At 44.8% G+C, this 144,179-nt stretch overlaps 3 protein-coding genes and 1 long non-coding RNA gene across 18 annotated transcripts; 3 read left to right on the forward strand and 1 right to left on the reverse strand.

Annotated features, from left to right (window-relative positions):
* The first annotated feature begins 3,405 nt into the window (after positions 1–3,405).
* itpr1b (inositol 1,4,5-trisphosphate receptor, type 1b) lies at positions 3,406–83,570 on the forward strand. 6 transcript variants are annotated; one of them, XM_056436958.1, is made up of 62 exons: positions 3,406–3,547; positions 4,806–4,919; positions 8,342–8,412; positions 15,777–15,892; positions 16,058–16,144; positions 16,894–17,052; positions 18,067–18,165; positions 18,280–18,363; positions 18,978–19,124; positions 19,369–19,473; positions 19,702–19,746; positions 19,838–19,867; positions 20,715–20,869; positions 23,607–23,706; positions 23,782–23,942; positions 24,072–24,213; positions 24,744–24,902; positions 25,000–25,172; positions 25,795–25,914; positions 25,999–26,193; positions 26,283–26,534; positions 28,415–28,556; positions 28,649–28,802; positions 28,938–29,131; positions 29,226–29,337; positions 29,518–29,572; positions 29,679–29,844; positions 29,928–30,095; positions 30,229–30,300; positions 30,402–30,539; positions 31,046–31,171; positions 31,734–31,934; positions 32,050–32,301; positions 33,593–33,718; positions 33,933–34,061; positions 35,059–35,179; positions 35,304–35,488; positions 37,277–37,425; positions 38,639–38,750; positions 40,931–40,966; positions 47,350–47,385; positions 48,655–48,702; positions 49,345–49,474; positions 52,066–52,250; positions 58,888–59,065; positions 59,202–59,455; positions 60,119–60,319; positions 61,624–61,734; positions 62,066–62,161; positions 62,242–62,379; positions 62,794–62,901; positions 63,485–63,716; positions 66,825–66,947; positions 70,389–70,564; positions 71,074–71,238; positions 71,970–72,159; positions 72,395–72,487; positions 73,272–73,420; positions 74,358–74,523; positions 75,409–75,569; positions 81,081–81,242; positions 82,269–83,570. In XM_056436958.1, the coding sequence occupies exons 2-62, from the start codon at positions 4,828–4,830 to the stop codon at positions 82,353–82,355; spliced, it is 8,319 nt and encodes a 2,772-aa protein (XP_056292933.1). In that variant the 5' UTR covers positions 3,406–3,547; positions 4,806–4,827; the 3' UTR covers positions 82,356–83,570. The 6 variants fall into 6 exon arrangements, with proteins under 6 accessions (XP_056292933.1, XP_056292934.1, XP_056292937.1 ...); XM_056436959.1 differs by lacking the exon at positions 19,838–19,867; XM_056436962.1 differs by lacking the exons at positions 81,081–81,242; positions 82,269–83,570 and adding an exon at positions 75,708–76,812.
* Positions 83,571–85,764: 2,194 nt separating this feature from the next.
* Positions 85,765–89,977, forward strand: bhlhe40 (basic helix-loop-helix family, member e40). The gene is made up of 5 exons (XM_056438374.1): positions 85,765–86,383; positions 86,531–86,588; positions 86,750–86,857; positions 87,525–87,648; positions 87,735–89,977. The coding sequence occupies exons 1-5, from the start codon at positions 86,325–86,327 to the stop codon at positions 88,580–88,582; spliced, it is 1,197 nt and encodes a 398-aa protein (XP_056294349.1). The 5' UTR covers positions 85,765–86,324; the 3' UTR covers positions 88,583–89,977.
* Positions 89,978–99,413: 9,436 nt separating this feature from the next.
* On the forward strand, positions 99,414–108,304 carry LOC130208703 (putative tRNA (cytidine(32)/guanosine(34)-2'-O)-methyltransferase 1). 9 transcript variants are annotated; one of them, XR_008834468.1, is made up of 7 exons: positions 99,414–99,460; positions 100,824–100,908; positions 101,551–101,633; positions 103,512–103,581; positions 103,660–103,812; positions 103,865–106,111; positions 106,616–108,304. XR_008834468.1 is itself a non-coding variant. In XM_056437978.1 (5 exons), exons 1-5 carry the CDS (start codon positions 101,366–101,368, stop codon positions 107,977–107,979), a joined length of 372 nt encoding a protein of 123 aa, XP_056293953.1. In that variant the 5' UTR covers positions 100,915–101,365; the 3' UTR covers positions 107,980–108,304. The 9 variants fall into 9 exon arrangements, 1 of the variants encoding a protein (XP_056293953.1); XR_008834466.1 differs by lacking the exons at positions 99,414–99,460; positions 100,824–100,908 and adding an exon at positions 100,915–101,373 and having other exon boundaries at positions 106,616–106,816; positions 107,893–108,304; XR_008834465.1 differs by lacking the exons at positions 99,414–99,460; positions 100,824–100,908 and adding an exon at positions 100,915–101,373 and having other exon boundaries at positions 103,865–105,867; positions 105,976–106,111.
* Positions 106,503–111,910, reverse strand: LOC130208707 (uncharacterized). 2 transcript variants are annotated; one of them, XR_008834472.1, is made up of 8 exons: positions 111,831–111,910; positions 111,353–111,481; positions 110,371–110,421; positions 109,711–110,302; positions 109,537–109,608; positions 109,179–109,399; positions 108,306–108,380; positions 106,503–108,197 (listed from the first exon to the last, which is right to left on the reverse strand). It is a non-coding gene; the product is annotated as an uncharacterized LOC130208707 (long non-coding RNA). The 2 variants fall into 2 exon arrangements; XR_008834473.1 differs by lacking the exon at positions 111,353–111,481 and having other exon boundaries at positions 111,831–111,845.
* Positions 111,911–144,179: the final 32,269 nt, after the last annotated feature.

Below are 144,179 nucleotides of genomic sequence, written 5' to 3' on the forward strand. Positions count from 1 at the left end.
GTTAACAAAGTCACGATGGGAAATCGAGGCTTAATATTCCAATAAAGAAAACACAGACGACTCTTTTGTTCCTGATGTGCGCTCCTGACATTTCTGATGAATGCCATTAGATTAGGAATGGGCCCACACGGAGGACCAGGAGAACTACCAACCATTGTGCCCACTCGCCGGCGCCCTGAGAGAGGCCGCGATCCGCCCTAACGCGTGCACACGTGACGAATCTCGCAATCTGTGCACCCACGCCGATTGACCGCTGCATCTTGTCAGCCCTCCGCCGCTGGTTCAATTCCCGGGCGTGCAGAAGATGCCGTATTCACTCGGACGTTAGTCATGCGTTGATTCGGTGCAGAAAAAGACGGCCCTCGTCTTTAAAGCCAGTCGGCCTTTTCGTGACAATTACTGTATTTTTACAACCAATCTGTAAAGGTCATGCATTGTGTTGGGGAAGCGACCCCAACATATTTGAGGGTCGGGGGGGAGCGTTGTGTTTATCAAGCTTGTCAGCAGAAATCCACAGACACAACAGTATGTGTATAGTCTTATTTATGCATACAAACCATTTTTACCTTCGCATTGAAAATGCGGAAGGTTATGTTTTGATCGCCGTGTATTTATTTATTATTTATTTATTTGTATGCGTGTTATTCGCATAACAAAAAAAGTTTTAAACCGAATCGCATGAAATTTGGTGGGACCATTTGATTAGATTTTGGGATCAATCGGGTCAAAGGTCAAGGTCAATAGGTCAAAATCTTATTTTTACCATAGCACGGTCAATTTGTATCCAATTGGCATGCAACTAATGACAAAATATTCATAATTCAATGCCCAATCTTGTGATATGCGAAGATATGCGCTCTACCGAGTGCCCATTCTAGTTTATTCATGTTTTTGTTCCTTTGTGCAACGGTAGCCAGTCGTCTGTACACCGTATCCATGACAACTGAGTACTCTGCATTCCACTTCACTTAAATTTATCCAAAGGCTGGAAATACTTTCAGAGGAGTGAAAGGTTATTCTGGTAGACATCGTGATGTTGTGACTTTGACATCATCGCATCGAGACATCGGTGCCAGAGAACGATGCTCCGAGGCGAAGCTCCGTTCTTCTCTTCGCATCGATAATGTCTCGACAAAAAGAGTGGCTCATGGTACATTCGTTTTACTGAAGTGGATTTTTTAAAAATGCTCTTTTGATATAATTTGTTGACAGATTGCACAACCCTGAAGAGGCAGGCGGTAGAGTGGAGTGGCATGAATAATACTTCATCATATTAGAGCCGTGGTTTTGTCGCACATTAAAGTGTTTTTTTAAGCCTCCGACATAGCAATCTGCAATTATTTACATCTCAAAAACCTTGCTGCGCCCGATGAGAAGCAGATGTGGAATGTGGAAAAAGAGGAGAAGCACTTTTATGGTAAGGAACACTTTAGTAGGCTCCGCTTACTTCCCTCTCATCGGCCCTCTGGATTCTAAGAAAACCAAATTAACAGCTCAAAATGCCACTCAGCCCATTTTAGGGATGAAAGTGCTCTTTCTCTTCCTGTACCCCCGCCCCCCCCCCCCCCCCCCGCTCTCATTCAGATTGCAATTAGGAGTAACTAAGCGTTAACACAATTTAAAATGCAACCTTCCACCATACTATAGAATTCCTTTGAGGCCGGTCAGCCTATGCATTGTCTTAATCAAATGGCAAGTTATTTATGAGTTCAGTTTCGTACATTGATCATTCTGAATATTTCAGTCCACGGGTGTGTGTGTGTGTGTGTGTGTGCCATTTCTAGTAGCTGAAGCTGTCACACTTGGATTTTAATGGGTCAACTCTGAATAAACCAGATCACTCAAAGTTGTGAGGCTGAGGTTTCCAAACGCTTATCACACAAACTTGGAAACCTGGTGCTCCATTTGCAGAACCGTCTGTAAGAGTATGGTTAAAAAAAGAAAAAAACACACAAACATGGCCTCAACTAAACAAACTCGTCCTGGTCACAAACCGGCAAATCTGACCGCCGTTAGGTCGAGTCAGTGTTTTCTGACAGGAGGCTGCACACAAACAACGGATGTCTTTATCTCACGTCCTTTCACACTTTGACACGCACAGCGCGAGCTCCCTATTTGTATGGGCAGTGTGTGTGCTTCTGTATTTGACATTATTATATATATGTGAACAACTGCAGACATTGACAGAAAAAGAAAAAAAACCTCCAGTCACATGGATTCGATCTTTCAGAATGAAGCTTCACAGCAGTCCACAACTTGTGATGCGCCTCAAGGAGCTGGTGTAGCGGACATGATGCTCTTCATCTAACAGAGCTCGGGGGTTTCTGTCGTCTTCTATATTTGATCTGTCATGTATCAGCTGCTGGAGGTTCAAACAAGAACAAGAGCTGACAGACAATAAATGCTCTGAACTTAGGCACAGTGGTGCTTTGATGCTATATCTTCCACAGGCTAACATGGTCAACACAGGATGATGTTTGCCACGTTCAACGTCTTTGTTTGTGCGTCTATAGGTGCAACATTTAAATCAGTACAACGGTAAAGTATTATGACCCATGGAAACTTTGAACTGATGATGCAATATAAGGGAAAGATCCTCGCACTCACAGCACAATAAAGCAGTATTTTGAGACAATCAATCTAGGTCATGTAGAGATATCCCACAGACTACATGGACCCAACGTTAGGGCATCACTGTAGAAAATGGGACTCATCCTCTGATTATCTGTATACATAATTTCATGGCAATCCATAGTTTTTAAAAGCTGTCTGTATGAGTACACCACTGTGGTTATTGCTTAATACTGAGTATGACTATTCCGTGACTACTTTTGTAATGATACTAGTCCCCTGAGAAAATATATATTGTATTTTGTGTGTTTTATTGAGATGTGATCATTTAATTGATTTGAATTGAATAAGGCCAGCAGTCAAGATAATAAAAAAACTCTATATTTAAAAAAAATCTATAATAATAAAAAAATCTATAAATATTATAAATATATATATTAATATATATATATATATATATAGTACATTATTGGAGCATCAGATACTGTTGAGAGCTGCAATAGATTTTAATTTAATAAGGCCAGTAGTCAAGATAATAAAAAACTCTCTATATATAAAAAAATAAAAAATCTATAATAATAATAAAAAATCTCTCTCTTTATAAATATATATATATATATATATATATATATATATATATATATATATATATATATTAAATTATTGGAGCATCAGATACCAGTTGAGAGCGCTGTATGTGAAAAACCCCGAAGAACATCATTACCCAGAAGGCTGCGCTGCAATATAAATAGGAACGAAAAGGGGCGTTTCCACTGTGACATGTGGAGGAGGTAAGAAGCGGAGGACGCATTCAGCTATCAGAGATAACGCCGCTCAGCCTGCTCTTACCTGGAGTTTCACCACCATGGACTTAACCGAGGACAGCGCCGTGGAAATTATCCCGTGCTGACCCACTTCGTTCACGCACTTCTCTCTTTCCTCTCTGTCGTGGACGCCTGCTTCACATTTCTGCCAGGTAAAAAAAACTCCTCATCCGTCTGTAGTTCTTGCGGCTCGATCGAATTGTTCGTATTGTTTCAAGTGAGCCGAAAGCATCCCTGTCAAGGAAGTAGCGCACGTGCCTCTGTGTTGCTGCAGCTCGTGCGCTGAAAAGTGAAGGCGCCTCGACACATTCAGTTTTAGCTCGCTGAAGATGTATGTGTGTGTGTGTGTGTGTGTGTGTGTCACAAGACGGGTCACTTCACTTCCCATGTGGCAATGGGCTCTAAATTGAACACAAACGCACACTTTTGTGTCGCAGTAAAAGCGCGAGGTGGCGTGGGGACGTCTCAACCTGGGTAAATATGACCTTCCACTTCACGCGGACCAATCGATATTTAGTGAAAACTAACGGCAATGCGGTGGGACACGTGTGTCGTATCGTGTGCTTTCCTCACTTTTAAATTTGGGTTGTGTCGTTCCATTGCTGCGCACTGTGCGTTTAAAACCAAGTTTTTAAGCTAAAAACAAAAAGAAAACACGTTGCCCGGCCCCCCCTAACTTCGTCCAGTGGAGCTGGACACAGCTATTGGAGAAAAAGGTGACCTACTTTTAAGATGCTCATGCAGGCTGTTGGTGTGACACGGCTAACAATAGCACAGTGCACAGAGATTTTGTAGCTTATTGTTCCTGGCAGGTTGATTTTGTTTTCACTCTCTCCATCTAAATACTTCTATGAATTGTATTTCACGCACACAGACACACACACGTGTCTACACTTTTTTAAGCTGTAACTCTTGAGCAGTTTATCAACTCTTACCACTCTGTCACAGTGTTTGTCTTCTAATTGGAGGCACCTGAAATACATCGGCCACATCCATAGAAGAATACAGCTTTATATGTGCAATGTTGATGATTTGATTTCAATGTTCCTTCTCGACTTGCATATTGTCACTCATGATCGTACAGTAGTATGGTGCTCTGTGGACGAGCAACAAACCCCAAAAATCGAACTTTGACCCAAATCAATCACAAACTCTAGCAAAAGCAAAGTGTGTGTCTTAAAAGTAATAATAGATCCCCCGAAACCATCACAACCCTTTTGCCGTTTACAAATTCTGCGTGTGCAGTACAATGAGGCTGCAAGATTCGTTACTGTTCGTGGAGTGAAGAACAGAATTTACTTTTGTGGTAATCGCCTAATTGCCGAGCTGAGTCAAACGTGTGGTTTGATTTGAGCTCCGCGGTACGTGGGCGACTCCTCTAAAAGCCCTTTCGGTGTCGTTCTTTTGCAGGTGGAGTCGACCCAGATGAGCCATGTCGGACAAGCTGTCCAGTTTCCTCCACATCGGGGATGTTTGTTCCCTGTATGCGGAGGGCTCCACCAATGGATTCATCAGCACTTTAGGGTAAGTCTGTTTTTGAATGCTTTTTTTTCTTCCACCTCCACCTCCCCGCCGCATGGTTCCAGGTGAGCTGGGTTATATTACCCCCTGTGCAGAAAACGCATCTATAAAACAGCACAGGCTGCAAAATACACACAGTTTAGTCATGTAATGATCTGTATGATTGCTGCTATTGAGTTGATGGAGGAGTATAATTGATGGATTTAATGCCCCGGTTTGTTTGGTGGCAGTTAGTGTCAACAGAAGAGTCACCCATTCGCTCCTCCACATTTTATGGTGCATAATAAATGATGCTAGTTCACTGGCAACAAAGAAATAAACACCAGTTGTATTAATAGTTCAAGTAGAGAGGGAAATGAAGGATTGCCTTTCTATCTTTAACCACAGAGCCACCTCCTCACAATGAATCTGGATGGAGCTCTCTTTAGACTCAAGCTTATTCGGACCATAGTAAAAAAATAATGACACATTCAACGCATATGAATCATTTATATCAAAAGCACTGAACGTGTTGTAACTCGGTTGGTCATTCCTTTCACATGACGTCTGTTGCACTTCTGTCCATCCTGGGAGATCACTTCACTGGTGCTCTTTCTTTTTTTCTTTTTTTTCCTTCCCCTGTTTTTTTTTTTGGAGGTGGGAGAGTTCTTGATTTGGATGTGAGATACCTTAAGAACAAGGTTGTCTTATTGGAGAAGTGGTGGATCCTGTTTGAGTCATTGCGCTCTTATTCTCTTGTTATTTTATATTCTGTGCTCAGTTGGTCGTCTGGCCTCAGATTTCCCCTGTGCACTCTCTCCTTCCTGCTGCACGCTGAGCACCATTTACTAAGGTGCTCGGTTTCTTGCCTCCCTAATTGCTGCCAATGAAGTAAGCGCGCATGTCATTACGAGCGATTTGAGCAAATGTTGACATGCAGTCACTGTATCAACAGAAGGGTGAAAGAAGACAATAGAAAAGAGAGAGGGAGCGATCAATGATGCGATTGCTCATGTCTGTCTCTAGATTATCTGACATGTCAGACTCTGTTTTCCTGCATCAAGCTTGTCTCTTTCTTCTCTTTTTCCTTGCTGTTTTCCAGCCACAGGCTATTTGTGTTTTTTTTTATTTTTTTTAAGTGCTACAATCTTCCTCTTCTTGCCGTGTCAGCTCTCGGTAAACCACCCTCTCAGAATACCACGCTCTCTCACATTCCAGTGTTCTGCATCAGCCGCCATGGCAACACATGTGTGCATTGAAGGCTGCCACCATGACTGAACTCGCTTGTCACAATTTCCCATCCTGCCTTGTTATGCCTAGTAATCATTCCCCCCCCTCCCACCGCCACACACACACACACACACACACCGCTGCTGTGAGCACACTCGTTGTTGAAGGGAAGAGCTCAGATGGACGCGTCTATAAATAGCTCCGTTGTATTAGCCGCTTCTTCAGCTGCCAGCACGCTGACCCTGAGCGACGGCTGCAGCCCCGTGGACCACCGCTGCCGCCACAGAGGATGGAGGGTCCCCTTGATGCAGAGGGGGGGGGGGATACGGCCCGTGATGCAGTGTGTCCCAGAATGCAAGAGCAGGTTTCTCCTTGACCTCGGAGACAGATGAGCCTTTTAAACTCATGTTCTTTTTGTTGGACCTCGGCCAGTCCTTGTGATCAAGGTTCCCGTCGTGGAGCTCTCTCGCACCACGTGCTTCACTTCCTTCATCGTCGGTGCTCCTGCGGCGCAGAGTGTACCGCATGAGCTATAAAAAGACGTAACTGGACTGGCCTCCCACTGAATTGCATTACATGTGCTGCTCTACTATCCGCTACTATTCCCACGGGGTTGCCCAGAGTTCTTGAGTAGGATGGAGCTATTAATTTTAAAAAACAAAACTTAATTTTACCCACATAACGGTGTATATTAATTTGAGTAACAAGGTACTAGTGCTGTGTATTGACAATACGATACGTACCACGATAGTCCCGATTCAATAAATTGCAATTTTGTAAGCGAGGCGATATATATTGGGCCTTGCTATTACCGTAATATTCAAGTTTTATAATCAAAATGTTCTCATAAGTGCCAGTCCAGAAATCTTTATCCTTGTTTGTTTGTGTATTCTATTCAGTCAATCAAATCAAATACAATATTATTCTATATAATATACAAAAGAGAAAGACTGAAAAGGTATAGGTTGAAGCAAAAAATGCTTATAACTTCCTATCCTAAATCCTCATCCTCTCAGTCCTTAATTTACATAATTTCCCATCATGCATGCTTCCTTTCAGACTCTTTGAGGTATTAATTGCCAGGCAGAGGACACCTGTTATTTCCAGCTCCACTCACTTTATAGATAGCCTTATTTTTGTAGGATGCACCAGCGGTGAGTCCGCGTCATGTGATAAACAAAAATTAAAGCACAAAATGCCAATGAAGGAGATATACTTACACAACTGTGCACCTTTTTTAATTCAAGTTTCTCTTCACGCTGAACTAAGACGGGCTTAACTGTGTTTTTTTTAAACTGGAACCAAGTAAAACTCATAAAAACGTCTTCTTGCAGCAGATCATTGTCCGGTCTCGCTAACGTCTTTGAGTGCAGACTATCGAATTAGCAAATTACAATGACGAAAATAGCCCTAAATCACTGTGCTGGGTGTTGAATGTCTTTTCCAATTTATCTTTGGGTTCCTGGAATAGGTCTGCAGCAAGGAAAACTTCAATTTACTGCAACAAACGGCTTGCATGTTCCCTTAAATGGTTACGGCGTCCCTGCGTCTCCGATCTGAAGTTCATCGTTCACGCCGTATGTCTTCATCCTGCTATGAATGAGCTGACATTCCTCTTCAAATCAAGCGGGCGCTATGTCCAGTTGAACTTTTGACCCGACTTGGCACGGAAATAATACTGTTAATAATGGCTCTGTTCCATTCAGACGTCCCAGTAAGCAAGGCGCGATGGGGAGATCGGTCCCCCTGAAAACGTGGAGACCGATGATGACTGGAGCAGCCTTAATAATAATAATAATACATTTTTTTCGCCTTAATTCAGCTTAGTACCGTAACGTTGATTGCAAGTCAAAAGTAGTAATAAATTAGCCATTATAACTATGTTTAAGTTAGCTTATAGCTAGCGCTAGCTCGTTCTAGCTTTGAGCTACGAGCGCGAGTGTCCGATATCCGTTTTTTTAAGTATCGGTTTAGGCACCGGTATCGGAAAAAACCAAACCTATACGCATCCCTGCCTATGTCATGTCAAACATCTGTGACACATGTTGAGTGACCGTGGTGCACAATTTATAGGCCCATAGTGATCGTGATGGTGTCAATGTTTTAATTCGATACATCGATGGAAACGCGATGCCTTACTGACATTGCCTTCCTAAAAAACAGTTTATAATGTCAATGTCTATTAAAGCTGCATGTGATCGTGGCTGTGTTCCCAGGCTTGTGGATGACCGCTGTGTGGTGCAACCGGACACGGGTGACCTCAACAACCCCCCCAAGAAATTCCGAGGTAAGGCCTCAAAATCACTTGTTTCTCACTCAATGACATTGCACTGAAGTCCGTAAGTTACTTTAAATCAGTTTGGGTAAAAGCTTTTGTGTTGTTGTCTTTACTTATTTTAAATATTCTAAAAGGTCTCCATCAAGCGGCTGCTGTATGATTCCCAGCCGTTTTGGCCATTGCTAACTAATGCAACAAACGCACTTTTTTGAAGTGCAGACACACAGTGCCTGTGTTGTTCTCGACAGGTGGAGCTGATGTGGTCGCCAGCAAGTGTTTAAAAATGGCTGCCACGTCCAAGCAAATTTAGTTCAGAGGGAAAAGACTTGCTGGGAACAGTGCTCCGTCCAAATCCATTGAATTCAATCGATATTTTGTATGCATGGTAAGCCCTGTAGTAGTTTATGAAAAATATCAGCATTTATACATTCTTGAGTTTCGTCCACGAGTGATTATATCAAAGAAGAGGACACTACATACACGGATAGAGCCATTTGAACATTGTTTGATATCGTTTAACATTATTTGGCTCGTACAACTGTTTTTTAAAAACCTGATGGAGTCAGTGGGCTCATCTTGTTCACAAAATCTCTGAATCAGAATTCTGTTTCATGCAGCAATTCATGACTGAAAATGCAGATACTACTGAAAGCTTTTGGCTATTTGTCTTAGAAGTCCTTTTGCATAGTTGGTTAATATCAGTGGGATCAATTTGAGAAAAGGCTCTAAATGTACATATAACTTCTATTTAAACGGGATTGTCAGAATAAGTCTGTGATAACAAATTAACGGAATTAAAGATATAAATTAATATATATTAATGTCTTTTCCGGGAAGATTCAGTTTGGTCGTCCAGGCACAAGTAAAAGCCTCGTATCGGCCCCATGTAGTGCCATGTAGGCGTTTCAGAGTATAAGTACAAGACCACGACGGCAACCTTCCATTACATCTAATAACATGCTTGAACCTCACAGCGTGAACATTTACACAGATTAGCAGGCAGCGATATGGTTAAAATTACAACTTCTTTTGTTCAATTTGTTGATTTGCTCTCCTTACCCCCTTTAAACTAGCGAACTCCACGACAAGCACGTATTGCATTGCATACATGATTAGAAGAATGGCTTCCTTGGGCCTGGTGATGATAGAGCAGGGGTCGGGAACCTATGGCTCTTCCGGTGACGGCATATGGCTCTTTGAGTTTAATAAAAAAAAAAAATCTCCGCCCGCCACTCTGTAATTTTCTCTATCGCGCCAGATTACAGCAGAAGTAATTTAAGGTCCCTTTCTTAAAGACGTCTTTGTTCTTTTATTAAACTAAACGTCTGTTATTGATAGTCTCCACAGCAGCATGTCATTCTGTCTCTTCGTGTCGCGTTACATATTTAATTTATTATACGTTAAAAATACTATATGGCTCTCAATGAAATGTATTTAGAAATATTTGGCTTTTATGGCTCTCCCAGTCAAAAAGGTTCCTGACTCCTGTGATAGAGCATCATGCATGGGAATAAATTATAAAATGTGAAGTTAGCTGTTCAAAATATTTTTCAAGCTTATTTTGGACTGCGGACGTAAAAACACATCATGGCGCGGCAACACAACTGTGTAAATGTGACCGGCAAAATCTAAGAAATATGAACCTGAACAAGCTGAAAACCCACCACGTTGTGATTCAAATAGTCTCAGAATACAATCCTGGCTCTGCTTCGATAGTGCAAGAGCCGGAGACTGGTGGCCCAAATATTTCATATATATATATCAGAAATCCACAATGTCTGCCGGTTGGTCAGAAGCATTTGCTCAGGCCATGATTCGGGCCTCGCTACAGTGTATTTTACAGCTTTCTACGGTACCGGTTCTACACGGGGTCCACTCCCCCCTTTTTAACAAGTTGCAAAAAGTCTCGAGCTGTGACCAGGTATCCAATGAGTTCCTGAGTGGTTTCAGAGGCCCAAAGAGGGGAAACTCTAATATACCTGAAGAAGAAACGCTCCTACTTTTATGAGGCAGAACTTAGTTTTTCTTCTTCTGTCCCATATTGCAACACCTTCATGTTTGGAACCTGGCAGTCCAAGATAAACATCAGCCAAGAACTTTATCAGCTGCTCACATGAATACAGCTCTCAAGACGGACGTGTCATGATGGATGATAAGTGTCCCCTGTATAAACAGACACTGTCTTTAACATAGATGACGGAGGAAGAGGGCAAGAGTGGAAATGTTTCAACCGTTTTTATCAGACTGCAGAAGAAGAGTCCTGAATGAAGTGCGAATGGTTGATGCTTTAATTTTCGTTTTTATTAGCTCGCAGCACTTTATTGGTTGTTTTTAATGAATACACCACCTCAAAGTACAGACCGCAGAACTGACCGCTTGGCATCAAATCGCTGTTCACTCCATGTATCATCTGGAATTGGTTATTTATCAGAGCAGCTGTTGATTAGGGTTGTCACGATACCAAAATTAGAACTTCAATACGATACCTGCCATAAATATCACGATACGCGATAATTACGATACAAAAACGATACGATACTAGTATATTTATCTTTAATAGTAATAAATAAAAGTTGATGATGCAGCTCAACAATAAAGTGTTCAATTATCCAGAATTGCATGACGTGGTAACCATAAGTAGCCTTTTTATTACATTTTCTTTTTTACTAAGTCAACGAATTAAATCAAGAGCAAAAGAAAGATCATAGATATATACTTTATTAATCCCCAAGGGGAAATTTGTCGTCAGAGTAGCAGCACCAATAAACTAAACACACGAGAATAAAATATAAAATATAAAAAACAGGGATGAAAGATATAGATGTATACAAGTAAAATACAAAATGAAGTATATATGTATATAAAATGAAACATATATGTATATATATACACACACACAAACAAATATAATACAATGACTGTGCAAAGTATACAAAGTAAAATATATGTATATATATATACAACATATATGCATACACAAATACAATACAATACTAATGACTGCAGTGTAAAATTAAATGAAATATACAAATATTAAATATAGACAGTGTGCAAAGTGTGTGTATGTGTGTAGTGTAAATGAAAATGAAATGTGTAAGTGCAGATCAACTGATCATTTGAAGCACACTCCGTTAAGAGGGGATTGTTCTTTAATACACATACGATAAACACGACATCCTGGTCCAACACCTTTTCAGAAAGGGGATCGATGGCTATGATACAAATCATTATCTTCTTATCGGACAATTAATTTGATTGCGATGGGAATGAGTGATGACATTGAGATGTGGATTCAACACTGAGACTCCTTCATGACTTCAGGCCTGATCGTTGTGAAATATTGAATTTTATTGAATACATTTTAAGACTGACCCCTAAAGACATCCAAGATAATTCATTAATTCAGTTTTTTTTTTTTTTACCCATCCATCTAATATTCTTTATCTAAAGTTGATGCACTTGGTACACATGCAAACTCTTCCTCGCTGTCGTCTGCTGCTCGTTGTTCATGCGGAGGCCTCCGCACCGGTTCTCCCTACCAAGGCCAGTTCCACATATCGGATGAACAGTATATAGATTCTACTTCTGCACGGGTTGAAAGAAAACGCCGCCTTTCTACTCTGGGATGCAAAGAAATGACTTCACTTGTCCGTTTCTAACTGAGCTATTCAAATCGTATTCAAAGCAGAGTAACTGCAGAAGTAGAACATGTCAGATATGAAAGTAATAATAAAATCGTGGCGCCCACATGTTGCACCGTTTTTGTTATTATTGCTTGTGTTTATTATGATAGACACTTTTATTCAAGAGCATTATGCCACATTTAGACAATTAAACAGACAATTTTACAGTTAAATCTATATCTAAAGGAGAGTTTTTATATTTAATGTGAGGACATGTTCAGTGTGTTAAACAGAAGCTAAGTGAGCAAGGACTAAATCCTAACAGCCTTGTTGATTATTAATAGCACACTTAAGCTAGAAAGTCTGCATCACCAGGAGCATATTGCACTGTGTGTGTTTGAGTGTGTGTGTCTGTGTGAGTGTGTATGTGTGTGTGTGTGTGTGTTCTAATACAGGTTGATTGCACGTCGACTGCACTCAAAGCTCTGAGAGATCAAGTGAGACTGAACATGCAGGAGTCAGTTGCACGTCTCTGTGCTCAAAATAAAGTGTTAAACTCATCCAAAAATCAGTAGCTGTTATAGAAAGTGCCCCGTTAGCCCAGGAATTTTATTTTTAAACATGTGTGTGTGTTGCACTGCATTTTGGGACGTTTGCTGCAATGCTGAGTGAAAAGGACTATTTTCTTTAGCTTTCTTTAGATTCAATAAAAACAGCTGACTGCACTTTTATTTTTGTTGATACTCATTGCCTATTGCCAATTCCTTCTCTCACCATCCATTTTACATTGCTGTCAAAACATCTCCTTCAAACAGCTGAACTTATTCAAGTTTCTCACCCAAAAATATATTTTAAAAGCTAAGATTTGAACACATCTTGAGCCCAATACTCATTCCGCTGAATGGCGCCCTTGAAGGAATCCTGATGTCACTCGATGCAACTTCTGTGAACGCTCGCCGTTAGCTCCGTTATTTAGCCGAGCGGAACTGTGTGCTGCGCGCCGCCGTGTTTTTGTTTCGGTGTCGCACGCCCGATCGACCACACGTGCAGCTCCTGGACGATAACAATGGGCGTCCAATACTTTGTCGACGTAACAAAGGCGTCGTTTCTTGTCAAAGACATGGTTGCTGAGTTGAACTCTACTTTGTGGTGGCAGAAAACTCCAACGTAGCTCTAAAAAATGTGGAAGAAACGAACGCAAAATTAGCGTCATGGCTACATACATTATTCTGTTTAGTGAAGCAACACTTTATTTATTAGATGTTTGAACTACCCGATCTGTAGATGCAAATCAATACAATTTAATGACATTTATCATCGTTTGAACAAAACACGATTGTGGCATCACTCAGAAATACCGCTCCAGCATCCGCTCATTATTGAATGATAATGGATAAACAGAATTCACAGGGTAAAACGTATTAATAATTCACAGGGGGTTCTTCTGGAGGACACAAATTACTGAATAGAGCAGGGCACTGAGAAAATAAATCAACAAATAAATAGCTCATCCCAGTCGTGTATCAACAGAAAGGAAAATCTACTCTTCAATGAGAAAAACTAAATGAGCAGACAACGGACTAAATGCATATCGTTTCAGAATACCGGCTTAATCTCTGCACTTGATGGATTTTTAGAGATCAGTTCCACAAGAGTTGGTGCCGCTGACACACTGGTGTTGCTTACTGGCTCTTTAGTGGAATGTGGCCATCGTGGATGTTATTAACCCTCCTGTTAACTTCACATTTACTAACATATTTTACCCTCGGGGTCAATTTGACCCCAGCAATTAAAACCTCCAGAAAATTATTAGAATTAATATTGTTTCCCAAGTTTAAGTGTGAGGTACTTTATGTTTGTTTGTTGACTACCTGAATAGCCCTTTAAATTTATAAAAAAGTTGATATTTCTTATATGTTTGACACATTGAAAAACAGCCTGTGGTCAAATTGACCCCAAAGAACCCTGACATTAAACATTGAATGGGGTCAAATTGACCCTAAAGGTAACAGGAGGGTTAATCCCCCAGTGCGTTCCTCAGTTTGCATTAGTCCCAATGACGCCGAATAACAGTTACTTCAATATGTTAAGCCCTTAAATTCTAACTATGTGCATAGAAAGAGCGAATAATCGATGGGTCAGATGTGCAGGTCGGGTCAGGAATATGGGGTTTGTGCAAATGCAACGCAATGTGTTCTGGGATTGTCAGCAGAAAGCCATGTACTCCCTTTTAAAGTGTGTTTGGGCAGATCGGCTATATTTAACAATAGAGCTACATTTTTCACCGATATCCGCCAAACACCTCCCTGTGCATGAAATTGACATCAAACATGGTTTATTATTCTCTTCGCGTCATCACGTCCAATTGCTCATCCCGGTCAGACAGATGGTCTCCGTCGCTCCTTGGCCTCTTCTCTGCCTGTCCTCCACCATGTTGACTAACCACTGGAGACACTTGTGTTGGCCGCAATTTGAAAGGAGGCTAACCCCCTTTTTCCCCTGGTTATGCCCCTCCCCCTCCTCCACCCTCCCCTAGCAATACTAGCTCATTAAAGCACCGACAGTGATAATTGGGTGACCCAATAGCTTAATCCACAAAGTTTTGGTCCATCAGAATTGGGGTCGGCTGTAGTTTATGGCTCACAAGGTACCCGGTTCGAATCCCGCTCTCGCCATAGTGTGTATGTCGAAGTGTCACTGAACCCCCCCAGCTGCTCCCCGGGCGCTTCACTGCAGCCCACTGCTCCTCAATAACTAAATCAATCAATAAAGTGTAGATTGTTTTTATTATTAATAAATGTCATTAAAGATGTTGCCATCTTCTATAGTGTCTCTCCATTCAGTAGGGAACAAATCATTGAGAAGGAACATTTTTGATGTATTCAGGAATACATATAATTCTAATTACATTTTCATAGAGTAGAGTAGAACAATACATGAGGAAGAGGGACAACATTTTTAGAATTACTTCCCCATATATTACATTTTTTGGTTTTCAAAAGGATTATTTATAAAAACAATTTTTGATGGTTATAAGTGTGATTGAAACGTATGTTTATTGAAGATGTATGTACATATATATATATATATAAAAAAGAAAATATATATATAATATTTTCTTTTTTCTTTATATTAATTATCTGATTTATTTGATAATAATAATTTAGAATCGGAATATATACGCATTTTTGCTTCTATACCTTTTCAGTCTTTCTGTTTTGTATATTATATAGAATAATATTGTATTTTATTACAATGATTGACTGAATAAAATACACAACAACAACAATATGCTATTGTATAAAGTAAATATTGTAGAAGAATATGAGGCAGTACCTTTAGTCCAGATAGCCATGAGCCAATACTATTTATTATTACTCTACAGCCAGGTCCAAGGATAAATGGGGACTGACTGCTTCCAATTTTTCCAGCCCTGTTGTTGATTTTGTGCAGGATGGACTGCTCTCTGTTGCCAACTGAATCACACGTTACATTGACAGTGTGGCCAGCTAATACAGATGGACATAGTGCCTGCCAAAGTGTTAATGTGGAGCGCTAAACTACCGTAAAGACACTATTTTCTCGTTGGTACATGCATAATATTACCAGGGGACCAATTCCCCAGAATAATGTATTCTTTTATTTTTATGATGAGGTCCGGCAGCCTCGTCTTTCGTCAAAAAAAGAACTCATTCTAAATGATGACGTTTGGTTGTTGCCCTCACTTCCTGTCTTTTCTTTTCCCCCTAGACTGCCTTTTCAAGCTGTGCCCCATGAACAGATACTCCGCACAGAAACAGTTCTGGAAGGCGGCAAAACCAGGCGGCAACAGCACCACCGACACACTCCTCCTCACCAAACTTCACGTGAGTGTCCTCCTCACCTCCAGTGTGGCTTTCGTCGTGGTGAAAAACGACAGACTTGTGTATTTGTGATGCGCAGCTCCAGCCTTGAAATGTCAACGCAACATCACTTCTCCCCCCCATAAAACGCAGAGTTTCCCTCTTGTCGTCCCTCCTCCTGTGTTCTAGCATGCCGCTGACCTAGAGAAGAAGCAGAATGATTCTGAAAACCGCAAGCTGCTGGGATCCGTCATCCAGTATGGAAATGTCATTCAGGTGTGTTTCCTTTCGGGGGACCTACGAGACGAGGCCGCTTTGGTTAAACCGATGCGCACAGCAACATTCCCCACGAGATACGACGCCGTGCGCTCGGCGATACTGACTGCAAGTCCGTTGCAATCGGGGACGAGTTTTAATTAATTGCCGCGGCACAAAGGGCCGCTTCACCGCCGTCTGTTTGCACCGTCTTATCGCGGGTCGCTCACAGGTATGAGCTCATCTGAAACCAAGAATACAATGTCGTGCATTCCAGTGACACGCGCAGAGGGAGACGGGACATTCTGTACACTGTAGGATGTCCTAGTTCTAGTAATAATGACCACTAATTGCTTCCTCGTCTTGTCATTGAAAATAATTTAAAAAAATAATTATCTAACACAGAGAGGCGCAGCAGGCATTTGGCGTCGACGCCTAGGTGCCGACTCACCGGTCCCGACTCACCGGTCCCAACACAATGCATCACGCTGTAGGATTAAGTTGGGCTTTTAGCTAAGTCTGCTGTGGGCCGCACTGTCGCTAATAGATTATTTTTGACAGGGTGGGAACTGTTGGGTTGAAATGGGCGACCCAACCGAGGTCATGAGAAACATTCAAGGAGAAGAGGGTTCAAGTGCCGTCGCAAGGAATGTAGAAACCAAACCGTTTTCGTCATTCCCTTGACACCAGCTGGACCAGACTGAGCTCTTTCTGTGTTTTTGAAGGTAGCCGCTTTGGGTCTTAATCCTGTTTTTTGTTTTTGCCAACAGTTGCTGCACTTGAAAAGCAATAAATACCTGACGGTGAACAAGCGGCTACCCGCACTGTTGGAGAAGAACGCCATGAGGGTGACTCTGGACTCGGCGGGAAACGAGGGCTCCTGGTTCTACATCCAGCCCTTCTACAAGCTGCGATCCCTCGGCGACAGTGTGGGTAGAGAGCGGGGGGCGGGAAATCTAAGGACGCATTTTAAGGCTTTTTTTATAGGGTTAAAAAAAAAAAAAAAAAAAGTAAATCGGTGAGCTCACGTCAAGCTTGTTTTTAGGAGGCCAAATTAATTCAAGGAGGATAATTGGCCCAATATGAGCACCAGGTCGGGACGTAGCACGTTGAGCTAACGTTTGCTTCACTTTCTGCTAGCGGCTAATTTGGCAATTTAGTCCCACTTTATTAGTCCCCTCGGGGGGGAAATGTGTCATCTGCGTTTCACACATCTTAACCTTTTAATTACAAGGGCAGGCCAATGACCACGGGCCACTTCAAGTTTTGAGGCCAGTGGCTTAGACAAGGACAATGGAGAGAGAGAGAGAGAGGGAGAGAGAGAGAGAGGGACAATCGCCTCACATGCACATTGATGGATGAGGTCACTGGACTGAAACCCTCAGTTGTCTCGCCCGCACACTGGATCTCTTTTATAGAGTTGATCATAAAGCGTGCACTCTCAAAGGAAAGTCACACTGACGCCCTCTGAGGCTAATTTGGGATTTTAAGTCTTCAAAAAACAATTCGAATTGCTAATTTAGATTCAGAACCAAACTTCTAGTTTCTCGATGCTTGCTGTGGTCGTCCTGCACCTCAGTGACGCTCACCTTGACCCCGGGGTCATTTCACTCACAATATGGTCCATGACTCCCCCTAGTGGTTATCTGGAGGCGTGCATGACCTCCCATAGGTGTTCACCTCGTGATGAAAAGGAATTGAGCAATGATGGCTGATATCGTGGGACATGACACACTTGTGGTCTGTAAAAATAAATCGAGTGCTGAAGCTCTTAGAGCTGCAGTTTAATCTTCTTCAAAGATTTGCTTTTGCTTTTTTAGAGATCGAGTGTGTATTTAAGGAAGTTAATTGTCACTTACAATCCAGTCCATATTTTTTGTCCAATGCATTTAAACTGCACATGCAGCGTGTTCTGTGTATTTATTTTAGTTCTGCTCCTGCAGGTGGTGATTGGAGATAAAGTGGTTCTTAACCCTGTGAACGCGGGCCAGCCTCTGCACGCCAGCAGCCACCAGCTAGTCGACAACCCCGGATGCAACGAGGTCAATAAGACGAGTCATTAAAGTGGAAAACAGAAGCTCAGAATAATAACAATGGCTTTGTAAAACCTGTGTCTAATGAGACATTCACACACTCCTCTCTCCTCTGCCTGGCAGGTTAATTCCGTTAATTGCAACACGAGTTGGAAAGTTGTTCTGTTCATGAAATGGAGCGACAACAAGGAAACGATACTCAAAGGGGTAGGTACCTCAGGTTTTTGTGAAACATTAAATTACAATAATCAGGGTTCGTACGGTCGTGGAAAACCTGGAAAAGTCATGGAATTTTAAAAATGCTTATTTCCAGACCTGGAAAAGATCTTGAAAAAATGTAATCCCAAAAGTTTTGGAAAAGTCATGGACATTTGTTATATTCACATGTTCATTAACCCTGAGTTTGAAATAATTAATATGTTTTTAAAAGAAAGACGCTCAAAATATAAGCCGGCATACACTCATACTCGCGTTTAAAAAAATATATAAATGTGTATTCTTTTAAACAAACTATTGTCTCTCATTCATGTCTGTCCTTTAAGGTATGCTGTATGCTTTGGAATTCTCATTGTTTGTTTAAATACTATATTTTCTCACTTTTTCATGTATACACCGAGATTTCACAAACAGTTTGGTGATTTTGGTTTAAAGTCCTGGAAACCCATTTGTCAAAATGTGTATGAACCCTGAATAATCAAAGCCAACATGTTAAAACACATTAAACATTGTAAAAAAAAAAACACAATGACATACGTGAGAAAAATGTAACTTTAATCCTTCATACACTTTGCGTGTGTGTGTGTGTGTCTTTGTAACGGCAGGGTGATGTCGTCCGCTTGTTCCATGCGGAGCAGGAGAAGTTCCTCACTTGTGACGACCACAGGAAGAAGCAGTACGTTTTCCTTCGCACAACCGGCCGCCAGTCGGCCACTTCCGCCACCAGCAGCAAAGCACTCTGGGAAGTCGAGGTTAGCGCGACACGTTCTCCGGGATAAAACTACTACTTCACTCTTTGGTGTCTGCCATTGTCCTTTTTATGAACTAGAACATTTACATTTCTATTTTTGATGAAGCACAGTGCCCTTACATTCCATAACCTAATGTAACAAAACAAACAGTTGTTGATGTTTGTAGAAACAAGATGACGCTCGTAATGCAGCGTTCTAGGAATTAGCAGGCGACTTATTCATGGCTTCTTTTCCAATTTGCCAGGTGGTCCACCATGACCCATGTAGGGGGGGTGCAGGCTACTGGAACAGCCTGTTCAGGTTCAAGCACTTGGCCACAGGGTGTTACATAGCGGCTGAGATGGGTGAGGTGCGTGTCAACTTCTCCACCTTTCTATCTCTCTTATGCATACAAGGAATGGCCTTTCATACACTGTGTTTCTATCGTGGCAGCATAAAGGCCAGTTATAAACCGCAAAGTACTGTTGACGTCGTCGAGAGCCGCGTGGCGTTTGACGGGTGAATCGGACGCCCAGCTGCAGTGACTACAATTTTTTTTTTTAAATGACTGAAGCCCGAGTGTGTGTGTGTTTCCCAGGTGAATGCAGACTTTGAGGAGGAGAGCGCCGAGCTGCGGTCCTCGGTAAGACTCGTTCAACCCTTCCCCCCCCCCCCGCTTCTATTGATCCAACCCTGATTCAATTCCGTTCTGAATCCTTTGCTCTCTGCTCCAGGTGGTGGACTTTACACCCTTTAATTTACAGGTACTGTGACAAAAAAATATATTTCTTAACTGCTGCACAAATAAAAGTAACCGTCATGTCTGCACACGCCGTGTCCCGCCGTCCAGCTTCTCTCTCGCCGCTCTCCAGTCATCAAAAAAGCCGCTTTTCATCTTGGCTGCGTGCGCCTTCAGTTTAGTGGCAGTAGATAACCACTGGGTGTCACCGAGGCGTCATCCCCATCCCTCAGCTGATGTCTGTCGCCATTTCACCGTTAGGCGGCAGCGTTGTACAAACCACTCCAAACGGGGACGTGGTGTCCGCCTTTAGCTCTCCACCACACGTGCCAACAAGGCCCAGCAGTCTTCATTGAGGACTGAAGTCAAAGTCATCTTTATTGTCAATTTCCCATTTGTGGAACATACCAAAGATCGAAAGTATGTTTGTCTCTTGTCAACATAAAGAGAGTACTAATAATAGTAATACAAGTGATAAAGTGCAAACAGTTAAAAACAAAGAACATTGAGACAACATATAATTCATAAATGAAGAACTCTAAAAACAACTTTGCATCTGTATTGTAGCAGCAGTCAGACATGGAGTTTTTTTTAGCAGCATTTGACATATGAGTCTAAAAGCGGAGGAGTGGGAGAGTGGGGGGGCGAGTTCAGCTTCCTGACTTCTCCTTCAGTCACGAGTGTGAAATCAGCTCCGGGGGTTAGGGTTTGACTTGTCGCTCAAAGTGAAAACATGCACCCCTCTTGGCCTCATCGTGGTTCAGGATTGATAGCGTGGCTTTATATGTACACGTGTGAACATCACTCTTTGTATGAAGTGCTTTGCTCTCTCTCTCTTTTTCCTCTCTCACCGCGTGTTTTTCTCTCCGTAGCTGGATGCTGATAATGAAGCTTTACGAGCCCGTCTGCGGGCACCGCAGGAGAAGATCATGTACACTTTGGTGCCGGTTCCCGACGGCATGGACATCTCCTCCATCTTTGAGCTGGACCCCACCACTCTGAGAGGCGGAGACTCCATGGTGCCCAGGTGCAATGCAGAGTACACCCACACACCACGGTGGACTTGTATTGCTGTGTATAGGGTTTCACCCGAGGCTCTTTAATACCCGCACCAGTGTGCAAACATGCCCAGGAAGTGATGCTTAATATCAGAGACCAAGTCAGAGAAGCTCATCAAGGGAAACCATGTTGTTTCTGCCCTTTAGTGGAAAGAAAATAATATCAGGGGTGCTGGAACATATAGAGGGGGGGGGGGGGTTGACGGGTGGAATGACAAACACAAGACCACAGTGATGTCAAAACTACACTGAATCAGAGTGGCGGTGGTCATGATTTGACGAAGGGGGAATTCTGAACATCACTAGGCAGTTTCTGTTTGCTTTTGCAACTACGGACAAGCAAACCTTTTGTTGTGTGTGGGTGGTCTGGGTTACCAACTGTTTTTTGTTGTCATTTATTGACATTTAAGATCGTTCCTCTTTGTTTGGTTGAATCACAGACGACAGTCAAATACACTGTTAGTGGCCATACATATGTTTATTTGTTTACAGGGATCAAAAGTGATTTACTGTTGTGTCTTTATTGTGTGTATTGCTTGGCTTTTATGTAGACTTTGCCCACTGTATAGTCAGATTAGAGTTGCTTAAGATATAAAGTCACTGAAGTGGAAAGCCTGTGGGCTCGGGCTTTCCTGTGTGTGCGTGTGTGTGCGTGCGAGTATGTCCTGATCACCTTTTTCTGGGATGTTGTGATACCAGCCGCAGAAAATCCCCAGCGTTGACTCACACTTGGTGATATATTTGATGCGGCCGACTCCTCGACGTCGGTGAAACAAAGCCCTCTGTCTGTTCCCTTGAATGTTCTCGTCGGCATTACAATGGGGCACTTGTCCCTGTCACCGCTCATTGGATGAAAGCGGAGGCTCTCCGCCTCGTGTCAAAGCCTCCTTTGTGTCACACGGTCAGGTGCGTGCCTGCGTGCTCCGAGCTGCAGGCTACGACTGCTGGCTCCGCCCATTCCTACCTTTTTTAGCCAGGGGGCTAATCAAACTGTAAGCCTGTTAGTCTCTCTCTCTCTCTCTTACTTTACTTTTCCACATGTGCAGGAGGTATGAATGACGTCGCTGGCTCAGACTTTACTATGTTAAGGTTTAGTGCTTAATGGAGATGATACTGTACGGGTCAACGCCGGCTAATCTGTCATGCCGCACACTTGAGGAAGCCTTTGTAAGCAGCCGCTACCATGGAAGTCTTTTTGTATACCGGCTACCTCTGAGTATCAAAGATAGGAACTTATATACCAATATACACATCCCATTAAATAAGCGTCTTTTTTTTTTTTTATAGCCACCGTTTCTCAGAGGTGTTGCTTGCTTACTATCATGGTTTCAGACACTTTAGAATATTCAGGTGCAGGTTACTTTATTTGTAACACAAAAAACGAGACGGACATGATAAGAGTAAAGCCACAAATCGGTGTTCTAATTTAATTCCTTCACCTGAAAGATGGCTGATGGAACAAAGCTGTTTTTTTTTATACCGCTTTGATCTGCACCGTGGTTCTAAATACCTCCGTCTCCAGGGAAGAAGCTGAAACTGAGTCGTCCTTTTAAAGATGGAGCCGGTTACCCGTTGTAACTGTGCGGGGACTCGGGGCTCAGCCGGGACTCGCCAATCATACATTTTTGTTCTTTTGAAGACGGGCCTCCAAACCACGACACCAAAGAAAAAGATACAAAATTGATTCAATAAAAGTATAATAAAATATGGTCGTCGTGGTTTTGTCAATGTGGAAATTTGACAAACGCAAAAACATGGTACCCCTATTGGACACAGTCCAACACGCTAGAGCACACTTTTCTGTTTCATTCATGAATGTTCTAGCCAATTCTGTCGAATCAGGTCCGTTACTCGCGACACCGTTCAAACCAAGTGGAGACTACAGGTGCCGGCTGCTCGTCCTTGTTGTACTCCATGAATACAATCAATCCTGTCGAGACTTATAGCTGCTGACCTTTGGTCCACAGATGCTGTATCTAGATATTAGTGTTTCATTACCGTTTGAAGACCATCAGATGGTTTAGTGGGCCTGGACTCTAAACTGGGAGTATTCAGAGTCTGTGACTGAGTGCCTTGCCTCAGACAAAGCTTTGGGAAAAAAAAGACCACGTTTCTTAGTTTTGCCCTGTACGCTAATGGGATCATGATTATGTTTTTTGAATCCTCAGCTGTTTGACATAATTCAGACTACACCAAATGCGTAAAAAAAAAAAAATACATATCCTAAGGCAGTGGTTCTCAAATGGGGGTATATTTTAAGTGAGCATCTGTTAAAAAATCCTTTAGAAATGGTTATTAAATAAATATTCACAATGGGTAAATCACTGAAAAAAGCTTGAGAACCACTGTCCGAAGACAGGTATCAGTTGTTTCTGCCTTTGAGAATCTTGGAATAACTGTAACATTTCGCAAAAGTATTTGATCTCTTTACCCAGATCCCAAACATTTAGGCTCTTCTATATGATCTTATTTTCAAAGCTAATTAGGTAGGACCTAATATTTGTTCACATCCATTCCCTGAGGTAGATGGTGTCCCTCAAAAACAATATCCACCCTGCAATGGAGGTACCCTTCTTCACCAGTCGGTCTAAATGTGTCTTCTGAAAAGTAGCGCACGCACACGGTGGTTCCTAAAACCAAGACCAACCTGCAGGTTGATTTATTTTTGTTAATCATCTCTGACCTTCTCCTCTCACTGTGTTGTAGGAGCTCCTACGTGAGGCTCAGGCACTTGTGCACCAACACGTGGGTCCACAGCACCAACAACCCCATCGACCAAGAGGAGGAGAAGCCGGTGATGCTCCGGGTGAGAGCAGCTCGGGCCCGAGGTGAAGACGTTTTGACTGAACAGATATGTTTATAAACGACGGAATTTTTCCAGATTGGAACATCGGCGGTAAAAGAGGACAAGGAAGCGTTTGCCATCGTTCCGGTGCCACCAGCAGAAGTGCGTGATTTAGACTTTGCCAACGATGCGAGTAAAGTGTTGGCGTCCATCGCTGGCAAGCTTGAAAGGGGCACCATTACCCAAAATGAAAGAAGGTACAGTACGCCTATGTCCGTAAATATTTGATGACAGGACGACCACCTGCGAGCGACCGCTGAAATTCTCCAAAAAGAGTTTTCAAAGTGGTCCGTCAAAGTGTTTGACTTCTACACTCTGACTCGCAGGTTTGTGACCAAGCTGCTGGAGGATCTAGTTTTCTTCGTGGTGGACATCCCCAACAGTGGGCAGGATGTTCTGGAGATCATGGTGAACAAACCCAACAGAGAGAGACAGAAACTCATGAGAGAGCAGAATATCCTGAAGCAGGTTTGGCCTTAAAAACCTCCGACACTGTAACTGCACTGATTTTTGTTAGAGCGTATGATTTGATGGGGTCAGATCGGTCTCGATAATTGCAAATGCACACAGAGAGACTCACAAATCCATTCCATGAATAAATTATGATTTGTTTGTTTCACTTTAACCTGATTGAAATTCACTTTGCTCATTGCCTAGTGTATATATTTTATTTTATTTTGTTTCCTCTGTATATTTAGTATTTATTATTTAGTGTGGTTTTTGTGTTTTATTTTGATCTTTTATTAATGCTCTAATGTGCACCCGCTGCTGTGACCCTGAAATATCCCCACTGTGGGACTAATAAAGGAATATCTAATCTAATCTTTGTCGATCGCACTGCATTGTAAATCGAATATATTTGTGAATTGTTCTGTGCGCATTTGTGAATCTTTGTGTTGGCATTTGTGAATCTCATCTCTCTTATCGAGACTGATCTGACCCCATATTATTTAACTCTGTTATTTTCTGGTATTCAAATTCTCCATTCTCCATTTCAGATTTTCAAACTTCTCCAAGCCCCGTTCACAGACAGCGGCGACGGCCCCATGCTGCGACTGGAGGAGCTCGGAGACCAGCGCCACGCTCCCTTTAGGCATATCTGCAGGCTGTGTTACAGGGTGTTGCGTCATTCCCAGCAGGATTACAGGAAGAACCAGGTAGGTTTACTCAACAACTCCACTCCACGGACCCCTTTTCATACACTCCGGCCTTCTCTTGGCCAGTAATCATCCCCCTTTTCCCTCGTCGCCACAGGAATACATAGCCAAGCAATTCCGCTTCATGCAAAAGCAGATCGGGTACGATGTGCTGGCAGAAGACACAATAACGGCTCTGCTCCACAACAACCGCAAGCTGCTGGAGAAACACATCACCGCTGCTGAGATAGACACATTCGTGACTCTCGTGAGGAAGAACCGGGAGCCGAGGTGAGGCTCACAGGAAGGGGGCGGGGCCCCGGCTGGTATCATAAACTGGCATCGGCGTGTCTGCGGCCACATTTTTGGTCGGACGTGTTTGTGTAACGACACCCGAGGAATGTAAATCTATGTAAATGTGTGCAGAGGAGTATGAGTGGAAGTGCTTGTGCATGACCTTGGCACAGCGAGTAATTTGCTGACAGTTAGTGTGTGTGTGTGCATGCGTTGGGTTTAAAAGTCCTCAAGTTCTGTAAAAGGATATCTGAATCAGGCCGATCCAGAAGTTTGGATGAAGGACGGCCTCACAGTTTGAAATGTTATAGAGCTTGAAAAGTGGGCGGAAAGAGGGCGAATAGGCATTGATATGATATTTCCTGTACTTCCTGTAATATAATCTGAATTGACCACGCATACCTCATTGAAGATGGAAGCCCATTTCTGCTTATTATCACAAAAAGAATGACTTAATATCTCAAAATAAGTATCTTTATTGTTAAGCAAGTCATTATTTTAAAACGCTTCTCAATATTTGAGATACGATGTCATTGTTTTTTGTGTCTTTTTTTAATTATTTTTACTTAAATCCCCAAGTGCCGACAAGCGAACGTACTTGATTGTGTTCTGTGTGCAGGTTTCTGGACTACCTCTCAGATCTGTGTGTGTCCATGCACAAGTCCATCCCTGTGACACAGGAGCTCATCTGCAACTCCGTGCTGGACCCTTCCAATGCCGACATCCTCATCGAAACCAAGTTAGCCGCTCATTTTAATTTAATTTGTTTTTTTAATTAACTGAAATGAGCTTTTTATAAATGACAGCTGTGCCTTTCCACCAGACTGGTTCTGTCGAGGTTTGAAATTGAGACGACGACGAATGATGGAGAGAGTCCAGCGGAGCCCGAGGACGAAGAGGAGGTCTGGCTGTTCTGGAAAGACAATTCTAAGGAGATCCGGAGTAAGAGCGTCAGGGAGTTGGCTCAGGACGCCAAGGAGGGCCAGAAGGAGGACCAGGAGGTGGTCAGCTACTACAGGTGAGTTCCTAGGTTTTAAACATGAGAAACCGTATTTACGATTCTGTTGAACAGATATGGAATACGACAAAAACTATTTTGCCTCACAGGTGCCAGCTGAACCTCTTTGCCCGGATGTGTCTGGACCGCCAGTACCTGGCCATCAACAAGATCTCGTGTCAGCTGGACGTGGATTTGATCCTGCGCTGTATGTCCGATGAGGACCTGCCCTTTGACCTGCGGGCGTCCTTCTGCCGCCTGATGCTGCACATGCACGTGGACCGTGACCCTCAGGAGCAGGTCACGCCTGTCAAATACGCCCGCCTTTGGTCCGAGATTCCCTCCAAGATTGCTATTGACGAGTGAGTTCGGCCCATCTTTCGGTTTGACTTTTGCTACCATTCCAACCAGGGCTGTCACTAACCATTATTCTAATAATTATTCTCTCTGGCTCTCTCCGAAGGCGGTCGCATTTTTTCTCTCCCCCCCCCTTCCCATGACCTTCCCTTCCCTGCTTGGCTTCTCTCGTCATGTCTTGTCTGTCTCTATACTGGAGAGACTCTCTACGCATCGCTCTTCGAACTAAAAACCATGGACGTAATCAACTGGTCCTTAAACGCAATTGACACCATCTTCTCGACGAGAAGCTCGGGTTCGGGGGAACCTGCCTGTCCTGCTGGGACGAATGTTGCTGGATACACGATGGACGCGTGGGAAGTGGCGGGTCTTGTGCCTAGCACCACTCTCCGTGGAGGACGAGAAGACATCTACCTATTCGGAACTATGATTACAGGATTTCTGCTGTTTGGATTTGGCGCTGCCCTGGCTTATCGGAAAATTAAGGAAACGGTGACAGCTGTAAAAGCCCCTAAGGCTGCCCGACATGATTGACGTTGGGTAGAGTTGTTGGCACTCAGACTGTGGCATTAAACCGCCAGAATGATAACATCGTGGAGAAGCTGACGGCTCTGCAAATGAAAGTGGATCGATTTGAAATCCTATTGGCAAACGGGAGGAAGATGGAGGAATAGTGGTTGCGCAAAATTGAAATGCAGCTACTGGAAGACCAAACAATCCCAATCTTATCTGCTTTGGCTCCCTTTCCAGGACGGGCGTTGGCCAAGGCCGTTACTGGAACAACAACTCCCGAAGATCACTGAAACGAGAATCTCTCTCATTCCTTCCCCTATCCACAGACACCTGTGGTTGTTTTCTCCCCAGGACCCTTCAAGGCTATCTCCATGGCAACGACCATCTTGCGGACTGAGAACTTTGTCTGTTGTGGCCTGGGGGAGGACGACATAACAGGCCACGCTCACACGAACTTAACATACACTGAAATGCATTCACTACCCCTCCCCATCCCACGCCTTCGCCTGCTTCGTCCCCCAGTGTGACAGGACGGGCCTGTGATCGGCGCTGTAATGGCTGAAGGACCGGGCTGGCTGCTTGTCGGTGCTGGTCACCTCCTGCCCCCAATGGCTGGGCTTAGATCACCCAGTCTTTGGCTTACCTCCCCTCCCCCCTTCCTACTCGTTGCAATTTATGTTTAAGATGTATGTGCTTATGTGCTAAGGTGTTTTTTTCCTGCTCCCACACTGTACCCCTAGGGGCATAGTCGGGGGGTTGTTTTTTTCTCGCCTCTCTTCCCTCATGTTATGCTGTAATCTTCCATCCCCTTTCTTTTCAATTTCGTTGCTTCTGTACCTGTACTCTATGCAATGACAATAAAACCCATATATCATTCATATCATTCATATCATATCAATAATCGATTCATCTGTCCATTATTTTGTTACTTAATTAATGAATCTGATATAAAAAATTTAAAAAAGCATTAATTTCCAACCCTTTATTCAAAAACAGAAATGACGGTGTTTTCCTCGCCCGACTATTTGTGGTTCATTCGCTTCGGAGAGGGGGCGTGGCTTACCTCCGTTGTTTTGCTCCGTGGAAGCGGTTATCATTCCCGCCATCCATCACGGAAGAATTAACCACTATTTCTGCGTTATACCTGTTGAGGAAATCCCACAAACGTCGTAACATCTACCGCGCTCGTGTTTGGGTTCGTAACATCACCGTCGGGCTCACACAGCTCGGTAGAATTTACGTCATAATCGCGCGGCGCAACCAATCGATAATGAAATTCATCGCCCACTCTTTTAATAATTGTTATCGATTCGTTGTAGCAGCCTTATTTCCAACGACGTCCCCTTGCTTATTTCTCCTTTTGATTATCCAGCTACGACAACGATGGAACCACCAGAGATGAGATCAAAGAGCGGTTCTGCCTCACGATGGACTTTGTGGAGAACTACCTGAGGGAGGTGGTGTCACAGAACATCCCCTTCACTGACGGGGAGAAAAACAAGCTTACCTTTGAGGTACTGCCTCCATGTGGATGGTGTGATCAGATGAGTGGTCACTTTGGTTTCATTCAGCTGTAAATCGTGGTTCTAAATGTTCTTGTCCGCAGGTGGTGAACCTGGCACGGAACCTCATATACTTTGGCTTCTACAACTTCAGCGACCTGCTTCGACTGACGAAGATCCTGCTGAACATTTTAGACTGCGGCCATGTCAACACCATTTACCCAATCAACAAGATAGAGAAGGGAGAGGAAAACAAAGGTGAGCAGCTATATAATCTTTCTTTTTATAACCGCTATTTCACCGTGTCTCCGAACGTAAGACCAATTCACACATATGGTCATATTTTGTGCGGGTCTGAATGTCATCGTCGCTCTGTTTGTGCACGCACCGCAGCTGGCAGCAACGTGATGAAGTCCATCCACGGGGTCGGGGAGTTGATGACCCAGGTGGTGCTGCGAGGAGGCGGCTTGTTGCCCGCCACGCCGACTCACGAGCCAGAGGGCGATGTGGCGAAGGCCCAGATTGAACCGGAGAGAGAAGACATCATGGTCATGGACACGAAGCTCAAGGTCATCGAGATCCTGCAGGTAGGACATCAGGTCCTTCGTTGTCAAAAAACACTTCTGGTTTTTTTTTTTATATCTGTCCCGTGACTTATTTAAAACAAATATATTCCTTCAGTTCATTTTGAATGTGCGGCTGGACTACAGGATCTCCTGCCTGCTTTGTATTTTCAAACGCGAGTTTGATGAGAACAACCCACAAGCGGACAACGCTGCTAGTCAGATGCCAGGTAGGATGCCACTTGATTTAATGCACTTGTTTATTATTTATAGCAGGCACGGTGATATTGTGCATGCTGACTCATCACTGAGTGGAACAGAGCCACCGTATTTTAAATGACTTTCACCTTTATCGTTATTTAAAATGTTGCCTCATACAAATCTTGCAATGTGTCTATTAATAAATCTAGGAAATCTCGACTTTGAGAATATCGAGGAGCAGGCAGAGGGGATTTTTGGAGGAAGGTAATTCGTAGCTTGCAGGACTCTACTGAGCTATTTTAAAGGTAAAAGCTTTTTAAGAGGAAGCGAGACTGAAGTTGATGACGTTTCTGCTCCAATGACTTTGTAGTGAGGAGAACACTCCGCTGGACCTGGATGACCACGGCGGTCGTACATTCCTGAGGGTCCTGCTGCACCTGACCATGCACGATTACCCTCCTCTCGTGTCTGGAGCGCTGCACCTGCTCTTCAGACACTTCAGCCAGAGGCAGGAGGTCCTCATGGCCTTCAAACAAGTAGGCGTTGTGATATTGTTGTAGTAGCAATATGACGATGCACCAATGATGCAAATCTACACTTCTCTTCACCAAAAATTCAGGTCCAGCTGCTGGTGACCAGTCAGGATGTGGACAGCTACAAGCAGATCAAGTCCGATTTGGATCGGCTGCGTTCCATTGTGGAGAAGTCTGAACTGTGGGTTTATAAGAGGCAAGAGGAAGATGGGATGGATGGAGATGGACAGTCAGAGTCTGAGAACAAAAACAAGGTAGGAGACGATGAACACGTGAAGCACCCCTGGAACTGACGAAGACTGAGAATTCAATAAATGCCAAAATATAGATTACATTAGAGTTATGCTACACAACTTAATGGACATGTTCTCCTTCATTGCCTAACAGGGAGACTCTCCTGCTTCAGACAAGAAGAAGTCCGAAAGCACCAGCAGTTACAACTACAGGGTTGTAGAAGAGGTATGCCCGTTTCTATGAAAAATAATCTTGTGTTTTCATGTTTGTGATTTGTTGCCTGCAATTCAAATCCTGCTACGTGTGTTTGTTTTTTTTTCTTTCAGATTCTTCTGCGTCTCAGTAAGCTTTGTGTCCAGGAGGGGAGCTCAGGGAAGAAGAGTAGGAAGCAGCAGCAGAGGCTGCTGAGGAACATGGGAGCTCACAGTGTGGTGCTGGAGCTCCTGCAGATCCCCTATGAGAAGGTGCAGCACTGCAAATGAATATTGTATAACTGTCGACTAATTAGGGCTATTTAAAGCCGTCCACAGCGGACACGCGTTGCACTGCAGTTCCCCATTAAAGGAATAATCTGGATGGTTTGAAGTAGAGTTGCATGAGGTACTTATCCATATTCGGTGTATCGTCGACAGGAGAAAAGCAATGTGCCGCTGTGGTCGGGGGAAGCGGCTAAACTTATTTTAGCCTCAAGAAAAGTGTACGCTGTATTGAGAATAAATTCCTTGCCAACAGATGGTGGTTCCCGATGGGGGAACTGAAGCTGATATCTCCATCTGAGCTCACTTCAAAACCACCAGACTCCTTTTTTGAGGGAGAATGTAGAAAATAAATATAGCTCACATTAGGAGTGGGAGATACACCGATAATGGATGCGTATCTCGCACAATCCCACTTTAAAACAAGAAACAAGCTATCCCTTAAATGTAACGTAAATAAAATATTACGTCTGATTGTATGTGATCTGCATTAGGGAGAGGATGTCCGAATGCAGGAGATCATGAAACTGGCTCACGAGTTCCTGCAGAACTTCTGCGCGGGGAATCAGCAGAATCAGGTTCTTCTTCACAAGCATATCAACTTGTTCCTCAACCCAGGGGTGAGTAGTACAGGCACCTCGCGTTCACTCACAGGGGAATGAGTTCTACAGTTGACGTTCATTCAAAAGTTCACACGTGACTTTATTCATTTTGTTTGTTTGTTTGTGTATTTTATTCAGTCAATCAAATCAAATACAATACAATATACAAAAGAGAGACTGAAAAGGTATAGGTAGAAGCAAAAAATGCTTATAAATTCCTATCCTAAATTGAAATCAAAATAAATCAGAAAATTAATATAAAATAAAACAACAAAAACAACAATAAACAAAATAAAAAACCAAATATATTTATATATGCTACCACATACATCTTCCATATTAATACGTTTTTAATTACATTTATAACTCAAGAATTGTTTTATAAATAATTCCCTTGAAAACCAAAAAGGAGTTCACCATTCTTACATCCATTTCAACATTATTCCATAATTGGACTCCTACAACAGAAATACAACTTTTTTTAACCTTTTGTACCGTGAACTTACAAACATCTCTCAAATCATATTTTCACCGACTCCCCATTCTTGTTCCCCTTTTTTTTTCCTCCCAACTCGTTCAGATTCTAGAGGCAGTCACCATGCAGCACATCTTCATGAACAACTTCCAGCTGTGCAGTGACATCAACGAGCGAGTGATTCAGCACTTTGTCCACTGCACCGAGACTCACGGCCGACACGTCCAATACCTCAAGTTCCTGCAGACCATCGTGAAGGCCGAGAGCAAGTTCATCAAGAAGTGTCAGGACGTCGTCATGGCCGAGGTCCGCTCTCTGATCTTTATACCAGACGAAATAACTATATGAATGAAAAGAGCGGTGACATTAATGGTACGATTGGGTTTTTTGTTTTTTTTGTCGCGTCGTCTTCCCCACTCAGATGGTGAACTCGGGCGAGGACATCCTGGTCTTCTACAACGACCGCTCCTCCTTCCAGACCCTGGTCCAGATGATGCGTTCAGAGCGGGACCGCATGGATGAGAACAGCCCCCTGATGTACCACATCCACCTGGTGGAGCTGCTGGCCGTCTGCACCGAGGGCAAGAACGTCTACACGGAGATCAAGTGCAACTCCCTGCTGCCCCTGGACGACATCGTACGGGTCGTCACCCACGAAGACTGCATCCCCGAGGTAAGAGTCGTGGATCCTTATCAGACGGAAACATCGTGTCGTCGGCTTTGTTTTCACTTTGTGAATCTGTGTGTGTTTGTGTGTAAAGACGTTGTCGACGCGCTAGCATCTCAACCGTGCAATATGCCTCTGCAGGTGTGTAACTGAGATAAAAATGAAGTCTGTTTTAAGATGGGTGTGGTCAGAGTAAGGGGGCTGGAATTTGAAGCCAGTCTACACACACACACACACACACACACAAGCCCCCACCCGCACCATGCACGCACACACACAGGTGGCGTTTGTAGGATTCGAAGAAGGGGGGGGGTTAGGTGCAAAGGGTAGTGGCAAGTTAGGGTATGTTTGTGCGCACAGCACGGCGCCATTTTTGGGGGTGGGGGGGGCCCGTATATCTATTGTTTCTGGGGGGAAAAATGTAGTTTTTGCTTGCATTCAGTATATGAAAACACCGAATTTCAGGGTCATAGTGATATTTTATGCTCATTTGGACACCATCACTGAGACAAAGATGAAGCCCCCGACGAGAGGCGAGGTTAATGTGCGTTTATGTACTTTAGCTTACTAGAGTTGGGTGGAAATGGCTCCCGCTTCCTACATCTTCACATCGATCTCAACTGCATACCTGTTTAAGTTCCACGACCTTCACGTTGCGATGCTACTGCGGTGACGACATCCGTCCACAGACGGACGTCCTCTATGAACACACGGCAACGGACTCAAATCCGCTTCTGTGGTAGTTCCTGTTACTGTGGGTGAAAACAAGTCGCAGCTGGTAATAAAATAGGGGATCCAGATGTGCAATACATGGAGATAATGGCACATACAAGGTTCTGACCCCGTTATTAAAATCCTGGGGAACACATGTTGCTGCACACGCGCCGGACGTGCTTACAGTCGGTGTTTAACCCTCCTGTTGCCTTAGGGTCAATTTGACCCCATTCAATGTTTAACCCTCCTGTTACCTTTATATTTACTGACATATTTTACCCTCGGGGTCAATTTGACCCCAGCAATTAAAACCTCCAGAAAATTATTAGAATTAATATTGTTTCCCAAGTTTAAGTGTGAGGTACTTTATGTTTGTTGGTTGACTACCTAAATAGCCCTTTAAATATATAAAAAAGTTGATATTTCTTATATGTTTGACACAGTGAAAAACAGCCTGGGGTCAAATTGACCCGAAAGAACACCGACATTAAACATTGAATGGGGTCAAATTGACCCTATGGTACCAGCAGGGTTAAGGGCTACATCCAGTCCTTAATACGTTTGTTTGTTTGGGCCCCTATAGGTGAAGGTTGCCTACATCAACTTCCTCAACCACTGCTACGTCGACACAGAGGTGGAGATGAAGGAGATCTACACCTCCAACCATATGTGGAAGCTGTTTGAGAACTTCCTGGTGGACATCTGTCGGGTAAGCCACCCAATGTATTCGGCATCAAAGGCACGACGGCCAACTGTTACCAGACAATGCGATCAATAGAGTGCTTCTCTGCTTTATGTTCTGCCGTGGTGTCTCGGTGATGCAAGTCAACACGGCATGCAGTCGCTACATGTTGCCCACATGTAGGAAGTGTGATCCAGTGGCTCTGCATTACATGCTCATATCTTTTCTGTCCTTTGCCTAGGTGTGCAACAACACCAGCGACCGGAAGCACGCGGATACCATCCTGGAGTGTTACGTCACCGAGACGGTCATGAGCATCGTCACGTGTTTCTTTAGCTCCCCTTTCTCCGACCAGAGCACGAGCCTGCAGGTAATCCGGAGCGGGGCATTTGAAGTGCATGTTTACAAGCAGTCCTGCAATCGCCATGTTCCTCATAAATCATGTACGTGCCAAAGCGTAGTTGTCTGACACCATTCTTCCCTCCTGCATTGATGGCTCGCCGTATGTATGTAAGTAATGGTACACCCTCCCCCCACACGTGTTGTTTCTCAACCCCTTTTGGGCGTTGGGAAACGGGCTCTGAATTTGAAGGAGTATCTCCACTGTGTGGGTGTTCACGTTCTCGTAGCTGAGTCAGCGGCACACACACTCCGCTGTTCCCGGATCTGTGGGTGTGTTTCACAAGATTTTGCCGGGACGAGGTGCAGATGATGCATTAATGCAACGCGGATACACGCCGTTTCTTTAGACCTTGATGTTTTGGTGTTTCAACTCCTAGTAAATCACGACCATTACCTCAATAGAGCCAATCCCCTGTGCAGTAACGTCGTGGTGTTATGTTACAGTTGCCCTCTTGACACCCCGGGTTATTTTCATGTGGAATTGTTTTGTTGGCCGCAGTAGAAATGATTCATTTACTTTTGTTGCACAGTCTGAGAATTCTGCTTTCTGAGGTTTATATATATCTAATGACATCACGACCCTCTTTCTCTCGCAACAGGCTGCCATTTTTGGAAAGATAACTGAGGTATTTATTGTACTTTAGGGCTGTGGCCAGCTGATAGATGAACACAGCTAAACTGATCTGGTGATCCTAATCAGCTGGCCAGCTGACCCCAAAGCTGTACCACCCTCCCACAATAGGTGCTCTAGTATCCTCACACTCGCATCTCAAGCACACGTTGGATTGTGGGTTCAACCTAATCAGGGATCACAATAGTCACTTTATTGGTTATTAAATCATTATTTACAGTGTTTCTCCTCCATATATCCTATGCAGTATGTGCTCTGCTTTACTCTCTCTCATTGTGTTTATTTGTGTCCTTTTAACGTGCTCTCTCTCTCTCTCGCTCGCTCTCTCTTCCAGACTCGTCAGCCAGTTTTTGTCCAACTGCTCCAGGGAGTGTTCAGGGTGTTCCACTGCAACTGGCTGAACCCGGTTCAGAAGGCCTCAGTGGAGGCTTGCATTAAAGTGCTCTCAGACGTGGGTAAGATACCGGGCTAAGAACACCCGACCAACCATCTCTGTTGTTGTCATTTTTGAAAATGGCATTGCGGCACACGATAAAGGCGATTTAAGATAAATATCCAAACTTTTTCCCCTCTAACCAGCTAAAAGCAGAACCATAGCCATTCCAGTGGACTTGGACAGTCAGGTGAACAACTTGTTTGTCAAGTCCAATAATGTCGTGCAGAAGAGCATCCTCAGCTGGAGGCTGTCCGCGAAGAACACTTTCAAACGAGAATCCAGCCTCACCTCCTCCAAAGACTACAGGAACATCATCGAGAGGCTACAGGTTGGTGGCACAACATGCTGAATCGTTTTCTTACAATCAAACTTTTATTTCAGGCTCAGAATCCAGATAGTACAAAACATTAAAATAGAATAAAATTCACACAAAATCACGAGTAAAATACATAGAACTACAAATGCTTTATAAATAGACAGCTGTACCAACGTGTCCACAGCTGAGACTGGTAGCGTGTAGTACTGAACTTTATGTTTGATCAAACCATGATGGAGTCATCAACCCTGCAGATACATTTCTACATACGATTTCTTAAAACAGCTTTGAAAGTATTAACCCCTGCAGCCACAAACATTTAACTGGCACTATTCCACCACAGTCTCTTCAAAAGTATTCGCATTGGCATCCTTACAAGCTACTTCAAGGAGTTACAATTTCAGTCAAACTTATATTATATTATCGTATTTGCCGTTTGTTTTTTTTAGGAAAAAAGGCAAAAGAAATGTTTTCAATAAAACATTTGCAGCATAATGTAGCTACTTTGAGAGCAACTGTTCTCTGTGTTTTTGTGATATATCCCCGTCAGCCGTGTGTGTTTTTAAAGCAGGCCAGAGTTTATTGAGGGGAACAGAAAGCGGCTCCGGCTTCCATGAGGTGCATTAGCGGCCGAGTGGTACAGGACATTGAGTTCTTTGTCGTGGTGAGGTGGTCATGTGCGCCATTCGTCAGTCTGGCAGAGATGAGCTTGAATGGCAATAAAGAAGGTGCAGGTACTTTCAAACGGCCACCTGCACAGCGTGCACATGGAGCTGTTGTTGTAGTTTTGATTAGATAGCTAACCAGCAAGCAGCCACTTTTCTTTTTAAGACACCAATAATTAATAATCTTTCATCTCAATCCAATAAAACTATAAAATATATAATTTTTACAAATGAATAATATAAGACATTAGAATTTCTGTTTTATGATATTATAATATATTAGATGTAATATATATTAAAATTATATATATTTATATATAAATGTGTATATATATATGTGTGTGTGAGTATATTTATATATATGTGTGTGTATATATGTATGTATATATATATTATATATGTGTGTATATATATAATGCGTCATCGTGTGTGTGTGTGGGGTGTCACAGGCCTAGCTTATAAATAAAATGTTGCTTTTATTTAGGGGAATGGTATTTCTGAGAAGTGCGTGTTTCAATGCTGTTCTTTGTACGTTGTGTTTTTTCACCTCCTATTCACCCTTTTTGTTCTGCCACTCACTTGACAGCCCACACAGTACTAATCCACACCAGACCGGCAGTATTCGCGATGCACCGTCACTTATTTGCATATTTTCACACTAATCATCACCAGATGTGACGGGAAGTGCACAGAGAAGTGGGACGTACGGATTGCTTTATTTAATTAAGTCCAGTGCGTCGTGTCGTGGTGCTTTCAGTTTCTCTTACAATAGTTCCTCAAGCGATGTCACAGATATGTTTAGCTTTGTGACAGCTGGATTTCTTTCATGAAATATGTGATGCGGATGCATGTAGAGGAGATGTAAAGAGATGAATCAGTAATGCTATAACTCTGGACAACAGACTATCTAATCTGATTCTCTTAACGATACACTTTAATATATGTGAGAGAATATTATGTCCTTTTATCACTTTTTATTTAATTCAGTGACGACTCCACTTGTAATACATAGATATAATGGCATGAATCATTCCTAAAAGCCGTGTTGTGTCTACAGTCAGGATTACATTTGGTGGTCAAGCTGCAGGTTTCTGTTCACGTCCCGGCTCTGTTTGTACCTCTCTATTTCCTGTAGGACATCGTGTCGGCGCTGGAGGATCGGCTGAGGCCGCTGGTCCAGGCCGAGCTCTCGGTGCTGGTGGACGTCCTGCATCGTCCAGAGCTGCTCTTCCCCGAGAACACAGAAGCGCGCAAGAAATGTGAAAGTGGAGGATTCATATCGAAGTAAGTCTAAAGGTCAGAACTTGGCCCACTGAAGTTTTCATTCTGCCGGTTAATGTGGGATGTTTTCAGGATTTGAGACCGTAATGGATTCATAGATTCATAGACTTCCCGTCAACATTTTAATTAGGTTTTGTACTGTAAAAATTAAAAGGTACTCTTGCAATTTTGGGAATGGATTGTAACTTACAAAATGGGACCTTTCCCCAACTTTTTTGGTTGCCTTGTGGGCTGGTTTCTATGGAAAGGACTCGAGAAAGTTAAAAGGATAGGACGTTAATTCCTGCTCCCGAGGGCCTTGCCTCTCTTTGGCCCAAAGTGTGTGATAAAGCGGCTAAATAACATTCATCCAGCCTCTCGGGGAGATCTCGCTGTTAAATTTGGCGGCCAGCTGCCGAAATGTAACTTAAGCGTAGCTACGGTTAGCCGGTTAGCTGTGACCTAGCTACGTGGCTCGGATCTGATGTAGGTTGCTTTGTAACGTTAGCTCGTGAAGTCATTTTCAAACGGCATGGAGTCATAGAGACAGTGATCCAAATGAAGTAAAGGAACATAACAGGTCAATCTAGTTATATATTTGCTATCAATCTAGTTTTATATGGATTTGTTTGAAAATCCTCATTAATAATGACAATTAATAACAAACTATTCAAGCGAGATGCTGTTAAGAAACATCTAATGATATACATATTCTTACGCATGAATAAAACAATTATTAATTAATGAACAATGTATTTTATGGTGTGCTTTTTTGTGCTTAATAAAAGCTGATGAATTAAAGGAACCTCTGCGGATACAAAGAGCTGTTGTTGCTGCAGGGATTATCCCACTTATGGGTGCTATTGTGAAGTACAGTAGTTTGTGGAGAAGTGTGTCAACTCTCACCAGCTATGGTGTTCAATGGGCCCACCATAGGATCTCTGAGAGCCCTTTAAAGCCCTTTTTTCCTGAATGCACTCTGAATAAATAATTGCTTTGTAGTTTACTGTCATTTTCACTCATTTTAGTGTGCGGCCGAGCCCTGGTCGTCCGAAACCTGTAGTTATTGTCCTTAAAGAGAACCATTGTGTGATGGAAATTAGCCAAAATAATATGTTGTGATTGTTGAGGTGTGTTCAGCGGTGGAGCTGGATGGTTGGAGAACATTCGGCTTTAATCGATCCATTTGTATGCACTCACTTTTCTTTCTCACTTTTCTTTCTCTTTTCCTGACCAGGCTGATCAAACACACCAAGCAGCTGCTGGAAGAGAACGAGGAGCGTCTCTGCATCAAAGTGCTGCAGACGCTCAGGGAAATGATGACAAAGGACCGGGGCTATGGGGAGAAGGTACAATACCCTCTGCGCTCCTGTTTTTCCATCATCTGCTTGTTGTTCGCACACGAGAATCAGCCACACACCAGATGAAACACGTCACTGATATCTCGGGATACAGTGTCCCTGTGTCCCACTGCACCGAACCAACGAGAAGACATGAGATCGGAAAACGGAGAGGCGGAGCCACTGGAGCCTGTACGCGTAGCACGATTAACAAAAAAGACCCATATACACTTGAAATCACTGCATCCAGGGTAGTTTATGAATTCTTCGGCAAATTATGATACTTATTTTATTGTTTACAATAGAACCTTATAAAGAATAATTTTAATCAACATTATTAACACTACTTTTTTTTTACATTTATTTTTTATTAACACCATTTTTTTTACAGGATATTTGTTGTGAAATAGCCAGTATTTACAGTTTGTTATGCTGAAAAGATTATTTTACAAAAAGAAAATACACAAATGTATAACCTTGTAGAAAACACCACACAAGGATGCTGGTTATTTTTTTTACATAAGATGAAAACAAGGATAAAAAAATAAGACAACACTTTTAACATCACACGTGCTTCGACTATCACCCACAACCATTTTACACAACATTCATCGCTTACCAATGACCTCATTGGCTACTAATGACACTAATCTTTAGTTATTGCTTCAACTCGAGCAGTGTGTTATAGTTCACTGTAGAAACAAAGTCACCTGGAATTAGGATTTTAATTCATGCAATTTAAGGCATTATCTTCCTATTTTGTTGCAATAGGTGTTGTTTTTGTGTATCTTATGCACGTGTAATAGGACGCACGCAGAAGAAGATGCGGGCACTACTGGAATTTGGTGATGGTTAAAAGTCAAAACAGAGGCTAGAAGAAGGAAACTGCTAAAGTAAACATGGATGTTAAAATAAGATAGAAATTAGATTAAATAGAAAACATTAAAAAAGGGAAAATAAATCCCACTGAAAATACAACATTTGAAAAGAAGTGCAAAAAAATAATGAAATGAAAAATAAATATTTACATTTTTACCCCATATTTAAAAAGTACTGTCTGGTGTTTGAGGAAAATTGCTAAAAAGCATCAATTTGAATTGGCGCACCATTTATCTATTTCATTGATCTATTGGATTTCCAAAATACATGTCGTCTGTGGCAAACGCATCTACAGCAAAAAGAAATATGCAACCCATCAATAAGCTGAATGCACACAATTCCCTCAAGAGTTATATTCTCAATTTGGATCCATGGACCAATAGTATGTATTAATCCAATCAATATACACAATCGTTCAAAAGTTTGGGGTCACTTAGAAATGTCTTTATTTTTCAAAGAAAGGCACTGTTTTTTCAATAAAGATAACATTAATCAAAAATACACACTATACATTGTTAATGTGGTAAATGACTATTCTAGGTGGAAACGTCTGGTTTCTAATGAAATATCTCCATAGGTGTATAGAGGCCCATTTCCATCAACTATCACTCCAGTGTTCTAATGGTACATTGTGTTTGCTAATCGCCTTAGAAGACTAATGTCTGATTAGAAAACCCTTGTGCAATTATGTTAGCACAGCTGAAAACAGTTATGCTGGTGATATAAGCGATACAACTGGCCTTTCTTTGAGCTTGAAGTTTGAAGAACAAAATTAATACTTCAAATATTAATCATTATTTCTAACCTTGTCAATGTCTTGACTATATTTTCTATTCAATTTTCAATTCATTTGATAAATAAAAGTGAGTTTTCATGGAAGACACGAAATTGTCTGGATGACCCCAAACTTTTGAACGGTAGTGTAACTCCTCTACAACATATATCAATCTAATCTTGATTAAAATGAAATGTGTTTTTTCTTGATGGGACTCCAATGTAAACTTCCATTTAGAACATGCTGTCCTCTAAACCGGCTCAAACGAGAAAGCTCTATTTAGAAAAGACACAAAGATGGAATCAACAGGTCATCTGCTATTTTGATATCGTTAGAACAATGACAAACATAAAGATAGTAGTGGGGTTTTTAACTTATTAACACGCTATTGGTTTACTGTTTTTGTATTTTTATTTTAGAAACTTAAGTGTGTGTGTGAGAGACACAAGCTTTCCATGTGCCCACTTGTGACGGAGCTCTAACTCATTAATCTGGCTCTACTAACCCCCCCCCCCTACACTCTTTTCTCTTGCAGCTGATTGCCTTTGATGATGAAATGGATGTGGCTGAGGTTAATCATTTTATTTCCTACTGTCTGATGTTACACCTGATTTGTCTCCCTCTCACAATGTAGATGTGCTCGTGCTGCTCTTAGTCTGTCAGTAGCTCAGTCATCCCCCCCCCCCCCGGTGTGTGTCTGTCGTCTCCACCGTGTAGCGTAGCATACTGCTAGCATGTCTAGCTCACATTATGCAATGTGCTTGCGTGTTCTGCCTGTATATGGTCATGTACTGATATTCTGTACTGGAGTGCACTCTTTAGGGGAGAAATTAATTGAGGATTTCTATTTTACTGAATACATTCTGGATGATGCAGAGATACAGCTTATTCCCAACGGATTTTATTCTTGTTTATCCATTTTTTAAGTCTATATTAAGTCTGTTGGAACAGAACAGTTCTACAGCGTGGCCATATGTGCGGCTAAGATTGCTCGGTCACAAATTGTGTGGGACTTTTGGGCCCTGGAATTTCCATTCGAAGGGACATAGCGATTTCATTAATTTCCCAAACTTTGCTCATGCCGTAACAACCAGTTGGAGTCTTTTCTCTTCATACTCGTGTCCCATTATTAGACGTAAACCATCTCAATCACGCCATCTGATTTTTCACGATTGACTCTCTGGAAGTTCTGGGAACCGAACTGCCTCGGAAGTGTTCATCTACTCGTCGACATGAGGCTTGTGCTCGCGAGTACAGTTCCTCCTGCGCGGTGATACGGTAGACGAAGGTAGTTCCGTAGAAAGAAAATAGTTCCTCCACAAAACTCCTCATAACGAGGTCTGTGGATTATCTTGACTAACCAGGTCGTGACTTCTGGAAAGAGTCTCTGCCGATGAGTGTTTCAAACCACAAGCTGAGAGTAGACAGATATCTCCAAAACTAGGCAACTCTAAATTGATTAAATAGCACTCCGTGTAAAATAGAAGATTATGTATTTTAGATTTTCGGGAAAATTGTCCCTTTTTTAATTTAGTTGATAATCTTAAAAGAGTAAAGGCGTTCAAAAGAGTCTGGATGGAGCGATGTGTTTTGTGGAAGAAGTCTCAACACCAGGGATGCATTTAAGAGTATTTATTTGACAGTCATTTCTGGTTGCTTTAAAGTTTCTGTCGACCTCCAATAATCAGACAGCCAATCTAATGTCTCGCAAATCAGATTAGTACTTACAGTCTCCATTTAGTGAGCTTAAAGCTCCCAGTTTGTGTGTTGTTCTCACTCACCACCCCGATGGCGTGCTCTCTCCTGCTCAGCATTTCAAGAGAGACTGAGCTTCGCGCCAAGAGAGGTAACAACTGCTTCCGGTTTAGAGCCCTACCCCCGGTTTTAGACTTCAGAATAAGAGCCTAAACAGGAAACCAGCTAGGATCTCAAGGGAAATGCACCTCTACCATAATAAAACCAATCTCATTCATACTATCCACATCCTACAGTTGTGATAACAATAAACCTCATAAAAACATTACAGTTACACATATAATACAGTGATCATACTTGTCTATGCTTCTTAATACATTAATCGGATTATTCCTCCCTAATATCCACTATGTAAATTATCTTTCTATATGCATTATTTAAAACATAAGACTTCCTTATTTACATGTGCAAGTGTACATAAAATCCACTACAACCTAACAATCTCAATAATTTCAATTCAGTTTATTTTATATAGCCCAATATCACAAATTCTGAATTTGCCTCAGTGCGTTTTACAATCTGTACACGTATGACATCCCTGACCTTTGACCTCACATCGGATACCTAAAACCCCCAAATCATAGAAAAAAACCCTTTCACAGGGGAAATGGTGAAGAAACCTTGATGAGAGCAGAAGAGGAGGCTCCCTCTCCAGGATGGACAGAAGCAAGAGATGTCATGTGTACAAAATGAACATGAATATGATCCAGGGGGCGGGGCGCATCAGCAGGGCCATGACAGGAGGCCGGCCCGCCGGGCAGGGGGCATCGGACACAGATGCTTCTGTGATGATTCTCAGTATTAATCAACATCAATGCAGGGTTTGTATTTTTTTGGCCACTACATGCCGCACAGCCCCCTTTATGATGGATGGTGGTGAGGGATCAAGTTCGAAGCCCTTTGGCACCATTACAAGAGCAGGTGTGAGTGTATCTCTCTATATATATGTATATATAGCTGGAGATACTTCATCTCACAGATAGTTCATGACACATGGGGGGGGGGGGGCGGTGTGCATGTCATGCGTGTGTGGTTGTGACCTTAAGGAAGTGGATAAAACGGGTTTCTTCTTTCTGTTTGTGATGGTGAGTGGATGTCACGGGGATTATGGGTGTCACTACCCAGGAACTATGTCTGATATGGGACTGGAGACGAGTATCACAGGACAGGACCGCTCCCACACACATCTATTCATAGCTGGAGGTGGTTTGTCATTTAGGGAAGCAATTTTTGTTGTTTTTGTTTTAGATTTATCCTGTTTGGAATAATATTTTCACAAGGACTATAAGGTCAAAGTTTTAGGGCAAAGAAATTACCGTAGGACCAGATCATTTAAAACATTTTTTTCATTATTATCACTCAGATCTTGGAATAAGTAGCTTGTAGTGCTTCAGTTTCCTCTCGTCTTTACTGCGACGGCTCTCTTTATTCAGACCAGAGGTCAATCCACTCGCCTCCTAACCTATTTACAATTAACACTTGTTCACTTGTCCACATCGCATCCTTTCTTGACCTTTTTTAATTGTGACTGTTCTGTGAAACTATTTTTAAGTCCTTTTTCTTTTCTTTTTTTCTTTCTCGATGAGTCAAAGTGCTGCTGTCAGCTCATTCCCATGACGACCGAGCAAATTCCGTCCACTGATGACTACTGTCTATTATACACTGAATTCTCTGGGGGGGGGGGGGGGGAGCTTATATATATATATATATTAATGTGCACTGAAACACGTTGTCCCAATGGGAGGAATCCGTGGCCGCCGGAAAAAATAACACTGGAGACGTTAGACTAGTCACTCAATCAAGAGGCGGTGAGTGCGAGGGAAGTCAACATAATGTCAGCAGGGGAAATGGCGAAATTGTCGGAAAGGGTCTTTCCAGAGTTGCCAGGAAGCGATACGCTCTCGGTTTCCCTGTTATGTGTCTCCACGTCTCATGTTCCCGCCTTCCCTCCCTCTCCTCGTGCGTGCCGCCCCGGTGCTGTCGCGCTGGAAATCCCCGGCTTCCACGAAAAACAAAAACAAACAAGGCTGCTCTCAGACGCCGGCCCTTTTGGTCTCGTCTGCTCCTCAAGAATGTGTACACACACACGCGCACACACACACGCCTTTAACCCCCCAGCACATGTGCCATGTCACTCATTCACGCGCACACTCGTGTCAACAGCGCACGGCGCCCTGACGGCCGGCAGCATGTGTGCAGATATCAATCATAAGGGAGACAGGCAGGCCAAAGACACCTCAGTGAGATGGACTGCCGTGATGGATGTTATGTAACCTCAGCGTTTAGCTCTCTGACCTACCCCAACACACCCGACTCCCAACCCCGAGGTCTCTAGGAATGAGTGCAGCTGTCAGTTTCACTACTGTTCTACAGACTCCCATCATACCTAGCTGTTGCATGCTCAGAGTGTGTGTGTGCGTGCAGGGAGAGTGATTAGAGAGATCAGGATAAAGCAGAGTGACGGGTTTTGCCCATTAGCAGAGGTGATCTTATTCTTCAGGAATAGAAACGTGACCAAATGAGAGCCCCCCCCCCCCTCGGAAGGGAGAGAGGGGGGGGAGGGGGCAGCAACAAGACATGATCGACCTGCAGCCCTTGTCGCCATCCCCCCCCCCCCCCCCCCCCATCGTATCACTTTACCGCGCGTGTTTGTCTTTCCCTCCGTGTGCACGTGAGCGTCTTTTGTTTGTCGAGGCTGTGGGAGGTCAGATGGAGACGATGCCTCCCCGTCTCATGAAGAGAGGGTTATATAAGGGACTATTTATACGTGTGTGCGTGAGAGACGAGCTCTACATGTGCACACTTGTGACGGAGCTCTAACTCATTAATCTGGCTCTACTAACTCTCTCTCTACGCGTGTGTTTCTCAAGCTCTCATCCATCCATGTTCATCCCCGTTATTCTGGCCCGTTACCGTCTGTTTTATCTCCAGATTTCTCTTAACGCTGTCCTCTCGTCACCTTTTTTTATTTGCATTTATTTATTTATTTTAGACCGCATCCGTGACAAATATAGTTTTTTCCCTCTTTACTTCCCTCCCTCCCTGCGACTCTGCCCTCAGATAAACTCCCAGCTTGTCCTGGTTTGTCCTGCCGCCTGCGCCTGTGGGTGAAGTCAGGAGACTCTGGGCTGTTGTTTTTTACATTTTTAATCGGTCAACAGGGGGAGCTGCAGACGTGCCGCCGCCGCAGCAGCAGCAGCACGCAGCTGCTGTCCCAGTTTCCTGAACTTAATGCTGCACGATTCTTGGGATCCAGCCAGCGCTCAGGAAGCGGTTACATAAGGGCCAACAATTTTCTTTTTCCCTTTTTTTTCCTCTTTACTTTTCCTCCTTTTTCCCTGGAATATATTAACCCTCCACTGAGGGTGCAACCTTTGCTGGTTAATTGGCATTAAAAGTTCACCAGAGATGTCGTCAAGGAGACGGTAGCATCGGTGCAGGGGCGGGGAGGGGAGGGGAGGGGATTGACTTGAGGCACTTAAGCCGGGGCTGTAAGAAGCCGTCATTCTGGCCTGTTTTATTATTATTATTATTATTATTATTATGAACAGACAATTTCCTTCTTCCCTTGCCATTGAGGTGAGGTAGAGTAATGCTCACTGGGTATCCCAGTTTTGGGCCTCTCTTGTTCCGCTATTATAAACCGAGGGATGGCTTTGACCACCGGAGGAGTGAAGATCGTCGGACTTTACCCGCCTCCGTTTCCCCCGAAACACGCTCCGAATCTCGTTTTTTATTTGTCTGGAGTTTTTTTTTATCACACCTTCTTGGAGTGACCAGCTGATGCCTATTTTAGAACCCAGAAAATCACACGTGAGCGATATGAGCGAATGAGATCAGATTACACAAACGGCGGTGATCATGTCCCGCCAGCGGTTTGATTTGTAACTGAATGAGAAGAAGTCGGCAGCGGTTGTGTCCCTTCGGCCTCCTTTGTGACGCCTCACCGTATTTCTGTGTAAATCAGTGCGTTGACGTACCGAGGAGGCTCGATGGAGGGGAATTCCTGTGCAGTTGCGCAATGAATCGGCAAAAACCAGCATGACTCGGTTGCATAGGGTGCCATAATGTATGCACACGTCAGGTTGCATGTTTGTGGTTTAGTGTGTGTGTATTTCAGTCAGTAAGTCGGTTAAAATAAGTAGTTTCTTGAACAATTGGAATGCGGATGCCCAAGGCTATCATCAAATTTAACTTTGTACTATTTTATTTATTTTAAATATAATGTTTTTATTTTAGGGACTAATGTCATGTGACTGTTAAAGTCTTTTTTAAATATTCTTTATTATTTGGTCACCAATTTTATTGTATTTAATCATTTTTATTTGACTTTTCAGACTATATAACTGACATCCAACCCCCAACAATAAATGTTATTGCTTTTACTTATTTGTACCTATTTTATTGTATTGTTGGACCTATTTTAATTGGCTCCAGTGATTTGTCAACCGCACTGAAAATGTAGTTTTTCTTAAAACCCATTGCCATTTTTTTTTTTTTTTTACATTGAAAGGGTTAGTTGAGCTTCTTAATAAGAATTTGGGGGAAAAGGGACATTCGGTATAATTTTTTAATCTTCACCACTGTCGTATCACTTAATCAAAGACAAACGTTCTCAAAAGTGTCAGTAGAAATATTCGGCACCACATATAATTACTTTTTATAGCAACCAATACACACACTGAGATGCGCGTGCATATTTATGCATCTCTCTTCGCGCCGACATTTCTTGTCTTGCGGAGTGACAGGCGGCAACACTTTGCAACAGGAGGTTCACGGCGAACCACAGAATACTAAAACGCACCGCAGCGTCGCGTCGCATGAGCTCTCCGCCGCGGTGAAGGTCGCAACACGAGAGTTCCTGCTTCCCTCGCTGCGAGAGGCCGACGCTGCTCGCCGTCCTCGCCGCCCACGTTGCCCCCGCTCCACCAGACGCACTGAAATCAAACCATTTCCCACGGTAGTGTGAGCGATCCATGAACACCAAGGTCCACGCTCTCTCTGCCCCGGGCTCTTTAAGTCACGCACATGTATGACGCGCGGTTGTGCGTGTGACCGGCAATCTTAGTGAAGCAGTAGAAGCCCAAAAAGTCCCAAACAATACGGACGAGGAGTCTTTATGCGCGAGTGCTACTCATTGTGGGCGACGGAACTGATTCAACATCTTCTGACTAACATCATCCTTTTATTTCCAATCAGCTGGCACCTCCACCCGAGCCGGAAGTCCCTGCAGAGGTGTGTTTGAGACCCCTATTGGCTCGCTGCCTGCTCATATGGGTCACGCTGTCATATTTATGTGTCAACTACTTCAACCCATTGCAGTTGTCCTCAGTCTTAAGCATCTCGTTCTGGAAATAGATACGGGACACATCCCATCCCTTCTGTTAAATCCACTCCTGTATATTGTCGTCCCCCCCCACACACACACACACACAACCACAACGTTGTAACGTGCTACATATCCGCCCGTGTGTACAGTATGTGTGAGCGCCGTCACTGCTCATCCATTCCCCCCACCCTCTCTCCTTCCCGCCTTTCATTCATCTTTACGTCCACCTCTTGGTGTTTGAGCAAAGTCCAGTCTCCTGATCTTCCCTCAGTGGGAGGGTGGTGGTTAAAGTCATGGGTGAGGTGTTTTCCCATGCTAGATTGGTGCTTTACAGTGTGTCAGTAGCTCACGGCTCAATTATGTAACCCAGACAGCTTTGTATTTTTTTTTAGTGCTGTGAAAAATAAATCGTTAACGCGTTATGATTAAATTACAGGATTAATTAGATAATTTTTTTTAACGCATGCGCAGAATGAACTTCCAATCCGTCTGTTGTCGGTCGTCTCTACAGCAGCGTGTCATTTCTGTCTCTACGTGTCGCGTTAACACGACTCACACACTGGTGAGCAAGTTATGTGCACCCCTGTGTATAAATGTATATATCCGTCTTTTGTCATAAATCTTCATGTTCTCACAAAAATATACCGAGAATATCGGTAATATGTGATTAATCATGATTAATCCACAGAAACCTGTGATTAATTTGATTACAATTTGTAATCGTTTCACAGCCCTAATTTTTTTTTCTTCTTCTTGTTGTCATGGCTTGCGGCTTGTCATTCTCTGATGTAAATAATTGACCTCTGTGACTGTAACATAATATGTAAGGCACCGGAGGCCAAAGGTAAACAGTTTGAGAGAATCCCCCACCAGCCTACGGGCATGAATACGCTTTGAATTTGATTTTATTCTTTCCTCTCATGATTAACTCTTACGTCGTTCCTCCTCGCACAAAGCCTCGCATGACCTTCCTCGACCTCACGTCTTCACCCCTGACACAACCACTTCCCTCTTAACTGCATGACCTTATATTATTGGCACCCCTGTTCCCTGCATGCGAGTAAAGTAACTAATTTGCACTGAACATATTTTGTTTTTCTAATTTCCTTTCCAAACTTTTATTTGTTCCTTTTTCTATTTTATGGCTTTCCGCTAACTCGCCTCACCTTTTTAAGGAGCTTGATCCCAACGAGCCGCAGAAGCAACTGGAGGATCAGAGGAGGGTAGGTACCGCGTTTGGTTCCCTCCTCCGTCGTAGCGATGGCCGTTGGGATGCCCTCACACTCGCACCGCTTCCACTGCATGGCACTCGCTCACTCGGCCCCCCTGTCAGAGTTATGCGATATGCACCAACAGATGGACATTATTACCTTTTTGGGGTCTTCCTCTCTTCTGTGACATGTTTGGCCCAGAGGGGTCGCGCAGGTCAAACCGCCCGAGTGTCAGCATATGTTGAGATGGGAGAGGACACGGCGTCATCGACTGAGGTCGGAGGGTAAAGATGCTGTGTGTGGAGTTCTTCTCAGGGATAGGTTATTATGGTTTAGCCTTCAATGCTTTTGCATTCTTACTCCTTTAAAAAAAAAATTGTAAAAAAATCTTTATTTAATTTATTTTACAATTTTTCATCTTTAAAAGGAATTGAGAATCAATTTTATAACTGTCTTTTACCAAGAGGTGGCCATGTGACCTTCTAACTTTTCACAGTTTTATATCTCTGGCTTTTCTGTGATGAAGTTATTCGCATTAATGTTCTGGTCCTGCGACATTGGCACGGTAACACTGACTTTAGGTGTCGGCTCTCCTTGTGTGATCTGAATGCCTTGGTTGGAACTCATCTCCTAACATTCACTTTGTGACGACAGGCCGAAGCTCTGCGGCAGATCCTCGTCAATCGATACTACGGGAACGTCAAACCTGGCCTGAGGAGAGAGAGCATCACGGCCTTCAGCACCGGGCCCCTCTCTCCTGGAGCGCAGGGGAAAGCACCTACAGGTGTGTGTGTTTATTTGTAACAATACCCTATCTGTGTGTGTCTGTATGGTTATGCTCATAGAGATAAGATGACATTATCTACTTTGGGAGGCTGCGACAAGCTCAACACGTAGCACAAACACGTTTAATCAACGATTTAAATGGTTCTCTTCACAGCTGGAATATGTTACAAATGGATCATTTTAGCTATTAATGAAGAATAAAAGCATGAAACCGTTGAGCTTCCGTCGCACAATTTAAACTAAAAAATAAAAACAGAACTACCGCATGGTTGTATTACAACCAGGAAATAATCTTCACAAAGGGTAGTTTTATAAATCATTGTTGTCGTACGAAAATCTTTTGGCCATTGCTCATGTGGAATCTGCTCAGTCAGCAGAACATGTAATGATAGGATTATCTTCATGATAATCTAATTAAGATGCTTTCAAAAGAGCAAAATTCAGCTCAACGGCTAACAGGGCTAACAATGCAAATGTTTGTAACAATACTGGGGGGATATTGTTTTGTTAAATATCTAGTTTTTTTTATCAATCGGATGATTAAAGCATGAATAAAACCTGTTATCCAAAATATCTGTATATCTGAGTGAAGAAAATAAAGTGATGTGAGCAGATGTTGCGTAACATCATTCGGTCAAAAGTTTAACCTTCAGAATAATTTTAGTCGAATGAATTTCACACGAACGTCTCAACGGATGATGTGGAAGTTCCTCTTGCGTCGTAAATGTTTCTTACACCGATAACAAAGAATAGTCATCGTGACGGGCGCCGCTGACCGTTTCCAATGTGGACGCCCACCTGGACCGCGAGGATGCAGATCCATATTTGGTCATATGTGCATTGAGTTCAAAGGAAACGGTTGTTATCATAAAAATATAAATCAGTCCCTTTATCTATTTGTCCCTGAATCTTTGCTCGGTATGACATTCCCAGGTGTAATAGATTGTCTGTAAACTGACGTGTTTTCAATCCAGCACGTCGCTCCGTGTCCGGCATTGCAGCTGTGACTCATCGTTCATCTCTAATGCTTTACGGGTGGAGGTGGGGGGGGAAGAAAAGAAGCTGGTATTCACAGCCATGGCCTTGTACTCCCTTTAAGCCCTTGGACCTCGGCTCTGCCACTGAGCATACTGGCTCTCTCCTCGGCGTAACGCGGGCCGTGTTGTTGCTAGGCGACCGGCGAGCCAAGCGCCGTCTAGAATGGGATGTGTTGTTGATTCAGTGGCTCGCCCCGCCAGAGATGGCTCTGATGGGTGCTGTTATCTCACCACTGCTCCCCTGGCTGCTGCTGGCTGGCGGCGGGAGCCAGCAGCAGTGGGAGTTAAAGGATCTCCACGGATGACACACACATCTGATCTTATTCGTGCACTATGGATGGAAACGAAAACCTGTGGGTTCAAACTCTCTTTACCAAATGGCATCCTCTATGAACCCGATTTTAAACTTCCTCTGGACGCTTTTAATTAAAGCCACTTTACACGGAACCGAATTATGAATTATGAAACGTTTTTTTGCGATGTGAATGAAATAGTCTACGAGGCGGTCATCTCAATTTCACTGCGGTCTGCTACGGTTGTTTTGATTTAAGATGGAATTCACAAATTAGAAATGTTAAGATTCTGTACATGGCGGACTTTGAAATGCCTTTTTTATTCCTTAACTCTCCTATTACTGTTGGGGTCAATTTCACCCCATTTAATGTTTAACGGCTCTTTAAAAAAATGACTTTTTTTTTATTTACATCATATTGCTTCATATTTCATGACTTTTCCTAATTTATTGGGGACAACTGGGAAAACATAACATTTACATGATATGTTTTCAATGTCCTGTACACAACTTTTTTTATTTATTTAAAGGGCTATATAAGTAGTCAACAAACAAACATAAAGTAACTGATTCTTAAACTTGGCAAACAATAATAATTCTAATAATTTTCTGGAGGTTTTAATTGCTGGGTTCAAATTGACCCCACGGGTAAAATATGTTAGTCAATTTGAAGGTAACAAGAGGGTTAAACTGCTCCTTTGAATAGATTGCCCTTAACTCAAAGATCTAGCCTGGTAATCCCTATAACTACAATATTGTTATCTTATTTATTCATTTTATTCAGTGAAGCAAGAAGGAACGTGATACGTCGGGCGGCGTGTGTGTGTGCGCACGTAAAGTCTGGCCGCAAGAGAGACCAAAAAATAATAATTGCATGCGTTTCCGTGAGACGTGCTCTTCATTTTAAAATGTTTTAAACATTCGTTCTCCAAAACTCCCTGAGGGGAGTTTGGAGATGGAATCTCTTTTGTTCGCTGCACTAGTTCAGCATGCTCCTGAAATGTAACAACAATATGCATTACATTTATTTATTGATGTTGGTAAGTTATAACTAGCAATAACGCTTAATTAATTAACTTAGTTAAATTCAATTCACAAGGTGGATAAGAAGGCAATATAATGGAAACGGTCAAACTCTTAAATTGCATTCATTAAATTCAAATTATGGTCATAGATTGTGACCCGTGCTCTATTATGTCTGAAATCAGAATGCCTCAGCATTAACACAGGTGATAATCAGTTTCCCCTCCGCGTCCACAGTCGTCAGCTCCGGGGTCGGAGGTCGCGGGGAGCTGAGTTTGGCGGCGGTCCAGTGCCATCTGGACAAAGAAGGGGCTTCCGACCTGGTCATCGACCTCATCATGAACGCCACCAGCGACCGCATCTTCCAGGAGAGCATCCTGTTGGCCATCGCTTTGCTGGAGGGTGGAAACACGGTCATCCAGGTAAGAGGAAGGGGTTAATAAGGGCCGACGCACATGTCTCCTGCAAACACACGGGAGCGCGAGGAGCGTTCGCCTCCAGAGAGCCGTGAGCAGAATCCCAACGGGGGGATGTCGTCTGGAAGAGCTCAAAGCCGTGGCGGGAAGATTTCAAGTCAATCGACCTCGGGAAACTTGAATTCGGAGTGGTGTGCAGGAAGCATCCGGACACGTTTGAGCTTACTGACATTTTGAGTGAACGTTTTTTTTTTTTTTTTGAGAAAAGGGAAGAAGAAAAAGGAAAAAAAGGGAAAGAGCCATGTTGAGGACAAAGGGAAGTCTGAAGGGAAGAGAAACATTCGTCTGCTTGGAGAGGTCAAACACGTCATCCCCCCCCCCCACACACGACCAGCCGACGGTTGCTATGGCAACGCTAACTCTTTGCAAACCTCACGGCAAGCAGGTTTAGACAGAGGATATAGAGAGAGAGAGACGGATGCAGTGTTTGCAACTGCATCGTTGCAGCGTGTGCACGTGTCTTGATGTAGTGCACGTAGAGAGTAGAGGACGCTCGCACGTGTGTTTGTGACCCGGTGTGCGTGCCGCCGCTAGAAGGTCGTCCTTCAGTGTCTTCTTGTTTTGTGTTGTTTTTTGTGTGTGTGTGCTCCTTTTTGTGTTCTCTTGCACAACCAGGCCTGTTGCAAAATAGAAACCCATTTTTTTTGTTTTTGCGATTTGTTTTTCCATTATCGCCGTCAACCATTGTTATTATCCCGATTTTTGTATAAATAGAAACGGGTGCACTCTTTTTGGGCTCTTTCACTCTGCTGAAACGTAATCGTGATCAGGTCAGGATGGCGGGGGGAGGGAGGGAGGGGGGGGACGACGACACACGAAGAAAAACCTGCAGCATTTTTAACTTCACAAGGTGAACCGCTTTAATTTGGCAGGAGGGTCACAGTCGGCGCTTCACCGAACAACTTCTCCGGTTGAACGTCTCTGCGCACACAAAGGCTCCCGTTACTCCAGCCCGCCGCCGCCGCCTGCCTCTCTCGCCCCGGGTGAACGACGGCCAGAACAACGGGCCTCCTCACTTTCCGACTGCGCTCGCAGACGAGCCGTGCATCGCCGGTGGAAAGGTGGCAGGAAAAAAGGCTCAAACCCTCAGGAGAGGCCTCCGGAGAGATCACATGGATTTCACATGGCTCTTTTTTTTTTTTTTTTTTTGGTGCTACCTCCAGGAGAAGCCGCCCCCTGCAGGCACATCGACTCAGCTGGCTCGTCCACTTTGCTGTCATTTCGTGTGCTCGCTTGCCTTTTTTTCTCCGAGGCCGGGGCATAAAGAAGAAGCTCTGTGTCCACTGCTGAAAGTAGCCTGTGGCATGCATATTGAACAGGGTGTGGAACCCGATTTTTGAGCACCAATATATTTGCATAAACTGCATAGAATCTCCAGTAAATGTCTAGATTTGAACCTCCCAGCTGTGACGAGGCACTTTTCCTACTTTTGCCGATAGAAAATAACCCCGAGGTGAACTTGATACGCGTCGCAGTTTAATGGCTTAAAGAAGGAGGAGACACAATTATAAAGAAGCAGCTTGTTTCAGAATTCGAGTTGGACTCTTTAGTTGTGTGTGTTTTTTTTTTAATCGTTGTTTGCCATGGTCCGGGGGACAAGAGAGCTTTGTTGAGCGATCATGTTTGGTCCAGAGTGACTTTACGACATATCAGCAGACGCACCGCATTTCCCCCCCGTGTAATGTAACGACGGGTCGGCTGCCTCTCTTCAGGACAGACGGGTTCTTGTATTCCAAAATGGAAAGCAGGACAAAAACATGCCCGCTGATTGCTCCGAGCAGTCTGTTTGTTTGTTTTTCAGCGAGGTAAACCGGGGACGTAGCCTAGCCAACAAACTTCCTGGCACGGGCGGGGTGGAGGGGTGGAGGGAGGGAGGAGCACGAGAGAGGAAGATGGAAAGATGTTAGTTCGCTTCAGAGGGAATTCATCCAGGAGCCCAGAGCTGTGACATGCAGGCAGCTGTGAGAGACAGGCTAAGTGTCCCAGTGACTGCAACAAGGAAATGGGCCATGACACAGCCCCCCCCCCCCTTACACAAGACACAGGGTTCATACGGTCATGGAAAACCTGGAAAAGTCATGGAAATTTTAAAATGGTTATTTCCAGGCCTGGAAAAGTCCGTGGAAAAAAATGAAATCCCAAAAGTTTAGGAAAAGTCCTGGAGATGTGTTATACTCACATGTTCATTGACGCTGAGTTTGAAATAATTAATATGTTTTTAAAAGAAAGACGCTCTTAATATAAGCAGGCACACGCTCTCATATATTGAAAATGTTTGGTTATGGAAATTTGGTTTAAAGTCCTGGAAATCCCTTGGTCAGAATGTTTATGACCCCTGAAGAGTAACACCGCTGCTTCATCAGCTTACCAGCAATTAGACACCTTTATTATCTATTCTTTCATTCTTTAATCCTTGTAATTGACTGTGTTGGGTTGTCGGGTGGCATCCTTTACAGCCACAAACATGTTGCTTGGTGACCTCCATCGGGCTGCGACGGCACACGACAGCTTGGGCTCACACATTCACCAAAACCATGGCTTGGTACAGTCTCGGTACTCCAGGCTTTTGGTAAATTCTCACTGGCCGATTCGTCCGTCGTCATGTTGAGAGCTCAGTACAGTGAAGTGAAATGCTCCCAATCGTGTATTCAGCGCCTTTTTAGAGCAAATAAAGAAGCAGCATACACATAAGAGAAGTGAGCAATTGGTGATGGTGTTTTAACAACAATGTACTGACTTATTGGCACATTTTGGCTTTGAAGAAATCTGCCAATGCATGAATTATTGACCTGATGTGACTTCCCATGAATAGCCTAAACATGTTTGAATGCCACGTATGCTCACGCCCTCCAGGTTGTTGTTCAGTGACGAGCAGCAAATAGACTAGTAGTGAAACTCAAGCCGACATGGTGCACACGGGCTGTATCAAATGCGTCAAACGCCACTCCTGCATACTCATCTGTGCACCCCATTAGGTGTGTGTGTGTGTGTGTGTGTGTGTGTGTGTGTGTGTGTGTGTGTGTGTGTGTGTGTGTGTGTGTGTGTGTGTGTGTGTGTGTGTGTGTGTGTGTGTGTGTGTGTGTGTGTGTGTGTGTGTGTGTGTGTGTGTGTGTGTGTGTGTGTGTGTGTGTGTGTGTGTGTGTGTGTGTGTGTGTGTGTGTGTGTGTGTGTGTGTGTGTGTGACCATCCGTCGACTCAACGCTGCCTTTGTGACCTCAGATCCGTAACTGTTACAGGACCCAACAGGTGCCACCACTCTTACACAATAGGCTTGTTGTGGCACGCAGACACCCCCCCCCCTCCCGCACACCACCACCACCTCTGCACGGTTCAGGTTCACATGACAGCCAGCTCTTGGAAAGCTTTAAAAAGCTTTCGCACAGTGAGTTTCAAGGGATCAGTGTCAATAACATACCAGCTCTCTTCTAACTTTGGGCAAGGGGTTCTCCTCTTAAAATTCAGTTTATACTCGATCGAAGTTCAAGTATGCCTATTTTTTTTTTTTTGTGAGATTAGTCCGTCACACATTCTTGTTTGTTGGTTAAATCACTGGATGAATGTTGTTTACTTTGCTTGGCTTGTTGCCTGCGCAGAATCGTGAGAGCAACAAGCTCACACCTGCATTTCACTTTCATTTCAACCTCCCGTCTGGAGCTCTTTCTTTCGTCGCGGCTTCAAAGAGCAGATCTCCGTGGTTACCAGCTGGGCGGCGGCGGCGGAGTATGCCACCGAAGATCCCTCCCATGAGCACAGGGGATGGCTTTGTCGCTCGCCAAAAGGTGTCAGGCGGGGAGACGGCATTTAAAAAATGAAAAGAAGGGGGGAAGAAAGGGCTGGTGGTATAAACAGGTCTTGCGTAACTGGCCCGTGTTGATGCCAGGAGCAGGAGGGGGGGGGGGGGGGGGTCAGCTGACAGGGGGAGAAGTAGGTGGGCGGGCGTAATCATCGGGAGGCCAACGCTGTGCCACGCTGTAGGATCTGTAGAATTGGGGAGTGACTTTTTTTTTCTTCCTCCTATTTCATTTCATTTATTTATTTATTTGAACAAATGAATAAACCCAGGGGTAAGTGTGTCAATGTCAGCGAAGGCTCAATTTCAACTGTAGTCCCTGTGGCCAGATCTTAACGCCTTCACTAATGGAGAGAACGGTTCTCACAGTAACATAATAAGAAAGCAATAAACATACAGGTTATGATCAGATTCTGGCCTCATCATAAAATCATTTAAAAAAACATCATAAAAAGCAAAACATTGTAAGTTACATGCATATACGACGAGGGCGTACGTTTGAACTCAGCCAAATTCCATGTGTGTGCACACACACACACACCGACCCCGAGTCTGCTGCCCTGAACATGAGTGACAGCCGCAAGCTCAGCAGGACTCCCAGGAGGCCTTATGGCTCTGCAGCGGGACGCGTGAAAAAGGAAAAAGGCAAAGCCCCCTCCGGGAGAAAGGGCGTTGCTGACTATTTTCTTTAATGACTCAGCAGTTCGCAGGGATGAAGTGGGCGGGATAAATTTTGGAAAATCGGAACCAGTTTTCATATGTCTCGAGTCTCATTCCACACAAGCGTCCATCCGATGCCATTCAATAACTCTGAATGATCTACGACCTGCGTAACCTGTGCACGAGGACCACCGATCTCTGACGCCAACTTTTTAGCATTTGACCGTTATTCAGACTCCCCAAAAATATTTGATACCCCGCCCTTCTTTAACCGAGAGCACGGGGCAGCAGCGGTCGCAACGCTGGTCCCGTTGCCCACGGCACGAGTGGCCGACGAACAGATTCCCTTCACATCGGTGAGGAAATTGAGTTTTTATGGCCACAGTCATGAGGTCCATTTTAATATGGTAATCTGGTAAAGATGCTGCCCCTGGAGCTGTTGTTTCTGTCTTCGGCTGACTACTAATCGGATCACTATGGGTGGATGACCTCTTCTCGTAAACAACACGATGTTGAGGCTCGAAAAACAAGCGAGGACAAACTGTTGCGAGAAAAAGAGGACAACCGCTTCACAACATGAGGTGTTCTGCATCCTCTTTTTAGGACTGGACTCGGGTGGTTCTGCAGACGTTATCTCACAGATTATCGGCCGGGGTTTCATATTTTATTATTATTATTTTTCTGAGATTTTTCCATGCAGGTGAAAGTCACTTTACATTTCCATGGATGCCCCCTCCCGTCTTTTGTAAAGCTAGCTGGGTTAAGCTAAACCTGGAAAGAGTCTTATGTAATAGGCTTTTTCACAACTTCCCCCAGAATCCATGTATGCGATAACCGACCAACACCCGCCCTCCTCGCTCTCTCTCCCACCACGCGCTCACTTCGTGCCGTTCTGGCGCCTAAAAATAGGGCAGGGCTTTCCTCTCTCCGCCGCTCGCCGTCTGTGGGCTGATGTAACGCCGTTAGAGCTGAGGCGCTGTGTGCCCTCACTGTAACCACTCGGCTGATTACAGGTCTTATGTAAGGAGGGATTGTGGAGAGGAAAAAAAATGGCACATAACATATGAGCCCGTAGCAGAAAAAAACAATAGCCCCATGCATTCAGGATTGCCCTCCCTGTGTAGTTCGGCAGAACTCTCACTCACACTGAATCTCACTTTTGAGCTCGGGGAAAGCCAAAAAATAATTGTGTGGTATTGCGCAATCAAATGAGGCCAAATTCTATTCGTGTTTCCACAGCTGTGTTCCCTTACCTGCATGTGCCGTGCTGGCACACCTTTGTTTGTGTTTGCACACTGGACACCCCCCCCCTCCCCCTATATGAATATGACTATTCCAAATATTGTTATTTTCTTATTTATTTTTTGCCCTGGCCTGCCTGTTTGTGTTGCCGTCCTACGGCTGCCAGAGCCACGCTACTCTGTAGGGGGCCGATGGTGTGAAATCAAGGTGAGGCCTTGCACTGTGGAAGGGGGCTTATGCAACGGAGCCTCTGGCCGCCTGTGTTTCGTATAACGGAGAGACAATGATAAGAAGTGGAGGTTTTTAAATAGAAAATGTCCTCTGACCTTGAAGACCCTGTTCTCACACCGCCGGCGACATTTCAATGTTGAAAGCCGGCCACCAACATTAGTTAAACAAATAAAAGAGCAGTTTATTTTGTTTTATGTCTTTTTATTCAGTCAATCATTGCAATATAATACAAGATTATTCTATATTATATACAAAATAGAAAGAATGAATAGGGAGAAGCAAAAAATGCTTATATATTTCTGTCCTAAATTATTATTATCAAATAAATCCGATAACTAATATGAAATAAAGAATAATAAGAACAAAATAAAGAAAAATGATATATATATATACACATACACATCTTCCATAGACATAGGTTTCACACCTTTAAAAAATGTTTTATAAATAATCGTTTTGAAAACCAAAAATGAGTTGACCGTTGATAAAATTCATCTCCTTTTAATCTTTTAGTTTTTTTGTACAGTAAACTTACAAACATCTTTTTAAATCATATAAAAAAAGTGGCTAAACTCCGACAAGTAACCGTTCTTTAGTGGAAATCATAAAACGTGCGAGTACAAATAACATGCATCGTTTTTTGCGTTCCTTTTCCTCCAGCGGTCGTTCTTCCAGCGTTTGACTGGGGACAAGTCGGAAAAGTTCTTCAAGGTGTTTTATGAGCGCATGAAGCTGGCCCAGCAGGAGATCAAAGCCACCGTGTCGGTCAACACCAGTGACCTAGGAAGCAAGAAGGACGAGGAGCCACCCGACAAAGACACGCCAGCACGCAAGAAAGGTGACGGGGCCCGGAGACTAATACCCAGTCCCTAAATGCCTCATCATTTATTTGTTTTATTCCAACCTTTTTTTTGTTTTAGGAATTTCATCCAGATCCAAGTAACCAAACCTTATTTTTTCCTGAATTCTGAAAGACGTGGTGTCGGCGGTGGCGACCGAGGAGGTGAAGGAGCAACTCGCGGAGGCCTCCGTCGTCACCAAGAAGGCCTTCACGACCTACCGCCGCGAGGCCGAAGCCGAAGAGCACCAGGCGGCCGCCGACGGCGCCCCCGCACCGACTCCCGACAAGGGCCTGGAGGAAGGCCAGATGAGCGTCATCATCACCATCATGCAGCCCATCCTGCGCCTCATGCAGCTGCTCTGCGAGAACCACAACAGAGAGCTGCAGGTGAGCCGTCGCCGAACCCCCCCCTCCCCTGCCCTTTGTTCCCAATTTCTATCACCACACTCGGTTATACAGAAGCGAAACCGCACCCAAAATAGGCATTTGCAGAACTTTCTGATGCAGCCGTTTCCATATCTGGTGCGGCTTGGTCTGGTTTCGCTATGAGTGGTGTGTGTTGATGTTCGGTAATGCGCTAGCCCCCGCAAGCCCAGACAGACGACTTCCTCCTCGCGCGGATTCTTGTTTGCGCCCCGAGACCTTTCGCTGGCCTTTCGTTAAATGGTAGTCGGCTCGGCGTTGAATCATTCTCGTCTCGTCCATCGTGACCCGGCGTGGGTGCAAGATATTGATTTACCGCGCACATGATCAATTCATCGAGATGTTTCTGTTCCCGACAAAGAGATGGAGTAATTGTGTGACGGCTGTACGGGCTAACGTGCTTACAATAACACGGCGAGAAGAGGAGAATGAGCCTCGTTGCTCTTAACAGGCGATTTTTTGTATTTCTCGCTTCAGCGAGAGACAGAAAATGTTGGTTAAAAAAATATATTTTCGCGACCTGAGACCACGATGCTCAACATTAAATGCCACAGTTTGGGCTTTCGTATTTGGGGGAATAACATGGGTCCTGACGTGCTTTTAAAAAAAATCTCCTTCCATCTCCAGAACTTTCTGCGCAACCAGAACAACAAGAACAACTACAATCTGGTGTGCGAGACTCTTCAGTTCCTCGACTGCATCTGCGGCAGCACCACCGGCGGACTGGGGCTGCTGGGACTCTACATCAATGAGAAGAACGTAGGACTCATCAATCAGACCGTGGAGAGCCTGACTGAGTACTGCCAAGGCCCCTGTCACGAGAACCAGGTAATGCACGCACACAGGGACGCATGCAAAGGCACACTGCAGTTGTTCTATCACTATATCGTCTTTTCATTTGTTTTATTTCGATGTTTAAATGTTGTTTTCTTATCAAATACTTGATCAAAACGGTCTTTTTCATGTGTAGTAACCACACTGGTTGTATTATAGTTAGTCTTGAGCATCTTCTCATGCTCAGCACTCAGCTGCCAGGTCTTTCCTCAACAACAACAACAGCAGCAGACTGGGCAGCGTGCCTGTGTTAGTCCTCTGCTATGGATCGGCATTGCTTGATGGCGGCATCCCCTCTTCAAGCCGCCGCAGCATCGGTTCACGGCGTGTGTGAAACGGGCACGAGTAAAACGAAGCGGCTAAATGCAGTCTCCGGTTCCGCCGATTCCGGTTCCCTCAAACGGCGCCAGACTAAACAAAGCTCTTTGTTCATTTGCTACTGAGAGGGAAAAGAGAGCGAGGGAGACTGAAAGAGACACACACAAGTGCTGGAACTATTTTAGTGTGCGTGGTATGATAGGGGGAGGTTGGATGTTGTGCAGAGGGGTTGTACGAGGTACTTCACCGTAGTTGGTGGTCGGAGCAAAAGCAATGTACCACGGTGGACGGGGGGGGGGCACCAGCAAAACTCACTTTACCCACCGTCAAGAAATGTCTCTCTCTTTACAATCTGTTCACCGCTTGTATCGTCAGACAGCCCTCGCTTTGGTGAACTGAAGTTATATCCATCTTTGCTCTCTTCAAAGCCACCGGATCCAGTCGGGAAAAACAAAACAATAATCTTACCTTGCAGAACACAAGTTGCTCGTCTCCTGCCTCGATCGGTTACGTTGTGTAATTGAATTACTTTGGTGAATCTCAATAGTTCGGGACTTCGACCCGTCTCATCAACACTCGACTGCCAGGGCGGCGAGGTGGAGGGGGGTTGAAACATATACATAATTTAAGAGCTCTAGATGGATGGAGGGCAGATTGCGTTGTGTTATCTGATCATAACGGGACAACAAGACGGCAGCATTTGAAAACATTCAATCATATGTAATTGTTGTTGCTTTTTACTATATATTCTAGTTAGTATTAGATATTCCTTTATTAGTCCCACAGTGGGGGAACATTCAGGACCACAGCAGCAGGTGCACATTAGAGCATTAATAAAAGATAAAAACCAATAACTATACTAAAATACTAAATATACAGAGGAAATATATACACATTATAATATTAGCTTTCCGACTACTTAATACCGGTAACTCTTCCTGCCTCCACTGTCATAAACGTTCACGTCTTTGGTCCATCAGAACTGCATCGCCACTCACGAGTGCAACGGGATTGACATCATCATCGCTCTCATCCTCAATGACATCAACCCGCTCGGCAAGAAGAGGATGGACCTGGTGCTGGAACTCAAAGTGAGTGATTATCGATGCAAAGGGAGAGGAAGAAACACTTCAAAACACTTTTAGTGTCGCATGTTCGTCCTCCTTTTTGCCGTAATCACAGTCACATTCCGGTGTTATGAGCAACTCGGCTCCCCTTGTTCTCTTGAGGTAATCAAGTCATTCCAGGAAACCACAGACCGAAGAATATCCTCACATTTTAATTAGATGTTCCACAATATGTTATTACAAACCATCATCATTAAGTACCCTCAACACAAATTACATAATACGAGTATTTACAGTTTTGAATGCCCAAATAATTCCCGTTTGCCCTGTCATCCGTGCTCTCATCTCTCCGTAGAATAACGCCTCCAAGCTTCTTCTCGCCATCATGGAGAGTCGCCATGACGGCGAGAACGCCGAGAGGATACTGTACAACATGAGGCCCAAGGAGCTGGTGCGCCGTCACACGTCATGCGCATCATCTCGCGGCATACGAGTGGACGTGATGTGTGACGGGGGCCTGTGCTCCCGCAGGTGGAAGTGATCAAAAAGGCCTACATGCAGGGCGAGATCGAGGTGGAGGAGCCGCCGCAGGAGGGCGAAGGTGACAAGGAGGCGCACTCTGCGTCGCCGCTCAACGTCGGTCACAACATCTACATCTTGGCACATCAAGTAAGCGGCCCGACTGTCTGTGGGACCCACGGGTGGGTCTGTCGGGGTCTGAGCTGAAGACGTGTTCTACCTGCCGTTCTGGACTCGTGTCCTCTTTTGCGGCCCTCGGGCGACGCGCCGCTCAATAGCTCGAGCGTCTGTACAAAAAGTAATTGATTAACGACTTCAATTACAGTTCCGGGGAACACCCACTGTCAATCCACACCCCGCAGACTCATTACGACCGGAACATCGTGCATTCGCAGGAGAGAATAAATAGCGTCTATGTTCATTACCCAGGCGTTTAAGTACCAACAATGTTGGCTTCAGAAATCCCCAAAGCGCATGCCGAATTAACACATGGAACAAAGAAATGTCTCTTTAATGATTCATTAATCTGTTAATCCGTTGATCGGATGGCGTTTGTCTTTTCAGTTGGCCCGGCACAACAAGGAACTACAGGCTATGTTGAAGCCGGGGGGGACGTACGGAGAGGGGGACGAGGCCCTGGAGTTCTACGCCAAGCACACGGCTCAGATCGAGGTCAGTGGTCGGGGTCGCGGTCCCCGGACTAAACGGGGCCGTACTGAATCTGCCACCGTGAAGTTTTACTGAGAAATCATCCCCAAAAAGTCTGCCCTGTATTTTTTTTTTTTAAGCCGTCTGCGTGAGCTGCAGGCAGTTATGTGACTCATTTTTTTTTTACGGGCCTCACAATTACCTCGAGGCGTGTGATTGATGAATTTCTTGGCCATCACATTGTGTACCTAAAGCGACCTGCAAACACCGTTTGGCATGTCAACACGTTTCTCTCAGGAGAAGGAATGCTGATCGTTGACTCCTGAACTGAAGGTGTTGGTTCAATGTTATTTGTTTTGCAAAGTACAGTTAGTGACAATAACCAGGCAGTGTGTGTGTGTGTGTGTGTCCTTAAACTGCTCATTCGATTTGATTGCCTTTATACTCAAAGATCTAGCCTGCTAATCCCTATAACTACCATCTTGTTATCTTATTTATTTATATTACTCAATGAAGCAAGAAGGAACGTGATGCGTCGGGCGACATGTGTGTGCGTGTGCGCGTGTGTGTGTGTGTGATTAGTGACCGCCTCTGTTGTTGTGTCCAGATCGTACGTCTGGATCGCACCATGGAGCAGATCGTCTTCCCCGTGCCCAACATCTGCGAGTTCCTCACCCAGGAGTCCAAGCTGCGCGTCTACTACAGCACCGAGCGGGATGAGCAAGGCAGTAAGATCAATGACTTCTTCCTGAGCGCTGAGGACCTTTTCAATGAGATGAATTGGCAGAAGAAGCTGCGAGGTACTCAAGAGGATCCCGGTAACACCAACACGGTTCCCTGTGCGTCCTTTTTCCTCAACTCTTTTTATCTCCTAGTTCCTGGTTCACGCCATGTCCTCCTGCATCCCTCCAGGCCTCCACGCCCCACCAGACGCACTCCATAAATGTTAGGTTAATTCAACTTGTTGGCACGATGTGTGAGAAGTAACTAGAGACCAGATTCCACTGTACTTCCCTTTGGCAATTCGTCAACTGGAGATCACGAAGGATTTGCCGAACTCTTCCACCACACCTTCTGCAAAATCAACAGCCAATGGCTCCTCTTTCAAAGCCAGAAACCAGAGCAGCAAGTACCAAAGATGTGATGTCATCAAGTATTTTTCATCCGTACGTGAACGGGAGATTGATTTGGTGGTTTAGGGGATTTTGTTTCTCTTTTACACCCAAAAGAGTTTTATTCTTTTGTGGTGTTTTTGGATAAAAGTACCCGTGTACACATAACATCCTTTCAAGTCACTGTCTATGGAGAAGCTCAAACCTTTATACTTGATGACATCATAAATTTGGGAGTTTTAGCACCTCGGTTTTTAGATTTGGGAGGGAGTTGCTCATGTTTACTAATATTTCTTGGAGTGTTAAGACCTGAGAAATAACATGTGTACAATTTGAAAATGGGAACCCTTTAAAAAAAGAAAATGCGAGGACAGGAAATATAGAGCGTTGCATATATACTTCTAATTATGTGGCGTCTTAACATGTTGGCAACACTAAAAGTATTATGGATAACCAGCTGAGAACCCAGAGGAGCGTACTGGGTTAGCGGGGTTTGTTGAGCCTAAAGTCAGAGTTTTCAATGTCACAACGGTTGCTCTTTTTTCTTTTTTTAAACCTGGCTAGATCGCCATGGCAACCTATGCCGTACACTCGGACTTGGTTTGGACGATTCTCTGATTGAAATTGTCGATAAACTAAATCTATAAATGCAGATTCTCACTGAGAGACTACGCTTTATACACAAACGTGTTGCGCCGCCACAGGAACTTACCTGCGTTCAGTTGGTGGTGCAGAAAATCTGAGCATGAATACCGTTTTACTTTATTAGCAGGGTTGTTATTGCTCCTTACTGAATCCACTTCTGATTCTACGCACGGTCTCTCGTGCTACTCGTTATCTGTGACTGGGGGTTTTAGGCTTTGTTGAGCCAGCGAAGGCAAAGAAAGCCCGGCTCTGTCAAACTTGCCTCGAGGTTCACACACCTATGGTGCTCCAAATATTTATGTCCTTTGCAAATCCTAATCCATATCCGTAATGGTCACGTCATGTCTGCAAACAGACTCGACACACATTCTGTTTCTATATCATAATGAGCTGCAAACAAAGACCACAAACCGACTGATAACTGAACCCAGCGATGTTGCAGGTTTCAAGTGTAAAAAGGGGGGCTTCACTCTGCCCCCCTTCCCTCTGAGGCCTGGAGGAATGGAGGTGGAGAGCATGTACACCTTGATAAGAATATGTATGATATAAGTTACAATAGTAACTGTACGAGTGAATTAAAGACTAAGATGTGTTTTCCAGCTGTGAGTGAGTGATGTCAGCTGTGTAAGTGTGATGTGGCGCATGGTTAACGCAAATGTTCTGGTCATTACCCAAATTGTTTTGCGCATTGCGAGTCCATTCACAGAAAACATTGCATGTTGTGAGGAGATTAGGGTGTCTGGTTCCTGGATTTATTTTAGCTGCAAACGGAGAGGTGAATGCAAGATTAAAAAATTGACGTTTACAGATTAACCTTTCGAATGTCCCTCCTTTTTAGTCGAGTGAATTTAGAGCTTAAACTGTGACCTTGAGTTTAAGTGGTCACAAGAGTGTCGACTTTAGTCTGGGGTAAAAAAATAAAAAAGAAGAAAAAACTACGGCTGGAGCATGAAACCTGTCGCCAGGTTCTAATCCAGAGTTATTTTTTGTGATTCCTGCTTCATTAGGACGGGAGACACGGACGAGAAGAATACCAGTCAAGATCGAAGCCCAGTCGGCTGAAAAGATCCTGAGTTAGCAGGATGCTTTAAACCCGTCCCATCTTAATGGGATTAATGGCTTCGGCCCGTTTCATCTACCTGCCAGTTTGAGGTCACGCTCGTTCAGACATTCTTTACCTCTGACGACCCTCAGCGAGAAAAATGAAGGCACGGTAGTAAACGCGGGATATTCCTCTCGATCGGCAACCAGCAGATCAGGAACTGCAAGCCGAGACGGGAGAAGCTGAAATGAGATAGAGAGAGAGTGTGTGTGTGTGTGAAGCTTAAGTCCTCTTTCTTTTTAACAGTACGCAATTATTTTCACTCACCTTAAATACCGTCGAGCGCTACGTTGAGGTCCCCTTTGAGCAAGGCAGGTCCTGGGCAGGGGTGACTGTCGGCCGCGTGGTGGCCTGAGGGGACGGCTCGTCTACGACGCGACGACACGTGACGACGAATGAATCCGCGCCGCGCGGAGAGACCATGTTGTTCCCGCGGGGTGCGAACCACTTGCCATGATGAATAGAGCCACTTCTGGGCCTTAAAGTCCCCACCCGCAGTTCTTCTTTTCAACTAAACGGGCTCAAAATAGCAACAGCACCATGCTGATCTCCTGACCGCGCGTGTGTGTGTGTGTTGCGCATGACGATTGGTGTTGTGTGCTCATGGCTTTCAGTTGTTCCCGTTTTGACCCTTCAAAGTGAATCCTTTGGTAGCCATTGTGGTGCTGACCATGTCACTAAACGGGCCCCATCGGATTTGGTTTGATGAATGTGTTTCACCCCAAATTTGACAAGTTTCAACAAAAAAAAGAGTGAAATGACTCCGCTCAACTTTGGTAGTCAAACTGATAAAAGCGTGGCCAAAAAAAGTTGTTTTGCAGTGGAGGAACCTGATGACCAAAGGGTAAAACTCCATAATGTAGGAAATAATCCCATCTTTATTTCAGCTTTAGTTTAGGAAATAAACCAATAGCACACATTTGACACGCTTTGCTTCTCCTTGGTGTGAAACGCTGATGATCCACGTGTGTTCTACTGTAAACCTGAGTGTTCGTCGCCATCGTCGGCCACATTGCGCTTGATGACCTGTAGGCTCTTCGCTGCAGTGCGATGACCCGTGTTGAATTGTCGAATGCCCCGCCCCGCAGCTCAGCCCATCCTGTACTGGTGCTCCCGGAACATGTCCTTCTGGAGCAGCATCTCCTTCAACCTGGCCGTGCTCATGAACCTGCTGGTGGCCTTCTTCTACCCTCTGGAGGGACGCCGCGGAGGTCAGTGTGCTCACGTCCTCACATGTGGATGCAATTGGTGCCTTTTTTTTTTGGGGTTGTGGTTGACTGTTCTATGCTGATGAAATTGAACATTTGTGTGTTCTTCTTGACAATGTCTCCAACTTTTAATTATTTATATGCGTGTCATAAGTTCACGGCATTCCATAATTGCTTTGATTTGGTAAAAAAAAAAAATGCACTGAATTGAGTCTGCCGATGCGATTTACAAAATTCCGTCCGTCCTTGAGCTCGTGAAACTCTCGGAGAACGATCTTTTGTCTGTTAGAACAACAGAACGAGTGTGACTGTTAAGCACAGGCCAGGGGTGTGGCGGGTGACATGCAGTACATGTCGTGCTCGTTGAGAAACCTGTATGGCTAAAATCTGACGAGAAAAGAATTTGGGTCACGACTTGCCGAGCGGTTTCTTTTTTTGTTTTGTTTTACGGGCTGGAACGCCGTGCAGCTAGGGAACAAAACATCTGGCTCGGCGTGTCCTCGACGACCTCGGTGACGGGCGAGGTCGGGCCATTGTGCGCTCTGGCAGGAGTTCCCAGCATTCCCAGCGTTCTTGATATCCGGAGAGATAAAAGGTGCTCCCCGAACCAATTAGTTCTATTCCCGGGACACACCTCCACAGCTGAGCCCAACTACACCCAGCCACCACATATAGTATTGCGAGGGATTGCGCTGAGTGTGTCATTTATTTCTGATGTTTCTGTCCTTTAATTAATGGGCGTGATTCGGTAGTTAAATTAGACGTAAGGCAATACCTGCAGCACGGGTTGCATGTTGGGTGACGCAGGTGCCACGTTTTTGAATTATTATTATTCAGTGTCGTGAGCACACGATGCTAAATCTGCGAAAAACTGATTAAAGTGTTCTGAGCTTCAAAGTACTGAGTCCAACATAATCGTGAACAACACCATCTTTCTGACCACAGAAGATTGAACGCAGTCATGAGAACATGTTCTCCCCCCCCCTGGACACAAAAACCCTCAAACACTTCCTGATGTGGCGTATGCATAAACCCTGCCCGACATGTGATTACAGCAGCTACAGTCACGTGGTCAGATCTCACACGTAAGATGCACTATTAGTGCTCGGTATGCTCAACCGAACACCGTGTGCTCTCGTGCCTGTAATTTGGGTGTAGCCTCACACCTACCAAAAGTGAGTTTGAACACAAATGGGAGGTGTGATGAGAATGTAATCCCGTCACAAGATTTGCATCTTGAATTGTTTTGCCGTCACGGAAGCTTTGTTTCTTGATTACGGCATGTCCCGTTGATTGATTGTGTGTTTTCTGGGCTCCAGGCTACAGGTGACTACACGCGACACGTGATTTTGTTCAGACTTCTGGCCTCATTCTCACTCTTTTTCTCCATGTGTCACTTCTGGTAACCAGCTGTGTGCGTTTGTGTGTGCAAACATGCGTAAATACTGTGGTCTCGCCGTGAGGTCAGAAACTCGAGCAGGAAACACAATACCGTGCTACTGACAGTGTGGAATATACCACTGAGAGTGACACCTAACAGATAGGTGTACACACACACACACGCACACATACAGCGACAAAAAAAGTCTGATTTCGTACTTAATCTGCAAAACTGAATCCTTTTTGATTGATCTGATAATCTGCGTCAAAGCTGCCGAAAATCACGTCACCGATTCAAAATGGAATTTTCTTTACGGATGCAAGTTTTTTCCGCCCGTTGCGTCGGTGTTGAAGAAGGTTATGACGGAAGCATTTCAAGGTGGCCACTGGGGAAACGACACCAGGCGACGGCTACCAGACACACACGGTCGCCTCTGAGGGAAAAGAGAGAACCAAAACTCACACGACAAACATGTACGAAACAACCTGAATGAGTTTGCGTAAAGAACATAGAGCAACATCTTTGTTTTGAATGAGCTATTTCACCGGGAATTACAAAAAACAAACAAACTGGAGGTAATTCCGTTCCTTTGTGGGAGCCACATAGTTGACCTTATTGCTCACACCATTTAACTCCTGATCATGCGGCCTGAATGTCAAGATTTAGGTTGAGGAAAAAAATCGGGTCTGCTGTTGGGTCACAAGGTGGGACAGACTTCTAAAATAGAAATTCAAGAAGGATTATTTGAGTGTCAATCTTGAGTTTAACAAAAAAAAAACGTGCAGTTTAATTTTTTTTGTCTGTTTCGCTGTCTCTTATTCCTTTTTCCTTTTCCTCCGATCTCCTCGAGGGCAGCGTTTGTGGTCGATGTTAAAAGCCGCGGGCGTTAAGGCCGGCATTGTTCCAGTGCAGCGGAGCGGAGAGAGAGAGAAGACTCGCATTGTGATTCGCATTACACTTTCAATTGTTCTGTTCTGGGGTCAAACGGCGAGCTCCCTTTTGTTTGAACTTCCTCGCACTGGTGGAGAAGAGACAAAAAAAGACGTTGTTAGCTTAGCTTTTTTTCGAAAACTCCACGGTTGTTGTTTTTTCAGTGTCAAAGGTCCTCTGGGAGCTTAATGGTTCATTCCAGGACAGACCAATGTTTGTTTCAACCTGAGGTCTGGTATCAAGTGGGGGGGGAAAAAGAAAAGTTTCAGCCACTGTTGAGTTAACTGTGAAGTGTCTACGCGAAGCTTTAATATGAGCTCAGATGGTCCTCCTGTTTTCCTCCTTGTAATAAACCAGTGTGAACTTCATTTGGTAAAAAGCTTGACACACTTATTTCTTTACGGGTCTCTTCAAAGCAGCTGTGTTTACCAGTCCAACCCTCTTTTTGCTTTGTGAAGACACAGTGGCATATTGTCTTACCTGGGCAGAGAATGAAGTCGCCGCGTGTTTGTCATCCGAGCTTCTGTGTTGACGTAGCTTGTGCGCGTGAGCTCGCGGCTCTCGTGTCTTTTTATTTGTCTTCTTCTTTGACTTCTTCTTTTTTTTGTTTTTTTCATATTTGTTTTCATTTTCTTCTTTGTCTTCTTATTTGTCTTCTTATTTGTCGTCTTTTTCTTCTTCTTCACAATGGCATATTCTGTAATTGACACAAATGTGTTGTTAAAAGTTGTGTTTTTGTAGTCGTGGTGACGGAAAAGAAAAAAAAGAAGGCGGGTGAGGAGAAAAGCACGAGTACTAAAAACTAAACAAACAAACCGATCGCGCCTCTTCTCTGGTAAACTTTGTTGTCCCGGAAAAGGAAGTACGTGAAGTGAATCTGAACAAAGGCCGAGCTGGAAACCGACGCGCATCGCCTCACTGCAGCTATGCACACGTTGATGTCACAATGCGAAGTATGCGGGGAGGACGAGTTGGAGGGAAGCGCTCGAGATTCCCGGTCACATTTTCAGTCACGTGTGTCGTACGCACGCCGAGGAACGGCGTGCCCCGTGCCCGAGTCACGGAGGTCAAAAGAAGAACGATGCGCTCATTTCACACCTCTCTCCCCAAAATGTGACCTCCTTCCCCCTCAGGGACGCTGGAGCCCCATCTGTCCGCCCTGCTGTGGATGGCCATGCTGGTTTCCCTGGCGATCGTTATCGTCTTTCCTCAGCCTCACGGCATCCGGGTGCTCATCGCTTCCACCATCCTGCGTCTGATCTTCTCTGTCGGCCTGGAGCCCACGTTGCTTCTGCTGGGGGGTTTCAACGTAAGTGTGTGTGTGTGTGTGTGTGTGTGTGTGTGTGTGCGCTCGGGAAGCGATGATCAATTAATTGTTCAGGCCTCGCTCGCACGTGGCCAGCGTACCATTTTAGATTGTGTGTGTGTGTGTGTGTGTGTGTGTGTGTGTGTGTGTGTGTGTGTGTGTGTGTGTGTGTGTGTGTGTGTGTGTGTGTGTGTGTGTGTGTGTGTGTGTGTGTGTGTGTGTGTGTGTGTGTGTGTGTGTGTGTGTGTGTGTGTGTGTGTGTGTGTGTGTGTGTGTGTGTGTGTGTGTGTGTGTGTGTGTGTGTGTGTGTGTGTGTGTGCTAATAGCACAGCATCACGCATGGATTCCACTATCGGACCCGCGGGCTTCACAGTTGGGGGAGCATTACGGCCGCTAATAGAAATGTCACTTGTGGTTGTCGGGCGTGTTGACGCATTAGCCCCGAGCAATACGTCTTTTTTTTTAAAAGTCCTTCCCCGAAGCTGCTGTAAACCGTCCCTCGTTCTCTCCAGTTGTGCAACAAGGTGATCTTCCTGACGAGCTTCGTCGGGAACCGCGGAACCTTCACGCGCGGCTACATCGCCATGATCATGGACGTGGAGTTCCTGTACCACCTGCTGTACCTGATCATCTGCAGCCTGGGGGTCTTCGTCCACGTCTTCTTTTACAGCCTGCTGGTACGTGAGCTCACACGAGACGCATCATCGAAAATGTGTCTCCACATGTACACTACCGTTCAAGAGTTTGGGGTCACTTAGAAATGACTTTATTTTTCAAAGAAAAGCACTGTTTTTTCAATAAAGATAACATTAATCATAAATACCCTCTATACATTGTTAATGTGGTAAATTAATATTCAAGGTGGAAACGTCTGGTTTCTAATGAAATATCTCCATAGGTGTATAGAGGCCCATTTCCATCAACTGTCACTCCAGTGTTTTAATGGTACATTGTGTTTGCTAATCGCCTTAGAAGACTAATGTCTGATTAGAAAACCCTTGTGCAATTATGTTAGCACAGCTGAAAACAGTTATGCTGGTGATATAAGCTATACAACTGGCCTTCCTTTGAGCTTGAAGTTTGAAGAACAAAATTAATACTTCAAATATTAATCATTATTTCTAACCTTGTCAATGTCTTGACTATATTTTCTATTCAATTTTCAATTCATTTGATAAATAAAAGTGAGTTTTCATGGAAGACATGAAATTGTCTGGATGACCCCAAACTTTTGAACGGTAGTGTACATGTTTACAAACACACACACATGGTGATGGTGTACAAATTGGATTTAGATGCCTTTTGATTGGTCAAAATGTTCACTATTCTCCACCAATCATTTAACAATGACATGTTTGTATGGAGATTCATGTAAAGGCTGTGATCCACACCCCTTTCCTCTTTCCAGCTCTTTGATCTGGTTTACCGAGAAGAGACCTTGCTCAACGTGATAAAGAGTGTGACTCGCAACGGCCGCTCCATTGTTCTGACGGCCGTGCTGGCTCTCATCCTCGTCTACCTCTTCTCCATCGTGGGCTACATCTTCTTCAAAGACGATTTCATTTTGGCTGTCGACAGGATACCCAACAAAACTCTGGGTACGTTGAAGTGCAGATTAATTCAATTAAACGGTCAAGAGACTGAAACCCACACACACACACACACACTGGAGAGCTAGAAAATACCAAAAAGTGTGTGTCCAGTTTAATGTAGATGCATTTACTTTCATGTCCCTATTTATGTTACTTTTAGCATAACCATACAAGCATAAAGGATTTCACCATTAATACGCATGGTGGGAATAACATTGTCTTGTCTCCACCAATTGAAAAGAGCACGGGGCCAGCATGGTGGGAGAGTTCTTCTCTGGCGGAGTGTGCCAGAAGGAAAACGGAGAGAACTGTTCCACAGAAGCCGTAGCGGCTGGTAGGTTGACCAAAAGTGAACGGAAGCTGTGTGAGTGTGTGTGTGTGTGTGTGTGTGTGTGTGAGACTGGCCGCCGGGGCCAAAGGGTTCTTTTTAAATGTGAAGCCATGTGTTTCAGCATGCGTGTCTCTCCAGAGATTCCCAAGCGTGTGCTTCGGCTGGAGCCCGTATGTGTGAATATGCGACGGTCTTTATGTCCTCACGGGCGACGCCGCGACTCAGCCGGAGGAGATTCGTTCCGCCCGCGATGCGAGACGACGCCGGCGGCCGGGTGGTCACGGGTTTAAACCCGGTGGGGGCTTTCGGGGAGCAGGGTGCAGGGCTCTAGGCTCGCCTGAGACCTGATGTCAAGAGGTCAGGGATTAATTACCACTGGGTACAAACGCAGGTCGACGGGTGCACCCGGTGATGGCGCAGGGAGCTTTTCACAGCAAACCTACTGACCTTGATGTGAAAAGCCTCCAGTCACAGAGGAACACACGCACCACCTCGACATCGATCAGCCGGCCACGTCGAATCCTCACGCTGGTGCGACTTTGCCGAGGCCTCAACCGATCCGTCATCACCACGCCGCCTCATTAGGATAGGCTGGTGACATTCCCAGACTTCTTATATCCTCACACCCCCTTCGCTGAGGCTGAGAGGAAATATATAGAAGGATATATAAAGTATTTTTTGTGTATCTATCTGGCCTCTCTTCTTTATGGATCTAGGTGTTGCCCGGTCGTAGCAATGCAGCTGACAGAGAATGACTGTCTGGCGGTGTCTGTGCGTCTCCCTGCAGCGCCGCTCACCGCCCGGCCGTCGGCGGTGGTCATCGAGGGAAAGGAGCGGTCGTGCGACTCGCTGCTCATGTGCATCGTCACGGTGCTGAGTCACGGCCTCCGGAGCGGAGGAGGTGTTGGAGACGTCCTGCGGAAGCCATCCAAAGAGGTGCAGAAAACAACCGATGAAGACGTCACACCCGAGCTGAGTTTAGATTACAACTTTACAACGGTGTCATTAAATTGCATTAAATTCCCCCGCCTTTAAATAGTCGTCTACAATCTACCGTTCACCAACACGCTTCACCCTCGTGCTTGCGCAATCCCTTCCCACACACACAGATTACCTAAAATTGAAGGCAATTAAAGTGGATGGAGGAAACTGAAAGGTGACGTACTCCACATATAAACATTACGATTTTGACAGAATAATATCAACATTGAGTGGTTGGCTAACCAAAGGATGAGGTGGTGTTTCTTAAAAAGCTCCAGTGTGTCTCTGGACTTGAGACGTTGCTCCGCTGGCAGGTCAGAGAGGTTGCGTGGAGGCCTTTCATAACTTCAAACGAGCCAGAAAAAAGCATTAATGGTACTAATCCAGGATAAAGACAAGCTTGTGCTGTACCACAACATGTGTTGGATCTGCAGCGAGTCCCCTAGAATGAGGGCATGACTCATACTTTTATAAACCTCCGTTAGCTTAACGCTCGTGGGCGTTCGACACACACGGGCACGGGTCGTGTACATGGTCTTGTGTGAGTCACTCCGAGCTGTTATCCAAGTGACATTTGACATAAAAAGGTCAACTTTATTTGTTTACATGGAAAGAGAAGGAAGCCTCACTGATAATTCTGTGGGACATTATTTAAATCCACTTTACTCTGAGTCTTTAATGAGAAAATGAATCCTAAAAGTTGTTCTCAGTCAAATCAGACGGGCAACGCTTCCCCACGATTCTGAATATTTGAGAAACGGTTGAATAGGGTGGCAGCTCAAGCTCCGTGCAACCCCACCGTACACCGACTTTCTAAACCGGGCCCCTTGTTCTCAGCGTGACTTTCCTCGCCACTTTCCCCCCCCCCCCCCCCCCGTTCCGGCTTCAACAGGAGCCCCTGTTCGCAGCCAGGGTGATCTACGACATGCTCTTCTTCTTCATGGTCATCATCATCGTCCTCAACCTCATCTTCGGTGTCATCATCGACACGTTCGCCGACCTGAGGAGCGAGAAGCAGAAGAAAGAGGAAATCCTGAAGACGACGTGTTTCATTTGCGGTGAGGAAAATAATGAAATGAAGTTGCGGGTTTTTATTTTTTTATTGTACGGGTTAAAAAAAAAATCAATAAAAAATTAAACATCGTCTTGACATTTAAAGGCGTTTGGCTCAGTCGAAGCGGAAATGTCTCGCAGTTCCATTCGACTCGAGGCTGCAAGCAATACTTGACGCGCCACTCGGCAGGTGTGAACGCAGAGGCGTCGCCCGTGACGAAATCCAGACCAATCGTAACGAGCGGTCTGGACTGCACCCAGCCCGCTCCGGCGTGCGTGAGCGTGTGACTGCTGCCTCTGCTGCCTCTGTGCAGAACGGGGGCTGCTTTTCTGGGGAGTGTAAACAACCAAACGCCTCCTCTTCCCAGAATGAACGGTTAGTCATGGCAGGTGCTGCTGCTGTGGAGGGGGAGGGGGAGGGGGAGGGTATCTTCCTGTTGCCTTGACCGCGTTAGACCGCACACTCACCCCGACTCAGTCAGACGTTCGTCACGAGCGATCACCGGTCAAACCGCGGTCATTCTCACTCCTTTTTCTGAACTGGTTGCGCCTGTTTTTTTGTGCAAATGCAACTGCAAGAATGTATGAGGGATTCGGTGCAGCAAACGAGTCCATGAAGAGTTTTAGCAGATCTCACCTGACCTGTTTTGTCTGCCCAATCCCTCGTGACCCCGTTTCCTCTTTAGTATTTTCTTCTCTTTTTTTTTTTCTGCCGCATTTAGGTCACAAGAATGATTAAGTCATGTTTCCACACAAAGCGTATTTCTTCACTCTTGCAAAGAAATGAAAGCGCCCTGTTTATTCGGAGGGTGGATGTGGTTGCCTGTGTGTGTCTGCGTGTGTGTGTGTGCGCGTGGTATATTTGGGGTTGTGTCCTTTTTAATTTCCAGGTTTGGAGAGGGACAAGTTCGACAATAAGACGGTCACCTTCGAAGAGCACATCAAAGTGGAGCACAACATGTGGCACTACCTGTTCTTCATCGTCCTGGTGAAGGTGAAGGACTCCACGGAGTACACCGGCCCGGAGAGCTACGTGGCCGAAATGATGAGGGTGAGGATGTCATCGTGCACATGCGTTACGAAACCTACACTGCGAGGCCCACTTGGAATAAATAAGACACGCTTGCTGTGAACAAATTGATTCTTCAAGCTCCCCTCCTTTCAAAATACATCGTGTTTACTCCTGCAGGTAACGGTTCATGCACCTCGGATGCAAAAGTACCGTGCGACGCCGCTATTGGCTGAACCTCCCTCTGAAGTATCCCTGTAGGCGATCGGGTTTTGGACATTGCCGCAGTCCTTCTGTCCCTCGCCACCAACAATGGGCGGCATTCGTACCTCGTCTGTCCCCGAGTCCCAGGACTGCATTATGTAATCCCTGCCTCCGTGACCTTGAATCCTTCCAAAGTATTATCGCATCAGTCGGCTTTGAGCGGAGAATTAACATTCAGGCGAAGTCCCCCATTAGCATAAAATGTGTTAATCCCCCCAAAGCAGCCTTGCCTTGCTTTAATCATGAAACGCACTCAGGTCTCACCCTGCATATAACCTCATGATGGGCAGGACGGGCGCATGCACTCGTGTTTTTCGTCAAGCTGCAGTGTGATGTCTCCTTTTATTAAATATCAAAAAAGTGTAGTTATCAAAAAAAACTCTTCCGAGAGCTGCGTTTTCTTTATTTTCTGTTTTTTATTGGAATTTGTCCATGTTGAACACTAAAACAGAAATGTCAGATTAAAAAACAAATAAAAATAAAAAAACAGCTGCGAGTACAAGCAAAGTTTATATTGTCTACACATTTCTTTCAACCAATGACTATTTGCGTTATGAAACGAGAGCCACGGATATGAACGCGCACACACACACACACACACAGGTTGTGTATGAAAACACATGGTCCAAGTGAAGCTAAAGAATACCAAAAAGAGTGTGTCCAGTTTAATGTAGATGCATTTGCTTTCATGTCCCGACACACACACACACCGCGTAGAACTCTGCTTTTCATGTCACCACCGACTCAACCAGATAAATTGTGGAAATGTTTGTTCATTTGAAAAGAATTAAATAAAAACCAGAAAGGCAATCAATTACTGTTCTGGTTGCGTCACACTCGTCGCCTGTGAGCAATTAGAAAGTGTTTTTTTCATAAGCTGCACACAGGAAAGCCCCTTTCTTCTGATGTGGTTTCTCTCCTGACGCACTTTGTGCTGCCTGTCGGTTTCTCGCTCGGTACCACGCACCGCTCGCCTTTCGCCTCGATCCGCTGCACTCGGGTCTTGTGAGGAGCCACGTGGTTTGGGATTAACCCCCATCCTCCCGGCCATTAACCTTCCACCCCACTGAGCCCAAATGAGATCGGGCTTAAGGGGCAGGCAGAGCGGCGAGGGCACACACATGGTGCGAAAAGACCCCGATGACCCATCAGCTGACCCAGTCATCCTTCATATTAACTCCTGAGCCTCACATGCAACCGTTTGATGCCTTGTTGTCTGAGCAGTCGACTAAGATCTTTGTGTCAGAGGTTGTTCCTTTTGCTTTCGTAACTAAACGTTTTTCTTTTACTTTGGTTTATTTGATAAGCGGCACATTAGAAGAAGAAAAAAATCTGTAAATGTGCCATGTTAGCCAAGAGGCTATTTTTTATCTGTAGTCCCGAGAGGCAGATGTTACAAAATAAACCTAAAAACATGAGATTACATATAAATGAAATGCACATCTTGAGCCTATGTCTAAATAATAACATTTAACATTAATGAGGTCTGATGCAGAATTGGCTGAAATGCTCTTTTCGTGAAGAAGTACAAGCCAAATTTTAAAAAAGGTAACACCTGCACACTACAAAAAATGTATTCATCTTTACGTTTCTACGTATTTACCACGCTGCTTCTTCGAATCTTCCTCAGGGCAGAATGTAAAAAATGGAAACCACACCCGAATTCATGCTTCGTGCACGCTATCATGCCAGCTCTATGATGGCAGCTGTGGTTCATCAAAAAAAAGAAGAAGAAAGAGCGATACACCATGCATGAGCAATTACACAATCAATAAAATAGATTTTTAAAGTACATAATATTCCATTATTAAACAGCAGCATGTGTGACGCACATATTCGTCCTGTTTGTTCTAGCTGGCCGTACCCGCTCTCTATCATCTGCCTCATTTCAAGTTGTTGTTGTGTTTTACTAATTGAAAGCGTGTTGTTTGACCCTCACTATTTGTGTTGAGCTGCGAGTAGAAAACCATACCGCAGAATATGTAAATAATAATATAAATAATAATAAAGAAGAAGACTATCCTGTGAATGTGGCTGCTGATCTCGTGGCTGCAGTCTACTGCAGATTCACCCCCCACGCTATTTATAGAACGCGCTGTGCGTGGGCCGCCACATTCCTTCAATCTACGCCGCCGCGTCTTGCCCGCGGTTGTTCCGCTCCGTTTTTGATGTGTGAGATTCCTTTTTTGCGGGGATCTTTTTCTTTTTCCGCGTAACGGGGGGGCGGGGGGGGGGAGAAGAGAACTCTCTGACAATGACTAGGACTGACGTCAATGTGAAGGTGTCAATGTAAGGTGTAAAAAACAAACACAAAAGAAGATGATGAAGATGATGATGATGCTCGGCTCACACTCATTGGCCTAGTTTGTAAAGCATTCAGCAGCGCAGGATTCTCCCCCCCCCCCCTCCTCCTCCTCCTCCTCGGGCTCATTTGGAACATCAGTACAAGACAAGCGAGTGTAGCGAGATATGCTGAAGCCGTATCCGTCCGCGTCTGTTGTGATGTGTGAGATTCCTTTTTTGCGGGGATCTTTTTCTTTTTCTTTTTGCTCGCGGCTGCTTGTTTTTAACCACGCGGCATCCTGTTCCCCTCTCACGGCCCGCGCGGTTTTAATACTAATGAAAACTCCACTTCCGTCATTTCATTTTTTTTTCCAGCAAACCCCGGCTTGATGCGGAGCCTCGGGTCTCGAGGCCCGCTTACTGGAAGCGCTCACGAATTGTAAACAGTGGGGGACGGAAAGGGGGGGGGCGGGGGAAGAGGTCGCGCGAGGTCGTCAAACACAAGCGCACGTGACAGCCAAAATGGGGAAGCGACCTCCAGCGTGTCGACAGCGGTACGAGCAGAACGCCGTGTGGGAGGTGGCGGTGACAGAAAAATGTCTTTTCAAAAGCCGGAACCCTTTTTTTTATTTTTTTTCTCAAACAGACCGCCTTGTGAGCAGAAATTAAAGCACTAATTAAAAAAAAAAAATTAAACACCTTCTCACTTCATTCACCATGCGACGAACATGAGCCGGATTCTATTCGAGGGGCAGTTGAACTCGACACAGGCGCCTCTTCGCTCTCAGGAAGTGGAACTTGCTCCTCCTCTCAGTGGTGCGTGATTCTCCCACACACACACACACACACACACACAGCCACAGACAAAACATATAGGACGTTTCCATCCTTCTGCCTCTTCAGTCCTGCCACATCAGGACCGCCGGTCACGCTTACGGAGCAGGGCACATGAGGGCGAGACGGGGGGAAGGGAGGGGGTTGAATGAAATATGACTGTGTTCCCGTGACTGGGGGCTTATTTTTGGAAGCGGGGTTTCGGTCGACACACAATAACAATGGCATGTGGCGGTCAAGTGCCGGAGGAGGTGGAAGCGTGAAAGAATGCAGCCGCGTGGCCCCCGGAGCCTTGTTTGAACTCGTCAACACCCCCACCCACCCCCCCCCACACACACACACACACACACACACACCACCACCATGAGTTTGTTGCTGCGTGTCATGCCTCTGCCATGTTTGCATGTCATGTATGCAAACAGAAGTACATTCAAGTCGCAATAAATCTATTTTTCTTATCTTATCACCTCTCTGAAGATGAAATCGTGCGTCACCGTGTGCAGGGACGGCGGACCCCGCCACAAACAATGGAAACTACTATATAGAGAAATTAAATTACTCATTTACCGTGTAGCGTATCAAAAACCCGAATTATAACTTTCACAGAGTTGTGGTTTTTGCTTCAGTACTTTTTCATCTAGACACTCGCGCAATAATTCAATCTTTTAGAAATAATCCCACTCCTCCAACTATGTGAAAACTGCCTTGTTGTTGTTGTTCTTAACCGTTGCAATCAGATTACAGCCCCCGGGCACACTGAGCCGCTCTGTGCCCAAAGAATGCCAAACTCTACACCTCGACCCTTGCGGCAGATCTTTCCATTCGGACTTTTAATAGAGTTATGAAAGAACCGATGAAAGAAATCTCCACATCGAACCTAGACGTTTCTTGTCGGCTCACGCCGATGCGTGCCGCGAGTGATTATCAATGGTGTCATTCATTCTCCGTAGAAATCACCGCAACGGCTAATATTTCAAAGCTGCGCTCTCTCTCCGACCGGCATTGAAATAAACCTCGTGACGCACACACGCCGACCGAAGGAGCTCGGTTCCTCGCCTCCAGCTGCCGCCGCTCGTGTACCTGGTGTCGGCGCTGAACACGGTTCTCGTCTTCCTCGCGCTGCGACTTCTTCTCAGCGAGTGCATCATCCAACCAGGAAGCCTCTTTCTTCATCCTCCAGTTCTAGTAGATTTTATTTATTATTATTTTTGCATTTCGCTATGTGTGTGTGTGTGTGTGAGACTAGACGTTGCCAGCAACGTGTCACCGATGAGGGAACCGAGCGCCTGTTCCAAGAATGCCCTCACATATCCCTTGTGATCTGGAAAGTCCCTCAAGATTCGTTCGAGTTAGCTTGAACTCTCTGAACGGGGCCTACGGTGAAACACACTAATCAAATAGGGCTCAGCGGTTGCTCACACATGATGTGTTGTTGTGTGTGTGTGTTGTGACTCATTTCTAACTACCCTAAAAGATGGAAAATCGGAAAAAGAAAATCAAAAATAGGTTTATTTCTAAAACAAAAAACATTTAGAAAGGGCACTAATACACTACCGTTCAAAAGTTTGGGGTCACTTAGAAATGTCTTTATTTTTCAAAGAAAGGCACTGTTTTTTCGATAAAGATAACATTAATCAAAAATACACACTATACATTGTTAATGTGGTAAATGACTATTCTCGGTGAAACGTCTGGTTTGTAATGAAATATCTCCAGAGGTGTATAGAGGCCCATTTCCATCAACTATCACTCCAGTGTTCTCATGGTACATTGTGTTTGCGAATCGCCTTAGAAGACTAATGTCTGATTAGAAAACCCTTGTGCAATTATGTCAGCACAGCTGAAAACAGTTATGCTGGTGATATAAGCTATACAACTGGCCTTCCTTTGAGCTTGAAGTTTGTAGAACAAAATTAATACTTCAAATATTAATCATTATTTCTAACCTTGTCAATGTCTTGACTATATGTTCTATGAAATGTTCAATTCATTTGATAAATAAATGTGTGAGTTTTCATGGAAGACACGAAATTGTCTGGATGACCCCAAACTTTTGAACGGTAGTGTATGTTCCAAAGAAAATGGCCGAACTCGCAGCAGATTTGATGAAGAAGCGCCATGACGGTGACGATCGGTCCCCTCACCTCCTCGGCTCTTGTCGTTTCCCTCCAGGAGCACAACTTGGACTGGTTCCCCCGGATGCGGGCCATGTCTCTGGTCAGCAGCGACGCGGACGGCGAGCAGAACGAGATCAGAAACCTGCAGGAGAAGCTGGAGTCCACCATGAAGCTGGTGTCCAACCTGTCGGGCCAGCTGACCGAGCTCAAGGAGCAGGTGGGTCGGAAACACGCCGCGCACGGCTCTTTGCATTGAGGCACTGGGTGAAGCCTTTTTCGTCATATTGTTTTCAATAAAACAAACAAACACTTCTTCGCTGCGTTAGAATACAATCGGCGGCTGTTGTGGTCAAATTGAGGCAAGGATTGCGCAATCGCCGCAATCCCACCCCCTTTCGAGGTGAACCCAATTGTAAAAAAAATGTCTTTACCCTTAAAATGAGAACTATCTGTGGGGAAGTGAATGCTGCCGAGACATTCTGACCCAGACGGTGGGGGGGGGGGGGGGATGATTGTTGTGTTGCTGCAAGCTGTGAAGGGCACAGGAGGAGCATCGGTCACATTTTCAGTCCAATCTCGACATTGTGTGTGTGTGTGTGTCCTTGTTGTGACTCTTAAATTGTTTTCATATAAAGAAACGTTACGTAAAGCGACCGTTCATACACTCCCATCCTCCTCGGGGGAAGAAATTGGCGTCCGACTAGAGTGGAGCGCAAACGGGAAAATCGCCCCGCGAGCATTCTCTGTGAAATTGGCATTATTTAAGTGTGAGTGTGAGGGGTGAGGAGGGGCGGGCGTGTGTGGGGGGGGGGGGGGGGCAACGTTCTGCTGCTAGCCGAGTTCAGAGCGTCCACTTGATGCGTCTCCTTGGTATTTGTACTTTCTCCTGGAACACTCATCACAACGCCGCTTTGCCTTCTCACTTGTTGTGTTCCGGTGTCGAGGTGCAAATCGCTCCCTTGTGTCTTTTTATATTAATTGTTTATAAATCAAGTCATTTATTGGCAGTGCAGAAAAGCCCGTCCTCGCTCCCGCTGCCGCCACGAAGGTCGGCGCCGGCGTTTTTGTTTCTGACTCACGGGCTTTCGCTTGATGTCTGACTTTTTTTTTCTTTTTTCGACTTGGTTTCAGTATGAGCCGTCTGTGCAGGGTTTGTTAGTTTCTGTTGTGAGAGAATGAATCAATGAAGAGGAGAGGAGGAAGATGAGATGGACTTATTTATTTAATGTATTCATTTCTCCAGATGACCGAACAGAGGAAGCAGAAGCAGCGGATTGGCCTGCTGGGACACCCGCAGCACATGAACGTCAACCCCCAGCAGCCCGCATAGGGGCCGGTGACGGCATCGGCGTGTGGACTGTGTGTGTGTGTGTGTCTGTGTCTGTGTGTGTGTGTCCCTCAGAGGTTGCACATCATGTTCACTGCCCTGAGTGTAATTCATAAGCGGTTCATAGGGAAACGATAGGTAGCCGTAAGGCGACGTGTAGCTCGGCACCCACGCGTCTCGTTCTGTTCAGTCCGCTTGGGAATTGGTGCCAAATGTTTTTCTACTTAACAAAAAAAAGGCATAATAATAATAACACATGAATTGGATTTGTTAACACATGGACTTCACTGGTTGAACTTGAAACTCGACGAAGCTGACTGGACTTTAGGAGGATTTAGTCTCGTTTGTTTTATTGAATTGTTTTCTATTTATATTTCTGGCATAAAGAGCAGTATTAAATGTCTTTATTCTTTTTTTGTGTGTTGTCGTGCAATATATTAACTTAAAGATGCAACCTCATCGCCGTGTGTGGATTTGAGTTCCATTCCACCACGTCTTACTGAAATAGCGTGGGCCAATTCTTCGTGTTTGTTCTTTATTGTCTCTGGATACAAATAGGGAGTAGTTGGTTGTCTTTACTTATGCAAATATAGAGATAATATTTAATAAGCTGGCCTTCTCAATTTTACTTTTTTCTTTCTTTCTTTTTCTCAATAGACATAGTATATTGTGTGAGGGAAATATATATATATATATATACAGATAGTTTTCTTTCACCTGTGTAAATCCAATGGCATCATGTCTCTTGTTTTATTATCATCTGCTTTCTTATTTAATTGGGTTCTAAATACTGTGTAATTTATTCAGTATCACTCTCGCTATTACAATTTGATCAGCAGTCTGTTATTGTTATAAACGTCATGCGCATAATTTCCTATTTAGCAGCAAACATCTTCCAATTGTGCCTGTTTTTTTGTTTGTTTTTGTCTTTGTTTACCTGTTTGCTGCTTTGCAGTCAATAACTTTCATGTTCCCTTTCCCCTGAAACGTATTATTTGGTTTTCATGGTACTGTTAGAATCATCTCCTTTTTGGTTTTTTTGGACTACTATTGTTTACACAAAGTTTGTTGCATATCTTTGCTTTTGTATAGAAAAATGAGATGATGGGAAAACAACTGTTACCCATGAATGTTAAGATTAACAAAAACAATCTAAGCACTGTCAATTTGTATATTAAAGTAGGATTATTTATTAAAATTGATGTAATTAACCTATAATTCATGCTGTGTTTTTCGGATTTTTATCGGATTTTTTCAGTACATTTTTACACAAAACTTTAAATGCCACCTGTTGAAAATATAACAGGTAAAACATATATATACATATATATATATTTAAAAAATTCGAAAAATATACCACACCATCAGTCAGTTTCCAGACACTCATATATATTACAAAGAATATACAACACGCTCTGCGAGTCAAATGGATGAATTTTCTGAAATAAAAGTAGACCATGGACTAAAAAATTAATCTTGACTCAGAGAAACTACTTGTCAACCTGGAAACCAGCTAATGTCAGCACTGCAGGTGGAATGTGTGTAAGCAGGTGGATTTAGCCTCATTAGTTATGCCAAGTGTTTATCAAGCTTAGCTCGTCTTTAAAGGGCTGATGCTGATCTGCCCGTAAAGCCGGAGTCGAGGCTCTGGTTTTGTGTCGAGTCAGAGTTAAATTGAAGTAGTACGCTGCTAATCAGGGCGCCACCGAAGAATCCCTTCATCACTTATTGACTCTCTTCAAACTTGTGTATATCCTCCGCGGGGTATGTAGTATATTCAAAAAGTAACTATTTACTATATAGTACTTAAGTAGGCCTTTTACTTCACTTGAGTATTTCCATTGTCAGGGAAATCCTCATGCGACTTCATATTTCTGCTCGTATGACGTGTACATTTCAGAGGAAAATATTATCCGTGTTCCTCCAGTACATTGATTTACTTTTTAGATTAAGATTTTATATACACAGTATAATATAATGCAAAAATAATAATAATAAAAAAACTACCCAACAGCATATGAAGTAGTTAACATTAGCTCAATCATGACCAATTAAGAAGAATCATATTATTAATCAAATTATATATATTATATAGACGGAAGCCATGTTGCACTTTTAGTTTTTAGGAATGCCTATGCTACATTTTGTACTTTTAAAGGACTTTTATTGAAATGTATTTATATATATATGTGTATGTATGTGTATATATATATATACACGTGTGTGTGTGGAATTATTACTTACAATATAAAAATATATTGGGGAAAACATAGTTTTAGATGCGGTGTGGCCTGATGAAGGAAGACATGGAATAGTGTCTCATTATATATGTAAAAAATAAACTTGTAGTGATCCATAGTCTATGAAAAAAGAAACGTGGAAAGAGCAAACCCCTGACAACAGCGCTATGAACAACAACAACAACAGCGGAGAGTCGCCATCGTGATTTCATTCTGTTCTTATCGGTGTTTAAAGCACACGCTGACAGAGGCCTCCTCTCCCGCGCCCCTCGCTTCCTGCCCGGCGCGCCGCTGTCGTGGAGCCGCTTCTATCTTTAGTCTCCGTGGCTGCTTCGGGTCGTCGGTGGGAGGAGCCGAGCGACCAATCGGGAACCCTCGGCTGTCTGCGCGCCTGACGTCACCGGCCGAGAGCGGCTCCTCGGCTCTCTCGCGCCCATGAGGAGCTCCACGTGACAGCCTGGTTGGTGGGTAGAGGCAGGTTTAATACTACCGGTACAGCAAGCGGCACGAGAGGGAAAACAAAACGCTCCGCCACGGCGACCGTAACCCGCCGCAGTGCACGTGCCACACCGCGGGGTGGGTACACGGGGTAAAATTACACGGTGTCCTTCCCTCGCGCGTGACTCATGCCAGGCTAAAAAATGTGGAAAGATGACCTTGTTGGCCCTTTTGAAACACTGGCATTTATTATTAAACACCGCGTGCTATATCTTTTATATTATATTTAATATATATAATACAATTATATAAATTAAAAGAAAAAAAAGTGTCAGAACTTAGTAATAATTAGGGAAAGTTAGACTATTGTTTTATTAAGATAACAACACACTTATAGCCAACAATAATGATAATAATCATCATTAGTACTTTTGTCTCACATTTTACTTTACTGTGAACTTACCCTCGTATACATACAGGCCTTTACCTAATAAGCTATGCAGATTTTATTTTTCTTTCTGAAATATTAAAATAGGCTACGTCACTAGACGTCTGTGTTTTGGGTTATTGGTGGTATAGTGCTTATAGAAAGGTTTGGTAACATTCCGCTGCTCTACTTTCTCTCCTTGTGAACACGGTCCGGTCCTGTGGACCCGAGGAGCATTGCGGCGGTACACGGGACTCGGCTCCCGGTGGAGGAGTACTACAGAAAATGGGTTGTGTACTCCAGCAGCAGGGCACACGGGGAGGAGGGAGGGAGGCGTGCGCGCGTGCGTGCGTGTGTGCGCGTCCGCGTGTGCGTGTGTTGCACGGGGAGGGTGAGGAGTTGAAAGCGCCGTCCAACACGTGAGGCTCATGTGACGGTGTCGAGTCTGGTGTCTCCAGCCGGAGAGAGACGTGCCTGCAGTCACAGGGTTTATTTAACACGTAGTCAGAACCCACCCCGCTCCCTCACACGCTCAGCCGCGCGCGGATCCTCCCCACACCGACCAGCGAGCCCGGACCTTTCGGGCGGCAACAACTGCGCACTGCCCCAAAAAGACTCGCAGCGCACAGCGGGGGGAACAACAACACAAGAAAACGCACACGCGCGCCGGATAACAGGAGATACTATTTTTATTTTTTGTGTGATTTTTTTAATTTAAAAAAAAAAAATCTTTCTTCCTCAGTTTGGAAGTGCGTTTCGAAGAGATATACATTTGGAACATTTTTTGGAGGCTTTTTTTCTTGTTTCTTCTTCTCCCCCCCCCCCCCCTTCCCCAAACCCCCCGAAAATTCTTCACGGTTGAGCAACATGGAGAGGATTACCAGCGCGCAACCACCGCCGTCACTGGATATAGCCGACATGCAAGGGTAAAAATATATATATAAATATATTTTTTTCTATTTCTATTTGTTTCCGTCCTATAATATTCAACTATACGTGACGCGTTTTTTTTTTTTAAAGCTTAGCCCATTTTCCCAACTGAGGTTCTAACTAATGTTATCTTGTCTCCGAAGAATCGATTTCTCCATGTATAAACCCAGGAGGGGCGTGAAGCGCGGGGATGACAGCAAGGTAACACACAATAATACTCATTAAAAAATATATTTAAAAAGTCGAAAAAATGCGAAGAATATTCCCCGCCATCCGTCAGTTTCCACCGAGTCTCCTGGACTCACACAGACATTCATGTATATATCTTCATATCCTCCCTCCTCTTCCTCCTTCCTCTCCAGGAGACTTACAAGTTGCCCCACCGGCTGATCGAAAAGAAAAGGCGCGACAGGATCAACGAGTGCATCGCCCAGCTGAAGGATCTGTTGCCGGAGCACCTCAAGCTCACGGTGAGTGGTTCCGGCTCGGTGCGTGCGCACGTCCGCTCCTCGCAGCCGGAGAATCGAACCCGCCACTCGGCCGTGTCCGCGCGAGGCTGCCGGTGATTCAGTTTTGGGAGTCTCTCAAAAGAATTACTAAAACAATTAATGTAAAAAAATAAGACAAAAAACACTTTTGCATTTCGAAAGCAGAGAAGTTATGAATAAACAACTTTTTGTTTCGTTTTTTAAAATTTGTCATCTTGTCCTTTTTAAAATGTATTATATATATTATATGTATATATTTATATATATATGTATATATTTATATATATATATTTATAAATAAAAGTCAAATTGTGTTAAAATTCAAACAAAGTTTTTGATTTTCATTTGTCAAGGGTTTTTCCTGTGTTTGTGTGTGTGTCTCTCTCTCTCTTTGTGTGTGTGTGTGTGTGTGTGTGCATCTCTCTCTCTCTGTGTGTGTCTGTGTGTCTCTCTCTGTGTGTGTCTCTCTGTCTCTCTCTCTCTCTCTGTGTGTGTCTCTCTCTCTCTCTCTCTCTCCGTGTGTGTGTGTGTGTATCTGTATCGCATGACTTCCACCGGGGGGGGTTTTCGGCGCTTGTCCTCTGTTTGGCGGCAGAATGTGTTACATAAGAAAGATCAACATGCTGATCGAAGGTCTTCCTGTTTTTAGACGCTGGGTCATTTGGAGAAAGCCGTGGTGCTGGAGCTCACGCTGAAGCACGTGAAGGCCCTGAGCGGCGTCCTGGAGCAGCAGCAGCAGAAGCTCATGGCGCTGCAGAACGACCCGCAGATCGGTGAGTTTTGGGTCTAAAAAATAAAAACGGCGCGGTGAAAAACAGCGCAGGGAAAATCTGACCTCGTGTTTTTCTCGATGGACCAGGCGATCGCGGCGGCGACGCGGAGAGCAGCGAGGAGATGTTCCGCTCCGGCTTCCACCTGTGTGCGAAGGAGGTCCTCCGCTACCTGACCAGCCAAGAGAGCAGCAGGGACCTGACCCCCTCCCACGTCATCGGCCACATCCAAAAGGTCGCGGCGGAGGTCCTGCACCACCAGAGCGGGCCGGACGACTCCGCCCCTCAAGCGTCGGAGATCGCCAAGAAGCAGCACGCCGGCGAGCCCAAGCGGGCGGCGTCCGACGGCACCGCCAAGAACTGCGTCCCCGTCATTCAAAGGACTTGCCCCCACGCGGCGGGGGGGGAGCTGAGCGGCAGCGACACGGACACCGACAGCGGCTACGGCGGCGGCGAGCACGACGCCAAAGCCCAGTGGTCAGAGAGCCACGCCAAGGAGGGGGAGCGCAGGCGCGCCGCCGCGTCCGAGGCGGCCGCCGCCATCAAGCTGGAGGGCGACGAGCCGCGGGCCAAGAAGTCGAGGGCCGACGCCTCCTCCTCCTCGGACGAGGTTCTCTCCGGCCGCGTGGCGGGAGGCCCCGGCGGCTACATGAGCTTCGGCCCCAACCAGCCGCCGTTCTGCCTCCCCTTCTACCTCCTCCCCCCCGCGGCGGCGGCGGCCTACCTGCCCATGCTGGAGAAGCACTGGTACCACGGGGGCCTGCCGCTCATGTACCCGGGCATGGGATGCTCCGCAGCGGGCGTGACCCCGGAGACGACGGCCATGTCCCCGGGGGCGGGGTCTCCGGCGTCCTACCAGAACCCCGCGGACTCCCCCGCCCTGCACAGAGCTCTGAAGCAGCTCCCCCCCCCGGTGAACCCGGAAACCAAAGACTGAGCAGACGTGTTTCCGTTGGAGTCTTGCCCTCTGAATGTTGATGTGGTTGAAGAAGAAAAAAAAAGGGTCTCCCCCCCCCCAACAAAACAAAAAACCCCAAAACAAGCTCTGGTATCCCTTAAAACCACGGCCCATCAGAACATTGCCCCCCCCCACACACAAGTCAACGACCCCAAGAGAGTCACTGTCGCCTGTCATCGGCCCCTCGCACACTGAAACCAGACTTTTAGGGGTGTCCTTGAGCCCCCCCCCCCCCTTGTCACACAGCTCTGAAACACTGTGAAGAAAATCCGTTGAAAAGACGATGAGGAAGCGAGACGGTCGCGAGTGTTTTTATTTTGTTTTCCAGTGAGCTCTGTGTCGACTGCCCGAGGTAAACACAGAATGTAAGCTCCTCCCTTTCCCATCCCCCCAAAATAATTATTTGGACCTACTTAGTTTTGCACACACACACACACACACACACTGTATTGAATGTAAAGATTGAACAAAAGTCCCTCGTAGATGCTGCTCGAATGATTTTTTTTTCGACCTGCGGTGGAATCCGTGAACGGAGGATCCACTTTTAAGTGTTTGTGGCTCATTGAGGCAAGAATGTTCCACAAAAAAAAAAACACAACAAAAAACAACAATGTTGATGAGAGACGTCACAAAGGACGCTCGAGGCCACGACGACCTCGCGGCCGAGAGGTGAACTGTGTTCCCGGCGTTGTGTCACGGCACCGGGTGTGCCGCTCGTCGTCTATTTGAAAAAACGAAAAAAAATGACAGTGATTTGGCCGTGCTTTTTCAACGATTTTTTTTATTTGTGACTCACGACTGTTTGTGCATCTGGATGGAGTCCCTCCCCCCTCCCCCGTGAAGTCATCACGTCTTGTAATCACTATAATAATTATTTTTTGTTGTTGCTTCTGCTTATCGCACATCTCTATTTTTGATACATGACCCTCCGAGTGTATTGGCGTGACGGCCAGATGAAGGTTGAGCCCCCCCCCCCCCCCGTGCCGCGTGACAAGATGAAAGGTGTGCGGTGGCGTGGCGCGCTCAACCAGATTTGCATCTCGCCCACAAAATTCCCAGTCAAGTTAAGGCCTGAACTTTAACTCATGCTGTTGCCTTTACTCGGACGGACGCACAATACACACACAGACACACACACACACACACACACAGACACACACGCGGCGATTAGCAGGTGTTTCAATGTATTTTTTGCTTTAATTGTCGTGTCTGTGGCAGAGTGAATGTAAAGTTCAAAGAAAAATAATAGTTTTGTATAGCGAGAGAGAAAGAGAGGTACTTGGGATTTTTATTTTGAAATGTAACAAAAAGGTTGTTTGTTGTACATATTTTGTATATAAAGTATTATTGATATATATTAAAATATTAATAAAGCTTCTTTTTTTTTCTCCTCCCCCCCCCTCCTTGGTGGAATTTGGGTTTCAGTCCTCGGCGACTTACACGTGTTGCAGTCAGACAACCTGACAGCTCCTCATAACAACACACATGCTTACATAACGCTGACATAACACGTTAAGCGGCGCTGCCTCTGTAAATCAATAGCGTGTCGTAGATTACGGGTCGTAAATATCTCACATTTGAACGCGTTTCCTAGAAATGAACGGTGGGAAGTTGATCTTTTTAAGTTTACATTTTTTAATCTGTCCCGCCTGCTGTCTTTAACCGTACACACAGTTTGAACCACGGGGCGTTAGTCGTGAATATTATACACCAATAAAGACGTACAATGCAATCTGTTATTGATTTCTAAACGAGAGATGATAAGGTTTTTATTTTATTTGAAATATAGCCACAAACTCAAAGTTTCACTGAATAATCTGAGTTTGTGGTTTAATGTATTTTCTCACACAGTATATATATTTACATAATACATATATATGTATTTACATAAATATATTTATATGTATATAAATATATATTTATATGTTATATATATTCATAGTTCTTTAATATATATGGAATATATATGTATATTTATACGTGTCTATATATATGTATATATATACATATGTATATATATATATATGTGTGTGTGTCTGTGTAACAATTCTGAAAGTGTGCTGAAATGGTATTTGAGGTTATGGGAGAAAGGGCTTCATGTCTTTCATGTACTTTCTTCTTTTTCTTTTTTCTTCTTTTTGTAATCACAACAGTATTTGTTTAGTAAGTTGCAGATCGGTGAAGTGATTCCAACATCGTCCACTGTCCAAAAAATAAAGAATACAGTCACAGCGCCATCTTGTGGAATTAGTGCGTCACGCCATGCTCACGCCTCCTCACGTGCTGCCTTTAGGAACCACGACTGCGATGACGTCAGTGGAGTTTAACAGAGAAGACAATTAATCTTAACAAGTCTTCTCGTAAACATGACTATAATAATAACAGCTTCTTTCACATCATTGCTCAGTAGCAAGCAGCAACATGACCACATCCAACACGAGCCTTTAGCAGCTAAAGAGAGTAATAAATAAGTAGGTAAACAAAAAAAACAAAAAAATATATATACATACATATATAAATATATAGATTTATTTATATTTATTTATACTGTATATATATACAGTATAAATAAGTAAAATAAATATAAATCTATATATTTATATATGTATGTATATTCCGCTTTATATATATGTATATATATATACATATGTATGTTTATATATGTATATACGTTTCTATATATGTATATAAATATATATATATAAAGCTGCATATATATATAAATATATTTATTTATATATATATATTATCATGAGTTGATGAAACCTGATCATGGAAGACTGGATTTACAGTTAGCAACTAGAAGAGAGACCCGACTCCAAATCAAAGCTAATGTTTCTTGTATAAGGAGATACAAGAACTATAAATATATACTCTTCCAGTGCAATGTGGTAAACAACTTGTCTCTGCTGCCCCCAGGTAGCCGAATATATTACTGTTGGTTTCGGCCTACGATATTATTTTATATGGTTGAATTCTATTCTGCTGGCTTGTAGATTATCCCCAGTATGTTTTTGTAAATAAATGTTTCTGTGTAATGTTTCAATGCTGTGATCAACACAAACTAAATAAACTTAATCTTGCATTGGGCTGGAGACACACGAATCAAAAACAGGACGCATGAAACTACCTGCATGATAGACGCCACAGAGGACAATGAGGGGTTCAATTCAATTCAATTCAATTCAGTTTATTTGTATAGCCCAATTTCACAAATTACAAATTTGTCTCGGAGTGCTTTACAATCTGTACACATAGACATCCCTGCCCCAAAACCTCACATCGGACCAGGAAAAACTCCCAAATAACCCTTCAGAGAGCAACAGAGGAGGATCCCTCTCCAGGATGGACAGATCCAATAGATGTAATGTGTACAGAAGGACAGATTTAGAGTTAAAATACATTCAATGAATATGACAGAGTGTATGAATAGTTCATAGTAGGCATATTCCACGATGGAGACCTCCACGATCCATCAGGCAGATGGCGGCAACAGTAGGCGAGTCTCAACAGGACAGTGGCGTATCAGCAGGAATTCCACGACCCAGACCTCAATGATCCATCAGGCAGATAGGATCTATGTCGTCTCATAGGGTCCGATGACCCCATGAGGCGATGAAGTCAAGGACTCCGGGAGAAAGCAGAGTTAGTAACGTGTGATTGAGAGATGAATTCATCCTTATAAGCCTATAGCAGCATATCAAGGGCTGGACCAGGGCAAACCTGATTCAGCCCTAACTATAAACTCTGTCAAGAGGAAGGTCTTAAGTCTACTCTTAAACGAGGTGACTGTGTCTGCCTCCCGGACTGAAATTGGAAGCTGGTTCCATAAAGAGGAGCTTGATAACTAAAGGCTCTGGCTCCCATTCTACTTTTAAGACTCTAGGAACTACAAGTAGTCCCGCATTTCAATATGGTACGACAAAGCTTAAGATATGATGGAGCATCACCAATCAAGGCTTTGTAGGTTAAGAAGAATTTTAAAAGTGATTCTTGATTTTACTGGGAGCCAGTGCAGAGCAGCTAGTGCAGGAGTGATGTGATCTCTTTTCTTAGTTTTAGTGAGAACACGAGCTGCAGCATTCTGGATCAACTGGAGGGACCTAAGAGACTTATTAGAGCAGCCTGATAATAAGGAGTTGCAGTAATCCAGTCTCAAGTAACGAGCGTGAACCAATTTTTCTGCCTCTTTTGAGACAAGATGTGCCTGATTTTTGAAATATTACGTAGATGAAAGAATGCAGTCCTTGAGATTTGCTACGTGGGAGTTAAAGGACAAGTCCGATCAAAGATAACGCCAAGATTCTTTACAGTGGTGTTGGATGCCAGGGCAATGCCGTCTACAGAATCCACATCACCAGATAATTGATCTCTGAGGTGCTCAGGGCGATTCAAATTACTTTTTTGTCTGAGTTTAACATCAAGAAATTGCAGGTCATCCATGTTTTATGTCTTTAAGACATGCTTGAATTTTACCGAGTTGGTTGCTCTCCTCTGGTTTTATCGATAAATATAGTTGAGTATCATCTGCATAACAATGAAAGTTTATGGAGTGTTTCCTGATAATATTGCCCAAAGGAAGCATGTATAAGGTAAATAAAATTGGTCCAAGCACAGAACCTTGTGGAACTCCGTGATTAACGTTAGTGGTTATCGGCGTCATCGTTTACAAATACAAACTGAGATCGATCTGATAAATAGGATTTAAACCAAATTAGTGCCGTGCCTGAAATGCCAATCGACTGCTCCAGTCTCTGTAACAGGATGTCATGGTCAATGGTGTCGAATGCAGCACTAAGGTCTAACAAGACCAGCACAGAGGAGTCCTTTATCTGCTGCCATTAAGAGGTCATTTGTAATTTTCACCAGTGCTGTCTCGGTGCTGTGGTGTTTTCTAAATCCTGATTGAAATTTCTCAAATAAACTATTATGATGTAGAAAGTCGCACAACTGATTTGCGACCACTTTCTCAAGGATCTTGGAGAGGAAGGGAGGTTAGAGTCGGGGTTCATAGCCAACACCTCTGGATCCAGACTTCAGGAGAGGTTTAATAACAGCCACTTTGAAGGAGTGTGGTCATGGCCTGTTAGCAGAGACACATTGATAATATCTAATAGAGAGCCGCCAATTAAAGGCAAAACGTTGAAGATAATTGGTCACGGTTGATGGGAGAAAAGCCTCAAATATACACCAGGGCATACAGCGGTTTCCAAGGCCATTCCACTTGAGGACAGATTGGCACTGGTTATGGGCAAGAGAATATTAATCTTGTCCCTAATAGTTAAAATCTTTTCATTAAAGAAGTTCATAAAGTCATTACCTGGGGTTGTTTTATTTTTTTTTTACTGATGAGTATTAGTTGAGCATGCATCTCGTTTCAAGCTTTATGACGTGCTTCAGCTTCAGAGGGCTATCGAGTCCAGTGTCATTCTCAGAGAGCCTAGCACACCGTCAAGATGATCAATCTGGGACAGACTAAAGTTAGACCAGGAGTCTCTGTTATATTGAGGCGTGGTATCGAATCAAAACAGGACGCATGAAACTACCTGTCAGTTAGACATCTGGTGTAGAAACTTGACTAACAGAGGACAATGAGGGTATATATTCAAAAGTTATATTATTAACTCATGGATATTAAAATTCCAACAATAATAACTTTAGGTTTTTAAGAACCAAACTTGATATAATTCTGAATTTGGATATAAGCTCTGAATATATTGGCCGGTACGGTACAGAATCACAAATCGAATTGGCTGTAGTGTTTTTTGGGTTGGATGTGAGAACAAGGCTTTCAAAATGAGGGTGGTATGTTGGTTGAGGATTGATGAAATTAATTTCATCGATTTCTTCTGGCTGCACTCTCACCTCCCTCGCGGTGCCTCAGGAATGTGAGTATTAATATGACTTGGAGGAGTTCATTTCTTCAGGCGAACATATTCTTCATGGCTAGGCAAGTTTCAGTTAGGTGATTACATAATATTAAATTATATCTGATATTAAATCATTTAGTAACACAGCTTTATGTGACAGAGATTTACATTTTAGAGACTGTTGCACTGCTGTGATGTTGGTGCTTATGTGAAATAATGGTGTGCTTGTATAAGGTTATTGTATACGACTCTCTTCTGCTACTTTTTGATTTATTTAATTGAGTAGTAAATGGGACAGACATCCACTCTCCTCGTGGTAGAAGTGTGGGTCTACAACTCTCATGGAAGAGAAGAGAGAACCCTGAAACTACAACTCTCGGGGTTCGATCTCTGACGGTCATGTTGTCATAGATTAAGTCCGGTCAAAGTGGGATGTCATATCTGCTCCTCTGAAGACGCGGTTTCCCCAGTGGGATCCAATTGTCTCTCTCACCTCATCAATCAGGTTTTTCCCCAGAAGTCTTCCAGTTGTCTCGTGGCCACGATAGCTGGGCACCACCTCGACAATAAAGGCCAGTTGAAAAGACATTCCGGCTGCTGGTCGGCTGTCTACCAAATTTGGGAGAGGGCCAATTTTAATTCCGGTAACGACCGTGCTCGGCATACACACACGATTCGCGTGTATTAGTGACTTCCTCTATCGGGGCTCGGGGCGCATTACTGGCGTGTATTACAATGTCACTGTATCTCCCCCGCTTACCTCAAGCAGCTTCAAACAAGACTCCCGTCGCCCGCCCTGGCCCCGGGGCCGACGACTCTGGTCCATGCCCTCGCTATTTCCACCGTTCGACTATAAACTGGTTCGAGCAGGGTGTGTTCCTCCAATGGTGTAATATTGAGCCGGAACTCTGGTTCGAACGGTTGCCCAACCACCGGCTGCACGGTTCTGTGTAACACTACTACTGCGAACAGTCCGGCAACCCACCCAGGCGCCGATTTGCCGCGGGGTCTGAAGCGCAAGCTGACGTATCTCCCCGGCTCACGGAGGCGGGCTAACTACTTAACAAAGCTGGCTTCGATGCGCGAACGTACATCCTTATAGAGAACCTAACACACAGCACATAAACTACACTTGTTAGATGGAGCCGGGAGGGTCATATTAAAAGGAGAGCTATAACTATACATGAGACACACTGAGCAAGAGAGAGCGGGAGGGAGAGAACAACAAGTCATGCTCGCTGTTGGAGCTGGCAAAAGAGTGGAGTGAAGAAGAGCGTAAGTATAACATTGGAGGGATTCATAGTAGAACGTAGGTAATGTAATAGAACAGTTGTTACAAACAAATATTGGTTCTGTCTGTTCCATGGAATCCTCGGTGAAAGAGGATGTGGATCTGTGTTTGCTGGCTACCGCAAATCAGATAACACACACACACACACACACACGCACACACACACACACACACAATATGGTCAGGCAGTGCTAACTGTATCCCGTAGGTTTCCAACAAGCACGTGGTGAGTGAACACCTGCTGCTGTATTCTCTCTCTCTCGCTCTCTCTCTCTCTCTCTTTCTCTCTCTCTCTCTTTCTCTCTTTCTCTCAACAATGCTGCTTAGAGGAAGGAGGAAAATATATATACTTTATTGTATTTAAAATATGTACTGATATTTTCAATCCTACAATGTATATACTAATCAAAGAATTGTACTTTCTGCAAAGTATACAAAAGCCACACTTTCACCTATTTAAAAAATAAAACTTTAAACACTTTCAAATAATTGTACTATAGTATACTTTCAAGAAATATATAAGAAAAATTCTGTGTAATTACTTAAATGTACTACTTTGAACTTTTTTTCCAACCATATTTTATTCAATATTAAGTCCAGGTTTGAGTTACTTGTACTCAACTTTAGAATTCTACTCTTCTGCATTATAAAGGAAAATATTGTACTTTATACTCCACGAGGGCATTTATTTGACAGCTATATATTTACATTTATATTTGACTTAATTAACTCTACCCGACATGAAATCAGGCAGTACACTCAGCGTTTACCTCGACCAGAATTACATAAGGCATTAATAACAAAGATGCAATAACACTCGACATTAAAAGTAGCCTACTTTTGATACGTTGGCAACAACGTGTTGCTTTTTCCCCCTGTGATTCTCACGTGTTTCTTTTAATCTTTTTCATAATTTTTTATAATGATTATCATCGTTATAAAGCCAAAAAGCCATTGGTTTGAGGAAGCTCGGTGTTATGAGCCATCTATTGACCCAGCTCTTATTCTGAAAAACTCCGATCGGAAGTCTCCGTCTTGTTGGTCCGTGTACGTAATGTTATTTAGTTTTTTCGTTTCATTCCAAATACGGAATACGGAAATCACGTGGTTTTTTCGTTTTCCGTTTGAAAACCAAAAACGGAAAAACGGAATACCACCTCCGTATCTCGTTTCTGCTGTCTGAAACCAAAAACGACAGAACGGAAGTGCTTCAAATTAAAGTCAAAATAAAAGCCAGTGATACATATTCGTATTAACCTTAGAAGAATATTAATTAATCAATATAAAGAAGAAAGAATAAAACAGGGATATTTTAACGATGCAAACACATAGCAGGGTAACGTAAGAAGAATATTAATTAGTCAATATAAAGAATAAATAATTAAACCTGGATATGTTAGCGACAGTGGTGAAAGACGGGAAGTTTAATATGCATGTACACAGCAAGAATCACCTTCTCACTTAATCGTTGCATTGTTTAATGCAACACAGTTCCTAATATAGATTAATCAAAGTAATGTTTCTGTGCAGAGTTGTTGCTGTTATTATATTTATATTTCCACCGCAGAGTAAACGGTTCACCTTTATACCACTAGATGGCAGTATACCTGTTATTGATACATATGTATTTAATGCCGTTTAGTTCCTCTGATATTTAATGTTCATGGTTAATTTCCAGCATAGTTGTATAAATCATGTATTTACTTGTTTTATTTGGGTCATTTTGGAACTAAACATTCCTACATGGAAGAGTGAGGATATGATGACCACGAGGCAATACATATTGACAATTGAAAAATAACGAGACAGTTTATTTTTTCTTATTAAGCAGCCTTCAGTTAGCACCCAGTCACAGCACCACCTGTGCTTCACCTGTAACCTTCATTAATACATCATCATTACATCAACGGTTAATGGGGACAAGTTTTTTGCTTTGCTTTTTGTTTTATGTTTATATGTGTGTGTGTGTGTGTGTGTGTGTGTGTGTGTGTGTGTGTGTGTGTGTGTTTATGTGTATGCATGTGTGTGTATATGTATACATGTGTGTGTATATGTATACGTATGTATGTGTGTATATATATATATATAGATATATATGATTCTTTGAAATACGTTTTTTCGAGAAATCATAGGTTAGGGCACTTATAAGCTCGTTAGTTTCAGCCTCGACCCTTTCGGTCAGCCACTTTCTTCTTTTGTTGAATTATGATTGTTGTATACTTTGCTGATTGAAATAAACTAAATCATCATCAACATGTAACCTGTTCTGTTGTGACTGCTGTCTTACTCCTCTGACTACATCACATCATCATCATGTAGTACTTTGGTCTCCAGAAGGATGGAGCTCTGTGTTGTGTGTGAACATGTTTTGAGGAGTTGACTCCATGAGTTATTGTATCAGAGTGAAACATGGAGAGCACAGCTCCTCACATCTCTAACATGTCTCACATAGTTTATAGTAGTGATTGTTAGGCGTTGTTGCCTGTGTTTAGCCGTATGGCTATATCTCTGCATGTACATTTAGATAAGCCAAATTCATTGTATTTATTCACACTTAAAGCTGATTCTGGTGGGGGGGCTTTATGAGTCCTTATACGCCGAAGATCGGAAAGCTACAAACAAATACTTGGAGAGTATTATGGTTCACTAGTTTGGGGTCTCCAAACTAGTGAACCATAATATCCTTTTCTCTTTTTTTTCCCCCTAACATGTAATATTTCTCCAGAGCAGTTGGGCCAACGCCCCTTGCTCTTTCACACCTCAGTGGAGTGGAATTTGATGTGGTGCTTATTTAGCTTCCAAGTCAATTAAGTAGTAATGGAAAAGCTAAGTTTGGTAGTGTAGCACATGCACTGCAAACACATGTTCATAAGAGTAACCACAAATCACCCATACCTGATGTGATTGATCAATACATTCAATAACACTGCAGTTGAGGAGAAATTGTCAACGCTGATGTTTTTGTGTGTGTCTAAGTTGTTATTGTCTGTGCTTTTTAATTGGTTCAACTGACGGGATGTTTTTTTCTTTTCTTCAAATGTTGGGGGTTTAAAGGCATGGTTGACACAAACTCAAGCCCAACTGGGCTGAAGACGACATATTCCCCAATGCTGTTGGCGTCTTAACATGTTTACATGCTTTAATGTTCAAATAATTAATTTGTTCTCTCATTCTGTCTGTTTGAATTTTCCTGTCGTCGCCCTTGTTCGGAAACTCTCCGTTTCAATATAATTGTGTCGCTATAGGCAACAGCCTGGATCTGTGTTTACTTCCTGACGGTCTGTGGCCTCTACAGCTGCAGGATGCTCCGTCTCCTTGGCGACCGCAGCGGCCATGCTTGGCTGTGTCTTGTGCTTGTCCCAGTTGACAGGAACAGGACGACAGCCGGGCTCCACATAGTCCAGACCGAATCTCTCTCCTGTGTCTCCGTTGGTGACCTGCAGCGCTGGATATTTTGCCTTTGCCGTCACCTTTGCAGACAAATTGTTCAGCTCTGCTATCAACACGGGGTCGAACACGGCTGGCAGCTCCACACCGGGCAGCTTCAGGTCAACCAGTCTCCGGAAGTTCCAGCGCACCACCCCTGTCATGGCCTGCGCCTGGAATAGGTCACAGGAAACCCGGTTCCCTGTGACCCACTGGGCTTGGTGAAAGTGGAAGCCCTCCTGCTGAGAGGGGCCTCTCTCAGGGATCCAGGTGGGCGCAGCAGCTCCCTCTCCCTCGGTGTAGTTCAGCTGCAAGGTGCCACCAAACCTGTACAGGGTTCCCTCCCCCACCTCAGGGTCGCTCAGGCAGCCTCTCAAAATGTGCACCCGCTGAATCTTTCATATCTTTAACATGGAGGATTTGAAGAGGAGCAGGTCATTGGCATCTTTTACCAGGTAGAAGTGAAGCAGGACGTCTTCCACCCTCTGCAGCAGCTCTCGGGGCTGTGGCACCTTCACCTGCAGCGCTCTCATGTGCAGCTGAGTGGGATTTGGAGGAGAGATCCCACAGAAGGTGTTCGCCTCCTTGAGCCTCTGGAGATCTCCCTGGTCCACAACGAGGAAGGCTGCAGAGAGGAACTGGCAGAAAGGTGGAGAGAGAGTGATGCTCAAGACTGAGCGCCGCATGCAGTGGAACAAGTCCAACTTGATGGTTATATCGTTGTTGAACTTGGTCCTTGAGGCGCTGGTGTTCTCCAGGTTCCCAGACGATGCCTCTGAGGTCCTCCAGCAGTCCCACAAGAGCTGCTCCTGAGCTCCAGCCTGCAGGACCCTGAAGGCACAGCAGTCCCTAAAACACGGGAAATAAAATCACAGCTGAAAACATCTCAATTTATTGAGTACAAATTGAGCCTCAATATATTTTACAATATAAAATAAATCAACCTGAAGTGTTCCAACTAATTGTATCTTTTCATTCAGAAAAAGACAAGACAACTAAACTATATAACGTCCACGTCAAATACAAAATGATTCTCACATGATTGACACACATGAATTAAATTTATTTCTATACAAGTGGTTTTTCTGTCTGATTTTGTTTCCTATCTAAAAAATAATTGTCGGATTTAAATGTTCTCCAAACCTCACTTCTATTGATTAATAGAACATTATTGAACATTTTATTTAGGACTTTATAATTCATAAATAATATCATGTGCTGATTTATGGTCTGTTCTTCTAACACTTATTAACCTTTAACATTTAATACCATTAAAATAAATCCTTCAAACTACACAAAATGGGCAAATCAACTGCTTTAATATTAAACGAGTTAATCTTGATATAACACGTTAGTCTTCCACTTCTTAGGGGACAGACATTACGTTTTAAATGTTTTATTTAACAATCTAAATGTCCTTTCCTTGGATCTTCGTCTGTGATCGCTTTCTGGTTTAATCGAAAGCCGCTCCGCCTGCAGCGACCCCTTGTGGCCGCGCGCGAGAACGACGGAAACTCATTACATGAATACATATCAAGAATAAACCCCACTTTCATAAAGTTGGTCATAACTTAATTGTAACTTTAAATTAAACACTAAAAGTATTTATATTATCTTTTATCATTGACGTTAGGCGCTGATCATTTTGAACAGGCGCTTCCGGGGACAGCTACACGCGCTGGTCCTTCCGCCGTCAACACCGGAACTGCACGTGAGCGGTAAGCAGCGGCTCGTTGCCGGTTTTATGTCTTATTCGCTATTTTATTACATTTTGTGATTCATACGAAGATGTTTATATTCAACCTGGAGACGTGAACATATCTAACGTTGCGCAACACGCGCAGCGGCCACGCGCCGTCTGTTGTCCACGCGCCGCCATACGCGTTGAACGTGGTTTAAATCATGTTACACAACAACAACAACAAGGATGTGTGCTTCATGACATGTTGGGGTCAGTGAGGCGGCTGCGGAATTTAGCTCGAGCCAAATAAACCAAACGACAGTAATCTGGACTTCATCAGAGAGAGAGAGAGAGATGATTAGATTTTGGGATCAATCGGGTCAAAGGTCAAGGACAGGTCAACATCTTCTTTTTACTATAGCGCGGTCAATTTGTATCCAATTGGCATGAAACTAATGCCAAAATGTTCATAATTCAATGCCCAATCTTGTGATATGCGAAGGTATGCGCTCTACCGAGTGCCCGTTCTAGTTGTGTGTGTGTTATTATTGTGTGTGTGTGAATGATGGAGAGAATGTGTTTCATCTCTTACACACTGACTTCATAAAACCGTCACACAAAGAAAGCGACACAAATTCACGTGTGTGTGTGTGTGTGTGTGTGTGTGTGTGGAGGTCAGAGGTCAGCATGGGTCGGTCCTCCAAAGACAAGCGGGACATCTACTACCGTCTGGCCAAAGAAGAAGGCTGGAGGGCGAGACAGGTGAGACAGACACACACACAGAGAGACACACACACACAGAGACACACAGAGACACACACAGAGACACACAGAGACACACACACACAGCAGGGCTCCAGACTAACTTTTTTTACTAGGAGCACAGTGGCCCCTAACTTAAAATTTTAGGGGCGCAAGCAGAAATTTTAGGGGCGCACACAGGGTTTTTCCTGGGTCAAAATGGGTCTTCGGTGCTCCCCAAAAAAATGTTTAGCTGGCCAGCAAGGCAGCCTATTCGTGCAGGTCGAGCTATTGAGTGAGTGATCAGCAGCTGGCCGCTCTGTCCATTCACGCACCTCACTGTTGTGTATTGATCAGACAAGAAGACACGCTTATCAACTCCAGTGTTTCCCCTACCATTATAACAGGGTAAAATCTCCACCCGCCACTCTGTAATTTTCGCCTACCCCCGTCAACAATTCTCGGCTCGCGTGACAGAGCGATGCGCGCACCGACATCGAAGTTCTGCCTTCTGCCGTGATGCGCGCACACGGGTGAGCACACTCTCACCCCCACCCATTGATTGAATGCATTCATAGAAAGCAGTTTCTTTTAGGAAACGGAATCAAAAATAAATATTACTATGCAGCACGTTCTCTTTTCAATACCATCTAGGGTTTGATGATGTTATGATTAGAGATGCACCGATCAGGTTTTTGGTGCCGATCACCGATCACTGAAATCAGTATCTGCCGATCACCAATAATACCGAGCACCGAGTCGATTGTAGCATTCTATTTATTGTGTAGCATTATTGCCTAGGACTATGAGGAATACATATATAAAGCAACTCAAACATTAAAGAAATTACAGATTTCTTTAAACATTTAGGACTTTTACTTTGAAAAATGTCCTAATTGATACATTAAAATTGTTTGATTGCTATTGATTAGGATTTCAGATATGTATGGAACACATCTGCATTATTCATTTCCTGGAACTCTTGGGGAAATCTATATACAGGACTTTTCTTAACATACAAAAGTCTGACTAATTTTTATAAACTCTTCCTTGGTCCAGTAAAATGTTTTAATGTTAGCATAATTTAAGCTAAATCTCAGAAATGATCTATAAAGATACATCAGTTCATTGTTTACTTTTATATGTTCGTGTATGATTTGTCGACATCTTATTTTGATAAACGGATGTTGTTTCACGTGGTTCTTTCCTAACTTTAAAACCGGATGTTGTCACTTAGATCCTTCCGCTAACTTTATCAAATCCTCGCGCGCTCCCGATCGAATGAGTTTACCGTGCGCGACAGTGTATAGGGTCTCAGACATGTGTGTGTCGGCTGAATTGCACCAGAGATTCTACTCGGGGACGGGGACGCCGCTCGGTGAGGATCCCCTCTGACCTCTCACTCTGCGGCCCTCGCCCTCGTTGCGTCTCCGCTGCGGTGCGCCTCTTTTCACACATTAGCCACCCCCCCCGCTCTCACACACAGGCCAGCCTTCTGCTTCGGTTTTCGTCTCCTTTCTTCTTCTTCTGGAGTTAATGTCGGTTAGCAAACCAGTCATTCAGGCATTACCGCTAACTATAGTGGGCTGAAGTGTAGAACAAGTTTGTCAGCAACAAAAATATTTCATAACAAAAAAAAGAAATCTGCTAATTTACTGGTCGCGCATATCGAGTTGATGAAAAATTTACTCGCACTGTGTCTAATTTTAGGCGCAAAATGCGACCATTTGGTCGCAGTCTGGAGCCCTGCACACACACACACAGAGACACACAGAGAGACACACAGAGACACGGCTCTTCTTCTGTGTTTTAATACATGTCTGATTCGTATTGAAGTGGATTCTCCTCCTCCTCCTCCTCCTCCTCCTCCTCCTCCTCCTCCTCCTCCTCCTCCTCCAGGTGTCCACAGAGCTGTGGATCTGTGTGCAGCTCCTGGCAGCTGGAGTCAGGTCCTCAGTCGGAAGCTCAGGTGAGTTCTCCTCACCTGGACAGATGTGGCGTTCATGGACCTCCGTAAAGCCCAGACTTACCTCCAGTCTCCTCTCAGAGGTCCGGAGCAGAAGGCCGGCGGGGCTGAGGAGGAGGAGGAGGAGGTGAAGATCATGGCGGTGGACCTGCAGGCCATGGCTCCTCTAGCAGGAGTCACTCAGATCCAGGGAGACATCACCAAGGTGAGGACGGTCTGGGGGGCTCAGGGTCCATGTGGTCTATGTGGTCTCAGGGTCTATGTGGTCTATGTGGTCTCAGGATCTATGTGGTCTATGTGGGTATGTGGTCTCAGGGTCTATGTGGTCTCAGGGTCTATGTGGTCTCAGGGTCCATGTGGTCTCAGGGTCCATGTGGTCTATGTGGTCCATGTGGTCTCAGGGTCTATGTGGTCTCAGGGTCCATGTGGTCTCAGTGGTCTATGTGGTCTCAGGGTCTATGTGGTCTCAGGGTCTATGTGGTCCATGTGGTCTCAGGGTGTATGTGGTCTCAGGGTGTATGTGGTCTCTGTGGTCTCTGTGGTCTATGTGGTCTATGTGGTCTATGTGGTCTCAGGGTCTATGTGGTCTCAGGGTCTATGTGGTCTATGTGGTCTCAGGGTCCATGTGGTCTCAGGGTCTATGTGGTCTCAGGGTCCATGTGGTCTCAGTGGTCTATGTGGTCTCAGGGTCTATGTGGTCTATGTGGTCTCAGGGTCTATGTGGTCTCAGGGTCTATGTGGTCTCAGGGTCCATGTGGTCTCAGTGGTCTATGTGGTCTCAGGGTCTATGTGGTCTATGTGGTCTCAGGGTCTATGTGGTCTCAGGGTCTATGTGGTCTCAGGGTCTATGTGGTCTATGTGGTCTCAGGGTCCATGTGGTCTATGTGGTCCATGTGGTCTCAGGGTCTATGTGGTCTCAGGGTGTATGTGGTCTCAGGGTGTATGTGGTCTATGTGGTCTCAGGGTCTATGTGGTCTATGTGGTCTCAGGGTCTATGTGGTCTTCGTGGTCTATGTGGTCTCAGGGTCTATGTGGTCTCAGTGGTCCATGTGGTCTCAGGGTCTATGTGGTCTCAGGGTGTCTGTGGTCTATGTGGTCTATGTGGTCTCAGGGTGTCTGTGGTCTATGTGGTCTCAGGGTCTATGTGGTCTCAGGGTGTCTGTGGTCTATGTGGTCTCAGGGTCTATGTGGTCTCAGGGTCTATGTGGTCTCAGGGTCTATGTGGTCTATGTGGTCTATGTGGTCTCAGGGTCTATGTGGTCTATGTGGTCTCAGGGTGTATGTGGTCTATGTGGTCTATGTGGTCTCAGGGTCTATGTGGTCTCAGGGTGTCTGTGGTCTATGTGGTCTATGTGGTCTATGTGGTCTCAGGGTGTCTGTGGTCTATGTGGTCTATGTGGTCTCAGGGTCTATGTGGTCTCAGGGTCTATGTGGTCTCAGGGTCTATGTGGTCTCAGTGGTCTCAGGGTCTATGTGGTCTCAGGGTGTCTGTGGTCTATGTGGTCTATGTGGTCTCAGGGTCTATGTGGTCTATGTGGTCTCAGGGTGTATGTGGTCTATGTGGTCTATGTGGTCTCAGGGTCTATGTGGTCTCAGGGTGTCTGTGGTCTATGTGGTCTCAGGGTCTATGTGGTCTATGTGGTCTATGTGGTCTCAGGGTCTATGTGGTCTCAGTGGTCAGGGTTTTTCCTGCATAGAGAAAATTTGGGCGCGCGCCTAAGCCGTTTTCCCGAACGCCTATGACAAATCCCGAGCGCCTAAGGCAAAAAAAAGTCCTGGTTCAGTTCTCTGTATTCCCTGTCATCGTCGGCAGAGGTGAGGCCAACGATTGCAGAGTCATCAGAGAACTTTTGCAGGTAGACGTGATCGGAGTTGTGATTGAAGTCCGAGGTGTAGATGGTGAAGAGGAATGGAGCCAGAACGGTTCCTTGTGGAGCCCCTGTGCTGCAGGAGACCCGGTCTGACTCACATCCCCCTATCCTCACATCCTGTGGACGGTTGGTGAGGTAGTCCAGGATCCATGTGGTGAGGTGGTGGTCCACCCCGGACTGCTCCAGCTTGTCCCTCAGAAGCAAAGGCTGGATGGTGTTGAAGGCACTGGAGAAGTCGAAGAACATGACTCTCAGTGTTTCCAGCCTTTTCCAGGTGAGAGAGGCATCGCTGCAGCAGGAAGATGACGGCGTCATCCACCCCGATGCCAGGTTGGTAGGCGAACTGAAGTGGGTCCAGCGATGAGCTCACCAGGGGGCGAAGCTGGACAAGGACCAACCTCTCCAGGGTCTTCATCAGGTGTGATGTTAATGCCACCGGCCTGAAGCTGTTGAGGTCCTTGGGCCGCGGGGTCTTCGGTACTGGTACCACACAGGAGGTCTTCCACAGCTGTGGTACTTTCCCCAGCCTCAAGCTCCAGTTGAAGACGTGCTCCACTTTCCCGCACAGCTGGTCTGCACAGGATTTGAGGAGCCTTGAGCTGATGCCGTCTGGACCCGTGGCCTTCCTCACTTTGATCCTCCTCAGTTCCCTTCTCACCTGGGTAAGGGACACTCTTTGGGGTGGAGATATGTTAATTAACGCAGTTTGATTGAAAAGAATAAACATTGATATCAATGTTTATCCTTTTAATCAAACTATTGTCTCTCATTCATTTATGTCATTTAACAATGGGAGCAGGGTCTAATAAAAATAAAAATTAGGATAAACACGGACGCATGGTACATCTAAAAGGAAATAATTTAATGAATTGAAATATGTCCTCATTTAAGATGTTTATTAAGTCAAATGTAATACAAATTGTCTTTTTTACTGTCCTTTTTATTTCTAAAAGTTTTTGTTTTAATTTTAAATCACCCTACAAAAGGAATAGACATTGTTCCTATGGTTTCCATCATTTCAGGGACTATAAATTAAATACTGACAGTTTAGCGTAAGGTGAACAATTTATTTCATTTTCATTAATTCGCTTCAAAAGATGTTTTCAGATACGTTCTTGACTCAGTCACTGTGGAGACGGATGATCATTTTCTCCGTCTCGCTTCAGGAGACCAGAGGCAGGTGGGCGGCGGGACTTTGTCCACGGACGGTTCACGCCGGATGCTTCGGGCCACACCGGCGGGCGCCGCCTGTCGTCGTTGTCCTCTACGTTCAATCGGTCGACTGGATCCTGGCTTTTCAAATTAAAACAAGTGCAAAGGAATCAATGAAGCGGCTTACTGTGTAATATCTGACTGCTGTACTTTTGGTAAATGAGCAGCACAAAATACTCCAATGTACAGCCGAGTGTTAATGGCTCCCTGAGATCAGAAGGCCAGTCTCATCTCAAGCATGTCATTGTGCCATTTGTGTTTAAGTCATTTCCCCGAAAGAGAAAATGGCTGGTATTTTACCACCCATGGTGTGATTCGGTAGTTTAATTAACTGTTGCGTCAGAGGCTGAAGTGCAGGCAGGTTGTGCGTTTAAAGAAACCTGGAATCTTGACCTTATTAACATGTGATCCAACATTATTATGACTAATATTATGTATTTGTCAATTGTCAACTCTTGATTTATGATTATTTATTGGTCAACTCTTTGAATTAATTATTATTAACTCTGATTTATTCTTATTTATATATATATATACACTCTTAATTCGTTATTATTATATTTGTATTATTACGTATATGTCAATTGTTTTCATGCAAACTGTCGCTGGGCGTCAAGGAAAGAAGAAATAGAAGGATAAATTAACCTTTTGTGCCATCTTTAATTGTCCCGACACACTAGTGTAGTGGAATAAAACACTCGGCACTTGGCGGGGGCAAGACGTGGATAGTGGGAATTCACTGACAGCCAATGAAATTGCAGTATTATCTACGCTGTCCAATGTCCTGAAAAGCCACGTTTGGACGCTGTTTATCAAGAAAAGTGTTTCCTACTTTGCTATTTTTGGAGTGTCACTTTATCCCAGTGGCAGACAGATTATATCAGTACTTGACTTATTTATAACCTATATGTAACATATTACATTTTTCTTCTCATAAACATTTGAATTGCAATTACTTAAATTAAATATGTCTTTACTGTTCACTATAATGATTCATATATTAATGACACATGGAGACATTAGTCCATGAAATATATTTATTCACAACAGGGACAGTAAATATTGAACACACAGCCCATAGTGCAAGGTCACACAAACAGTAAAACAAATGTAATTTATATAATAAAAGAATGTAATTATTAAAATAAGAAAAGATATATACATGACACAACACTGCTCATCTCTCTTATTTGCTCTTGTAAACGGCCCATCTGTTTTTCCCGTCTCATAGAAGGCAGACGCCTGGAACTCTCTCCACGTCATCTCCTTCTCCATGCCTTGGTCTCTGTACAGGGAAAGTACTTTGGCAGGACAATAAACGTACTTCCCTGCTACCCCAGGGAACCCGGTGTGAATGTGAGGGCTGTTTGGGCCCTGCTTCAGTCCCATCCCACAGAAGCAACCCATAGCTTCCAGCTCGTCTTCATCAGATCCTCTGCTGCTGTGAACAGGTCCACTGGCTGACGTCATGGTGGCAGCCAGGAAGCTGTGGAGGAGGACCGGTGGGGACGGCTATTGGCCTGGGGAATGGCTCACCTGGTCAGATGAGAATAAAGATGAAATGAGTATGATTTTAGGTGTGACTTTATTTCATCTTTTTAAAATGTACACAAACAAATAAAATAAAAGCATTAAAATACTGACTTTGCCCTCTCTGTGGAGTTGGCAGTTGACCGGGCTCTGCAGACGTCTCAGGAGAAATCAGGAGCGCCTGTGACACTGTAGAGAACATTGAACATGTTGTTATTATTATTATTGTTGACAAGATGAAGCCAGAATGTAACATGACATCTACGATGTAGTTGGTGAAACTCAGCGAGCTGCACCAGTATCTAGAATACAACCATAACGTTTTTAAAGAATAAACAACGGCTTTGATGTGCACTACATGTGTATCTGTGTAGGATGCAACTAAAGGTAAAGTACTACACACCAGCAAGTGTGACAGTCGGCTCTGCTGACGGGTGACGAGCTGCTTCTGGCATCAGACACACGAGCTCCTGGGGAACGGGCTCAGGTCTCTTCACAGATGGAGATGCAGGAGCTGCGAGAGAGAAGGATCAAACAACAAGAATCACTTCTTGCACAGTGGACTCAGGACAGATCATGTTTCAGTGAATGTGCACAATGTTGATCCATTTAGCATCTCCTGGTGAACCCTGAGCCTTGGCTGGTGCTGCCTGTGCAGCAGATGGTACTGCAACGGAAAAACCTTTGTTTGTTATTTATACTTTGACAGTACACAAAAACTGCTGTTAGTAAAGGCAGAATGTATCTTTACTTCACCTGCTTTGTTCAGCCAAATCCAATCAGACTGTTTCTAACATTATTACGCAAGTATATTTCATTCATAAACATGTGTTCATGTTGCAATGGGTTAATATTCAGGAGCCAGTCATCACTATGTCACCTGGGCAGGGAAGCACCTTGACTTCAAACACACAGCAAACACATGCAAATAGGTGTTAGGAGCACAGCAGTTTCTTGTCATGCACATCAGAAAACAAAGATGGATACCCTCATCAGGACCGGAGTCCATTCATCGTCACGAGGACAACAGGTGGAACACCAAAAGACAAACAGGACCAGAACACGGTCGACACCACCAGGAAGTCCTGCTGCATGTGGGAGAGGAACTCATGGTCCCAGTTGTGTCGGTCGGCAGCACGGTGCTCTGGGTTAAAGACCTCTTTCTCGTCGTCTGGCAGATGAGGAGGATGACGAAGATGCAGAAACAGCTATAAAACACACACAAAACAATATCAAATATGCTGAATAGAATACAGGATTAATAGCAAATCGTCTGAACTGTAAACGATTGTGAATCTTCAGGGAGGGGAAACAAATAAATAAAAGAGAACACATGTATACTCACAGCTCTGCACATGTTGCTTTGAAGGAGAGATGCTCAGCATCATCCTCTCCAGCTCTTCATCTTCATCCATCACTGTGATGCAAACAAACAAGTTAGAAAGAAAGAAAGAAATATCTTCTTGCATTTGCGCTTGTATGACTTGCATGTAGATCCCTGACAAGACACCAGACCCACCAATGGCTTCAGCAGGAGCATGTGAGGCGTGTGACATCACAGGTGAGGCGTGTGACATCAGAGGGGAGACAGTGGGTGGCTGCAGCTTCTTCTTCAGGTAGAGTTGAAGCTAATGCATCTTTGTGCCTGCAGTGCAGTTCTTCTTCTTCAGGATGAAGGATGCATAGCCGTCCTCCCTGCTCTCCCAGACCTCTCGCCAGGTGCTGTAGGCACGAGTCCCAAAACCCACCAGCTGGTCATCCTCCGATGCTGCTGCTGTCACAACTGGCTTGTGTTCCTCATAGTTGAGGAGAGACTGGATTTATCGAAACATGAGGGAATAGTTCACAAAGGACAGGAGGCTGTCCTTGTTGTGCCCCGCTGCCATGAACACTCCTGCAGCTTCCTCTCTTTGCTGGTTCCTGATGAGGTAGATGGTGTATCCAATGTCATTCTCCAGAAGCTAGCGGAAGGACTTCCCCTTGTACTTCCCGAACTGCAGGATGTAATCTCCAGACACCTCGGTTGTATCTGAAGGGTCTCCTCCTCTCTGGCGGACCACAGTCAGTGCGTTCTGCCTGACCAGCTCCTCCCTGACAGCTGCAGACTTGTCCTGCAGAGACGGATTGTCATTCAGGACTTTGGCTGCATCCTGGCGGAGAAATCCCCGTGGTCCCTTACGGAATGAAACAGCCATTCTCCCAGGGTAAAACACATGTCTGCTCATCTCTCCTGTTATGAAAAAGAGTAGAGTATATTAGTAAGTATATTAATACGCTATAGACAGGCATTGTTTCCAAACAATATAGTTTCTGAACCTTAAGTCCTTTGTTGAGGCACACTATTTACATGTCAGTGGCAGGCAGGCAGGCTACCCACCCCCCATCTCCTGTGCCCTGAACATATAGTGGAAAAGTACATGGAGGTGAACTCCCCCCCCCCCACAGTCATGTGACTCAAGTAACAATGAAGTGTGAAGGGTCTTATCAAGAAAGGATCTCCATTCCCTTGTGACCATCCCAAAAATACCTGCATCAGACTATGAGTATACTTTTATATAAACACTGTATCACATTCTGCTGTTCTCTGTTTTAACAGTGGTGGAGAAAGTATACAGAACTTCTACTTCAGTAAAAATAGAAATATTAATACCACCACATGGTGGTCCTGCATTAAAAAATAAATAAAAGTAAAAGTTACAATTACTCACTACTGTTTTAATATGCTGCTGGTCGTTTAATCTATAATTACACCTTTATTAGTTGAGTGTAATACATGTGGAGCAGTTAATATACGTGATATGTTAAAGTAAAGCTTCATCAGTAACGTTAACCGATGGGAAGTGCGCGTTTAGTGAAGTTACGGGAGACAATAAAAAGAGAAACTCCGTGACTCCCTTCCTTCACAGCGTGTATGTAACGTAATATCCACAGTATTGATATGGTCATGTAACGTCATATCCACGGTATTGATATGGTCATTCCGACAGCATTATTTATTTAAATGATGTCGCGTTAACTTCCCGTTTCAACAGCGCAAGAAAGTCACATCCACGGAGAAACCAAACTGAAAAAACACAACCAACTTTACAGCGCGAACAAGAGACTGTCAAGACTAATTATCATTACATGTTAGTTCATTGTAATAAGTTAGAACGACTTACTGTTTGATGTAACGGTGGAGAGCTCCAGAGATCCGTACGTGCAGTCGGTCCTTCTCACAGGAGAGACTGAATGAGACGGAGGAGCGGGAGGAGCGGGAGGAGCTTCACTCTGAAAACAGCGCCACTGAGCTGCGAGTGGCCAGAGATATATTACATCGGCGATTTTCGACACCGCCATAGAGAATGAATGGGAAGCTGTTTAGGGCCGTTTAGCTAAAGAATCCCCGGTCCCCGCGCGGGACTTCAACAACAACAACTGAAGCGAGCACGCGGCGGACTGGGTGAGGCGGGGGGAGGGGAGAAGAGACGAGACCGAGACCGAGCAACACCAACGACTACGTTAGCGGCTAACGCAGCGCCGCCGAGCTAATGTGGAGGCCGGGCCGAGCGCCTTAACGCCGGGGAACACCGTAAGGATTGACGTAGTAAGGATTTACGGAACACCCCGAAGAGATAAAAAATAAAAAAAGTCACATACCTCTTAGAATAGGACGGGAACACCGAGCAGAGCCGCAGGCAGAGCCCCGGTGTCAGGTCCGGGTAGTTACCGGTGTTACAGTTTAACATGCGACCGTGTTAACTGCCGACTTCCTGTCGAGCTGGCCCGTGAATGTCGCTTGGTTTATTTTTATAATAAAGTGTCAACCCTTCCCATATACATACTAATATATGTATTATACAAATGAAACAATGAGGCATTCACGAGTGTTTCGGCTACGTGTTTTGTTCATATTTTCAACGGACGTTGGTTCAAAGTCGCCAGTTAACACGGTCGCTTCTTCATCCGCAACACCGGATATCAAGAGCGCGGTGCTCCGGATGCAGTGTTGCCAGGTCCGTGGTTTTCCCGCGGAATTGGGCTACTTTTGAAGTGTTGCCGCGGGTTGAATTTTTTGTCCGCTGGTTCGGGTAGACCTATTTTGTATTCAAATTACATGAATATCTTGAAATAAAAATCCATATTTTAAATGAAATAATTTATTTATACCCAAATCCTACCAAACTGACTCCAGATCAGCACGTACACACATGGACATGGGACAAGCCCACATACACACGCGCACCTAAAAACAGTACATTCATGTTGTCCAGGCAGGGAGGAAGAGAGAAAAGGGAAGAGAAAGCCGAAAGACAAAGCAACAGGTTAGTTTGTCCGTCAGTGAATTGGTCTACAGTACACGTTCACAGAGCTATATTTTATTTATGATAATATACTGTATTGTATGTTACACAAGGCCATTTTAGGACCTAGGGAAATAACTGTTTCGGGAAAACTGCTTTTAATGCTGGCATACTAAACATTTGGTGTTACTTTGTAGATATTACAATACATTTGACAATGATAGCAATGCTGTTGCACTTTAAAAGCAGTGTATATGGTTTGGCACGGGCATATTTTGAGTTCTGATATTGGGCTGGTTTTATTGGCCATTGGGCTGGTTTTGTCACACAGACCTGGCAACCCTGAGTGAGAGACGACCCGCAGCAGCATACACACCTGAGCCTCGCGCAGCGTCTTTTCGCGGCTCTTTTTCGGACCAACGGTTACACGTAAGTACGCCGCATTTTGTCAATTAAGTTACTTAATGAACGGTTCTCAGTTGTATATGTTGGTCAACTGTTTCTATAGTTTACTTCACTTGTGTTGGTTAGCATTGTAACACTGTGTGTTGTTAGCAACCTCACTAGCACAGTATAATGTAATTAATGGGACGTATTTAATGTATATTGTTGTGTGTGTAACGTGGTCAGCATCAACAGGAACTCATTGACTTGTCTTTATGAATAATATTAGTTTTAATGGGTAATTACTACAGTTCCCCACGTTTAAGATGGGTTCAAGTTCTTTGACAAGCAGAATATAGAATAATTAAGGTGGAAAACACTTAGTTTTCTTGTCTGTCTGCCTATATCTGTGTAATAAATGAAGCTGTTACCTAGTTATTACAAATGCTCATCACCGTTAACGTGAGGGACTCTGTCAATGCTCTGTGTTGTGTTTTGCTGTGCACAGGAGATGATGAAGAAGACCACCAACTTCTTACCAGGCAGGAAGGCGGTGTCGTTCCCATCGGGCCTCCGATGAGGCCATGAGGATTAAAACAGACCCCTTGCTTCAGGACAAGTCTCCTGCTCAGCTCCAGCATCGCGTGAGCACCAATGCTCACACCACGCTCCTTCAGCGGGGAGGAGATGTGTCCGACCGACAGGAGGCGATGGGGGAGTACGTCCTGCAGTTTGGTAAATACAAGGGGAAATTATTCAGGTGGCTCCTAGAAAATGACATTGGCTACGCCATCTACCTGATGAAAACGGTCGAAGAAGAGGAGAGACCTGCTCAGCCAGATGAGCCCCTTGTGGCTAAAGCTTCAGTAAAAGGTTATTATTTAGTTTTGCTCCTCACGTTCCACCATCCTGAACGTCGTTCTCACAACGTGTCGTTTCGTTGTTTTTCTTTCGATCCCACAGCGAAGACTCTGCTGCCGGTATAACATTGGAGGGATTCATAGTAGAACGTAGGTAATGTAATAGAACAGTTGTTACAAACAAATATTGGTTCTGTCTGTTCCATGGAATCCTCGGTGAAAGAGGATGTGGATCTGTGTTTGCTGGCTACCGCAAATCAGATAACACACACACACACACACATGCACACACACACACACACACAATATGGTCAGGCAGTGCTAACTGTATCCCGTAGGTTTCCAACAAGCACGTGGTGAGTGAACACCTGCTGCTATATTCTCTCTCTCTCGCTCTCTCTCTCTCTCTCTTTCTCTCTCTCTCTCTTTCTCTCAACAATGCTGCTTAGAGGAAGGAGGAAAATATATATACTTTATTGTATTTAAAATATGTACTGATATTTTCAATCCTACAATGTATATACTAATCAAAGAATTGTACTTTCTGCAAAGTATACAAAAGCCACACTTTCACCTATTTAAAAAATAAAACTTTAAACACTTTCAAATAATTGTACTATAGTATACTTTCAAGAAATATATAAGAAAAATTCTGTGTAATTACTTAAATGTACTACTTTGAACTTTTTTTCCAACCATATTTTATTCAATATTAAGTCCAGGTTTGAGTTACTTGTACTCAACTTTAGAATTCTACTCTTCTGCATTATAAAGGAAAATATTGTACTTTATACTCCACGAGGGCATTTATTTGACAGCTATATATTTACATTTATATTTGACTTAATTAACTCTACCCGACATGAAATCAGGCAGTACACTCAGCGTTTACCTCGACCAGAATTACATAAGGCATTAATAACAAAGATGCAATAACACTCGACATTAAAAGTAGCCTACTTTTGATACGTTGGCAACAACGTGTTGCTTTTTCCCCCTGTGGTTCTCACGTGTTTCTTTTAATCTTTTTCATAATTTTTTATAATGATTATCATCGTTATAAAGCCAAAAAGCCATTGGTTTGCGGAAGCTCGGTGTTATGAGCCATCTATTGACCCAGCTCTTATTCTGAAAAACTCCGATCGGAAGTCTCCGTCTTGTTGGTCCGTGTACGTGTTGTTATTTAGTTTTTACCACCATTCCAAATACGGAATACGGAAATCACGTGGTTTTGGTTTTCCGTTTGGCTCAAAAACGGGCGACGGAGATACCACCTCGTGTCTAGTTTCTGCTGTCGACAAAAACGACGAAACCAGGAAGATGCTTCAAGTCAAAGTCAAAATAAAAAACCCATTGATACATTACATTCGTATTGACCTTGGGGAAGATTAATTAATCAATATAAAGAAGAAAGAATAAAGCGCAGGGATATTTTAACGATTTGCGCGCCTACGCACATACGGCATGAGGCCAACGTTAGAAGAAAGAGAATATTAATTGAGGTCAATATAAATAATAAATAATTAAACTTCTGGATATGTTAGCGACAGTGGTGGCGACGGGAAGTTTAACCATTCATGCTACACAGCAAGAATCACCTTCTCACTTGATAATCGTTGCATTGTGTAATTTGCAACACAGTTCCCCTAATATAGATTAATCAAGTAATGTTTCTGTGCAGAGTTGTTACCTGTTATTATATTTATATTTTCCACACTTGAGTGATGAAACGGTTCACACTTTATGCCACTGGATGATGGCAAATTAACCTACCTGTTATTGATACATATGTATTTAATGCCGCGTTTAGTTCCTCTGATATTCCCAATGTTCATGATTTAATTTCCAGCGCTAGTTGTATAAATCATGCATGTTACTTCATGTTTTATTTGGGTCTTTGGAACTAAACACATTTACCTACATGGAAGAGTGAGGAATATGATGACATCACGAGGCAATACATATTGACAATTGAAAAATAACGAAGCGACAGTTTATTTTTTCTTATTAAGCAGCCTTCAAGTTAGCACCCAGTCACTAGCTTACCCTACCTGTGCTTCACCTGTAACACCTTCATTAATACATCATTCATCAATAACTTGGTTAATGGGGACAAGTTTTTTGCTTTGCTTTTTGTTTTATGTTTATATGTGTGTGTGTTTGTGTGTGTGTGTGTGTGTGTGTGTGTGTGTGTGTGTGTTTATGGTGTATGTGTGTGTATATATGTATAATAATATTATTTATAAAGGATTAATAAAGTATATTCTATTCTATTGTATGTGGCATATATGTATACGTCATAATATGTGTATATATATATATATATGATATATATGATTCTTTAAATACGTTTTTTCGAAATCATAGAGTTGAAACACTTATAAGCTCATTTAGTTTCCAGCCTCGACCAACTTTTTAGGGTCAAGCTCTTTCTTCTAACTGTTGAATTATGATTTGGTGTATGCTTTTATACCTAGTTGAAATAATACTAAATCATCGCCATCAACATGCCAACCTGTTCTGTTGTGACATACACTGTCTTCCAGATCACTCTGTTGACTTCATCTTTATCCGTATCATGTTAACAGTACTTTGATGGTCTCCAGAAGGATGGAGGCGCTCTGTGTTGTTGATGAGAACCATGTTTTGAGGAGTTGACTCCTGTCGAGTTGACATCAGGTAAACATGGAGGCTTCTAGCTCCTCTCATCTCCCTAACATGTCTCACATAGTTACTCAGTAGTGATTCATTGGCGTTGTTGCCTGTGTTTAGCCCTATGGCTATATCTCTGCCATGTACATTTAGATAAGCCAAATTCATTGTGGTATTCACACTTAAAGCTGATTCTGGTGGGGGCTTTATCAGGTCTGTACTCTGCCCGAAGATGGGAAAGCTGCAAACAAATGCTTGGAAGGTATTATGGTTCCTCTAGTTTGGGGTCTCGAAGCTACTGACCATAATATCCTTCTTTCTTTTTTCTAACATGTAATATTTCTCCAGAGCAGTCCCAGGCCCCAGCACGCCCCTTCCTTAACGCCTGCACTGCCTCCGGTGGGTGGAATTTGATGTGGTGTGACTGACTTCCGTCCAGTCAAGTAGTAATGGAAAAGCTAAGTTTGGTAGTGTAGCATGCACTGCAAACACATGTTCTTCAAACAACCACCATCACCCATACCTGATGTTAGTCAATACGTTCAATAACACTGCCGGTTGAGGAGAAATTGTCAGCAGCGATGTTTTTATTATTATTGTTGTCCTAGAGATTGTTATTGTCTGTGCTTTTAGTCAGTTCCTTCCTTCAGGATATTTTCTTTTCTTCAAATTTGAGGGGTTTAAAGGAAATATGTTCTTTTTGAATAAACACTTATGTCTTTTCAGGACTCAGGATGTGTTGGCTTTCTAAATTAGCCCCAGAGTGTCGCGGCTCCCTCGCCTCAGCAACCCCTCGGGTCCATCATCAGCTTCTGGTGGTGGTTCACGATTCGTGGGCGGCCTGCAGCGTTCGTGGCGTCTCGTACTCACCTCGGGACCCGAGGCCAGGTGCTTTCTTGTGACTGTCAGCTACCTCAGGAAAGGTTCCTGGCTCCTGGGAGGAGTCGATCTCTTCCTGCTAGCCGGCTGGAGAGATGCCATTGGAGCTGCGAGCAGCCTAAGCAGCATGTCGCTCAAGCTTTGGCGATCTCACCTACAACACAAATGGGGCTTTCGGTCACCACAAATTCACCTAAGTTTAATCGGAACCTGATTTCTCGTTTCGACATGGTTGACACAAACTCAAACCAACTTTGGGCTGACATTTATATTCTAATATATTCGTCTTAACATGTTTACATGCTTTAATGTTCAAATAGTCAATTTGTTCTCTCATTCTGTGTCTGTTTGAATTTTCCTGTCGTCGCCTTGTTGGGCTTTCTCCGTTTCAATATAATTATTAAGCTATAAGCAACAGCCTGGATCTGTGTTTACTTCCTGGCCGGTCTGTGTGGCCTCTACAGCTACTGCAAGTGCTCCGTCTCCTTAGCGCTGCATAGCCAATACATCTTGGCTGTGTCTTGCGTGCTTGTCTCAATTGGCCCAGGAACAGGGCAGCTCCGGGCTCCATAGTCAGACCGAATCTCTCTCCTGTGTCTCCGTTGACCTGCAGCGCTGGATATTTGCCTTTGCCGTCCACCTTTGCAGACAAATTGTTCAGCTCTGCTATCAACCGCGAGATTAGAACACGACTGGCAGCTCCACACACCGAACGCTTCAGGTCAACCAGTCTCCGGAAGTTCCAGCGCGCACCACCTGTCATGGCCTCGCCTGGAATAGGTCTGAAGCGGTTCCCTGTGACCCACTGGGCTTGGTGGTGGAAGCCCTCCTGCTGAGAAGGGCCTCTCTCACGCAGGATCCAGGTGGGCGCAGCAGCTCCCTCTCCCTCGGTGTAGTTCAGCTGCAAGGTGCCACCAAACCTGTACAGGGTCTCCCCACCTCAGGGTCGCTCAGGCAGCCTCTCAAAATGTGCACCCGCTGAATCTTTCATATCTTTAACATGGAGGATTAGAAGAGGAGCAGGACATTGGCATCTGTTACCAGGTAGGAGTGAAGCAGGACGTCTTCCACCTTCTGCAGTAGTTCTCGGGGCTGTGGCTCCTTCACCTGCAGCGCCTCATGTGCAGCTAGTGGGATTTGGTGGCACCTTGCAGCTGAACTACACCGAGGGAGAGGGAGCTGCTGTGCCCATCTGGAGCTGCACGTGCCCGACTCCACCTGCAGGTGGATCACAGACTTCCTGACCGACAGGAAGCAGCACGTGAGGCTGGGGAAACACGTCTCAGGCTCCCGGACCACCAGCACCGGTTCCCCCCAAGGCTGTGTTCTTTCCCCTCTGCTGTTCTCCCTGTACACCAACAGCTGCACCTCCAGTCACCAGTCCGTCAAGCTCCTAAAGTTTGCGGATGACACCACCCTCATTGGGCTCATCTCTGGTGGGGACGAGACCGCCTACAGGTGGGAGACTGACCACCTGGTGACCTGGTGCAGCCAGAACAACCTGGAGCTCAACGCTCTAAAGACAGTGGAGATGGTTGTGGATTTCAGGAGAATACAGCCCCACCCGCCCTCTCATCCTGTGTGACTCCCCGTCGGCTGTGGAGTCCTACCGCTTCCTGGGCTCCATCATCTCCCAGGACCTCAAGTGGGAGCTGAACATCGGCTCCATCACCAAGAAGGCCCAGCAGAGGATGTTCTTCCTGAGGCAGCTGAGGAAATTCAACCTGCCAGGGAGAATGATGGTACAATTCTACACGGCCATCGTTGAGTCCATCATCTGCTCCTCCATCACCGTCTGGCACCCTGCAGCCACAGCCAAAGACAAGTGCAGGCTGCAGAGCATCATCCGCTCGGCCGAGAGGGTTATCGGCTGCAATCTGCCTTCCCTCCAGGTCCTGTTCACTTCCAGGTCACTGAAGCGGGCCAGAAAGATTGTCGCTGACCCCTCCCACCCTGGACACTCCCTGTTCGAGTCCCTCCCCTCGGGGAGAAGGCTGCGGTCCATCATGACAAAGACCTCCCGCCACACCAAAAGTTTTTTCCCGTCGGCAGTCGGGCTCATCAATGGAGCCCGGGACTGACTGACTGTCACCCCCAGGACTACCACCTCTTCTTCCACCTTCCTCTCTCCTCCTTCTTCCCGCTCCTTCCTCTTCCTCCTCCTCCTTCTTCCTCCCACTCCTCCTCCCTCCTCCTTCTTCTTCCCTCCTGGAGGCCTCCTCCACACGTCACTTTAACATGCACTTTAACTTGAGGCCTCCTCCACACACATGCCACTTTATTTACATGCACTTTAATTAAACACTTAAACACACGCCACGTGTAACATACACTTTTAACTAAAACACACCACTTGAAGCACACACCCAAACACTTTCACATTATTTGTTGTCTTTCTGTCGTGTTGATTGTTGTTTGTTTGTCATGTCCAAATGTTGCACCTTCCGCCAAAAAAAATTCCTCGTTTGTGGAAACATTCCTGGCAATAAAACTGTTTCTGATTCTGATCCCTGAGAGAGGCCCCTCTCAGCAGGAGGGCTTCCACTTTCACCAAGCCCAGTGGGTCACAGGGAACCGGGTTTCCTGTGAACTATTCCAGGCGCAGGCCATGACAGGGGTGGTGCGCTGGAACTTCCGGAGACTGGTTGACCTGAAGCTGCCCGGTGTGGAGCTGCCAGCCGTGTTCGACCCCGTGTTGATAGCAGAGCTGAACAATTTGTCTGCAAAGGCAAAATATCCAGCGCTGCAGGTCACCAACGGAGACACAGGAGAGAGATTCGGTCTGGACTATGTGGAGCCCGGCTGTCGTCCTGTTCCTGTCAACTGGGACAAGCACAAGACACAGCCAAGCATGGCCGCTGCGGTCGCCAAGGAGACGGAGCATCCTGCAGCTGTAGAGGCCACAGACCGTCAGGTAATCCAGATAAATGACCCGTCAATTATCAATAATGATGATCAGATTGTGAATACTTATTGTCCTCTCCGTGTGACGCTTCATTTCAGGAGACCAGTGCCACTGTGAGGGAAGCTCCATCCAGTCTTGTGCCCATCCTGTCCTTCCACGAGGGGTCTGACGTAAAGTTCCACGCTTTGAAAAGTGAACTGTGTTTTAACTGTTTACATTAACATCTCCCACAATGAAAAAGCATTTTCTGCAAGTCGTCTTGAAATTAAATCAGACTAACATTTTTAACAATATAAAAGTAGACAAGAAAGAAAACAGAATACACAAATGTTTAATGCAAACTTTCCTTTTCCTGAAATATAAGACGTAAAACAATGTATTCAAGTAATCATGGTGCTCTAAAAACAGTGTGAACATTTTTACAGGCCGTTGAGATGATGTTCTGTTACATGTGGCTTTTTGAATCTGCTCAGTTTACAGCAGGGCTATTCAACTTCAGTAGCAAGTGGGCCGAATAAGAAAATCACGGGGGGTGTGAGGGCCGCACAGAATATTGATCAAATCAGCACCCGATGCTCACCTGACGGGGGGGGGGGGGGGGGGGCGCTAGTGACTTTTTCTTTGCTTCGTCCTGATGCCCGCAAACCGGTGTCGGAGCTCTGCGGCGCACGAGACGGCGGGCTTTGGACTGTTAACGCAACACGTAGAGACAGAAATGACATGCTTCTGCTGTAATGTGGCGCTATAGAGAATGTGACAGGGGGGCGGGCCAATTTTTTTTAATGTCATGCGATCTACCAATACTACGCCGCGATCGACTGGCAGGTCGCCGCGATCGACGTATTGAGCACCCCTGATATAGATTGTGTAATTCTTGAGGCCACCGATCTATCCCAAGAAGCAACGCGTGTAGAAGTGGATCCGGATTGGCTGAATTCCTTTCAACGACTCTACGTCATAGTGACCTCTGACATGAGTAAATAACTGGCAAGATGTCTGCGCCCTGAAGCGTTCACGGACTCGGAATGTTGACAAAGAAATGTAAAGCCTCGGGCTATGCATGACTTGTTGACAATAGCGGCAGGGAAAATATGATTTATTTGATGCGCCTAATGGATGTAGCACGTTGTTGTTTTTGACTACAGGTACCCTTTAACGCGACACGTAGAGACAGAGTCCGGATATCCTGATGGCGCCGCGGACGGTCGCCTCGGTGTGTTGGTGCGCGATGTTTTTTGTTGTGTTCGTCTTAAATACTGTTTTCTGCTGGGATTCCCAGAGCTCTTTCACCAGAGAAGAGCTCTTGAACATCAGGGGAACAACTCCAGCGGATTTACTTCCAACGTTTTTAACTTCTGTGGAGTTACTGGACATTTTTGTAAAAGGTGTGCTCACCTTCGCCCACGCGGTGAGACGCGGCGGAGAGGGAAGCGCTCAGGGCGCTTATGCGGCTACGGAAACGGGATCTCGTACAGCGCTGCGGGCATATTTCTCTCAACGTCCGCTCACTGTGCAACAAACTGGACGAACTCCAGCTGCTGGTGGGGAGAGACAGAGACTTCTCCTCATCCTCCGTTCTGTGCTTCACGGAATCATGGCTTAGTGGCTCGATACCAGACTCTGCGCTCCAGCTCGCTGGCTTCCAGCTGTTCCGAGCGGACCGGGTCACGGAGCTCTCCGGAAAAAAAAAGGGTGGAGGAATCTGCTTTTACCTCAACAACGGCTGGTGCAACGACGTAACGGTGATTCTACAGCACTGTTCGCCGGACCTGGAATCTTTTATCATTCACTGCAAACCCTTCTACTCCCCACGTGAGTTCGCTTCATTCATCCTGGCCGGAGTTTACATGCCGCCGCAGGGGAACGTGAACGAGGCACAACAGACCCTCGCCGAACAGATACGGTGTGTGGAGCGGACCTTCCCGGACTCTTTAGTTATTGTACTCGGGGATTTTAACAAAGGAAACCTCAGCCACGAACTCCCTAAATATAGACAGTTAATTAAATGCCCTACCAGAGAAGAGCATTCTGGACCACTGCTACACAACAATCAGCAGGGCCTATCACGCCGTCCCTCGAGCTGCACTGGGAAACTCTGACCACGTCATGGTTCATCTGATTCCCTCATACAGGCAGAGACTAAAGCTCTGCAAACCTGTGGTGAGGAAGTTCAAGAAGTGGACCAGTGAGGCTCTGGAGGATCTACGGGCGTGCTTGGACTGTACTGACTGGGATGTCTTCAGGACTGCTACCAACAGCCTGGATGAGTACACAGAGGCTGTAACTTCCTACATCAGCTTCTGTGAGGACAGCTGTATTCCATCCAGCTCCAGGGTGAGTTATAACAACGACAAACCCTGGTTCACAGCGGAGCTCAGGAAGCTAAGACTGCAGAAGGACCAGGCATTCAGGAGTGGGGACAAGGACCTGTACACAGAGTCCAAATACAGGTTTAGCAAGGCGGTGAGAGATGCTAAGCGACTGTACTCTGAGAAACTGCAACAGCAGCTCTCAGCAAACGACTCTGCTTCTGTCTGGAGAGGGCTCAGGCAGATCACCAACTACAAGCCCAAATCACCCCACTCCATGAACAATGTGCTTCTGGCAGACAGGCTAAATGAGTTCTACTGCCGCTTTGAAAGACAATGGAGCAGTCCTGAGACAATCCCCACAGCCCCACCAACAAGCCACAGACCATCAGCCCACCCTCCCCAGCCCATCAGGGGCTCACACCTCTGGAGCACCCTCCATCAACTCAGCGACGCCTCGTCATCCTGGAGAGCCGTCAACAGGCTGTTTAAAAGCAGAACCCCGCAAAGCAGCGGGCCCGGACTCCGTCTCCCCCTCCACCCTGAAGCACTGTGCTGACCAGCTGTCTCCGGTGTTCACCGACATCTTCAACACCTCCCTGGAGACATGCCACGTTCCAGCCTGCTTCAAGGCCTCCACCATCATCCCCGTCCCAAAAAACCCAAGATCACAGGACTCAATGACTACAGGCCCATCGCCCTGACCTCTGTGGTCATGAAGTCCTTTGAACGCTTGGTCCTGTCACACCTCAAGACCATCACCGTCCCACTCCTGGACCCCCTGCAGTTCGCCTACAGAGCCAACAGGTCTGCAGACGATGCAGTCAACATGGCCCTTCACTACATCCTCCAGCATCTGGACTCCCGAGGAACCTCGCCAGGATCCTGTTTGTGGACTTCAGCTCTGCCTTCAATACAATCATCCCGTCCCTGCTGCAGGACAAGCTCTCCCAGCTGCACGTGCCCGACTCCACCTGCAGGTGGATCACAGACTTCCTGACCGACAGGAAGCAGCACGTGAGGCTGGGGAAACACGTCTCAGGCTCCCGGACCACCAGCACGGGTTCCCCCAAGGCTGTGTTCTCTCCCTCTGCTGTTCTCCCTGTACACCAACAGCTGCACCTCCAGTCACCAGTCCGTAAAGCTCCTAAAGTTCAGGGATGACACCACCCTCATTGGACTCATCTCTGGTGGGGACGAGACCGCCTACAGGTGGGAGACTGACCACCTGGTGACCTGGTGCAGCCAGAACAACCTGGAGCTCAACGCTCTGAAGACAGTGGAGATGGTTGTGGATTTCAGGAGGAATGCAGCCCCACCCGCCCTCTCATCCTGTGTGACTCCCCGTCGGCTGTGGAGTCCTACCGCTTCCTGGGCTCCATCATCTCCCAGGACCTCAAGTGGGAGCTGAACATCGGCTCCATCTCCAAGAAGGCCCAGCAGAGGATGTTCTTCCTGAGGCAGCTGAGGAAATTCAACCTGCCTGGGAAGATGATGGTACAGTTCTACACGGCCATCGTTGAGTCCATCATCTGCTCCTCCATCACCGTCTGGCACCCTGCAGCCACAGCCAAAGACAAGCGCAGGCTGCAGAGCATCATCCGCTCGGCCGAGAGGGTTATCGGCTGCAATCTGCCTTCCTTCCAGGTCCTGTTCACTTCCAGGTCACTGAAGCGGGCCAGAAAGATTGTCGCCGACCCCTCCCACCCTGGACACTCCCTGTTCGAGTCCCTCCCCTCGGGGAGGAGGCTGCGGTCCATCATGACTAAGTCCACCCGCCACAACAAAAGCTTTTTCCCGTCGGGTCGGGCTCATGAATGGACCCCGGGACTGACTGACTGTCACCCCCAGGACTACCACCTCTTCTTCCACCTTCCTCTCTCCTCCTTCTTCCCGCTCCTTCCTCTTCCTCCTCCTCCCTCTTCCTCCCACTCCTCCTCCCTCCTCCTTCTTCTTCCCTCCTCCACACACGTCACTTTAACATGCACTTTAACTAAAACACACCACTTGAAGCACACACCCAAACACTCTCACATTATTTGTTGTCTTTCCGTCGCGTTGATTGTTGTTTGTTTGTCATGTCCAAATGTTGCACCTTCCACCAAAAAAAATTCCTCGTTTGTTTGTGAAAACATTCTTTGGCAATAAACCTGTTTCTGATTCTGATTCTGATTCTGAAATGAAATGCTGCTGCTGTAATGTGGCGCTATAGAGAAAGTGACAGGGGGCGGGCCAGAGTTAAACTCCAACGGGCCGCATCCGGCCCGCGGGCCCAGGGCTCCAGACTGCGACCAAATGGTCGCATTTTGCGCCTAAAATTAGACACAGTGCGAGTAAATTTTTCATCAACTCGCGCATGCGCGACCAGTAAATTAGCAGATTTTTGTTTGTTTTTGTTATAAAATATTTTTGTTGCTGACAAACTTGTTCGACACTTCAGCCCACTATAGTTAGCGGTAATGCCTGAATGACTGGTTTGCTAACCGACATTAACTCCAGAAGAAGAAGAAAGGAGACGAAAACCGAAGAAGAAGGCTGGCCTGTGTGTGAGAGCGGGGGGGGGGGGGGACCACGGTTATAGCAGGCTAATGTGTGAAAAGAGGCGCACCGCAAACGGAGACAATGCGACCGGCGTTGACCGCAGAGTGAGAGGTCAGAGGGGATCCTCACCACCGAGCGGCGTCCCCGTCCCCCGAGTTGAATCTCTGGGTCAACTCAGCCGACTCTCACATGTCTGCCCCTATAGACTGATGCTCACGGTAAACACATTCGATCGGGAGCGCGCGAGGGTTTTGAGAAAGTTAGCGGAAGGATTTAAGTGACAACATCCGGTTTTGCAAAGTTAGCGTTAAGAACCACGTGAAACATCCGTTTTTCAAAATAAGATGTCGACAAATCATACACGAACATATAAAAGTAAAGTAAACAATGAACTGATTTTGTATCTTTAGAGATCGTTTCTGAGATTTAGCTTAAAATATGCTAACATTAGAACATTTTTACTGGACCAAGGAAGAGTTTATAAAAATTTGTCAGACTTGTGTATGTTAAGAAAAGTCCTGTATATAGATTTCCCCAAGAGTTCCAGGAAATGAATGATGCAGATGTGTTCCATACATATCTGAAATCCCCTACAACAGCAATCAAACAATTGTAATGTATCAATTTGGACATTTTTCAAAGTAAAAGTCCAAAATGTTTAAAGAAATCTGTAATTTCTTTAATGTTTGAGTTGCTTTATATATGTATTTCCTCATAGTCCTCATAGCAATAACGCTACACAATAAATAGAATGCTTCAATCGACACCGTGATCGGTATTATCGGTGATCGGCAGATACTGATTTCAGTGATCGGTGATCGGTACCAAAAACCTGATCGGTGCATCTCTAGAAACCAACAAATGTTTTGATTGGCCACATCGAAGTGCAACATGCACATGCTCAAGGTATGTTTTCTCTTAAAATGTTTAAACTCAATACAGTAACTTCTGAAGAGTTCTCTGTTGTGAATGTTTTGCAGTTCATGAAGGCAAAAAGGCATAAGATTGTATATTGTCAAATTATTTATCAGTAATACAGTAGAAATGATGGGAAAACTTTGCAAGTCGATTTATACTGTGCGCAGGGTTTTTCCTGCATAGAGAAAATTTGGGCGTGCGCCTACGCCGTTTTCCCGAGCGCCTATGACAAATCCCGAACGCCTAAGGCAAAAAAAAGTGCGATGAAAAAAGAAGAAAAAAAGCGCGTGTTGTAAGGCGGCGACGTAAAACGTTCGACTCCCGAATCCACGGCGACTTGGCGGAGCTTGTGCAGCTTCAGGGAGGCGAACTGGTCGTCGGGGAGATGAAAGTCTTGCAGAATGTCGAAGTTCACCAGGTTGCCGAGCAGCGGGCCGGGGAACACCGACGGGACGGGAAGCGGTGGCGGGGGGCGGGCGGCGAAGAGGGCAAGAGGAGAGAGAGCCAGTTGGCTGTGCCTGCAGGACAAAAAGGGAAAGACTGATTAATGGGAGGGAAAAGTTGCAGAGCTCTCCTTAATTAACCCTCCTGTTAACTTTAGGGTCAATTTGACCCCATTCAATGTTTAATGTCGGTGTTCTTTGGGGTCAATTTGACCCCAGGCTGTTTTTCACTGTGTCAAACATATAGGAAATATCAACTTTTTTATATATTTAAAGCGCTATTTAGGTAGTCAACAAACAAACATAAAGTACCTGACACTTAAACTTGGGAAACCATATTAATTCTAATAATTTTCTGGAGGTTTTAATTGCTGGGGTCAAATTGACCCCAAGGGTAAAATATGTTAGTAAATGTGAAGGTAACAGGAGGGTTAAATACATATTTATTATGAATTATTCTACCTATTTCTGTTATCTCATTCGATAAGCTTTGCAGTCTGTGTCGTTGGTTCATAATCATGTTATTGTCATACAGTTACAACCCTCATGTGGTTTAACAATGTCGTCTTGCTGAACCTACACAGTGTGTAGTGAAAGCACGTTGTAGAGTTGCACTGATACGTTTATCCATCGATTGGTTCGGGTTAACATTAGAATAGATAATAGAATCGATTAGATTAGAAAATAGAAAAAGCGATTATAGAGTAGAACCACGTGGTCACGTCTGCTCATTCCACCGGGCTCTTCCTGTGACCAGAGTGACCCACGTTTCTGCAGGCTGAACTACCTGCAACCAGAATGCAAATGTCAACCATCACTCGAAACCACCACACTGTTAAAGAAAAAACTACCCATCCCGCTAAATGACAATGAAAGGAAAAAGAAAAGAAAAAAAGGACAGATTGCTTTATTCTACACCAGCGATTCCCAAACTGGTGGGCCGCGAAGGTACTGCAGGTGGGCCGCGAGAGGTCATTTACAATAAATGAATAACATGTTTTTAATTTTCAATTTTGAAAAGTTTAAAATTAATATAAAAATATTTATGATTTAAATTACGTGTTATTTTTTTATCTGACCTATTTTTCTGACCGCCAAACAAAACGATGTCAAATGGGGCGCCCTCTTGTAGTATTAGTTTATGTTTTGATCAGAGTTGTGATCAGCGCCGCTGCTCCCATAGCGCACTACGCGCTGCGCGTAGGGCACCACGTCCTGAGGGGGCTCCACAAAATAGGCAACTAATAATTATAATGCCGATATTATTTCAGTCTAGAAATATTAGGCGCCTTTTAGGCATGTATATCACAAAACAGGCAGAACAAGAGATATATTTAATCGCTCAGCACCCCCCCCCCGTTAACACATCTCGGGTCGCATCGCTCTGTCTGCCGTGATGCGCGCCGACACATCCGCTCACACAGGAGGGTCTTTCCTGGGTCAAAATGGGTCTTCGGTGCTCCCCAAAAAAAATGTTGCGCGCTGCGCACGCACCATCTATTCATGCACATCAGGCTGCTGAGTGAGTGATCAGCAACTGGCCGCTCAGACAAGTCGCGCAACCTACAGTTGCGTATTGATCAGACAAGAAGACACACTTATCAACTCCAGTAAATTTCGTCTACCCCCCGTCAACTCTTCTCGGCTCGCGCGCACCAGAGCTCCGATGTCGGCGCGCGCCTCCCTCAGCCGGGAGGCGCGCACAGGTGAGCACACCTCAGTGTTAAATTACGGCTTAGGCGCGCGCCCACATTTTCTCTATGCAGGAAAAACCCTGCACAGGTAAACACCCTCTCACTAGCACCCCCCGTCGACAACGCGTCGTCAACGCTGATTGGGATTTAAGTCTCGGGTGGGCCGCAGAAGATTTTCAGATTTCAAATTGGGCCGCAGCATTCTTGAGTTTGGGAACCGCTGTTCTACACATTTCAAGCTACAAGTACGATCACGCAGAATGCGTGTTCGTGGATTAAATAGAAAACAAGAGGCAAATGATCAACTTTAGCACAAACATCAGCAAGCATGCTCTCGCTCTCACACCCACAAAGTCATTTGAAATAAATACATTTTAAATACAAATTCAGTGTTAAATAAGCGATACAACTGCCGAATAGGTACTGCGCTCAGGAACGTCAACTGGAACTTTAAATACCTGACTGTGGGCTTCGTATCACATTTGTTTGCCTTCTCTTTCTTCGCATCGGTGAACCCTGGAAAAAAAAAAGGAAGAGTATAGGTGTGCGTATTGTGATGTCTTTAGAGGACGGGATCGTGAGGTGAGGCGTGGGTGCACAAATCAAGACGCCAGGCGAAGGTTTTGTTAAATCCAAGTCTTTGTAATTTGGTTCTTTGAAATCAAACAAAAGGCAAAACTTAACTCCACCACCCGTCGGTGTACACAACAAACATAATGTCCCGGACTCTCTTTAGTTCCCCCCCGGCTCATCAGCTTCATCCTTTTCAGCTGGGCGGCTGCCTTCTTCCGCCTGCACTGCTGAGTGGGAATTGTAGTCTTTCACCCCGGCTGGTTGTAGTCCCTGCTGCAACCACCGGGAGGGAATGTACCTCCCATTAAGCACTCTTCCTCTGATGACATCACATTTCCCCCTCCACTGGCTTGAGGCCTCCGCAGGACCAGACAAGGCCCACAGGACATCTCGTCGTGAGAGGGCATCTGCATTCCCGTGGTTCCGGCCTGCCCTGTGCACAACACAGAAGTTAAAAGCTTGAAGGCTGAGAAACCATCTTGTTACCCGACTGTTGGTTTCCTTATTTCTTGCCATCCACTGCAAAGGTGCATGGTCCGTGACAAGTGTGAATTTCCGCCCCCTGAGGTAATAGCGCAGGGTTTCGAGGGCCCACTTAACTGCCAGACATTCTTTCTCCAGTGTAGAGTATCTCTTCTCATGGGACAATAGCTTTCTGCTACTGTACAGGATGGGGTGCTCCTCCCCCTGCTGTACCTGGGAGAGTACTGCGCCCAGACCTACTTCTGAAGCATCTGTCTGTACCACAAACTCGCTGTTAAAGTCTGGAACGGCGAGCACGGGGTGGGAACACAAGGCCTTCTTGAGGTTCATGAAGGCATCCTCTGCTTCATGGGACCACTTCATCATTCGGGGCTGTTTCTTAGCCGTTAGGTCTGTTAGAGGGGCAACAAGATCAGAAAAATTAGGAACAAAGCGCCTGTAGTAGTTGGCCAGCCCTATAAAAGACATCACTTGTCTTTTTGTGACAGGGCGCGGCCAGTCTTGGATGGCCCTCAATTTGGCCTCTTGAGGTTTGACTAGTCCCCGCCCTATTGTGTATCCGAGGTACTTGGTCTCGCTATAGGCTAACCTACACTTGCTGGGGTTAGCTGTGAGACCTGCTTCACGAAGGGCTTCCAGCACCTTCTGTACTTGGGGCAAATGACTTTCCCAATCTCTGCTATGTATCACGATGTCATCTAAGTAGGCTGCTGCATACTTCGTGTGGGGCCGCAGGACCCTGTCCATGAGCCGTTGGAAGGTGGCAGGGGCTCCGTGCAGCCCAAATGGTAATTTGGTGTACTGAAAGAGCCCCTCACTTGTTGCAAAGGCAGTTTTCTCCTTGGAGGCTGGGGAAAGCAGGACTTGCCAGTATCCCTTTGTGAGATCCAGCGTTGTGATAAAGCGAGCCATTCCCAGACGATCTATCAATTCGTCCACTAGGGGCATGGGGTAAGCATCAAACTCTGATATCTCATTTAGCTTTCGAAAGTCATTGCAGAACCGAGGTGACATATCAGGTTTGGGGACCAGTACGATGGGGCTAGCCCAGGCACTATCTGACTCTTCAATAACCCCCAGCTGCAGCATCTTTTTAACCTCCTCCTGAATTGTTACCTTATGTGCCTCTGGCACTCTGTAGGGACGCTGATTCACTACTTTACCCGGCTTGGTGCGGATTTCATGTACAGCGAGGTGCGTTGTGCCGGGCTTAGCTGAGAACACCTCTCTGTTACGATCCACTAGCTCCATGCACCCCTGTCGTTGCTGGGGGGACAGGTCCGGGCCCATCATTATGACCTCCCTCGGTGCAGCTCCTGTGTCTTTTGGGGGTAAACAGCTTAATAGGACGTCTGCAGCGTGCCATTTCTTCAACAGGTTTACGTGGTACAGCTGTTCTGGTTTCCTACTCCCTGGCTGCTTTACTCTGTAGTTCACTTCTCCTACTCTTTCAATGATTTCATAAGGTCCCTTCCATGTTGCTAAAAATTTACATTCAGCGGTGGGTACCAGTACCAGGACCCGGTCTCCTGGCCTGAACTCTCTGGGCTGCGCAGGGCGGTTGTACGACGCTTGCTGTTCTTTCTGAGCTTTTTCCATGTGCTCTCTGACAATAGGATAAATGGCACTCATTCTGTCTTTCATGGCCTCCACATGCTCGATAACTGTGCGGTGAGGACAAGGCTGTTTTTCCCAGGATTCTTTCGCCAGGTCCAGGATCCCCCTGGGTTTGTAAGAGTACAAGAGCTCAAAAGGTGAGAAGCCTGTAGAGGCTTGGGGAACCTCCCTCACGGCAAACATCAGGTAGGGGAGGAGTTGATCCCAATTACGGCCATCTTTTTCAATTGTCTTCCTCAGCATCATTTTAAGAGTCTTGTTGAACCTCTCTACCAGTCCGTCCGTTTGTGGATGGTATACTGACGTTCTGAGGTGCTTGATCTTTAGGAGGGAGCACAGGCCTTTGGTGACACGCGACATAAAAGGGGTTCCCTGATCTGTCAGTATCTCTTTTGGAAGTCCCACTCTACTGCTTAGGAGGAACAGTTCTTTTGAGATCTGCTGGGCTGTAGCCTTTCTGAGGGGTATAGCCTCGGGGTACCTGGTAGCATAGTCCACTAGGACCAGAATATACTGATAACCCCGAGCACTTTTGGGTAGGGGACCCACAATATCTAACCCAATCCTTTCAAAGGGGACCTCAATGATGGGGAGGGGAATCAGGGGATTTCTAAATGAGGGTCCACAAGCTGACATTCTGGACAACTTCTGCAATAGTTTTCCACTTCCTTGTGAATGCCTGGCCAGAAGAACCGCTGAAGAATCCTATCTTTGGTCTTTTCCATTCCTAGATGGGCACCAAGCAGGTGTGTATGGGCCAATTGTAACACAGTAGAGCGAAAGGATTTCGGCACTAACAGCTGCTCTGTTACTTCCTCTCGCACTTCGACTACTCGGTACAGTAGGCCATTCTTCACAGCAAAATGAGGGTAAGTTAACCTGTCTCCCTGGTCTTGGTCCACCCCTTCAATTACTCTCACACTTTGTAACGCATTTCTTAATGTGGGGTCATTGAGTTGAGCAGTACCATACTGGCCTGTGAGTGGGGCCTCAGCTGTTGGTCTTCCTTCCTCGCTTGATGACGGCTGGTGGCTTCCTTGGGGCTCCTCTTGGTCTTCTGAGGCTGGGTCCACCTCGCTGGCTGATTCTGCAGCACCGAGAAAAGCATTCACTGGAGCAGAGGTAAGTGTTAAACCAGTCTTGGACACACTCTTTGATCTACATTTCAGTTTAACTTTACCTCGGGGTTGTCCTGTCTCCCTCGACCGTCTCTCCTGTACCTCTCTCCAGAGCCGGAGGAACAGGGGACAATCTCTTCCGATTAAAAGAGGGACAGGCAGGGAATCTATCACCCCCGCTTTGACTTCACACATGCCTTGCGTTGTGATTAGCTTCAGCGTACAAGTAGGATACTGGCGTGTATCACCATGGACACACGACACTGGCCGTGTCCCTTCCTGAAGCCAGTCCATTCCCTCTACTAACGGTTTGTGGACTAGTGTATAATTACTTCCGGAATCCAGTAAAGCTTCCACATCCTGATTATTAAGCTTCACAGGGCAAGTAAAAGCTTTGTGCTCTGTACCCTCCATCAAGGAGGCGTAGAGGTGTGTAGGCTGGCTACTAGCGGACTCTGCTGTCGGCATTAGTTCATCTCCTTTATTGCATTGCCGTGAAATATGTCCGGGCTCCCCGCATCTGTAGCATATCCGCGTACCCCTCTCTAGCATACTTTTGTTTTGCTCTCGCTCAGCCTGATAACGTCCCTGTATTTGCTGGCTGGTGTTACTTTGTGCGAGTCTTACGGGCTGGGGATATGGATTAGCGGGTCTTGCTTGCCCCATGGGTGGCTCCTTTTTTCCCATGCGGAGCATTTCATTAGTGGCCTGGTACTGTTCCACTGCCTCCACTAAGGCAACGGCCGTAGCGCTAAGGCCAACCACCCTCTTCGCTTCATAGGGCAGTGCCCGTAAATACCGATCTACCACAACGGCTTCCGCTATAGCTGCAGCAGAGGTTTTACTTGGATCCAGCCATTTCTTTGTGATGCGTATTAGCTCATGCATCTGTGTCCGGGGAGGTTGGTCATTCCTAAAGCTCCAATTGTGGAACCGTTGGGCCATTCCAAACTTAGTAAGTCCTATTCTACTCAATATTTCCTCTTTGAGGGCATCATAGTCATTTGCTACTGAGCTATCCAAATCTTGAAAAGCCTTCTGTGACTCACCGGACAGGAACGGAGCAAGGTCTGATCTTCCGGCCATTTTTCTCTGGTTGCGGCGTTTTCAAACGCATGCAGATAGGCTTCTGGATCATCGGCGGGTCCCATTTTAGGGATAAAATCACTGGCCCGGATAACAGGGTTGGGGTTCGGTGACCTTGCATTTTGAAGCTGACTTCTCTGTAGCTCAAGTTCCTCCTCCTTCAACATGTTGGCTCTTCTTTGCTCCTCCAGCAGGGCCCGGTTCGTCTCCACCTGGAGCTTAGTGCTTTGCGCCAGCAGCTGTAGCATTTCCTCCGTAGCGTTGTCACCGGTTCTCAATTGTGCAAAGCGAATGGTCAACTCACTGATGGACATTCGCTTCCACCCACCCCTCTGCGTTTGGCATTCTCCACCACTGTGATGTCTTTAGAGGACGGGATCGTGAGGTGAGGCGTGGGTGCACAAATCAAGACGCCAGGCGAAGGTTTTGTTAAATCCAAGTCTTTGTAATTTGGTTCTTTGAAATCAAACAAAAGGCAAAACTTAACTCCACCACCCGTCGGTGTACACAACAAACATAATGTCCCGGACTCTCTTTAGTTCCCCCCCGGCTCATCAGCTTCATCCTTTTCAGCTGGGCGGCTGCCTTCTTCCGCCTGCACTGCTGAGTGGGAATTGTAGTCTTTCACCCCGGCTGGTTGTAGTCCCTGCTGCAACCACCGGGAGGGAATGTACCTCCCATTAAGCACTCTTCCTCTGATGACATCACAGTATGTAAAAAAATGTTTTGTTACTGTCGCAATATCAAGATCATACCGGTCGCTCGCTCAAATTCCTCCCGTGAGCAGAAGAGGTGGAAGCAAAGCCATCCATCCTGTTACCTGTCAAATGACCAATAACATTGTGACGGTCCCCGTGTCTAATCACTAATCATGTCCTTAGGTGAGTGATTGCCGGATGCAGCACACCTGGTCCGAGAGCAGGAGGGCATAAAGGCCTTGATCCAGGCTGTGCAGGTCGCGTTGTTCTCCTCACAGGTGGAGTCGTGGTGGTGGTTGGGACTTTGCTGCTGGTTCCTTTGCTGTTGGTTTCCTTTGCTGTTGGTTTCCTTTGGTTCGGCTGTCAATACTCGCACTCCTTCACACACACATGCACATGGACACTACTGATGTTACTGACTGCCACACTTCACTACGTTGTGTTCCGTTAGTACGTTAAATAAACACTTTTTCCTTAATTTAATGCTGTGTCCGCGCCATATTTGTCATGCCCTAAGAGTCGGGTTGTGACAAATTGGGGGCTCGTCCAGCTTTTTCCCGTGTGCAGTAGGTGATTTGGGAACGTGTAGCGGTGGGCTGTTGAATTTGTTTGCTTGCAGCATTTGCGGCAACTACACGGTAAAAAGTGTTCTTAAGGTGGGTTTACGTCGTAACTTAGCTGTATGTGGCGCATATATGCAAATATTTGGTTGAGCACTTTCCAGGGCATTCATTTGTTGTTTGTGCCGCTCGTGGGATTTTAGGTTTTGGGTTTGAGCTACTCCGTAAATTACGATAGTTATTGTAGTCTTTGCTCTTCAGTATTCGAGGAGGTTTGTTACATTTATGCTGCGGCGGGTCCGGATCACGATTGCAGGTTGCTCTGTGCGTAAGTGGTGTGGAGTTTCCCCTGGTAGGCGTAGCGACGTTCCCTGTTGGGTTCGTTGAGCGGTGTTTGTTGTTGTGCTGTGGCGAATGTGGTTGAAGCTTGCTTGGGAGCATGGCCGTGGTGTCTGGAGTTGCTAGCTTGCTAGTCGCCCTGCTAAACCAGCGGTCTTCAGTGCATAAATACCCACCACAAGTAGCTGCATGAAGACTAGGGACGAGCTTAGATAGTAGGGAGACTCTACACCAAGTTGAGGGTTATTCCTCATTGCACGCAGGGGTTCACTTTGTGGGGTCTGTCTGGGTCTGCCGTGGTGGTAAACGTGGCTTTTGTTGGTCGTCTTGGTAAATAGTTGAGATGTCGGAGGCTGAGGCGTTCGTTGATGCTCCATCTCAGGAGTCCCTGGATGTGTGCACAAGAGAGCAGCTGCTTTGGATCGCAGATCATTACAAGGTGGTGGTTGAAGGGGACAAACGTTTCAAAGAGAATATCAAAGATGCTATAGTGTCAGAATTGATTGAGAGAGGGATTATGTCTGAGGGGAAAGATTCTGGCCCCGTTTCTACTGCTGCGTCTTTTCGAACTCATGGACTAACGTTTGAGCAACAAAAGGAGATTTTGCTGTTGCAGATGGAACATGAAAGGAATAAACAGGAGAGTAAACTGAAACATGAAAGGAGTAAACTGGAATTGGAGAATAGTAAGCAGATAGAGATGGAGAGAAGCCGCCAAGAGCTGGAGAGATATCGTTTGTCTCTGATCGCAGATGGCAAGTTGTCCTGGGACGGGCAGGGCCCACCGGGGCCCAGGCCTGCGGGGAAGCACGTGGATGTGAGTAATTTGCGCTGGTTGCCACCGTTTAATGAGAGGGATCCTGACACGTTTTTTTTGCTATTTGAACGGGAAGCTAAGGCTAGAGACATGGTCCTCCCAGTAGTTCAGGGCATCCATGGGAGTCTGGCGTTTCATTTTCAAGCAGTTTGGACGTTTTTTTAAATATACCGGAAGTACCTCTTATAAAGGGTCTAGAGCTTAGTGCTTTTAGTATGTTCATCACACCATCCAGGCCTATCTGGCGTTCTAATTTCAAGCATTTTGGAGCATGTTGAAAAATCGCTATAGCCACATGCTAACCATTAGCCAAGCCTTCTAAAGCATTTTTTGAAGTGAATATTGAGAATTAAAATACAGGGTCAAGGACCATGGGTTCAGACATCCCTGACTGATGTGCCCCTAGGAGATGGGCCCTTGATCCTGGCTACTTTTCTTGCAAATTGACCATCTTCCTACCTTAGTAGAGCAAAAGTTAGGGTAAATTGGCAAACACGGCCGGCCCATACAGATGTATTTGAAATGACCTTTTTCAGGGGAACCAAATTGTGTCATTTGGAATCACTTTTATGGGCCGGGAATGCATTCCGAATGACCCGGCTCCTCCTGGTGGCGAAAAACCGTCACCGGAGGATTGGAGTACATTTAATCCATTTAAAAAAAAATCATAACTCGGCGATCGAAGGTCAGAATTGAAATCTTTTTTTCCCAGATGAAGCGCGGGAAGGGGCACTGTGAGCCTGAGGTGTGTTTCGATTTTTAGCACCCTCAAAAAGGCTCCAAAATGCAGCCCGAAGTTTTTGACCCCCGGACACCCGAAATGTACGCCTCGTGACCCCAGGGGGCAGACGGCTGGGTATACATTTTATTTTGGGCAACGGCTTGGCTGGGAGTAGAGTTTGGACTGACACTCCTCCCGCACAGGTGGTCACATGTGGGCCAATTGATTCTGCATTTGACAAGAGCTCCAGAGTGTTGCCTGAGGTTTTTCCATCCTGCGTATTTACGCGCGCTATGAGCAGGTCAGACCCTGCCATGTCATTGGTCGACACGGTGGAGGTGGTGTCGGAGGTCCCGGTTCTGTCCGGGCTTCCTGTGTCACTGTCGCGCGGAGAGGTCGTGGAGCAGCGGGGTGGGGATTCGTCTTTGAGAGAAATGTTTAAGCGAGTTTTGCCCGTTTCGGAGATGAATGGTGCAGTTAGTGGCTACTTCTTGCAGAACGAGATGTTCGGAGGATGGCTTCCCATTGGTGAGGATTGTGGGGGAAATGAGGTTTTCTATCTTGTGGTGCCGACTGGGGTACGCGGTCTTGTCTTGGAGGTGGCGCATGATAGGGGTGGACACTTTGGAAGCCGGGGAGCATTCGAGAGGTTTCGGCAGACCCTTGGGTCTCTTCTGTGTGGATTTTGTGCTGAGCTTCGGTACTGCGGGCAGTCCCTCTTTATGTGAGCACTGGATCCACACAGGAAGCAGCAGCGCACCTCCATCGAGTACCGCTTCCTCCAGGGCTCGTTCTGGTGTCTTCCCTCCTCCACCATGTGCTCCGGCCTTTTCTCAGAGTCCCGTCTGCGTTTGTACCTGGACCACAAGTCATTCACAAGCGTGACGCAAACGCATAGCTCGACACAGAGTAGGCAATTAACACGGCAACGAAGTCGGGCTTGCGCTGGGATTTTGTACCTACTTTTTTTTTGTCACTTAAATATTTTATTTGTTTAATGATATAAACATAAAACAAGTACAGAAATGTCAGACATAAACATATATATACACCCATATACATACCCATACACACACACACAGACATACATACATATACACACGCATACATACACACACATATATACACACACACATACACTCCCCTCCTCCAAAACACAAAAAAGAAAAAAAAACAACAACAAAAAACAACCCCGGCACCCCCTTAATTATCTTTTACTTGTAAGTGTGTATACACTACCCTGCCTCTGCATTTGCAATCCCCTCAAAATCCAAATCTTACCCCTGAGTATTTGACCCCTCCTCTAATTTGTAATGAAAGCCATCAGACTTTTCCATGCTTAGTCAGTTTGGCTTGAACTGTTCTTCATCCTGGCAATCATACTTTCAAAAGCAGCCGTCTCCGTCATGAGTTTCAGCCAATCTGTGAGCGTGGCCGTATGTGGGCTCTTCCAGTTTCTCAGGATAAGCCTTGCTGCCACCATGAAGCCTGTTAGTGACAGTCTGATCTCTGCTTTGGTGAGGCCTGGTGGCACCAGTGATGTGTCCCCTAATAAACACAGTTGTGGGGATTCTGGTAAAGGCCGCTTGAGCCACCCTTCTAATGTCTTTAGGACTGCCTTCCATAAAGGCCACACATTGGAGCACTCCCACATAGCATGTAGAAAAGTGCCCATTTCTATATTACATTTCCAACAATTATGATCTTGCCTCAATCCCATTTTATACAGTTTCAGAGGTGTAAAATAATATCTGTGTACAATTTTATAGTGAGTAAACTTGCTTCTTGCATCCCTTGTAGCCCAGCCTACATTTGATATTATTTCTTGCCATACATCTCCCTTTATCTCAGTCCGAAGATCTTTTTGCCATACTAGTCTCAGTCCTTCGCACATTCCAACTTGAATATTCGACAATTTTCGATAAAATATTGAGGCAGATTGTTGGGTACGGGAAGCATTTAGGAACTCCTGAATCTTATTCTCTTCTTTCTTTTCTATTTTCAGTCCGAACCCAGCCCCCATGCTACTCCTCAACTGTAAATACTTCCAGAAATCCCCCTTCTCATCTAAATTAAACGTTTCTTTAAGGTCCTCAAATGATTTAAATGAGCCATCTCTGTAGAGATCTTTGATGACATGTACTCATTTTGCCAGCCATGTATCCCATATAAATACATTTTTCCCTAAGCAGATGTGAGGGTTATTCCAAGTGGAGGAATAGCTTTGTTTATATTGAGAAATCCCCAGAATCTTATGTGCCCTTGCCCATGCCCACTTGGAGTGTTGTACTACTTGATTTCTTTGGTCGGTTTCTGTTGTGTGTTTCTGAGATAGCAAGTCCATAACCTGGAGTGGAAAGGCCAATTCCCCTTCCATCTTTACCCATGCCGGATTAGATTCATAATTTGCCCAGTGCCGTGCAATTTTATTTATTTCGAATGCTATGCTATATAATTCCATATTTGGAAGAGCCAATCCCCCATTATCTCTTGAGGCCCAGAGCTTTTTCATACTAATTCTAGGCGTTTTGTTATTCCATAAAAATGTTTTACAAAGCTGGTTATATTGTTTAAAGATCTCCTCGGAGATGGTTACTGGTATCATCATAGAGATGTAATTAAATTGTGGAGCGACCACCATCTTAATGATATTAATCTTTCCCCATAAGGTAAGATTTAACACTTTCCATTCATCAAAGTTAGTCCTAATTCTTTTAATTAAAGGAAGCATATTAAGAGAGATTATATTTTCTATGTCTGAGCACAGCCTAATACCCAAATATTTTAGTCCCCTTGGGATCCATTTAAACTGGGATGAATCGACCGTTGATAGAATGCATCCTCTTGATATCGGCATGCATTCAGACTTTTGCCAATTTATTTTGTAACCTGATATTTTTGAGAAGGACTCAATTGTGGATAAAACATTAGGGATTGACAACAAAGGATCCTTGATCAATAATAAAATGTCATCTGCATACATAAACATTTTATGTTCCTCTTCCCCTTGTACGACCCCCTTAATACCCTCATCTGTCCTTATTGCAATAGCCAAAGGCTCTAAGAATAGTGTGAAGAGTAGGGGACTTAGAGGGTCTCCCTGTTTGGTACCTCGCTCTAAATTAAAAAAGGGGGATATCATTCCATTTGTCATCACTGCTGCTCGTGGATTTGAATAAATTACGTTTACCCATTTTACAAATGTTTCCCCAAACCCAAATCGTTTAAGAGTATATCGCAAAAAGTTCCACTCCACCCTATCAAATGCTTTTTGGCCATCCAAGGAGAATGCAGCTATGGGAGTGGTTTCCCCCTGATTAAGCTGTATAAGATGTAGCAGACGTCTGACGTTGTCTGCAGATGATCTTCCCTTTATAAATCCTACTTGATCAGAATGTATTAAGCGTGGTAGGATATTTTCTAGCCTCATTGCTAACATTTTTGTTAGGATTTTGCAGTCTACATTAATTAAGCTCACAGGTCTATAACTTCCTGGTTCGGTCGGATCTTTATCTTTTTTAACAATCAAAGATATCAGGGCTTCGTTATATGTTCCTGGTAGCTCTCCTAATGATAATGATTCCTCATAAACCGTTGTCAGGATGGGAGCCAATTTATCGACATATTTTTTATAATATTCGGCGGGAAAGCCATCTAGCCCAGGTGATTTTCCAGGCTTCATGAGAGCGATAGCAGACTTGACCTCTTCTACTGTTATGGGGCTGTCTAAACAGTTTTTCTGATCCATAGATATCTCTGAGAGGTTTATTTTAGAGAAGAATGTCTCATAATCATCCACTTCTGGATCAGCCTCCAATTTATAGAGTTCACTATAAAAACTTGCAAATATCCTATTGATTTCCTTTGTATTTGTCATCAGTTTCCCCATTTCATTTTTAACCGCTGGTATAGCATAACTTACCTCTTTTTGTTTGAGTTGTCTGGCTAATAATTTCCCAGATTTTTCACCACTCTCATAGAAATTACTTTTTAGCCTAAATAGGGCATACTGTGCTTTTTTATGATATTTCATTTAATTTAAATTTGAGATCACACCATTGTTTAAGCAGTAAATCAGTGTGACTTGTGGACAGGGCAGTCCCTCTTTATGTGAGCACTGGATCCACACAGGAAGCAGCAGCGCACCTCCATCGAGTACCGCTTCCTCCAGGGCTCGTTCTGGTGTCTTCCCTCCTCCACCATGTGCTCCGGCCTTTTCTCAGAGTCCCGTCTGCGTTTGTACCTGGACCACAAGTCATTCACAAGCGTGACGCAAACGCATAGCTCGACACAGAGTAGGCAATTAACACGGCAACGAAGTCGGGCTTGCACTGGGATTTTGTACCTACTTCTTACGCATGGGGCAGACCTTCATGAAGTGGCCAATCTTGCCACAGATGTGGCAGCAGCGGTCATTGGGCACGACCTCTCCCTCTGTGAGGACTTCAGGATCAAAGAAATACTCCTGGGACATGAAGACAAATCACAACTTTAATGCTTTGATTAAGTCACTTTGGGAAAACACCTGTAGTCGAGGCTTTTTTTCTGACATTTTTCTTTTTTTTTGCGATCAAATGTTTTTATTTAGCATAATCACACAGGATGGCGGAACACCAACACATGGTGCCCTTTCAAATTACAACAATATGCTGAGACCAAAGGAGTCTCTCAGAACCATAAAGCAGAGAGGAAAGAGGGGGGGGGGGGGACATAAATATACACACAACATGAGACAGACAGACAAATAACATTGATAGGGACCGGACACATGCTCAATTAGAAGTAAGGGGCGATAGCACACATCTACATCATATTTTTCAAAGAGTCAGCAATGTTGCCCCAAGTGTCCAAAGTCTTTTCTGATGCTCCATTTATGCGAGCTGTAGAGATCTCCATATATACAACATCCAAAAAGGACAGCATCCATGTTCGAATAGACAAGTCATGAGGTACTTTCCAACGGGTTGCAATCATTCTCTTAGCAGCTGTAAGTCCAGCAAATGCAACACGCATTTGGATTTTAGAGAGCTGAAAGTCTGAATCAAAAACATTTAGAATCAAAACACTGAGAGTGACAGGCACAGTAACATTAATCAAGACAGATAACTTGGATGCAATATTGTTCCAAAACTGACAAACAGGGGAGCAATCCCAGAACATGTGAAGATATGTACCTTGAGTGTTTAGTGGGCAGAAAGTGCATAAAGGACTGGTAATTATTTTCATGTGATGCATTTTCACAGGGGTGAGATACGTCCTATGAATGAAATTGTAGTGAATTTGCTGATGGTCTGGATTGCGTGATACTTCTGAGATGTTAGACCATACATCATGCCTGTCAAAATCAGTGACCAAGTCTGGGCAATCACGTTCCCAGACCCTCTCAATAGGAAGGCTGAGGCGGCCAGGTGTCACCAAAAACTGATAGAGCCTAGATACCATACCGCTGGTTTTTGCCTGCATTGTAAATAATTTCCGGATAGGATGGATGGGCAAAGCTCCCTGCCAGGGGACACCATATGTCTTGAGTGCTGATCTTAATTGAAGGTAAAAGAAAAACGAGGAACGTGGTAGACTGAATGCATTTTGTAAGTCAGTAAAAGATAACAAGCCAGTCTCATTAAAAATGTCTTTTAGATAATGAACCCCCCTCTGTTCCCAATGCGGAGCCGTTATAGGCCTCCCACCAATCACGAGTGCTTTATTGTTGAAAAGTGGAGAAAGTGTATGCCAATTGCATGGTACATGGCAATATGTTTCAACCAATCTCCAGGTTTTGATAAGATGAGAGACAATGGGGCCAAAGCGCAGCTGGCACTGTTTGTTAGAGATATTGGCAAAAAGAACGTCATGAAGTGACCATGGTTCTGTTATAGCACTTTCTAAAGCACGCCAGCACACTGAGGAATCTGGGTCAAACCATGTAAGAAGAGGCCTTAAGACAAAAGACCAAAAATAAAGTTTAAAGTTGGGAACTGAAAGACCACCATTCTCCTTTCTCCTCTGTAGGACTTTTTAAGTCGTGGCCGCTTGCCTTTCCAAATAAATTTCGATACCGCTGCCTCTAATTTATGCCAGTAGTCAGAAGGAGGAGAAAGAGGTAGCATAGAGCTCACAAAGTTAATCCTGGGTAAGATGTTCATTTTAACCACAGAGATACGGGCTTGAATAGACATAGGAAGACTCATCCATTTTTCCATATCTTTCAATATGTTGTTCAGAGCAATAGAGTAGTTATGCTTAATAATCTTGTTTAAACAAGGAAAAACATCAACACCCAAGTATTTAAACTGTTTAACAATGGGGATGTTGGCAGAGATGATTGAATTGCATGCAGAGTCATTTAGATGGAGTAAAGCAGACTTTGACCAGTTAATTTTGAAGCCTGATAAGCTTCCATACTCCTCGCATAAGGATAGAAGATGTGGAAGAGACTGAGAGGCGTTTTCCAAAAAGACCATCACATCATCCGCAAACAATGAGAGGTGATGCTGCGTATTTTGAATGCATATTGGTGACACCACGGCAGATTGGCGAATGGCTTGAGCCAGAGGCTCAAGAGAGAGGACAAATAGTGCAGGACTCAGGGGGCAACCTTGGCGTGAAGATCTGGAAACAGGGAACAAAGAGGAGAAGGTGCGTCCTGTTAAGACTTGGGCTGAAGGGTTAGAATACATGACTTTAATCATGCCAATGAAAGTTTTACCAAAACCCATCACCTCTAAGACTGACCATAAGAATGGCCACTCAAGTCTATCAAAAGCTTTCATTGCGTCAAGAGAGAGAAGTGACATTGGTGTCTTACTGTCTTCTGCAGCATCAATAATGTGGAGAAGGCGTCAAACATTATCTGCTGCCAATCTCGTTTTTATAAATCCTGTTTGGTCAGAGTTTATTAATTTTGACATGAGACTCCAGACGACGGGCTACGAGTTTAGCAAATACTTTTAAATCAGAATTTAACAGGCTAAGAGGACGATAGCTAGAGCACTCTGTAGGATCCTTATCCTTTTTCAAGAGTAAGGATATCAGAGCTGTGTTAACATCCCTTGAGAATTCACCCTTTCCAATAGAGAAGTTAATCATGTCAAGAAGGAATGGACCCAACTGTTCCCAAAAAGTAACATAAAATTCAGGGGGGATCCCATCAAAACCTGGTGATTTGTTCCTTTGCATATTCTGTACTGCCATTCTTAGTTCGTCTCTAGTGACCAAATTGTCTAAGTCAGCTGATTCCTCTACTGATAACTTCGGCAAGTCAAGCTGATTTAACCATCCGTCACAGTGGATTTTATCCAAAGTAACCTCTGATTGATACAGATTAGAATAAAATGTCTGAAAAGATTTATTTATTTCAACAGGGTCAGTTCTGATATTGCCATCTGAAGATTTAACAGCCGGAATATCTGAAAAATGGTCACTTGACCTGATTCTCATGGCAAGTAAATGACTAGGTCTAGCACCCTGGAAGTAATAGCGCTGTCGCGTTCTATGAATTAGGAATTCAGATTTGCGTTTCAGAATGTTGTTTATTTCCTTCTTAACTAGTGATCGTTTTAAAGCTATTTGGTCAGTAAAGTTTGTTTGCATCAATGAGTCTAATCTGGTGAATTCAGATTCAAGGTTTTGCAGTTGGAGTGTCCTAGCTTTGCGTGCGTTAGAGCAGAATAGAATGGTATTGCTCCTAATAAAACCTTTCATTGCGTCCCACAGAATCCTTGGGTCTTCTACAGAGCCAACATTAATTTCTGCAAACGTCTGGAATTCTGCAATAAATTGTGTGACATAGGATTCATTATTTAATAAAGAGGTATTGAAACGCCATCTAGCAGCACGTTGAGACAGTCGGCCTAGGGTGGTGGAGCAAAAGACCCCTTTATGGTCAGATAGTGCCATTGGAAGTAACACCGCTTTATCAATTGAGTTGAATAAATGAGGGGATGCAAAAAGAAAATCTATTCTGGAAAAAGATTTATGTCTACCTGAGAAGAAGGAGTAATCCTTACAGGTGGGATTCACTGCGCGCCAGGTATCTATAAGCCCTAAACTGTTGGCCCATGACTTCAAAGCATTTGTGGCCTGAGCCTGCACCCCTGTGGCCTTTGCAT

Source organism: Pseudoliparis swirei, chromosome 18, assembly GCF_029220125.1.
Source record: "Pseudoliparis swirei isolate HS2019 ecotype Mariana Trench chromosome 18, NWPU_hadal_v1, whole genome shotgun sequence".
Lineage (NCBI taxonomy): Eukaryota > Metazoa > Chordata > Actinopteri > Perciformes > Liparidae > Pseudoliparis > Pseudoliparis swirei.

Bases quoted from the DNA above. Each gene is read 5' to 3' on its own strand.
- itpr1b (XM_056436958.1), top strand. From the start codon at position 4,828: ATGTCGGACAAGCTGTCCAGTTTCCTCCACATCGGGGATGTTTGTTCC. The intron at 32,302-33,592 runs GTAAGAGTCGTG...GGGCCCCTATAG, and splicing joins ACGAAGACTGCATCCCCGAG to GTGAAGGTTGCCTACATCAA. The intron at 47,386-48,654 runs GTGTGTTTGAGA...CACCTTTTTAAG, and splicing joins AGCCGGAAGTCCCTGCAGAG to GAGCTTGATCCCAACGAGCC.
- LOC130208703 (XM_056437978.1), top strand. The intron at 103,582-103,659 runs GTGAGTTCTCCT...GTCTCCTCTCAG, and splicing joins GTCCTCAGTCGGAAGCTCAG to AGGTCCGGAGCAGAAGGCCG. The intron at 103,784-107,892 runs GTGAGGACGGTC...CCCGTCTCATAG, and splicing joins TCCAGGGAGACATCACCAAG to AAGGCAGACGCCTGGAACTC.
- bhlhe40 (XM_056438374.1), top strand. From the start codon at position 86,325: ATGGAGAGGATTACCAGCGCGCAACCACCGCCGTCACTGGATATAGCC. The intron at 86,384-86,530 runs GTAAAAATATAT...TTGTCTCCGAAG, and splicing joins GATATAGCCGACATGCAAGG to AATCGATTTCTCCATGTATA. The intron at 86,589-86,749 runs GTAACACACAAT...CTTCCTCTCCAG, and splicing joins AGCGCGGGGATGACAGCAAG to GAGACTTACAAGTTGCCCCA.